At 42.2% G+C, this 124,354-nt stretch overlaps 1 protein-coding gene across 2 annotated transcripts; it reads right to left on the bottom strand.

The window, feature by feature from the left end:
- Positions 1–23,914: 23,914 nt before the first annotated feature.
- Positions 23,915–113,486, bottom strand: si:dkeyp-117b11.1 (SH2 domain-containing protein 6). Of its 2 annotated transcripts, XM_039768324.1 has the most exons (18): positions 113,402–113,486; positions 95,542–95,567; positions 89,875–89,909; positions 84,797–84,831; positions 71,748–71,847; positions 66,660–66,700; positions 61,969–62,032; positions 61,794–61,838; positions 61,640–61,668; positions 61,237–61,270; positions 58,384–58,465; positions 58,168–58,201; positions 58,060–58,081; positions 52,544–52,631; positions 52,413–52,447; positions 52,089–52,276; positions 28,672–28,830; positions 23,915–24,393 (listed from the first exon to the last, which is right to left on the bottom strand). In XM_039768324.1, exons 1-18 carry the CDS (start codon positions 113,402–113,404, stop codon positions 24,277–24,279), a joined length of 1,137 nt encoding a protein of 378 aa, XP_039624258.1. In that variant the 5' UTR covers positions 113,405–113,486; the 3' UTR covers positions 23,915–24,276. The 2 variants fall into 2 exon arrangements, with proteins under 2 accessions (XP_039624258.1, XP_039624259.1); XM_039768325.1 differs by lacking the exons at positions 84,797–84,831; positions 89,875–89,909; positions 95,542–95,567; positions 113,402–113,486 and adding an exon at positions 77,472–77,722.
- Between the last annotated feature and the right edge of the window lie 10,868 nt (positions 113,487–124,354).

Below are 124,354 nucleotides of genomic sequence, written 5' to 3'. Positions count from 1 at the left end.
ATTACGTGCAAAACAAAAAGAGTTATAGTCGCCTACAAACATATAAAAAGTGTTAGTATTATATAATATTTGTTGCAATAAATTGCTATAGGTAAAACTGTATTTAGCTGCATGTAATTATGATAATGATGGTGGAAATAGAAAAAATATATAAAATGAAATGTATGACCAGGAACATAGAAGCTTGTTGTGCCTATTACCTCTTTATATTTACATGGCATGGCCAATGTTGGGTGGCGCAATGGTAGTGCTGCTGCCTTGCAGTTAGGAGACCCGGGTTTGCATGTTCTCCCCGTGTCAGTGTGGGTTTCCTCCGGATACTCCGGTTTCCTCTCGTAGTCCAAAGACATGCAGATTAGGTGCACTGGTGATTCTAAATTGTCCCTGGTGTGTGCTTGGTGTGTGTGCCCTACGGTGCGCTGGCGCCCTGCCAGGGATTTGTTTCCTGCCCTGTGCTGGCTGGGATTGGCTCCAGCAGAACCCCCTGACCCTGTAGTTAGGATATAGCGGGTTGGATAATGGATGGATGGTCAATGTTTACACGTTATTTTTAAACTGATAATGTATAAATTAAAATGAATGTTAGTTATTGAAAGAATATGTGCTATATTGAATACAGTTTTTAATATCGTGTACACTTTTATATTTCCATGATACAAAAAATTCGGATGTTTGTTTAAATAAAACACTACTTCTGATTGTGTAATTCTTTTCAAATTTCATTTTTCTTTGCTTTTTATCATTATAAATATCTATACAAAATTTGAATCATCTATCCGTAATTATAACCGTAGTTTACCTGAAAATTTGCGAAAGTATTCAGTTAAAGTTCCGGAAGTGGCTACAAAGTTGATAGGATTCCTTATTTTTGATACAAAGCAGGTGTACAAAATCTCACTGACCGAGGTCAAAGTGTTTGAGTTATTGTATTTACACACAGACAGACATGATTTCAAAAATGGTATTTTCGGCGTCGGGAAGGTCTTAAACGTTAAGAGTCATCAAAATCTTAAAGTCAAATTTTTTTCAGGATTCCTATACTTTCTCTATGCGATGTATGCGAGAAAGTAAAAAAGCCATAGCAGAGTTTGAGAAAGTCCAGAGACGAGCGATTCAGCTGAATCCCAGCCTAAGAGACTGAAGGAGTGGAGCCTTTTTAGTTTAAGCAAATCGATTAAGAGGTTACAGGTTTGAGGAGTTTGAAATGATAAAAGGAATTATAGCAGTAGATCCCAGTTGTTACTTTAAAATAAATTCTGCAACCATAACCAAAGGGACACACTTGGAGACTTGAGAGCAGATTTTGTGCAAATGTTAAAAGTTTATCTTTTCATGCAAAAGAACCACATTCACATTAAATAAATGACCAAGTAATGTGGTGGAGAGTAGGACTTTAGGGACCTCCAAGTCTCGACTTGATGTTGTTTTTCACTATGTAGCTGAACAGGATCGATGAGTTTTTGGGCTGACTAGAAAGCTGACGTGAACAGGTCAATGTTTTAAGATGACATTTGAGAGTTTAGTCTGGCTTCCCGGGATCTTACATACAGACGATTCCAAGACCATCTTTTGGACCACCATTTGTTGCGCTGTCTGCCTGTAACGCACATAAGTTGAAACGTAGCTTCTTTAAAAATGAAATACATAAAATCACAAGAGCAGAGCCAAATATCAACTAAGCTAGAGGTGTACTCATTAGTTATGTAAACACAAATATCTCTTGAAATGAATACAATACAATCAAGTTGTATTTACTAATACTAAAAACAAACAAGTGAAAAGGGATGAACAATATTTATCGCAGTGTGTGTCCACAGCATATTCCAGTGATCAGTACACTCGGGGGAAATTCCAGAAGACTGGAAGATTACTAAGGTGGTATTGAAGTGAAAAACAATTGCTTCATTCCTGGTCATTACTCAATTGTTAGCTGAGTGGATGTTACGTGTAGCATAGTGGAAATATTTATGGAAGAGAAGCGAGAAGGCCACTTAGCTAGTGTTGGTGTTACAACAGGCAGTGCGGGAGGGCAGTGAAGACATGCTGGAATGATTAGAGCTTATGACATGAATTACCTGAACTTTCACAAACATTTGGTAAAGGACGCCATGAGGTTCTTCACTGGTAAAGACGTGCTGTGTGTGTGTGTGCGTGCAGCAGAACTGGCTTAAAGGCACAAAACAAACGGCCTGTGTGGTGTAAGAAGCTCCTGAGCCAGAAGGTGACAAATGCTGTGCTTTTTAATTCATACACAGGACCTTAGAAGTCCTTAAAATTCCTACATGGGCCTAGCAGCTCTGGGCAGATGTGTGGAAAATTTTAATGTGCATGAATAATTGTTTCACATGTAGGAAGGAACAATGTTAGATATAATTACACAGTGGGGGTTTTGGGTTAGAAAAATGTATTATGGAAGATGTCTTAGTAGATTCAGTTGATAATTATAAAGTGAACTGTGTGGAGTGGGTGTTAAAAATGGCTGTGCTTAACAATGAGGCCACAGCTGCAGTATAATAAAAATACACTCACTGGCTACTTTATTAGGTATCCCTTACTAGTACCGGGTTGGACCCTCTTTTGCCTTCAGAACTGCCGTAATTCTTCATTTCATAGATTCAGCATGGTGTTGGAAACATTCCTGAGGTATTTTGGTCCATATTGACATGATAGCATCACAAAGTTACTGCAGACCATCCATGATGTGAATCTCCCATCCCACCACATCCTAAAGGTGCTCTATTGGTTTGCGATCTGGTGACTGTGGAGGCCATTTAAGTGCACTGAAGTGATTGTCCTGTTCAAGAAACCAGTCTGAGATGATGTGAGCTTTGTGAGCTTTATCATGCAGGAAGAAGAAGATGGGTACACTGTGGTCATAAAGGAATGGACATGGTCAGCAACAATACTGCGGAGTGTGTTGCAGGCATCAATTTCTAAATGTGTGTATGTTTAACAAATAGAATTAAGTCTGTCTGTGAAAACACTGAAAATCTTTGCTTTGTCCTTTTGCCTGTACATTTTTAGAAAGTGTCCAAACTTCTTTTATGCACAATGTCTTTGTACATAAAAACAGGACTTAGACTAGCTATTAACACTGTTTTACCTTGGGACATGCAAAGGACTGTAGAAACAAGCAGTGTATTGTTATCACAATCATCAGGGCAAAGGTCTCTGGCACAGGAAAGTACTGCAAGTTTCTCATCTGCCACTGATTTTTCTTTCTGGCACTTCAGTTTTTGCCCAGGTGGCTTGGCGCAGGAAAAGGTCCAAAGGCTGGATGGCCTCATGACTTCTGATAAACGCCATTCAGATGTTAAACCCCGAAGACACGGTAGACAGCAGCTGCTGGGTGTGGTCCTGACGTCTTTTTGATTATATCTTAATGTTATTTATAACTTTTCTCTAATAAGCGATGCATCTTCACATACATCCCTCATCCCTGCTGCCCCAGCAACCAGGAATTCTAGCAATTTTTAAAGCTTTCTACTTTGATCTCTTTTCTAGGTTCTGTCAGGCTGTTCTGCAGCTCATATTACACCTCATATTCTTCGTCTGCTCAGGTCAAGTTGGGGAGCATGCACTAGTACAGCACGTTGCCGCAACCACCATATGATGAAACAGTTTGTGATCCTGGTTGACAATCCCCCGAAGCAGACACGCGGTCCAGTCCCACCCTCCGAAAATGACCCTCTATCTGCCGCAGCCAGGTACTGTATTACGTGGGTGTCATCTTGGCCTGATCCAGCAACTCAAATCCTCAACAATGAGGATCTTACGAGCCGGATCACCATCTGGGAATCGCGCCACATGGCCGTAGTGCCGTAACTGATGCGCCCTCACAATGCAGGTAATGTGCTACATTCCAGACTCCATGAGCAACTGCTCATTCGACACAAAGTCAAACCATAAATACCCAAGGATTCTCCGAAGCGACACAGTCCAGCCTTCATCTCAGGTCACTGTATAGTGTCCATGTCTCTCAACCATATAGCAAAACAGGAAGCATCAGGACTCTAAAGACTTGGACCTTAGTAATTTTGCATGAATATTGGGAGTGCAACACACCCCATTCCAGCGACCTCATGACCCCCCATGCTCTCCCAATCCATCTACTGGCTTCATAGGAAGAGTCACCAGAGATACTGTATGAATGTCACTGCCAGGGTAAGTAAGCCTCTCGATGTGGTTGAAACTCTCTCTGCAAACAGAAACACTGCTGATGGCTGTGCCCAAGAGGTCATTAAAGAGGTCATATGCTCAAAATACATAAAAGCAACCCTAAATCTATGTGTAAAAAATAAAAGCATTAAAAACAGCATTTGAGCAGAACCAATTAAAGCACAAATCCAAGTGATATAATAATTATTGATTATATCTGCTATGCCCTGCATAGTTCTGAATGCTGTCCCAGACTGAGAGATGGTGGTGAGAACGTCCACATGACAAATAACAAAATGGTCTCAGACTCTTGACGCAACACCAAGCACAGCCTTGTTACGTTTTAATGTTAATCTGGTTGTTTATTGGTTAATCTACTATCTAATGAAACACGGAGGTCTGTGTGTACCATCCTCTGAGCAATCTGATTGGTCAGTTAGGCTTTGGTGACACAAGGGAAGAGGAAGTGTGGAAGAAGGACAACCCTTGCGGGACTGGACGCTTCGTCCCATAGTGCTCAGCTGAGGGAGGGACGATGTAAGGGATGGCCAGCAGCTCAACCTGGCCGGGATGCCCCAAGTATGGAAGGGTGGGGGAAGGCAGCTACTTTTGGACACTGCCTTCCCCAAGATGATACATGGCAGCTCCCCGGGGCACAGTGGTCACAAAGTATAAAACCCGACAGAATGGCGCCTCGAAAATAACAGTCTCAGAAGCAGGATTTACAGGAGCTTCGGTGAGGAGACGTTCACATACACACAAATGCAGAGGAAAGGCGCTGAAGAAACATGTAGGGCAAGAGACAGCAAATATTTTTTAATTCGTGGTTAGTGCATTTTAATACTTTCGCAACACAATATCATTTGTCATGTAATGCAGTTTGTGAATGTGGTTATGGGTAACGATAAGCAAAGCAATTTGTGCAAAATTAACTTTGAAGCTTAACAAACCAAGTGATGTTTCACTTCCTATGATGTTTGTGCTGCTGACACAAGAGAAAAGGTGTTTATTTCCTGTCTGGAAGTATTTTCACGCATTAATTCTGGATGCATCTGCCTGTCATTTATGATTAACTAAAGAAATCTAATGGAAAAAACAACGCCCAGTGAGATTTGTCTCCTGACATGTATAGACATTTTCTTGTGCCATCAGACACATGTTATGTTTTCGTTGGTAAGAGAACAGACACTTTGCTAATTATGGTTACAGTCTTGGTGACCACAATCCTAAAAATGTATTGGAGACAGAAATGAAACTGGAAGTTCTACAACATATGGATTGTGTGAGCCTTCACCTGCTAGAATCAAGAAAGAGGAAAGGGCAGTTACTGAGTAATGGTGAGGTGTTGTGGCAGTTGTGGGTTAGGAATGAGAGAGAGGTTAACGTGCTTTTCTAATTGAGTTTTCCTGTTGAGAAAACCCAGTAATATGCATAATGGGGCATATTGGTGAATCTTCTTGTGAGAAATATGCAGCATTGGAGGCATCTTTGGGGCTATTTAAGGGTCATTTTAGGTATCCAGCCCCTGATCTTCAAGAGCCTAGCCCTCCACCCACTCTTCATTCCAACCTGCATGCCTCCCTCCTGTCATTACCTGCCATAAATCTCAAAGGGGGACCATCCCCTGTCCACCCTATTCGATTTAACCTACGACTAAGACTAGTAAAATAAAGGCTGTGAAGGCTTTTGTCTTGCGATACAGAAGCATGTGAGGCTCAGCATCAGCAAGACAAAAGAGCTAGTGGCGGCCCTCCATCATGCCAAAGAATCTCCAAGACCAGCCACCATTCAGAGGGAGGATGTGGAGGTGGGGCAGAGCTACAAGTACCTGGGGGTTCACATAAACAGCATATCTACCTAACAGAGTGGCGTAGCTCGAGTTTGTGCCGCTTGTGCTTTAATCTGCCACCCTCCAACATATCTGAATATGTTATGCTATTTAAATAGAAAATTAAAATGACGTACAGAGAAAAATTAAGATACATTTTGCATAGATTTATTCATATACTAGCAAAATACCCGCGCTTCGCAGCGGAGAAGTAGTGTGTTAAAGAAGCAATGAAAAGAAAAGGAAACATTTTGAAAATAACGTAACATGATTGTCAATGTAATTGTTTTGTCACTGTTGTGAGTGATGAGTGTTGTTGTCATATATATATATATATTTACACACACATACATAAACATATATATATATACATATCTATACATATACACATATATATACATATATATATCTACATATATACACATACATATACAACACACACATAAATACATACACACATACATACATACACACACACATACATACATACACACATATATACACACAAATACATATATATATATACATACACACACACATATATAAACATATATATACATATACATACATATCTACATATATACACACACAGCTATTTCGTATCAGTGCAATACGCTGCTTGTTAAAACGGATAACTCCCGCTCTTACGTGCAAGTCTGCGTGGATATTATGAACTATCGATTTGTTCAAGTTCTATTTAAATTTTAAATAGAAGGAATTTTTATTTAGTCAACAGAAATATCTTTGGTAGGAATGGTAAAAACAGACAGGAATATTATTCGTGAATAAATCAACTCAAACCTTAAACAACTTATAATATTTTGCTCTCCATAAAAATTTATCCTGTCTAAATTATACAAGTTAGAAATAAAGTAAACGTTAAAAGAACAAACATTCACATTTCTTTACTCTTATGTAATTTTATATAAAAATAAACTTAGATTTTAAATATCCCAAAAGATTTTGCTCTCCATAAAAATATATCCTGTCAAAATGATACAAATTCAAATATGAACATGCTGCATAACAAAACCTAGAAATATAAATGAAATGTGTTCTTTTCAGCAATAACAAATCAAATCATTCAGTTGTCTTTGCTCATATGTCATTTTAGAGCTGGACGCCTGGCATCTTTTTGGCCACAGGTTCGTTTCTGTTTGGTGTGAGGTTCTGTGTTGTGGAGATTCTCAGGATGGATTGCAGGTGCTCATCAGTGAGGCGACTCCTGTGTGCTGTTTTGTTAGTCTTTATCACTGAGAAGAGCTTCTCACACAGATATGTGCTACCAAACATGCACAAGGTTCGAGCCGCATGTAGACGGACTTTTTTTGTTCTTCAAAGTCACCAAAGCGCCGTGCAAACTCAGTGCGCTCAGTTTATCAGCAAAGTGCGATTTGGGAACACCGTAGTGACGACTTGGTTTAACATTACTTGGCAACAGGGAAAGTGGGGCAAGTGCACTGGTGCATTTGTGTCTCCCATAAAAGCAGCTTCACTTGAAATCACTTTGTGATTGTGCACGGGTTAAAACGTCCGCTGAAGTGTCAGATTCTTATTTAATTATGCTGCTTTCTGTATCTTCTGCATTGCATTCAGGTTAACCTGATGTTTTGTCTCATAGTGCCGTCTTAGATTAAATTCTGTAATTACAGCCACATTAGCTCCACAAATGAGACACACGGGTTCAGTAAACATATACTCAGCCTCCCATCGGTTTTTAAAGGCTCTATTTTCAGAATCAACTTTTCTCTTCAGCATCGTGTGAGCTAGCTTCGCAATAACTTGATTAACTCGGTAAGTGTTGGCAAGGCAGCTGAAGCGCTGCATTATGGGATCTGTAGTTTATTGTGTTACCAGCGCTTCATATACCCGGCTTTAATAACAATAATACAGTATATAAAATGATCTCGCGGGCGGATATAATTACACGCCGGGCGGATGTGGCCCGCGCCCTTGAGTTTGACACATATGGACTAAATAGAACTTGAAAAGATATATTTTTTCAAATGTGATCGCGCAATTCAGATAGAGTTGACGCGCACTACAGCCTGCATGCCTCAATAAGTCATCCTTCCTCGCTCTTACTTTTTACCGCTCATCTAATGAATACACTGAGTATGGCTTTACCAAAACAATCATTGATGGCGAATAAAGTATCCATTATTCGAGTATGTAGATCGGTATATATATATATATATATATATATATATATATATATATATATATATATATATATATATATATATATATATATATATATATATATACCCGCGAGCGGAGAAGTAGTGTGTTAAAAAGCTAAAAAAAGAAAAGGGAACATTTTAAAAATAACGTAACATGACTGTCAATATACAGTATTTGTTTTGTGAGTGTTACTGAGTGTTGCTGTCATCAAGGATTTGATTATCATTATTTCTTTCAATCAGGTTCGTATTTGTAGGATGTGTTGTGTTCAAGTTACATTCCGTGTTTGTCAATCGTTGTAAAGATGACAGGTTTCATTCATCGATTCATTTCTTACTGCATCAATAAACAGCTCGTCTTCTTCTTTATCTGAGACCTGACACACTGCATGCACGGTTTTTTTACACTGTCTTCCTTTAGCGGACATTGACTTTTTCCAACGTGTGCTTTGTTTTGGATTTATGAATATGCTTGTATGTATGAGACGCTTCATATTTTTTGCTGCCTTTTCAATTGTGTAATTCGGTTTTGTTCAGCACTCTTTGGAACTGTTGCTTTTATCTGTGCACTGCGCCAGTTCACGTGAGCCACTCGGTGTACATGCATCGAAGTTTCCCAGCTGTGCTGGTGCCATCTCGTGCTATGTCCATGGCTGTATTTAATGTTACCTTAGTCCTGGCACTTAAAACTTTCTCTCGCAGTTTCGCTGAGTTTGTACCAAACACCACCCTGACCATCTCATCTTCCTCTGCATAAGCACAGTCCTTAACCCGTGAATATTTAGTGGGAGTTTGCTATTGGATTGCCGCTGACGGACGGCCTTATATGGGCAGGCACTAAATTACAAACGCCAGCAGCAGCCTGTCTATGAACTTAATTTAAAGTGTAGGTTTACATCGTGCTTTGTTTCCGAGTAGCAGAAGTCATGAATATGGTTGTATATGTCACTCGCTCGCTTCTTATTGTTTCGCTGCCTTCTCAATTATATAATGCATGTTTTCTTCAGCGCTTTTTTTAGGTCTTCCTGGTTTTCTATGTACTGCGTGATTACGTGGGAGGCGTGATGATGTCACACGAAACTCCGCCCCACGGCGTTGAAGCTCATCTCCATTACAGTAAATGGAGAAAACTGCTTCCAGTTATGACCATTACGCGTAGAATTTCGATATAAAACCTGCCCAACTTTTGTAAGGAAGCTGTAAGGAATGAACCTGCCAAATTTCAGCCTTCCACCCACACGGGAAGTTGGAGAATTAGTGATGAGTGAGTGAGTGAGTGAGTGAGTGAGTGAGTGAGTGAGTGAGTGAGTGAGTGAGGGCTTTGCCTTTTATTAGTATAGATAGAGAAACAGCAATAATTTTTCACATATAATTATTTATAAGCATCGACTAGACAAGAATATACACTCACCTAAAGGATTATTAGGAACACCTGTTCAATTTCTCATTAATGCAATTATCTAATCAACCAATCACATGGCAGTTGCTTCAATGCATTTAGGGTGTGGTCCTGGTCAAGACAATCTCCTGAACTCCAAACTGAATGTCAGAATGGGAAAGAAAGGTGATTTAAGCAATTTTGAGAGTGGCATGGTTGTTGGTGCCAGACGGGCCGGTCTGAGTATTTCACAATCTGCTCAGTTACTGGGATTTTCACGCACAACCATTTCTAGGGTTTACAAAGAATGGTGTGAAAAGGGAAAAACATCCAGTATGCGGCAGTCCTGTGGGCTTAAAAATGCCTTGTTGATGCTAGAGGTCAGAGGAGAATGGGCCGACTGATTCAAGCTGATAGAAGAGCAACTTTGACTGAAATCACCACTCGTTACAACCGAGGTATGCAGCAAAGCATTTGTGAAGCCACAACACGCACAACCTTGAGGCGGATGGGCTACAACAGCAGAAGACCCCACCGGGTACCACTCATCTCCACTACAAATAGGAAAAAGAGGCAACAATTTTGCACGAGCTCACCAAAATTGAACAGTTGAAGACTGGAAAAGTGTTGCATGGTCTTCTGATGAGTCTCGATTTCTGTTGAGACATTCAAATGGTAGAGTCAGAATTTGGCGTAAACAGAATGAGAACATGGATCCATCATGCCTTGTTACCACTGTGCAGGCTGGTGGTGGTGGTGTAATGGTGTGGGGATGTTTTCTTGGCACACTTTAGGCCCCTTAGTGCCAATTGGGCATCGTTTAAATGCCACGGGCTACCTGAGCATTGTTTCTGACCATTTCCATTGCTTCATGACCACCATGTACCCATCCTCTGATGGCTACTTCCAGCAGGATAATGCACCATGTCACAAAGCTCAAATTATTTCAAATTGGTTTCTTGAACATGACAATGAGTTCACTGTACTAAAATGGCCCCCACAGTCACCAGATTTCAACCCAATAGAGCATCTTTGGGATGTGGTGGAACGGGAGCTTCGTGCCCTGGATGTGCATCTCACAAATCTCCATCAACTGCAAGATGCTATCCTATCAATATGGGCCAACATTTCTAAAGAATGCTTTCAGCACCTTGTTGAATCAATGCCACGTAGAATTAAGGCAGTTCTGAAGGCGAAAGGGGGTCAAACACCGTATTAGTATGGTGTTCCTAATAATCCTTTAGGTGAGTGTAGTATAGACATACTGATAAGCCGTGTTCTAATTATTAGTTTAATATAATTATACTGCGAAAACCAGAACCAGTGTAGCGTACAAGTGATAGGTGCCGATGTTTTCTGTGCAGAGCAAGATCAAACTCGGATTGATAATGAAAGGAAATTATAAATTGTAAATTAGATGTTTATCTTCCTACAAATTATTATCGGTGTAATGTTTATGTTTATTTTTGTTATTGCGTCATAAATTTCAACTGCTGGGTCTCATGCCGACACAGAAGGACAGTCTGAAAATTATTTTTGAAGCATTTGTGGATAAAAATCAAAGAATTTTTTCATTCATGAGTAATATTCTTCCAAACCCTGCTGCTTACACATGAATTGTACTGAGCCTTTTGGCCAAAAATGCCGCCTGGGGTGGACTGCCCCCTCCGCCTGCCCCTATTTACGCCACTGATCTATCTATCTATCTATCTATCTATCTATCTATCTATCTATCTATCTATCTATCTATCTAGCTAAGTGCCTTTCCTATCTATCTATCTATCTATCTATCTATCTATCTATCTATCTATCTATCTATCTATCTATCTATCTATCTATCTATCTATCTATCTATCTATCAATGCTGTTTCGCTGTCGGCCTGTGGTTCGATTACGTAGGTCTGACAAACACCACCTGGCTTGATGCCACGCAATTTTGAAAACTTAACACGCCAGCATGGCATGAAGTTGCTGGTTGATCCGATGGTCTCTGTTGAGACGTGTGCAGTGGAAGTCGGCAAGTTAATCGGCTGCAAAAATGTCCGTTCAGCATCTCGAATGAATAAAACTATTGTTTTTCTAAATGACGAGAGTTTGATGCATACTCTTGTCCAGAATGGTGTACATTCATGGCACCTTAATTTATGTTTTGCCTCTATGGACTCCTGCACGGAGAGCGATTATTTCAAATACTCCCCTGTTTCTAAAAAATGATATTCTTATTAAAGAACTTGAAAGATATGGGCAGATCATATCAAAAGTTTCAATGATTCCCTTGGGCTGTCGATCACCCGACTTAAAGCATAAATAAAGTGCAGTATAAATAAAATTTATTATTATTATTATTATTATTATCTATATATAATTCACTAAGGCAAGACAACCATGGAAAGCACGCCCGAAGGGACGTGGATTCACTAACCCGCCGACAAGTGAGACACCTATGGTGCACGCAGGAAGGAGCCACGCCCACCAACTCCAAGACCATTGGATACGACGACAACTCACAGAGCCACGCCCACCAACTCGGACGCGACGACACAGAAAAACCGGCGTCATTTATATTCGTCTGTCGTAGAGGTCACATGCAGGTCCGACACACGTTGACTGTTCATAGAGGCATGTGTCTCGTAGAGGTGAATCGCCATAGGCAGCGTGTAAAACGGTTTGCGAGGGGTATCCCATGGGATCCTTAAAACATTCCTTTACAACTGAGGTTAAAACACAATGAAGTGAGCAGTCTTTAAAAAACGAGTTTTCGGTTACGACGCACGACCGCGTGCACTATAGAAAACTGTTTTACACACTACATACAGCAATTCGCATCTGCGACAAACATGCGTCTTCTTAGATGCTTCTGCACTTTGTACACACCGCCCTCCCACCTCGCTACCACCGTGGTCGGTTGTCTTGGTGGATTATATATAGAAAGGCAGCCAAAACTGCACAGAGCAATGAAAAGTCTACGTGAATCAAAGGTGCTTCTGGACTGTGCAAAGACGACAACGACTCGAGTGACGAGTTGGAGGTGGGCACATGAGCAGGCAGTGTATACTGAACGAGAAATCAGCAGACTAGCATGACGGAAGGAGCAGAGTGGACGTCCTTCTCCTCTCCTCCCGTTCCACTCTCCACGCCTGAGCGCCTCACGGACGATTGTGTGTTGGTTCATTCCGTGCATTGGTTAAAACCCAATGAAGGAAGCAGTCTTTAAAAACCAATAAGCCCTGTGCCTCTGTTTCATTACCATCTCACCTGCTTCACAATGCAGGCCCTGCTCTCTCAGCAGCTGACCTTCTCTGTGCCTGACCGGTTCACACAGTGGCACCATATGACCAGGCAGTGTGTATGCTTCGAGAATGAGGGTGGACGCGACAGGACTATCTAAGAAGAGGCATGTTTGTCACGGATGTAAATCGCTGTATGCAGCATGTAAAACACTGTATTGTATGTTGCCCTCTCCAGAGTTACATCTTTTCATTCACCTACAGTCGTATACACAATGAAGTGAGCAGTCTTTAAAAACCGAGTTTTCAGTTACGACGCACGACCACGTGCACCATAGCAAACTGTTTTACATGCTACATACAGCAATTCGCATCCACGACAAACATGCATCTTCTTAGATGCTCCTGCACTTTGTACACACCCCTCTCCCACCTCGCTGCTACCGTGGTCGGTTGTCTTGGTGGATTAAATATAGAAAGGCAGCCAAAACCGCACAGAGCAATGAAAAGTCTACGTGAGTCACAGGTGCATCTGGACTGTGCAAAGACGACAACGACTCGAGTGACGAGGTGGAGGTGTGCACATGAGCAGGCAGTGCATACTGGACGAGAAATCGGCAGACTAGCATGACGGAGGGAGCGAGTGGACATCCTTCTCCTCTCCTTCCTTTCCACCCTCCATGCCTGAGCGACGCATGGACGATTGTGTGGTGGTTCATTCCGTGCATTGTTACAATGTTGCTTTTCTTGCTGATTTATTACATTACTGATTTTTCAAATGTTAATTTTCTCCCTGTGCTTAAAAATTATTAAAAAATCGGCCTGATTATGTGGTGTATGGTTGGCTAGTTATTATTATTAAAGCATGTCATCTCTTTCAGGAGACAAATTCACATGATTTTAAACGATTTACAGGGGGAACTCAATGTGGCTCTCAAATTCAGAGTGGATGGTTTTGATTATGTGGTGTTTTTATCATCAGAGTCCATGAAATGTTTTAAGTGCGGACAAGTGGGACACAAGGCTAACCAGTGTAAGCGCTTTGAGGTAACAACAGACTCAGCAGTACCTGGAGTTTCTAAAAGTAGCCGTGAGGACTACTCGATATTATATGACGATGAAGGCAGTGAGTCTTCCGTCAGTTTTTCTGATGTGGAGTAGGACTTAATGGAGGGCCCTGGTCAGAGTGTGCAGGATCAGAGCAGTTCTTTATCTGCTACGATGGCGCAGCCAGCACCTGAACGTTACTGTTAATTCTGAACACACGAGTGACGGCGCTGAGCAGCCTGTGAGTGTGGTTGCTGTACATGATACCGGGGCTCTGCCCAGCGATGAGCTCATAGAAACAGAATTCATACAACAGATACAAAATGTTGAGGAGAATGTTGGTGCTGCGGGTGCGATGAGCAGACAACAGACAACAGCGAGAATGCTGTTCAAGAAATGGAGGATGAGACAGAGTGGGCCCGTGACAAGAAAAAGGAAAGACGGGTCCGCATGTAGCGGTGTTGCAGTTAAGCACAATAAAGTTGAGAGCTCAGTCTCCGCAGCTGACGACTCTGAGAATGTTCAGGATGAGCCTGAGGTGCCTGTAGACGCGGGTACAGTGAGTCAGGATGAAGGCAGTGGCTCGGGGACATCAGTGAGGTCCAATCTGTCACCTCAGCTGAGCTTCCATGGTGGCTACAGTAACGACAGCATAATCCACTTTGTGAAATTTATTGAGGGCAAGAGGGGTGTGAATGTTAGTCACCATTTCCCCAATCTTCAGCTGTTTTTGAGTTCAGCTAAGGGGGTCCTTCGCCAGGCTACAGCTTTAGGCCTTAAGATAACAGAAGCTGTGCGGCTAAAAAATGTTATGAGCAGGGTGAAACGCTCCTTAAACCCCAAGCTAGTATGATGCACTGCTGGACACGTTCTTCCACGTCTTTACTAAAATTGTTTCTGGTGACTGCTTTTCTTTTTTGCTTTGTGATGCCTTTGTGTAATTTTGGCACACTTAACATGAATGGATGTCGACATGACAACAAGCAGGTCACGGTGTTTGATTATCTGCTTAATAAACAGCTTGGTGTTATTTTTTTACAAGAAACTCACACAGACCCTGCTAACCAGGCAGACTGGCACAGAGGCTGGCAAGGGCAGGTGTTTTTGAGTCACGGGTCGAGTGCTAGTGCCGGGGTCGCCATTCTCTTTTCTACTTTTTTCTCACCCGACTCTACCAGCGTGACAGAGGTGGTTAAAGGCAGACTGCTGAAAGTGGAAGCCTGCTTAGAGGGCACAGCGTGGGTATACATAAATGTTTATGCACCCAATGAAGGCAGTTTTTCTCATTGCTCCATGATTTGCTGATGCAGTGCAAAGACGAAGATCTTGTTTGTTTTGCGGGGGGTTGGGGGGTTTAACTGCACCAATGACGCCATGTTAGATAGAAATGGCCTGGAGGCTCACCCCAGTTCTGCGGCTCACTTGAAGTCAGTCCTCAGTAAGGCAGACCTTTTTGATGTCTGGAGGGCATGACACCCAGGAATTCGCCAGTACACATGGGTGAAGGGTTCGGGGGGCTCGATCTCCATGGCAAGACTAGACAAAGTGTATTGCTTGAATCACCACAGCAATCTAATAGCGAACTGCTCCATTCATCCTTCTGGCTTCTCTGATCACAAGTCTACTGAAAGATCTCTGTTTCATTGAAGTTTTTGAATTCTTCTGGAAGAGGTAGAGATTGACAACAAATGTATTTTCATCTCTGTGGCAGTGGTGGGACTGTTCAAAAACTGAAATCAAAGTGCTGTGTCAGCAATACACACAGAATGTAACTCAGAATATGAGGAAGGCAATGGCAGAGTTGGAGGAGGACATCTTAGAGCTCTTTTCGTCTTTAGATAGCTCTTTTAACGATGGCGTCTTTGAGATTTTAAAGTCAAAGAAACAAGATCTCATGGACTTATTGGACAGACGGGTGCATGGTGCTCTTGTGCGCTCAAGAACTCAGGAGTTGGCTGAAATGGATTCTCCCTCTCAATATTTTTTTGGACTTGAGAAAAAAAGATCACAGAGTAAAGTTATTCGCTCTCTGAAAAATGAGGATGGGCGCATCATCGAGGAGCCTAAGGCCGTCAGGGCCCTAGCTCAGGATTTTTATAAAAAGCTGTTCTGTGCCGAAACAACAGAAGATTCTTCTGAGACCAGGAGCCTCCTAGACAACCTGCCACAAATCCCCAAAATGGATAAAGAGCTTCTGGATACAACCCTCAGCTTAGAGGACTTGACTACGGCCCTCAGCGGACTACATACAGGAAAGTCACCTGGCATAGACGGCCTGACGGTCGAGTTTTTTAAGACATTTTGGAATTTATTAGGTACGGATTTATCGGCAGTCTTCAGGGAGAGCATAATAAAAAATGAATTGCCATTATCCTGTTGGCGGTCTGTTCTCGCTCTGCTCCCAAAAAAAGGAGATCCGTCCAACCTCAAGAACTGGCGTCCTGTTAGTCTTTTATGTACAGATAACAAAATTCTGTCCAGGGCTCTGGCTACTCACCTGCGCAGGGTAATGGGGTGTGTCATCAGATCAGATCACACCTACTGTGTACCAGACCGCTCCATCTTTGATAATATATTTCTGGTGCGAGACCTGATTATGACTTCAAAGCTTCTTGGATTAAAGGCAGGACTGATCTCCTTGGATCAAGAAAAAGCTTTTGACAGAGTGGATCACCAATATCTGTTTAGAGTCTTACAAGCTTTTGGGTTTGGGTCCTCCTTCTCCAAATATATTGAGATGCTTTACTCAAATATATATGGCGTTCTGACGATTAACGGTGCATTGACAGCCCCCTTCTCTGTCACCAGAGGTATTCGCCAGGGCTACCTCCTCTCAGGGATGTTCTACTCTCTGTCAATTGAGCCCCTCCTAGAGCAGCTCAGGCATTGTCTTTCTGGTCTCAGTATCCCAGTCTACCCCACTACATGTTTTAAGGTCGTTGCCTACGCAGATGATGTGATTATGTTTGTGTCTTCTTCATCTGAGGTGGACACTTTAGTCAACTGCTTAGACATTTTTCAAGGACTGACGTCAGCGAAAGTCAATTGGCTGAAGAGCAATGCTTTCTTGGTGGGTGACTGGGGACCCACGTCTCCTCCAGCTCTTCCTGAGACCCTCCAATGGAACACAAATGTGTTTAAGTACCTGGGGGTGTATTTAGGCAAGGATGGCACCGCTGTAGATAATTTGGTGGGGTGGACAGATCTGATCCAAGCAGGGCTGAACCGTTGGAAGTGGCTTCTGAAGGACATTTCATGTAGAGGCAGGGTGTTAATCCTGAATAACTTGATTGCCTCCATGTTTTGGCACAAGCTCAGGTGTGCTGATCCACCAGTTGCTCTGATCAAATCCGTACAGACGATCATCCTTGACTTTTTTTGGGACAGTCTACACTGGGTCCAGAGAGGTGTGCTGCACCTACCAGTGGCAGAAGGAGGGCAGGACCTGATTGACTTCAAGAGTAAAATCAAGGCCTTCAGGCTTCAAACGCTGCAGAGGCTGTCCTATGGTCCAGACGGCCTGCCTTGGAGAGACCTGGCGTTTGTACTTTTACACAAAGTGAGCGAGTTAAAATTTGACAAACAGCTACTCCTCTTAGACGTTTCTAAACTAACTTTATCGTTTTTGCCAAAAGTTTATCAGTCCATGTTGCTTACTTGGCATAGTAAATTTATGAGATCTCGTTTTGTTTTTGGCAATCTTCATTGTTTTTTGGAGGAACCTCTGATTTGGAATAATGTGCTGAAATCTCCTCTGCTCTGCTCATATCATTTCACCACAATCCTTATTAAAAGTGGAATCACGAAGATTGGCCATCTTTTAAATAACCACACTAGCACATGGCACACCGCAGCACACCTCATATCGGCCCTGGGCGTGAGGTATGAACGGCTCATACACCACTTTCTGTGCCAGTTTAAGGAGGACTTGGTCACCTTAGGCGCAGGGTCACTGTGCCAGAGTGTCTCTCCAGACAATCTGATCTTCGACTCGTTTGTGAAGGAGCTCGTTATTCAAGTAAAGCCCAACGTTACAGACTGCACTGACTGTCCGGGCTCCATTCTGAGAATTGGCAACTTGATAGACAAGCAGTTTGATACGATGGGAAAAAATGAGCTCTACCAGGTGTGTGTTAAGGTGACTTTTTACAAATTTCTTAAGAGACTTTCCAGACACACGGTGGAGACAAGAACTGCATGTTGGAGTGAATGAAACTCCAGCATGGAGAACATTTTTACAAACAACCACTGTAAAAAAGAATTGGTGACCTACAATGGAGGATTCTTCATTGGGCTCTTGCCACCAACTCCTTTTTTGGATAGAATTGAACTGTCATTGTCAACTGTTTGCTTTATTTTTGGTGTTAAGTATACTCAGAGAAGCAAGTGTGTGCTGGGAAATTATCTTCTGGGCCAAGCAAAACTCTCAATCCTCAAAACCAGGAGGAACAAAGAGAAAAACTGAAAGACCACCGATGTGCTCCTTAAAGTGCTGGTGAAGTGCAGATTGAAGCTGGAATTCACATACCACCACCTCATTGGAGACATGCTGACCTTCTGTGATTTATGGGGGCTTGGGGGGGCTTTGTGTTCTGTTGAGAGGAGCAAGCTGGTGACTGAGTGGTGACTTCTTTAAATGTCCTTCAAAATATTTAAATACTGGATGGTTGAAAGCGCAGAATAGGAGACTCCTGGGGAATACAATGCTGTGTGTATAATGGAGAGCAATGCATGGAGTAGGAGACGAGTACAGGGGGAGTGATGGTGGAATAAACTGATTATGAAATGTGTACTTATTATGGACAATTATTTAAATTTATTTGTGGATCAGGAGGCATGTACAAGGGAGTAGTGGTATAATGAACAAATTATTAATTACTTATTATGGAAATTCTGTAAATTTATGTGTGGAGTAGGAGGCGTGTATGAGGCAATAGGAGTGGAGTAATACAGCATATTTATTAACTGCATATTACTGCTGTGTTCATGTTTATTTGTCATTGCACAAAGTAAAGTTAATTTTTCATTTTAAAATAATTTATCTATTAATGTGTGGAGTGGGAGGAGTGTAAAGGGGGAGTAATGGTGGTCTGATGTATGGCTATCTATCTATCTATCTATCTATCTATCTATCTATCTATCTATTATAGTGCTTTTGTTATCTATCTATCTATCTATCTATCTATCTATCTATCTATCTATCTATCTATCTATCTATCTATCTATCTATCTATCATATAGTGCCTTTCATATCTATCTATCTATCTATCTATCTATCTATCTATCTATCTATCTATCTATCTATCTATCTATCTAATAGTGCATTTCAAATCTATCTATTTCGGGTAGAGTATATTTCAGATCTATCCATCTATCTGCTCATTCACAAGCAGCACATACACACAGTACAAGCATTCTCAAACCCACAGAACCAGACTGAGGGTTCCATTGCACGGTCCTCTCTCTGCAAACACCTACATTAACAGCCACCCTTATTTGGAATGGTGATTCAGAATCAGGACTGCTTCCTTTGTTTTTAACTGTTGCTGTCAGATCACCAAGCTCATTGCACTGCCGACTACGAGAAAGGGGGCAGAGAACGGACAGATGGATTCTTGTCTTTGTCATGGCCATGGAAATGCCTGATACTGTGATTATGTCTTTTACAGATGGATGCCTTACAATTGCACCGTGGGTGCTAATGCAAGAAGCCTAGAGACGTGTAGAGACATTGAGCCCAGCAAGAGGAGCGTGGGAACGAGTGCTACAGGCCTGTTTTTTTTTTAAGAAGAGCGGGCAGCTAGACATTTTATGATTCCTGCCAACAAACCGTGAGTCATCAGGAATGCTTCATATATGGGTATGGCACATTATAGGGCAGGCTTTTGCACATTCCAGCAGCGCGTCCTGATGGGGTGTTTTAAGGGCTGCAAGGAGGAACAACAAAACTGTTGAAGGGCGGGTGGAACTCGTGACCTTGGGATGGGTTATCAGGTAGGCATACACAATTGACGCTGGGCGTAAAACAGTAAACAGCAAGAAAGGATAACTTTTGTGAACTTTAGCCCAGACACAAACAGACACGGATGCAGAATTTCCCAAAACACACGCGTTTATTAACGTTTTGCACCACCACAATATACTCAGTGCACAAACCTCACAAATGCTCACTGTCCTTTTTTCTCTCTTTCCTTCCCTTCTTCTCTTTACTTTTCTTCTGCCTCCTCCACTCCTCTCAAGCTTTGTCTACCTTCCACCCGACACTGGCTCTACTAATTGAGTGAGGTGACCCTGTTTATAACACCCCGGATGTGCTCCAGGTGCTTCGCAATGATCTTCCAGCAGTGCTTACGGTTTTGTCGGAAGTCCAGGGCTCCATAATCCTCCAGGCGCCCCCTGGTGGTGGCCACGGGTCTCAACAGGGTTCAGCATCTAAGCTCTGATCTTGTGGCCCCGATGCAGAGCAGGGCGTCTGCCCCCTCATGGTCCAGGAGAGGTATTGTCTCTATCCCAGTCCTTCCCTGTATCCCGGCTGGGCAGGATCCCCAACCGTCCACCACACTTTGAATGTGCAAACAGATGTAGCGTACAGTGCCGGTGTTAGCTGAATTTGCACCCTAAGCCAAGCTTATTAGTGTGCCGACTGACTGTTCAGTTGCTAACCCGTGTGGCTCTTTTTTTTCCCCCCTTTATGATCTGCACCCTAGGAGAATGCCTACATCTCCTTAATGGTGGCACCAGCCCTGATAGCGTATCTCAAGCATGGAAGAGAAAGAATCACTTAATGTTCAGAGAGCTAAAGAAAGACCTGACAATGTCAAAAACAAACAAAAAAAGGTAAAAGTGTAGTTGCATTCAAGTTTTCACAACCCTGAAATGCCATTTAGGACAAAAAATATTTTCATGGTGCAAGCTCTGCATGATGAAATATATGCAATATGGTGTAATACTTTATGTGCACTGTATTTTGAAACACATATAAGTATAGTAAAGAACTTAAACTGTTTTTAAATACACACTGCACTGGATCATGTCCACATTGTGCAGAAAATCCATCCATCCATTTTTTAAACCTGCTTATACAGAGCAGGTGTGCAAAGAAGCTGCAGCCTATCCCAGAATGCATCAGGTGCAATGCAGAATGAATTCCTGGACAGGTCCCCCATCCATGGCAGGCTGGGCACACACACACACACACACACACACACACACACGCACAAAGGCTAACTTAGCTGCACCACCTGACCTGCTTGTCTTTGGACTATGCAAGGAAACCAACACAGAAATGGGGAGAACATGCAGAGAGCACCTGGGCCTTGAACATCAGAGCAGCAGCACTTCCACCATGCCACCTTTATTGTGAAACATATACTGTACACTTTATATAAATCAATATACAGAACATCATGGCCATGAACTGAAAAGCATTCAATCTCTTGATGAAATAAACAATATGCTCCAGGTCCTGAAATGTACATACTCTACTGAAACACACACACTGTGTGCCAAATCACATACTCTGTGCATCAATATGTCTGAAGAAAACGTGCGACTCTGGTGCGCTGGAGCGCTGCTATGGCTGCATGTTTTCATTCTAACCCTTTTCTTAATTAGTGACCATTTTAACCCTGCTAATTAACTTCTTTTGCTTTCATCTATCTATCTATTATATAGTGCCTTTCCTATCTATCTATCTATCTATGTACACTGAAGTGGCTACATCACATAATAAAATCTAAATTCATGCCCCCCTGCCATATTCAAATATGTACACAATGCCCTGAAACATATACACCATACTAATGCATACAAAGTGTGCCTTCTATGCAGTTTTAATTAAATGAAACAAATGCAATTCTGAAGTAACATCGTAACATTAAATGACAGATTACATTATAGATTTTTCCATAGGTTTCTGAATGCTGTTGCCTTTACTTCTGCCTAATGCTGACCGTGGAGAACATTTTTTTGGACACTTTTCAGCTGTAAATGAAGTTTCTGCATCTGCTAAGTCACCTGACACCTGATTCCTAGCCAGAGGTGATGTCCGACTTGACGTCTGCAGTTGTTGGTCTCGTCGTCTGAGCATGTTAGATTACATGAGTTGAAACTGAGGATTGTGTCAAATTACACGACTAGGTGATGACTTTCCAGCGCAGTTTTCCAGTTCCGATGTATCATGAACTTGCCCCTTTTTCTGAATGCCAACCCCTGCTGCCTAACAGAGCCGATGGCCATGCAAAGGCTTTCCAAGCACAGCAAGTTCATTCACAGTCTCAGCCCTTTTTTTCTGCTCCGTTGTGCTATGTAAAATACACAACGTCAGACAGACAGACGGGCAGACGAGGCTCTCTTTGGCTTGTGAGGCCCAGAAGACCCACGTACCTTACTCTGCACAGCTGCATATTACGCATTGTACTCCCAGGTGAGCTCACAGGTTGTCAGCTCCCACATGGACACAACTTAAGACACAATGTGTCATATTGTCAGGGTGAGTCGCAGACTGTTTCGCTATAATGACATAAATGAAGTCTTCAGCAAAAAATGTCATGTGACCTGACCTTACATGAATGAATTTCCAGTCACAACTTGAGTCTGTTAGTGAGTTTGAAGCATGAGGAGAGGAAGTGAGGAAGGCAAAGCCTTGTGATAAGAGCTGAACAAATCCATTAGGGTTTGTGAATTGAACTTGAGGTCACTTTGTCATCTTTCTATCCAAATTGAAGCTTTCCTGTGGCGCTGCAGAGAATACCTGTGCATTTTGTGTGTCTCCGTAATTGCAGAATGTAAGCACTCTGAGGACTTCTAAGCAGGAGCTCATAAGAAAGAACATTTTAAACTGAATAGTTTGCTTCCATTTTTTTAGATCATTTTGCCAAACGTCTATGCGGCCTTATCCAGGCCTTTAATGACCTCTTGGGCACAGCCAGCCGTGTGTCCGTCTGCGGAGAGAGTGTCGACCTCGTCGAGAAGGTCTTACTTACCTCAGCAGTGTCATTCATGTCTCTGGTGACTCTTTCTAAGAAATCAGCAGATGGATTGGGAGAGCATGAGGGTCATGAGGTCACTGGAAAGGTGTTGTATGGCGCTCTCGATATCTTGGACAAAGGTCCAAGTCTTTAGGGTCCTGATGCTTTCTGTTTTGCTATATGGTTATGAGACATGGACGCTATCCAGTGACCTGAGATGAAGACTGGACTCCTTCAGTACTGTGTCTCTTCATCGAATCTCTGGGTACTGTTAGTTTGACTTTGTGTTGCTCATGGGGTCCTGAATTGTGAGAGAGATTGTCAGTCACGGCACTACAGCCATGTGGCGCGATTCCCTGAGGGTGATTTGGCTCACAGGATTGTGGAGGACCCCAGTGGTTGGACCAGGCCAAGGCGTCACCCACGTAACACCTGGCTGCTGCTAACCCTAACCCTAACCCTAATTTCTGGAGGGTGGGACTGGACCACGTGCCTACCTGGGTGGGGTTGCCAACCAGGATCCCAAGCTGTTTTGTCATGTGTTGGGTGTGGCAATGCCAGTACCAGTGCATGCTCCCCGACCTGACCTGACTTATACAGCCTGTTACCTTATTTTTGATTGAAGCATTCCACTTTGAACCATAACATTTTGATATAATGGCCTGTTTGTTATGCCTTTTTCTAACCTGTTTAACTCAGACTGGGGTTCGGGGGGTGCTATTTGGGGGATGGAGCCTATCCTAACTAGCATAGGGCACAAGGCAGGAACAAACCCCGAACAGGGCACCATTCCATCACATGCTGAACACACACACATGCCAAATACACACACTAGGGCCAATTTAATGTTTCCAGTTCACCTAACTTGCACGTCTATGGACAGTGGGAGGAAACTCAAGCAGATTTGGGGAGAACATGCAAATGCCACACAAGGAGGACTTGGGAAGCGTACCCTGGTCCCTTTACCACGAGGTAGCAGTGTGCCACCTTGCCACCCTGCCCTGTTTGTCACACATCTAAATAGATTTTGAGGCCCTGTGGATTCAAAGCATGCTTTCTAAATCATTCTTTCCATCTACCGAACCCCTCCCCATGCCTTCAAGTCAATTTTATACTGCTTTGAATGATCGTTAAATTTTTATTCCAGACGTAAAACCAGACTATACACATTCTGAGGACTATTTATTACAGAAAAATGTTTTTTCGTCATAGCATCCTTCAGGCCCAAGATGAAAGTGCTCGCCAAGCTGTCGTAAGTGCTACAGATGAAAGTCTGCTTTGAACTGTTATCCTCAAGCAGGCGAGCTAAAGGAGGCACACACATTTCTATTCTCCCATTTCTGCCCCTTTCTGTGACGAGGAGCACCTCCCCGTATAAAGTAAATGTGGTGGCTTCCAGTTTGCCTGATTTTGCTTTCAAGTGCCTCTGCAGGGTGGCCTTCAGCTCAGATGTCCCGCTGACCCGCCGACTCTCTTGAGGTAAGGATCAGACGGTGGTGGGATGTGTGAGGCACACACTGTTTTTCGCATTGGTCTTGCTGTCGATCAGCATGATGGGGTTTCTACTGTGGTAGTCAATGATGTCTGTAACCTTGCTGAAATACTGTGGAGAAAGAAACAAAAGATTAGGAATAAAAACATAAAAGCAGCCATTGAATATTCCAAGCTTTGCGCTCATTTTGCTTTTTTTGCTACCCCTTCATCTCATTCCATAGGTACTGTATAAAAGTCACTCAAAGCTACAATGCCTTACCATGTTCTCAGAGGATGTCAGATTAAATACATGTTATAATTGCAGTAGATGGGTACCCAAAGAATTCTGGGTAGAGAAAACATGCACTTCAGAAGGGGTCGCCCACCTAAAGCTAAGCATGTTCAGGCCCGGCCAGGACTTGGACAGAAGACCAGCTAGGAAAACCTTGGGTTGCTGCTAATGCCAACAGGGGGCACTTACCCAGTGGTCTGAATGTGGATCCCAATGCCCAAGTACAGCGATGGGAATACTGTGCTATAAAAATGGTGACGTCCTTCGGATGAGACGTAAAACCGAGGTCCTGAGTCTCAGTGGTCATTAAAGATCCCTGGGTGTCATTCATTAAGCGAACGGTGTATCCCAATGTCCTGGCTAAGTTGCCCACCACTGCCCCCCGTCTCTCTAATTGGCCATCTTGAAACCCAGCGAGGCTTAAATTTTTGTCTTGTAATGTAGACCATCCTTCCAGGTCGAGCACCTGGTAAGCAAGAATCTGAACATTACTACATTAAAACATTAGAACATTAGAAAAACTGTGGAAAGAACAGATCATTCAGCCCAACAGGTTTTCCTATCCTATACATCTAGATTGTCCAAACTAGCATCAAGTTGAGATTTGAAAGACCCTAAAGTCCTGTACCACAGCACTTGGTAATTTTTTTCATGTGTCTATGGTTATTTGTGTGAAGAAAAACTTACTAACATTTGTGTGAAATTTACTCTTAACAAGTTTGTAACTATGTCCTTGTTGCAGAATTTATTTTAAAGCAACAACTGAGATCCGCTGTACTAATTCCTTTCATACGTTGAAACACTTCAATCATGTAGGGTGCATCCCGATGTCCTGACTATATTGTCCATCACGGCCTGGTCATTCTGGCCCACTAATCATCCCGTCTTTAATTAGCTGCGCCTCTTTCGCCCCTTCACCACCTAATAGCTAATGTGTGGTGAGCTTACTGGCACAAAAATGGCTGCCGTGGCATCATGCAGGTGGAGGCTGCACATTAGTGGTGGTTAAAGTGCCCCCCCACCCCACTGAAACACTTTGAATAGTGAGAACAGCACTATACAAATGTAAAGAATTAATATTATTTTTATTATTAGAAAATACTACAGGATTGTATGAGGTCCTGATAGTGGAAAGAGAAGCAGCCCTGATGGGTTCAGTGTTTGTCAGCGTACCAGGGCAGGAGATGGGGTTGGGTGGCTCCCTCATTTACAAGTATGGAAGTTTTCACATTTTATTATCATAGAAAAAAGAATCCCAGTGAATTAAATTAGTCTTTTTTTAAACTGTTTGACACCGATCAACAGAAAACGACTCTTTAAAGTCTGTGCAAAGTGGTCTAATTTAATAATGTTGTGCCAACATCTGTACTGATTGTTCTGCATTAATGGTGCCCTCCCAGATATGCAAGTTACCCCTACTGTGGGCACTGACACACCCCCATACCATGACAGGTGCTGATGCTGATTATAGCCTGGATGGTCCTTTTCCTCTTTGGCCTGGAGAACATGGTGGCTGTTTTTCCTCAAAAACTACTTCACATGTCTACTGGTTGATCCCCAAAAACATGACTCCACTGTTCACTACTTTCATCTCAGATGAGACCGAGTCCAGAGAAGTCAGCCATGTTTCTGGACAGGGGTGATGTATGGCTTCTGTTTGCAGTGTTGTGTATGAACTAGTTCAAAAGAGCGCGTTCATTGATCAAGCTCATTTATCTAAGAATGGTTACACTCTAAGTTTAGCTGGAAAAAAGTTGTGACTGCCTTTGGTCAGAGAAGGCCCAAAATGAACTTAAAAATGAAAGACCACGCCACACCAGGGTGTCAGAGTAGGCTCTGGAGTCCAGTGTGCGACAGGAATGCATCATCATCTCTCCCACTTTCTTTCTGATTGCCATTGACTGGATCACGCGGAGGATAACAGCTGACAAACTTAGAGGCATCCAGTGGACCCCATTATCCCGGTGGGAAGATCTCGACTTTGCCGACGACCCTCAAAAATTAAACCACTTGCAGGAGAAACCTGACAGACTGAAAACCTTTGCCAAGCAAACAGGCCTCAACATCAGTGCCTCCAAAACAGAAGTGATGTGTGCAAACGCCAAGCCCAGTGCACCTATCACAGTACAGTATATGATGCGCCACTCGATTATACGGAGGTGTTTAAATATCTTGGCAGTCTTATTAGTTAGGACAGGGCAGCACAAGGGACATCAGAGCAAGACTTGGGAAAGCATGCAGTGCATTGGCCAAACTTCAGCCCATCTGGAAGTCCAAACAGTACAGCCTGAGGTCAAAGGTCAGACTTTATAACAGCAAACCTGTTCTTTTGTATGGCTCTGAATGCTGGAGAGTTGTAAAGGAGGACATGAATTAGATTGACACCTTTTACAATGGATGTCTCAGGGAGATCTGTTGTGTCTTCTGGTCTGAGAAGATCTCTAATGAAGACCTTTACAAGAAAACTAAGAGCCAGCGTGTGGCTCAGGAGATCAAGATGGCTTGGCCGCACTCTCAGAATGGACCAGAACCATATAGCTATGATAGCTTTGAGATGGACACCACCTGGGAGGTACAAACAAGGCCGGCCTAAAACAACATGGCGGCAAACTGTGATAAATGAGTTGAAGGGGATCGACCTACCATGGGGTAAAGCAGAACATGTAGCTCAAAAGATGGAGGCAAATCGTCGATGCCTTACACACCTTTTGGCACAACAAATATTAGTAATAATAAATACCATACCAAACCATTTTCTAAGCAAGCTAAGCTGGGTCAAGGTTTAGGGGGGCTGAAGCCTATCACAGCAAGCATAGGGTGCAAAAGGCCCAACCAATAAGTGAAATTGAAAATGTGATGATTACCAGTTGCTGTGCTTTCTCTCTGTTATAAAAAAAAAAATCTTGGAAGGAGATGATACGTGATTTTCTCGGAGACACTTTAAGTAGGGGTCCGTACTGACCCCTACTCTCTTTTTCTGTTTCTTTTTCCGGTTTCTTTGTGGTGGTGGCCTGCGCCACCTCCACCTACTCAAAGCTTCATGATGCTCCAACAATGATGGACGGATTAAAAGGCAGAAGTCTACGTGACCATCATCATCATCAAGTCCTTCCGTGAGAACCCTAAATCCAAAGAGGACTGTTTCATTTATGTTAGGTAGAGGGGACTGGGCGGTCTCATGGTCTGGAATCCCTACAGATTTTATTTTTTCTCCAGCCGTCTGGAGTTTTTTTTGTTTTTTCTGTCCCCCCTGGCCATTGGACCTTACTCTTATTCGATGTTAATTAATGTTGACTTATTTTGTTTTCTTATTGTGTCTTTTATTTTTCTATTCTTTATTATGTAAAGCACTTTGAGCTACTGTTTGTATGAAAATGTGCTATATAAATAAATGTTGTTGTTGTTAATGTCCTGCGAGACAAGGCAGTGAGACAAAAGGACATTTGCTGTACAAGCTTTTAAATGTTCAAAGTGCTGGACGACGAGCAGATCACACTGCCAGGCAGCAGCAAGACAGCAGCTGATCCGACCGCATTTCCTTAACGTGCATTCAGCCCCCCACTTCACCACACGAGTGGCAAAGAAGCGAAGTGACTGGCATGTAGAGTGCCCTGTGTTTTGGGCGACCGAAACAAGCAGAGCCCCCTAGTAAAATCAAATAAAGAAGCAACTACCTACCCACCACCTTTTCTGAATTTAGAAGTTAAGCCCCATCATCTCTCCCACTACAGGCCGTGATTTTCTAGTGAAACTGGCTATGGAGTTTTCAGAGCTGTGCATTGCAAAATAAATGATTATAATGGATTGTCCATCCATTCATCTACCACCCAAACCTGCTTATCTAGGTCAAGCTTCAAGCACAAGGCAGGATTAACACTTGGGTAGGGTGCCAGTCCATCCCTGACTGAACACACACACACACACACACACATCAGGGGCTTATTTAGCATCACCAGTCCACCTACACTGCATGCCCATGCAGACTCCATGAAGGCTTGTGAACCCTGGTCTCGTTGTTGCTACCACCATGCTGCCCACAAGGGATTGTACCCACCAGTAAACGTTCAGGGGGTTCACCGTTCACCCCAATAAAACAGATGAGGGCACCACACTCACCTCTTCGCTCTTCTTGCCTTCCTTGCCCAGTGCGTACTGTTGGCTGTATTCCATGTAACGCACTGGGATGTTGTAGACCTTCTTTTGAAACAGAACTGCCAGGGTGTATGGCTGCTTTGTCTCCTGGCCTGAACTGTTGCGCAGCAGGAATGCGCCATCCTGTAAAAAAAAAACACAAAAAAAAAAACCAAAGGAAATGTCAGCAGAGCCAGGTGGGTGAGGTCTGGAATGAGTCATAGAAGACATGTGCCATGCAGTAGAAGCATACGCTGTGGCGGACAAAGTGAGGAATCCTGAAATGTCTAGCCTGGGGATTGGTCTAGATTTACAGTATCTGGCCAAATAGATTCAGACCACCTTATTTAGCAGACGCACTTGACAGTTAGAATCAAACAATGTCAGTTAAGCACTTTGAGCTACTTATGTGCAAGAAAATGAGATGTGCAAATAACTGCTGCTGTTATTGTGCAGCGTCCTGCTAGGTGACACCCAGTGTGGATTTTCCAGCTTTACAGAACGCAATGACAGGCTAAAGCAGCCAGCTGGCTTCAGTCTGCCTTGTATGGAAGATAATTTGTGCCAAAATTAAATGCAATCAAATGTGTAAACTACATTGAAATGCAATACAAATGCAAGTGGGACATTTAATTTGTTGTACTTAAAAACTAAACAATCAAAGGTTTGATTAATTTTCACTACGACACATCATTTTTTGTTAGTTTAAAATGCAATATTCTTTTGTTTATATCAAGTCAAAAAAATCAAACTCTAGGAAGCTGGCAGGATCAGGTTTGAATTGAAACATATGTGAGGGGTGGACACAGCCATTACCTGGCTGTCATTCAGCTGGCGTCCCACCCAGATAATGGCTGTGACCGGCCGTCATGTATAGTAGGTGGAACTGTCATGCAAGCATTAATACTCGAGCAGTAGATAAGGGAGATCAGGCGTGAATTTTTAGTGCAACAGCAGAAGCTGGCCTTCAGTGTACAGAGGCAGAGAGTCTCAGTCAGGCCATCCGTCAGGAGCAGGCCCGATCTGATAATACGATAGGGAGTGACAGCCCTTAACGTACTGTATAGTAGCATAGGATCGGCCACATTAACAACATCAAACTTGAACTGAAATGCAGTAGAGGGGACTGCCATGCAAGCCTTAAGACTGAAGCACTAAATAAGAAACACTAGGAAGATCAGGTTGAACTAATGGTGCAGCACCAGAAGATATACAGTGCATCCGGAAAGTATTCACAGCACATCACTTTTTCCACATTTTGTTATACTACAGCCTTATTCCAAAATGGATTAAATTCATTTTTTTCCTCAGAATTCTACACACAACACCCCATAATGTCAATGTGAAAAAAGTTTACTTGAGGTTTTTGCAAATTTATTAAAAATAAAAAAACTGAGAAAGCACATGTACATAAATATTCACAGCCTTTGCCATGAAGCTCCAAATTGAGCTCAGGTGCATCTTGTTTCCCCTGATCATCCTTGAGATGTTTCTGCAGCTTAATTGGAGTCCACCTGTGGTAAATTCAGTTGATTGGACATGATTTGGAAAGGCACACACCTGTCTATAGAAGGTCCCACAGTTGACAGTTCAGGTCTGAGCAGAAACCAAGCATGAAGTCAAAGCAATTGTCTGTAGACCTCCAAGACAGGATTGTCTCGAGGCACAAATCTGGGGAAGGTTACAGGAAAATTTCTGCTGCTTTGAAGATCCCAATGAACACAGTGGCCTCCCTCATCCGTAAGTGGAAGAAGTTCGAAACCACCAGGACTCTTCCTAGAGCTGGCCGGCCATCTAAACTGAGTGATCGGGGGAGAAGGGCCTTAGTCAGGAGGTGACCAAGAACCCGATGGTCACTCTGTCAGAGCTCCAGAGGTCCTCTGTGGAGAGAGGAGAACCTTCCAGAAGGACAACCATCTCTGTAGCAATCCACCAATCAGGCCTGTATGGCAGAGTGGCCAGACGGAAGCCACTCTTTAGTAAAAGGCACATGGCAGCCCGCCTGAAGTTTTCCAAAAGGCACTGGAAGGACTCTCAGACCATGAGAAACAAAATTCTCTGGTCTGATGAGACAAAGATTGAACTCTTTGGTGTGAATGCCAGGCGTCACTTTTGGAGGAGACCAGGCACCACTCATCACCAGGCCAATACCATTTCTACAGTGAAGCATGGTGGTGGCGGCATCATGCTGTGGGGATGTTTTTCAGCGGCATGAACTGAGAGACTAGTCAGGATAAAGGGAAAGGTGACTGCAGCAATGTACTGAGACATCCTGGATGAAAACCTGCTCCAGAGCGCTCTTGACCTAAGACTGGGGCAACGGTTCATCTTTCAGCAGGACGATGACCCTAAGCACACAGCCAAGATATCAAAGGATTGGCTTCAGGACAACTCTGTGAATGTCCTTGAGTGGCCCAGACTTGAATCCGATTGAACATCTCTGGAGAGATCTTAAAATGGCTGTGCACCGACGCTTCCCATCCAACCTGATGGAGCTTGAGAGGTGCTGCAAAGAGGAATGGGCGAAACTGGCCAAGGATAGGTGTGCCAAGCTTGTGGCACCATATTCAAAAAGACTTGAGGCTGTAATTGCTGCCAAAGGTGCATCGACAAAGTATTGAGCAAAGGCTGTGAATACTTATGTACATGTGATTTCTCAGTTTTTTTATTTTTTAATAAATTTGCAAAAACCTCAAGCAAACTTTTTTTCACGTTGTTATTATGGGGTGTTGTGTGTAGAATTCTGAGGAAAAAATGAATTTAATCCATTTTAGAAGAAGGCTGTAACATAACAAAATGTGGAAAAAATGATGCGCTGTGAATACCTTCCGGATGCACTGTACCTACTGTACATATACAGACTGCCAGGCAGTGGAATCAGACCTGATCTGATAATGCAATAGGGAGTGACGACACTAAGTATAGGGACACTAACAGCATCAGCCCTGGACTGAATTGCAGTAGTGAGAACTGTCATGAAAGCACTAGATAAGACATACCAGCAAGATCAGGCGTGAACTGATGGTGTAACACCAGAAGCTGACCTTCAGTGTACAGAGGCAGAGAGTCTCAGTCAGGCTATCCGTCAGGAGCAGGCCCGATCTGATAATACGATAGGGAGTGACAGCCCTTAACGTACTGTATAGTAGCATAGGATCGGCCACACTAACAACATCAAACTTGAACTGAAATGCAGTAGAGGGGACTGCCATGCAAGCCTTAAGACTGAAGCACTAGATAAGAAACACCTGCAAGATCAGGCCTGAACTAATTGTGCAGCACCAGAAGCTGACTTTCTGTGTACAGAGACTCAAGTCTCAATCAGGCCAGCCAGCGGGATCAGTCCCGATCTGATAACACAATAGGGAGTGGTGACCTTCAAGGATCAAGTGCAAAAGACGAGGGAAGCTAACAGCATTGGCCCAGGACTAATATAGACTGGTGAGTGCTGCCATGATAGCATGAAGAATTAAGGCCCTAGATAAGAAATACCAGCAAGATCAGGCCTGAGCTAAGGTTGTAACACCAGAAGCTGACCGTCAGTTTATAGAGACTGAGTCTCAATCAGGCCAGCCAGCAGAATCACATCTGATCTCATAATACAATAAGGAGTGACAACCTTGAAAATTGATAACACTAGGGGGCTTACCCCCTGCTCGCTTCGCTTGTCAACCCCCCCGGCCTGTGCTATGTGCCAGCCACTTCGCATGTCTGCCGCTCACGTATGTGGATTTCACTTTCACTAAACAACAAATCTTTAAATTCTCGTGGATACGCCTCTTCATTGGGAAGAAACACTACCTTTTCCTGATGGCAACACAAATTAGATGATCTACAAGTCTCCGACTTAAAGTTTAAATCCGAACAATATACAGTATTCAATCTCCTTTCGCTGTTCTGTTATTTCACCAAGTAATAATTTCAGTTTGTTTGCACTAATGCGAGACCTTTGAATTTTAGTACTTTCATAATCTCTAACCTGCTCTACATGTGTATCACTCCAGCGGTTTTGAGTTCTTTATGACATTATACTTTGTCTTCTACTCTTTGTCTTTTATTTCTGGCCCTGGGCATGGTTAAATCTCTTGGCACAAATTCTTGTTTCGCGGGACATAAAAGTCTTTCTCTGAAAAAGTCACATCTCATCCCAGGCTAAAAAAGTCTTGTCTCGTCTTGTCCCTAGATTTTTTTTTATTATAATAGAGAGATAAGATCAAGACAGCTAACAGCATCAGCCCTGGACTGAAATTCAGTAGCTTATACTGTCATGCAAGCATTAAGACTGAAATGCTACATAAAATTTTCAGCAAGATCATGCTTGAACGAATGATGAGCTATGGTATACAGCCAGAGAGCCTCAATCAGGCCAGTCAGAGGTATCAGGCCTAAACTAATGATGTAGCACTGGAGGTTGACTTACACCATGAAGTCTAACTGTGAATCAGGCCAGCCATTGGAATCAGACGTGACCCGAGACTTCAGGTGGAAACCCATTCTGTTGGTGTATACTTGAGTATCTTGATTGCGGCAGCTAGCAGTACAAGGTCTTAACACATTGGGCAAGAGTAGAGTTTGACTTTCACTATACACACTGAGAGTTGTAATCAGGCCAGCCAGCAGGATCAGTCCCGATCTGATAGCACAATAGGGAGTGGTGACCTTCAAGGTTTAAGTGCAAAAGATAAGGGAAGCTAACAGTATCAGCCCAAGACTAAAATAGAGTTGAGTACTGTCATTCAAGCATGAAGGCTAAGGCCCTGGATAAGAAATACCAGCAAGATCAGGCCTGAACTAATGGTGTAACACCAGTAGCTGAAGTTCACTATACAGACTGAGATTCTCAATCAGGCCAGGCCATCAGAATCAGGGTTGAACTGATATGGCAGTTGAAGGAGGTGTGCTGCTGGTGTATATTTGAGTTTCATGATTACGGCAGCCATCAGGACAAAGACTTAACTGATGGGGCAGCAGGAGAGTCTGACCGTCTGGTAGACAGACTAGGATACGGACTGCGAGTTTCAATCAGGCCACTCATCAGGATCAGGCCTGAACTGATAGTGTGGCACCGGAGGTTGACGCTTAGTGTACAGACTGAGTTTCAATCATGCAGACATTCTCCAGCATGGAAGTGCCCTTCTAAGATAATGTAGGAATATTAGGATCACACCCGAAGGGAACACCAGCAGGGTACGCCAACATTTTGGTAAAGTGACTGAAATTCTTGACCAGGCCTCAGCTGATGGTGGAGCAGATTAATTGCTTGCGTATGGATTCATTTTCTGAAGGATGAATGGTGGAGTGGCGTCTTCCCTGTGCTAATGCTGGAATATTATAATCAGGGCAGCCATTGTTATCTGGTCTCTAAGTAAGGTGATCTTGTCTGAAGCAGGAACATTCTGAACTGCTTTGTCAAGGAAAACAAAGAAGATGTTCTTTTCTTCCTCTGTTGAATCCAGTGTAGGAGCATATGTGCTAATGATTGTCATATGGGAAACTTCCACCAGTGTGAAGCGCAGGGTCATTAAACACAACAGGGAACTCTGGGATTTTCGGATGGAGTTCATTCTTGATAGCGAGGCATCTCTTGCTTTGGTCGGCCTTTCCAGAAGAATGTATATCGGGTAATGGTCTCAGTGATGGATCCTTCATCAGTGAGACAAATCTCACAGAGGGCACAGATGTTCCCCTTGTAGTTTTGGAGATCTGAGGGTACGAGGCCTGTTCTCCTTGGTGGTCGGTTGGTGGTGACACATTCCAAGAAGCTACGATAAAAGATGTTTTTTAGGTTTTTCGACTGAATGTACAGAGGTTAGGGTCTTCATGTATAAATGGTGCATAAGCCAAAAATATCGAGTATGCCTGTTTCCACGCATAAATGATGTGTTAAATGTATAAAAATATGAGATGTATAAAACTTGGTGTAAAGTCATGCACATTTTAACACCAGCAAAACCAAGGAGCTGGTGGTGGATTTTAGGAGGCCCAGGCCCCTCATGGACCCTGTGATCATCAGAGGTGACTGTGTATGGAGGGTCCAGACCTATAAATACCTGGGAGTGCAGCTGGATGACAAATTGGACTGGACTGCCAATACTGATGCTCTATGTAAGAAAGGTCAGAGCCGACTATACTTGTGCTGGGGTGGCAGCATAAAGATGAAAGACGCCTCACGCCTGGACAAACTTGTTAAGAAGGCAGGCTCTATTGTAGGAGTAAAGTTGGACAGTTTAACATCTGTGGCAGAGCGACGGGCATTAAGCAAACTACTGTCAATCATGAAGAATCCACTGCATCCACTGAACAGTGTCATCTCCAGACAGAGGAGTAGCTTCAGTGACAGACTTTTGTCACCGTCCTGCTCCACTGACAGACTGAGGAGATCGTTCCTCCACCACACTATGCGACTCTTCAGTTCCACCCGGGGGAGTAAATGCTAACATTACTCAAAGCTATTGTCTGCTTTTTTTATTTTTATTTTTTCATTTTTATTACTATTTAATTTAATATTGTTTTCTTTGTATCTGTATACTGTTGCTGGATTATGTGAATTTCCCCTTGGGATTAATAAAGTATCTATCTATCTATTTTCACGGCAGCCTCATCCCATGTGTACGCACGTGTCTGCTCAGTTCAGCAAGCGGCTGGCACCCAGCATCAAAGCAGTGCTATCGTTTCTGTGTGGTTTATATTTTCTTTTTTAGATTTGCATCCATGATGTGGGATTTATCAAATACAGGGAAATTAATTGCATATTGTTTACAAATTTAATTCACTTAATTGCAATCATTCTATCTCTATATATAATCTTCATTTGGATCTTGATCTTTGTTTGTCCGCGAATGAATTAGAAGAAGAAGCACTAGATGGCAGTAGAGAGACAGCTAAAACATAGGCATTGCATTAAGAATCTCCTCCAGGCTTATACTACTGAAGACTGTAGTACGCCAGTCACACCTCAAAACACAGACATTCAAACTAAACAAATTGTTGTGCTTTAAATTAACTAAAGAGATCTTCATTTAGATCTTGATTTTTGTTTGTCTGCGAATTCCACACATGCGTAGACCACCTTCCAGTTTAGTACGTTGTTGTTACTCACGGATGTCAACAATGTGCTGGAATAACGAAAGGGGTGGTGGACAGTGTTACGCTGGTTAGCTCCTGAGGCCTGGTTAGAGAATGAGATTGCTGAAGACAAAAGGTACGTGCCTACGTAACATATGAATGAAAGAAAGACAGTGGGTAAAATGAATGACAACGTAGCAGCACGTTCCAGAAATTATTATTGTTACGTTGCGGCGTGAGTGGTGCGTCTCACAGTTGTACCGTGGTTTGCTCACATGTCAGTGAAGTGATCCCTATTTTTGCTTTAAAAAGCCTGGATACCTATGTGTCCACCTTTTATAACCATTGCTCCGTGTATATTGCCTTACTTTTTGGATTGCCACAAAGCAACCTGCGAGATTGGAGAAAGGTAGAGATCTTGAGAGGAAATGATAGCATCGTGAAAACGAGACGGACTGTGAATGGACAGAGGCAGAAATGCTCCTACACCACCACATAAATACTATTCGGACAGTGATTCCGAGTAGGCCGTTAATATCCAAGGGTTTTCTTTTGTAATTTTGTTTCCCTTATAAAAAATCATAATCCTGTGCGACGAAGGGCCCAGTTCACGACTGGCAGCCGTGTTTAAACAGGGAGCCCTTCACAGACAACTTTAACGTGCGCAACGTAGTTGGTCGCACATGGCTAGTAACACTATAATTTTGCACAGAATGGCCAAACTATTCCAACTACCATAGCTGCTTTATTGTTGTTAAAAGACATCTCAAATGGAAGAATTAGAAGTGAGTGCATATTTATAGATGATGATGATGACTGGCTTCTAATTCGATTTCGATTTCCAAGAGCCATCCTCTTGGAGCTGTGTGCTGAACTGGTACTGGCTTTACAAAGGCAGACTTTGAGGAATTGTGCAATACCTGCTCTTTTGCACGTTCTGCCACGCTTGGGTTTTTAGCCACAGTTACTTTTCAACGTGAACTTGCTGACCGATCTGGTATTTCACAAACATCACTGAGTCACGCCATGCCAGCTGTATGGGATGGGATTATCCGCTTGTCATCCAGATATATAAGATTTCCTTACACTGTAGTTGAATTGGAAAACACGAAAGTGCAATTCACAGTAACGTCTGGTTTTCCAAATGTAAATCAGAGTGGTCAGCTGCACACACATTGCTATTGCAACGACACTGGACAAGTTACATCAGCCAGGGATGAATCAGCAAAAGAATGAGCTGACATTACAGAAGCTATAGCTGGAGAACCTATAAAATTGGCAGCTGCACACAGTCGCAGGTACTTTTTCCAACAAGTGCAGCAAAAGGCAAGCAGTCCTTTTAACACAATATGTTAAAGCACCAACGCGGGGTGAAGCCTGTCTAGATATAGTATTTTACAATAATCAGGATAGAACTGAGGGTGTAGAAGTGATTAAACCACTAGGGTCAAGTGACAATAATATAATACAATTCTCTCAGTGTTTTGTAAAAGTGCGGATGCAAAGATTGAAATTGTCAAGTCTAACTTTATAGTAGGGCAAATTTTGAGCAGATGCAGCAAAGTCTGAGGAGGATACAATGGGATAAGATTTTAAGTGAGGAGACAGTCAAGCAGCAGTGGAACAGGTTTAAAAATGTTTTACATGTAATGCAGGACAGGTACATATCTAAATTTGGAATTAATAGGAAATTTAAAAAACTCCACAGTAGGTTAATAAAGAGTTAAAAAAGAAGCTGCAAAGGAAAAAACAGATATATATATAAGGCATACAAGACTAACGTGAATCCAAAGTGAATAGTAGGGTGTATGAGAACATGAGGACAACCATTAAGAAGAATATTAAGGAGGCTAAAAGACAAGTAGAGAGGAATATAGCAGATAAGATGAAAGATGGCCTGAAGAGGTTCTTTCAGTATTTTCTCTCTATTATAAAAAAAAAGTCCTGGAAAGAAACAGTAGGGCGACAAGACGTGATCATGGAAGACATTTACAAGACCCACAAGTCTAAAGAGATTGGCCACGGAGTGTCTCGCGGGGACCTTAAACATGAGACTTTGTGCCAAGAGATTGACCCAGGACCGTCTCTCGATGACGTAGAACATGAGATTCTACGTACAACCAAATAAGAGCATGGGCAGCAACACACTCAGTCGTGTTAAGGCTTTGAGCACACACATATCCAGGGCTCTCGGCGCATATAAAGCATATAAGGACAATACGTTATAAATGAAATGTGGACGACTAAGCGAAGAAAAGAAAGAAAGAAAGCAGCGCGGAGAAAACAGACTCAAAAGTGCTAGAGAGACAAAAAAGAAAAAGAATAATCAAGGTGTAAATTCAGAAAATAAGGAAAGTAATTATCAGCCCGGAACAAGTGGAATTGAAAAAAATGGCATGTCCAATCCGGATAGGAATTAAAAGACAGAGAGTAAAAGACAAAGTAGAACTTCATAAAGACGTTCACAAACGTTGGCGCTATACACATGCAGAGCAGATAAGAGATTATGAAAGTAGCGGAATTCGAAAGGCTCAAAAAAAAAACCATTGGTGCGATACACTTGTGGAGAAAGTTAAAGAATATGAAAGTAGGAAAATTAGAAAGTTTAAAAAAAAGAAAGTAAAGATCGCAGTAGCGCAAACAAATGGAAATTATTACTCGAAAAAGGGAAAGTAATCACCACGGACCAGGGGCCTCATGCATAACGCCATGCATGGAATTCGCATTATAACATGACGTTCGCACAAAAGCCGAAATGTAGTTTATTTTGTCATTAAAGTAGAACATCATAAACTTCATCTTAAAATCGTTTAATTAACCAGTTTCTCAAATCACATCGTAATTAAAGTAGCACGTTAAATGCTTTGTTTTGTATTTGATCTTCTGTGTGCTCTATGTGTGTGAATCACTACGCGCTTCCGCTTTCTCTTTTTCCGACTGGACACAGAATCCATTACATTTGTGCTATTACAGCTCTCTGAATAATTAAAATACTGAGATGTATATGTGATATCTTTTTCATGATGATAGGAGTTAAAGCATGTTATTAAACTGGGGAATACGGTGCGTGATTGTGCACGACCTTTGATGAAATTATTGTAGCGGTACTGTCTCTTTCAAACATACTAACCTCCAATTCCTGTCATTACTTTTCTTTCTCCAAATACCCAATCGCCACACAATCAGCTCTGTAATAGACGTTAAGCCATCTGTAAGCTTACAACGTTGATTCTTCAAAACTTTTAATGAACATTGAAATATCTTTGTAGTATAAGTTTAAATTATTCTATCCATCTATCCTTCCAACGTCAGGTCAGCCCCAGATAGAATACAGCACGAGGTAGGATCAATCCGTGAACTTGCTAGCACTGCGGCACTGTGTCCTCACATGTTTAATTATTAACAATACAGATTATTTAAATGAAGTTAAAGTTTTATCTGTATAATATAGTCAACATATTTTGCTGCATTTCATCTTAAAAATGATATCGTCATCATATGTAAATACGCGCTTTATAAAGTGGCGCAGGTTTTGCGATATTATAACTGTAGTGCAAGTTTACAGTGGGGTGATTGTACTTATAAGTACAAACCGTTCTACAAGGAGCAATTGATGGACTGATTGACTGTTTCTGAACCGCGAGGTCCGTACAGGAAAGGCTTTGAAATGTTTTGCCGTGGCTGAGACAGCGTGTCCATGAAACTGTATACCGATAATTCTCTTTCCGATCAGCTGCTGCTGTGATTCACACTCAGATACAGTGATACAAATACTCCGAGTGGTGCAGTGAGAGTAATATGGAGAAAGATAATCTGCTCTGGCAACCCTTAAAGGGAGCAGCTGAAAGAAGAAAAAAAAAGGTGCAGTGAGAGTAACAACGCTAAAGCAGTTATGGTATTTGGAATATTATGGCTATTCCCTTGACAATTATATTGTTACAAGTTAATTACAATCAGATGCATTACACTAATAAACAATATGCAGTTAGTTTCAGTGTATTTATAAAGCTGCGGCAGGAATGTGGTTCTAAGAAATAAAGATAAACCACACAGGAACAGTAGCACTGCTTTGACGCTGCGTGCCGCCAGTCTGCAAAACCGAGCGGAGAACTTGTGTACAACAGGGTATGAGGTACCGTGGAAAAGTGTGTGGCTTTATGCCAAGTTTAGGTTTTATACATCGTGATTTGACCATGGGGCCTCATGTATAAATGGTGCGTACGCACAGAAATGTTGTGTAAGATGTCAAATCGCGATGTATAAAACCTACACTTGGCGTAAAGCCACGCTCTTTTCCACGGTACCTCATACCCTGTCGTACACAAGTTCTCCGCTCGGTTTTGCAGACTCGCAGCACCCAGCATCAAAGAGGTGCTACTGTTCCAGTGTAGTTACTCCTTATTTTCCTGACGCAGCTTTATAAATACACTGAAACTAACTGCATATTGTTTATTAGTTTAATGCATCTGATTGTAATTAACTTGTAACAATATAATGGTCCAGGGAATAGCCATAGTATTCCAAATATATTAACGTTGTTACTCTAACTGCACCTTCTTCTTCTTCTTTCAGCTCCTCTTGTTAGGAGTTGCCACAGCGGATCATCTTTTTCCATATTACTCTCACTGCACCACTCAGAGTATTTATATCACTGTATCTGAGTGTGAATCACAGCAGCAGCTGATCGAAAAGAGAATTATTGGTATACAGCTTTAAGGACACGCTGTCCCAGCCACGGCAAAACGTTTCAAAGCCTTTCCTGTACGGACCTCGCGGTTCAGAAACTGTTTCATCCCAAGAACTTTAAATGCACTCAATCAACTGCTCCTTGTAGAACTGTTTGTACTTATAAGTACAATCACCCCACTGTAAACTTGCACTACAGTTATAATATCTCACAACCTGAGCCACTTTATAAAGCGCGTATTTACATATGATGACGATATCATTTTTAAGATGAAATGCAGCAAAATATGTTTATTATATTATACAGATAAAACTTTAACTTCATTTAAATAATCTATATTCTTCACTGGGAGTGTCGTGAAGGATAGAATAATTAAACATGTACTACGAAGATATTTCAATGTTCCTTAAACGTTTTGAAGAATCGGCTTACAGATGGCTTAACGTCTATTACAGAGCTGATTGTGTGGCGATCGGTTACTTGGAGAAAGAAAAACAAGGACTGCAGGGGCGGCTACGCCAATATATATTGAATATAACACAGAAAGAGAAAATAATGACACAGCTAAAAATGCAGAGGCAAATTTCGACAAAAGTTAAACGCTTGTGTCATGAGCATGAGGCAGCTACGCAGTGTCCGCAACGGACATGGCCATCCACCGTGCATAAGATACCATATTGACATCGGTGGGTGAAGGGGCCACTGATTCTTTTTCTGCCCAGGGCCGCCACAAGCCTAGAGCCGCCCCTGAGTACTGCTGCAATAAATTATTTCATCGAAGGTTGTGCACAATCACTGCGCCATGAAACCCATGTTTAATAATGTGCTTTAACTCCTGTCATCATGAAAATGACATCACGTATACATCTCAGTATTTTAGTTATTCAGAGAGCTGTAATATCATGAATGTAATGGACTCTGTGTCCAGTTGGAGGAAGAGAGCCGGTTTAAGAAGCAAGTAGTGATTCACACACATAGATCACATACGAGTAGAAGATCAAATACAAAACAAAGCATTTAACGTGCTACTTTAATTACGATGTGATTTGAGAAACTGGTTAATTAAATGATTTTAAGATGAAGTTTATAATGTTCTACTTTAATGACAAAATAAACTACATGATTAAAGTGGAAATGTCGAGATTGAAGTTGACATTTCGTGCTTTTTCCCCACTGTGTGCCTTTTTTCTCTGTACCCTAATAAGCTTTCATATGACACTCAGACAGTGGGCTTACAACTCTTCTTTCCACGGCGACTTTGATATGTGACTTCTTTTTTATTTCTGGCACTGTGTGATTTGTGAATGTGAGCTTTCAAGTTTCTCCAACACGCTATGTCACTCGATCAACTTCCTTTTGTTGATTATACCACGGTTTATTTGAACAAATAGTATGTTTTTCCTTTACCTCCACTTGGTATTCGCTGAAATTCTTAGATTTTCCCCCGTGCTTTTACCATTGTCTTTTCACAGAAGGCTGCGCTTAAGGGCGATTTATATTGATTTGCATATTCAAAGAGGCGTAATTCAGGGAGGAGTTGGGGCGTTACATAATGTGCGTGCACGAGTGTTTTTTTTTCACGCTGACCGGGATTTATGTAACGGAAGAACGTGGAAGTTGGAGTACGCACAGATTCCTACATGTAGATTTTTCTGGCATTTTGGCTTTTGTCTTTACGCCATGTTATAGTGTGAATAATACGCACGGCGTTATGCATGAGGCCCCAGGTGTCATTGAAACAAAAGCAGGATAAAGCGAGGTCAGAAATAAAAGACAAGTATAAAACAAAGTAAAATGTCATAAAAAAACAAGGGGGCCAAACGCATACAGAGCAGGTTAGAGATATGAAAACTGGAATTCAAAACACATGCAGGGCAAGATACAGAATATGAAAGCAGAAAAAAACGACAAAACAAAGAAAGCAAACATCGCATTAGTGCAAAGAAAGAGAAATTATTACTCGGAGAAATAACAAAAAGGCAAATAGTGATCGAATATATGGACACAGGTGATATGTCAGAAGTATGTAAATATTGTAAGGCTTTGAAGTTCAAATCAGAGTATTTCAAAAACAGAGTTTACCTCACATGCATTTATTGGTTACTTTGCAAAAAAAAAATGATTAACTGCTGATGATGAAGATCGTTTTGTCTGTGCTGAAATTCCAAACAGAGAAACCTATCCTGAATTGTGGTATAAAGTCATTAAACACGTCTCACTGACCTCATTTAAAAGATTCAGCACTTTGGGACTCGAAAGACTCCAAATATTGTTTTTACAGAAGTTCTGAAATAAAAGTGAAACTAATGACATAGCAACAATTCAAAGAAAAAAAAATCTTAAAAGTGTGTATCCGGAAAAACAAAAATGGGGGTTGGCGAGTGACGCCCCCTAGTAGTAGTAAAAGAACAGTCAAGGAGATTAAATGGATCAGGAATAGTAAAGGGGAATTCAAAGATACAGACAGTGATATACAGCAGCAGATGCTCTAAACTCACAACCTCCCGGAGGTAACAGGGACTACTAAGGAGTTTCTGAGTGATCTGGTAATTGTAGAGAGAGAAGTACTGCTCAGATTAAATATTCTGAAATCAAACAAATCACCAGGACCAGATATCATATATAATATAATATTTACCCTCAGGATCTTAGCGAGTACATATTGCGATGGATGGCCAAGATTGTTACTGTTATTAATGTTATTAATGGCCAAATGGGGGGAGGCAGCTTGATGGCTCTAAACAAATCCAAATCATATTATGTTATATATGTTATGCAGTATAATGTAATATATGTTATATTATATCATATTATCTACTGTTGAATTCTGGTCCGTACTTGTAAAATGTTTTATTTTTATGCTGTATTGAGCATTTGTTCTGCTCTGTGTATGGTTTTGTATTGACCCCCTTCTTTTTGACACCCACTGCACGCCCAACCTACCTGGAAAGGGGTCTCTTTTTGAACTGCCTTTCCCAAGGTTTCTTCCATTTTTTCCCTACTCGTTTTTTTTTGGGAGTTTTCCTTGTCTTCTTAGAGAGTCAAGGCTGGGGGGCTGTCAAGAGGCAGGGCCAGTTAAAGCCCATTGTGACACTTCTTGTGTGATTTTGGGCTATATAAAAATAAATTGTATTGTATTGTATTGTATTGCCTGGCTGGGACACTAGATGGGTGGTGTAAGGACAGAGGGAGAGAACATGTTTGGGGCATTATCTTCCGCAGGACTCTAAAGAGCAGACCCCTTGTGTTGCTACAGTACCATGGATTCCTGCAGGGCACACTGGAAGTTGGAATTTGGACCTGCCCTATTGGGTTCCATGGGTGCCACCAGGGGGTGTTGCAGGTACGGCTTGCTCCTTTTATATATCCGGAAGTGCTCCACAACCTTTTTTTGGCATCACTTCTGGGTGTGGCAGAAGCACTGCCACAAAGGGCTCAGCCGTACCTGCAGCACTCCCTGGTGGCACCCACGGAACCCAACAGGGCTGCTCCAATCTCCAAGTCCCAGTCTGCCCTGCAGGAATCTGTGGTGCTGCAGTAACCCAGGGTGGCTACCCTCTAGTATCCCAGGGAAGATAAAACCCCCAAACATGCTATCCAACTTAGTCCTTCCACCCAGCTGGTGCCCCACCCAGGTAATGGCCCTGGCCATCCATCACAATATATAAACCCATGACACATATTTTTAGGAAGTCACTGCGCAATGGGGAGCTTTCGGAAAGGACTGGAAAAATGGCAAACATCATCCTGTTGTATAAAAAGGATGACTGGGCAGATCCAAGCAACTATAGACCAGTAAGCTTAATGTGCATAACAGGAAAATTAATAGAAGGAATTATTAAGGATACGATTGAACAACACCTGGCAAGGACAGGAGTTATAACTCAATAGTCAGTATAGGGTGAGTCGTGTTTTACTAACCTGCTGGAATTCTATGAGGAAGCAAAAAAAGGAAATGATCAAAGTGGAGCTTATGATATTATTAGCAAAACACCCGCGCTTCGCAGCGGAGAAGTAGTGTGTTAAAGAAGCAATGAAAAAGAAAAGGAAACATTTTGAAAATAACGTAACATGATTGTCAATGTAATTGTTGTGATTGAGTGATGAGTGTTGTTGTCATATATATATATATATATATATATATATATATATATATATATATATATATATATATATATATATATATATATACATATATATATATACACATATATATATATTTATTTATTTACACACACACACATAAACATATATATATATACATATCTATACATATACACATATATACACTCACCTAAAGGATTATTAGGAACACCTGTTCAATTTCTCATTAATGCAATTATCTAATCAACCAATCGCATGGCAGTTGCTTCAATGCATTTAGGGGTGTGGTCCTGGTCAAGACAATCTCCTGAACTCCAAACTGAATGTCAGAATGGGAAAGAAAGGTGATTTAAGCAATTTTGAGCGTGGCATGGTTGTTGGTGCCAGACGGGCCGGTCTGAGTATTTCACAATCTGCTCAGTTACTGGGATTTTCACGCACAACCATTTCTAGGGTTTACAAAGAATGGTGTGAAAAGGAAAAACATCCAGTATGCGCAGTCCTGTGGGCGAAAATGCCTTGTTGATGCTAGAGGTCAGAGGAGAATGGACCGACTGATTCAAGCTGATAGAAGAGCAACTTTGACTGAAATCACCACTCGTTACAACCAAGTTATGCAGCAAAGCATTTGTGAAGTCACAACACGCACAACCTTGAGGCGGATGGGCTACAACAGCAGAAGACCCCACCGGTACCACTCATCTCCACTACAAATAGGAAAAAGAGGCTACAATTTGCACGAGCTCACCAAAATTGGACAGTTGAAGACTGGAAATATGTTGCCTGGTCTGATGAGTCTCGATTTCTGTTGAGACATTCAAATGGTAGAGTCAGAATTTGGCGTAAACAGAATGAGAACATGGATCCATCATGCCTTGTTACCACTGTGCAGGCTGGTGGTGGTGGTGTAATGGTGTGGGGATGTTTTCTTGGCACACTTTAGGCCCCTTAGTGCCAATTGGGCATCGTTTAAATGCCACGGGCTACCTGAGCATTGTTTCTGGCCATGCCCATCCCTTCATGACCACCATGTACCCATCCTCTGATGGCTACTTCCAGCAGGATAATGCACCATGTCACAAAGCTCGAATCATTTCAAATTGGTTTCTTGAACATGACAATGAGTTCACTGTACTAAAATGGCCCACACAGTCACCAGATTTCAACCCAATAGAGCATCTTTGGGATGTGGTGGAACGGGAGCTTCGTGCCCTGGATGTGCATCCCACAAATCTCCATCAACTGCAAGATGCTATCCTATCAATATGGGCCAACATTTCTAAAGAATGCTTTCAGCACCTTGTTGAATCAATGCCACGTAGAATTAAGGCAGTTCTGAAGGTGAAAGGGGGTCAAACACCGTATTAGTATGGTGTTCCTAATAATCTTTTAGGTGAGTGTACACATATATACACACATACATACATACACACAAATACATATATATACATATACATACACACACACATATATAATATATATACATATATATACATATACATACATATCTACATATATACACACACAGCTATTTCAGCAGTGCAATACGCTGCTTAAAACGGATAACTCCCGCTCTTACGTGCAAGTCTGTGGATATTATGAACTATCGATTTGTTCAAGTTCTATTTAAATTTTAAATAGAAGGAATTTTTATTTAGTCGACAGAAATATCTTTGGTAGGAATGGTAAAACAGACAGGAATATTATTCCTGAATAAATCAACTCAAACCTTAAACAACTTATAATATTTTGCTCTCCATAAAAATATATCCTGTCTAAATTATACAAGTTAGAAATAAAGTAAACATTAAAAGAACAAACATTCAAATTTCTTTACTCTTATGTAATTTTATATAAAAATAAACTTAGATTTTAAATATCCCAAAAGATTTTGCTCTCCATAAAAATATATCCTGTCAAAATTATACAAATTCAAATATGAACATGCTGCATAACAAAACCTGGAAATATAAATAAAATGTGTTCCTTTCAGCAATAACAAATCAAATCATTCAGTTGTCTTTGCTCATATGTCATTTTAGAGCTGGACGCCTGGCATCTTTTTTTGGCAACAGGTTCGTTTCTGTTTGGTGTGAGGTTCTGTGTTGTGGAGATTCTCAGGATGGATTGCAGGTGCTCATCAGTGAGGCGACTCCTGTGTGCTGTTTTGTTAGTCTTTATCACTGAGAAGAGCTTCTCACACAGATATGTGCTACCAAACATGCACAAGGTTCGAGCCGCATGTAGACGGACTTTTTGTTCTTCAAAGTCACCAAAGCGCCGTGCAAACTCAGTGCGCTCAGTTTATCAGCAAAGTGCGATTTGGGAACACCGTAGTGACGACTTGGTTTAACATTACTTGGCAACAGGGAAAGTGGGGCAAGTGCACTGGTGCATTTGTGTCTCCCATAAAAGCAGCTTCACTTGAAATCACTTTGTGATTGTGCACGGTAAAACGTCCGCTGAAGTGTCAGATTCTTATTTAATTCTTCTGCTTTCTGTATCTTCTGCATTGCATTCAGGTTACCCTGATGTTTTGTCTCATAGTGCCGTCTTAGATTAAATTCTGTAATTACAGCCACATTAGCTCCACAAATGAGACACACGGGTTCAGTAAACATATACTCAGCCTCCCATCGGTTTTAAAGGCTCTATTTTCAGAATCAACTTTTCTCTTCAGCATCGTGTGAGCTAGCTTCGCAATAACTTGCAGCATCATAAGCTAGACTTGATTAACGGTAAGTGTTCGCAAGGCAGCTGAAGCGCTGCATTATGGGATCTGTAGTTTATTGTGTTACCAGCGCTTCATATACCGGGCCATTAATAACAATAATACAGTATATAAAATGATCTCGGGGCGGATATAATTACACGGGGCGGATGTGGCCCGCCCCTTGAGTTTGACACATATGGACTAAATAGAACTTGAAAAGATATATTTTTCAAATGTGATCGCGCAATTCAGATAGAGTTGACGCCAAGACTACAGCCTGCATCCTCCCTCGCTCTTACTTTTTACCGTTCATCTAATGAATACACTGAGTATGGCTTTACCAAAACAATCATTGATGGCGAATAAAGTATCCATTATTCGAGTATGTAGATCGGGTTATATATATATATATATATATATATATCGCAGTGGAAGTAGTGTGTTAAAAAGCTAGAAAAGAAAAGGGAACATTTTAAAAATAACGTAACATGACTGTCAATATACAGTATTTGTTTTGTGAGTGTTACTGAGTGTTGCTGTCATCAAGGATTTGATTATCATTATTTCTTTCAATCAGGTTCGTATTTGTAGGATGTGTTGTGTTCAAGTTACATTCCGTGTTTGTCAATCGTTGTAAAGATGACAGGTTTCATTCATCGATTCGTTTCTTACTGCATCAATAAACAGCTCGTCTTCTTCTTTATCTGAGACCTGACACACTGCATGCACGGGTTTTTTACACTGTCTTCCTTTAGCGGGACATTGACTTTTTCCACGTGTGCTTTGTTTCCGCAGTAGCTGGATTTATGAATATGCTTATCAGGCGCTTCATATTTTTGCTGCCTTTTCAATTGTGTAATTCGGTTTTGTTCAGCGCTTTGGAACTGTTGCTTTTATCTGTGCACTGCGCCAGTTCACGTGAGCCACTCGGTGTACATGCATCGAAGGTTCCCAGCTGTGCTGGTGCCATCTCGTGCTATGTCCATGGCTGTATTTAATGTTACCTTAGTCCTGGCACTTAAAACTTTCTCTCGCAGTTTCGCTGAGTTTGTGTCAAACACCACCCTGACCATCTCATCTTCCTCTCCATAAGCACAGTCCTTCACCCGTGAATATTTAGTGGCAGTTTGCTATTGGATTGCCGCTGACGGACGGCCTTATATGGGCAGGCACTAAATTACAAACGCCAGCGGCAGCCTGTCTATGAACTTACTTTAAAGTGTAGGTTTACATCGTGCTTTGTTTCCAGTAGCAGAACTCATGAACATGGTTGTATATGTCACTCGCTCGCTTCTTATTGTTTCGCTGCCTTCTCAATTATATAATGCATGTTTTCTTGAGCGCTTTTTTGAGGTCTTCCTGGTTTTCTATGTACTGCGTGATTACGTGGGAGGCGTGATGATGTCACACGAAACTCCGCCCCGGCGTTGAAGCTCATCTCCATTACAGTAAATGGAGAAAACAGCTTCCAGTTATGACCATTACGCGTAGAATTTCGATATAAAACCTGCCCAACTTTTGTAAGGAAGCTGTAAGGAATGAGCCTGCCAAATTTCAGCCTTCCACCCACACGGGAAGTTGGAGAATTAGTGATGAGTCAGTGAGTGAGTGAGTCAGTGAGTGAGTGAGTGAGTGAGTGAGGGCTTTGCCTTTTATTAGTATATTATTTATCTGGACTTTCAGAAAACATTTGATAAGGTGACACATGAGAGGTTGAGCATAAAGTTAAAAGAAGTGGGAGTTCAGGGTGATGTTTTTAGATGGGCGCAGAATTGGCTGAAACACAGGAAGCAGATAGTGATGGTGTGAGGAACCTCATCAGAACTGGCCGATGTCAAGAGTGGTGTCCACAGGGGTCAGTGCTAGGGCCGCTGCTATTTTTAAAATATATAAATGATTTAGATAGGAATATAAGTAACAAGCTGGTAAAGTATGCAGATGATACCAAGATAGGTGGATTAGCAAATAATTTGGAATCCATTATATCATTACAGAAGGACTTGGATAGCATAAAGACTTGGGCAGATTTGTGGCAAATGAAATTTAATGTCAGTAAATGTAAAATATTACACATAGGAAGTAAAAATATTAGGTTTGAATACACAATGGGCGGTCGGAAAATCAAGAGTACGCCATATGAGAAGGATTTAGGAGTCATAGTGGACTCTAAGCTATCAACTTCCAGACAGTGTTCAGAAGCCATTAAGAAGGCTAACAGAATGTTAGGTTATATAGCGCCTTGATGTGTGGAGTACAAGTCACAGGAGGTTCTGCTCAACCTTTATAATGCACTGGTGAGGCCTCATCTGGAGTACTGTGTGCAGTTTTGATTTCCAGGATACAAAAAGGACATAGCAGCACTAGAAAAGGTCCAGAGAATAGCGACTAGGCTGATTCCAGGACTACAGGCGTTGAATTATGAGAAAAGATTAAAAGAGCTGAGCATTTACAGTTTAAACAAAAGAAAATTAAGAGGTGACATGATTGAAGTGTTTAAAATTATGAAGGGAATTAGTCCAGTGGATCGAGACTGTGACTTTAAAATGAGTTCATTAAGAACACAGGGACACAGTTGGAAACTTGTTAAGGGTAAATGTTGCACAAATATTAAGATTTTCTTTACACTAAGAGCCATAGAGACTTGGAATAAGCTACTAAGTAGTGTGGTAGACAGTAAGACTTCAGGTACTTTTAAATCTCGACTTATATTTTATTAGAAGAATTAAGTAGATAGGACTGGCGAGCTTTGTTGGGCTGAATGGCCTGTTCTCGTCTAGAGTGCTCTAATGTTCTAAAGAATAGCGAGACACCTCAAAGAGCCATGTAAAGAGCAGAGAAGAGATTTGTTGTTGCCGACACTACACTATAAATGCACCTTCAGAGAATGAATTTGTTTATGAAATTAGAAAACGTTTCTACTTTATTAATGTGCTGATCTGTACTCCATAGGAAGTGTTTTGCATTGTGCCAGCATGTAGTGTGCTGCATAATGTGGCACACAATTGTGGCTTGCCCATGCCTGAAGAGAAGTGGTATGATGAACTTGACCCTGGCCCCAGCGCTGGCGCCACCATTAAGGTGAATCAGGCATTAGCCTAGGGCGCAGATCATAAATGGGCCAAACTCAGCCACACAGGTTAGCTACTTAACAGTTGGTTACTTCACTAATAAGCTTGGCCTAGGGTGCAAAATATCCTAGCACTGGCACTGCCTGACCACCCAAATGATCAGCCAAATCAGATAGCATTACAGCTTCATTTAAATGTAACTAGCGGAATTTAAAACCGGTAATCAGATGCAGCATTTATTTTTTTAAGCAATTCATTTCATTTGTGGTGAATATCACATTGTACAGCCTTTGTATTCCTTTGTACATTGGTCACATCTCTTACAGCATCCGCAATTGCATTTTGTGACTCCAGAACAGCCAGATGGTCACCCAGTGGTTTCTGAGGCAGAGGTGAGAGCCTGAAGATGTGCTGGGCACAGCAACACCATCGCTGCCTGGGGTCACCCTTTGTAATATCGTCTGAAACAGAATAAACTCTTGCCTTTTCATGCCGACTGATATCTGGCCCGTTATTTTTATTTCAAGCACAGTCCGACTTTCTGAGCTTGAACTTTTGATTGTCTCCGCCACACTAATTTACTCCATCAACTTCGTTTTGTTGCTTATACCACTGCTTAAGCCAACAAATCGTATGCTTTTCTTGCCTCCACTTTGCATTTTCTGAAATTCTTCTTTTTTCCATGTGTTTTTGCCATTGCCTTTTAACAAAACACTGAATGGAAGGGGTTATTTATAGTGATTTGCATGTTCAAATATGCAAATTCAGGGAGGAGTCAGAGTGGTGCTGTAGGCGTGTGCATGTGCATTCAGTTTCATGTTGATTTTGATTTATAAAGGGAAAGTGCCTGGAACTTTTGCACAGTTTTATGTATCTGGATTTGTGAATGTTTTTGGGACCCCCTAACGAGACAACATGCCAAAGAGCATCCTGAAGCACGACTGGCGCGTCTGTGGAAGACTGCTTGTCTGTTGTGGGGGCAACTTCAGGCTCACAGTGCTGCAGCGGAGCACCGTGGTCGCATTATAAGCGCCTGTCGTTGATGGGTGATTCAAGGAACATTATAAATGCAGGGAACAGTATTACTTGGCCACCGACCTGGCCCCGACCCTGCCTGTCTACTGTGTCTGTGTACAGAAGAGTGGTAGATCCCACTACAACAAATTTGTAGGGAACAAACTTGGTTAAGGACACCTTTTTTTGTCTCCTCCCATTCAGGGGTATCCTTGAAAAAGTCTGCCTAGTCACATTGGCAGGACACGGACAAGGCACTTGTCCTGGGTGTGCCTCTGAACGGCCATCACACCAATCCTGCCATATGTGTGGGTTCCATACTAAGAACATACACTATCACCCTATGGTAGTTCTCTTCATCTATTGCTCATTGCTGTAGGACTTTGATGCAGGATAAAGAATGATGAAGATAGATGGAAGGAAGAACCTGCGCAAAGGAGTTCTTGATATCGGTGGTAGTGAGGGTACGCAATCCTCAATTGGGAATCCACATGGCAAGCCAAGTGCAAAATGACGAGGCACAGCAGGAAGTTGCACCTCTTTGGATGGACCCTTAGTGGGACGGGGTGTGGGAGGTTGAGTCAGGAGCTCTCCTCTGACATTGCCACCATGGGTGGCCCTTCTAGCAGTACACGACTCCCGCCGGCATCGCTCAGGGGATCATTGATCATGCAAACCACTCCGCCATGTTAAGGCTCTGACTCAGTGGAGGGGGCCTGAACCGAAAGGCAGCATGAAGCTACAAACCCACCTTGTTGACACGGGTTAGTGCTGCCTCAGCCGTCTTCCGATCACAGTTGCCTGCAAACCACTCCCTGCCCTGCAGCCCAAATTCCTGAGTGTTTGGGGTTTGGAAGAAATTCTTAAGCTGGTGGCAGAGGTCTTCTCGGGTTACTTGTTGTGCAGTGGAAGCTTTCACCTCAGACTGTTGCTGAAAAGCTGCAGAGAAGAACCGGGACATTCAGTTAGTGGAGAGAATATGTGGTGAAGACCATCTTGAGAATCCTAGAAACAGACATGGTGTTTGGTTCACTGAACTGTGTCTGCACTGGCATCTCATTCCGTGATGTCTTACCTCCTTTGCCTATAGGGTGCTTTGGAGAAACAGGGCTAAAATGAGAAAGTAAAAGAGAAAGATGCATTTAGAAAAGCTCAGCGGCATCACTCTGTGCTTGATGTGACTCTGCGTAGAAGAAGATGCGCTACCTGGGCAGGACAAGTTTTACAGGCTTGACCTGTGGCGGAGGGGGTGCTGGTTTCACTGGCCAGGAGGATCTTCTTCCCTGTTCATGATCTGTGTTGAAGAAGATGAATAAAATGAATCACATAAGCTGGAGAATACTGACCCATGCTCTGGTGAAGTCACCAACTGTCATCTTATTGCTCCTACTGTATGGAAGTTGTGTCTGCCATCATCACACCTTCCTAGTATGTGTCCCATCATAATAAGTGGTGTCTTTTATATTGTAACATGGAATTGTGGGTCATCACCTTATTATGGATGGCAATTTAATAGGCTGGTGGTGAGGTGAAGAAAGCTCCAAACTCATTGAAGACCATAATGTGAAATTTTAATATCAGTATGAAGATAGTTATTCAGTTCAGATTATTCTTGTATAGCAGGTAATAACCACAGGAGATCATTACATGACAGTAGAGGAACAAGAATATACAGGGAGGGTGGGATTGGCGTTTAACAACTGAGGCCACCGGGGGGCAGTAATGTTATATTTACAATGTAGGCAAATCGGCAGAAGCTGACCAGAGGCATTCACTCTGTGAGCTGATGAGCTTATTTGGGTGATATTGGGGTTTACCTTGACAAGCAGAAAGAAGACAGGACAAGTTAGGGGGTGGGCACATGCTGGATGGCAGAGGTTGTTTAATTTGTGTGAAAAGGAAGAAGGCTTAGTGAAGGAGACAATGGGGTAGGTAGTAGGGGTGCATTTAAGTGTGATACGGTGAGAGGTCACGACAGTTTAAACATTTTTAAGAAACGATGGCAGTGTATGAACATTTATACTTTAAACACTCAGAGAACTAAACTACCAGAAACAAGGCTTGGTATGAGCATGAGCAGTCCCCTTCAAAGTGTTCTGGACCGAGGATCACAATATCAAAATTTGGAGGACCACCTATGGTCAACAGCCATCTATTACCACAAAATTCCTTATTAAAATTGTTACATTCTTTCTTCTATATGTGCTCGTGTGAAGAACACTGCGACAAGCCGAGGTGAAAAAATGAAGACGAGTTGGCACCTAAAGTTAAATTGTGAGTTTGTAAGCCTAAAACGTGGCCATTTATTGGAAAGCATCTCCTTAATTTAAGTGCTGGGATAACTCCTGCTTTTATGACTTTGGAAGGGTCTCTAAGAAAGACGACACAAAGAGAACTCAGTCAAACTTGTATTGCTTCCTGCTCTCTTTCTATGTTTCAAGCTAATTCTTGTACTACAGCTATTCTATGAGCTGCCATTTTGGCTCCTTTCTGTTGGTTTTACCTGCAGGTCTCTACTTCTCACCTTTCAGTTCTGGGTAGCACACACCGCAAAGACATCATGTGAGAGGAAACAGACACTGAATAATAATAATAATAATAATAATAAATATGGTAAGCCAATCAAAAGTCAAAATATCCAGCTGAATCACCAGACAGCTATTAGAAATATAGAAATGGGTGAGACGTATAAGTACCATGGTGTAGAAGAAAGTGATGGTACTGATAACACTCAGATGAAAGGGAGAATCAGGAAAGAATACTTACGTCGAATCTGTCAGATTCTCAAGACTAAGTTAAGTGCTAAAAACAAAGTCACAGCTATCAACCCCCTAGCTGTTGTATCATATAGATCTGGTTTAGTTGACTGGCTAAGAACAGATATTGAGAAGATGAATAAAAAAACAAGAAAACTCTTGACTATTGGAGGTATCCATTACCCGAATGCTGACGTCGAAAGGCTTTACATCAAGAGACGAGACGGTGGTAAAGGACTTATTGAACTAAAGTCTGCCTATGAATCATCCATCGTCAGTCTAAGTGGCTACATTAAGCTCAGTAAAGACAAGTTTAATAGGCCAGTTAGAAGTTATGATACTGGCAAAGGTAAATATTCTCTCCAAAAAGAAGCCGAAAAAATCAAAGCGAAATACATGAGGCAAGAGACCGAAGCTCAGAATATGGAACTTCAGCTAAAACACAACAACTGTAAAGATAAAATAGAACTGCTGAAGAGCAAAGCACTACATGGAAACTCCTCGAGGATTGGAAAGATCATTTGCCGATAAGCAGGTGTCTATGCAATGGCTTCGCAGATCCGGTCTAAAAGGAGAAACAGAAAGCTAAATTATGGCAGCACAGGACCAGGCACTTAACACCAGGTACCACCAGAAGAACATCTTAAAACAGCCAGTAGATACTAAATGTAGACTATGAAACAAGGCAGAAGAGCATATTAGTCATATTGTTGCAGGCTATACAACACTACAGACACAATAAAGTAGACAGTTATGTACACTGGACTATGTGCAAGAATCTAAAGGTATAAGTGCCATTTCAAACACCAGCCAGAAAAGGTTGTGAACATCAAAGATATCACCATCATGTGGGATGCTCCAATTACAACAGACAGAACAATCCTAGCGAATCGTCCTGATATTGTGCTGCAGAATAAGAAAGAGAGAACCTGCCTGCTGATCGATATAGCCATCCCAGACGACTTGAACATCATGTTAAAAGAGAAGATCAGTAAATACGAGGATTTGGGAATTGAGATTAGCAGGATGTGGAGCTGTAAAACTAGAACTGTGCCAGTTATAGTTGGAACATTAGGTTCAGTTGGGTCCATAAATATTTGGACAGAGACAACTTTCTTCTAATTTTGGTTCTGTACATTACCACAATGAATTTTAAATGAAACAACTCCGATGCAGTTGAAGTGCAGACTTTCAGCTTTAATTCAGTGGGTTGAACAAAACGATTGTATAAAAATGTGAGGCAACTAAAGCATTGTTTGAACACAATCCCTTCGTTTCAGGAGCTCAAACGTAATTGGACAATTGACTCAAAGGCTATTTCATGGGCAGGTGTGTTCAAGTCCGTCGTTATGTCATATCAGTTAAGCAGATAAAAGACCTGGAGTTGATTTGAGGTGTGGTGCTTGCATGTGGAAGATTTTGCTGTGAACAGACAACATGCGGTCAAAGGAGCTCTCCATGCAGGTGAAAGAAGCCATCCTTAAGCTGCGAAAACAGAAAAAACCCATCTGAGAAATTGCTACAATATTACGAGTGGCAAAATCTACAGTTTGGTACATCCTGAGAAAGAAAGCAAGCACTGGTGAACTCAGCAACGCAAAAAGACCTGGACGTCCACGGAAAACAACAGTGGTGGATGATCGCAGAATCATTTTGATGGTGAAGAGAAACCCCTTCACAACAGCCAACCAAGTGAACAACACTCTCCAGGGGGTTGGCGTATCGATATCCAAGTCTACCATAAAGAGAAGACTGCAGGAAAGTAAATACAGAGGGTGCACTGCAAGGTGCAAGCCACTCATAAGCCTCAAGAATAGAAAGGCTAGATTGGACTTTGCTAAAGAACATCTAAAAAAGCCAGCACAGTTCTGGAAAAACATTCTTTGGACAGATGAGACCAAGATCAACCTCGACCAGAATGATGGCAAGAAAAAAGTATGGAGAAGGCGTGGAACAGCTCATTATCCAGAGCATACCACATCATCTGTAAAACACGGTGGAGTCAGGCAGTGTGATGGCTTGGGCGTGCATGGCTGCCAGTGGCACTGGGACACTAGTGTTCATTCATGATGTGACACAGGACAGAAGCAGCCGAATGTATTCTGAGGTGTTCAGAGACGTACTGTCTGCTCAAATCCAGCTAAATGCAGTCACATTGATTGAGCGGCGTTTCATGATACAGATGGACAACGACCCAAAACATACAGCCAAAGCAACCCAGGAGTTTATTAAAGCAAAGAAGTGGAAAATTCTTGAATGGCCAAGTCAGTCACCTGATCTTAACCCAACTGAGCAGGCATTTCACTTGTTGAAGACTAAACTTCGGACAGAAAGGCCCACAAACAAACAGCAACTGAAAGTAAAGCCGCTGCAGTAAAGGCCTGGCAGAGCATTAAAAAGGAGGAAACCCAGCATCTGGTGATGTCCTTGAGTTCAAGACTTCAGGCTGTCATTGCAAGTAAAGGGTTTTCAACCAAGTATTAGAAATGAACATTTTATTTCCAGTTATTTAATTTGTCCAATTACTTTTGAACCCCTGAAATGAAGTAATTGTGTTCAAAAAATACTTTAGCTGCCTCACATTTTTATGCAATCTTTTAGTTCAACCCACTGAATTAAAGCCGAAAGTCAGCACTTCAACTGCATCTGAGTTGTTTCATTTAAAATTTATTGTGGTAATGTACAGAACCAAAATTAGAAAGAAGTTGTCTCTGTCCAAATATTTATGGACCTAACTGTACATTAAAGAAGGATCATGATGAAAACTTGAAGATGCTCCTAGGCCATCCATCAGCTAGTGAAGTGCAAAAGATCCCACTTATGGGGACTGCACACATCCTTAGAAAGGCGTTACGGTAAATCACTTTGGCTTCTTGTTGTAGTCTGGATTTACAGTACCAGCTAAAACTGCAAAGACATCATGTGAGAGGAAACAAACACTGAAAAATAATAATAATAATAATAATAATAATAATAATTCATTACATTTATATAGTGCTTTTCAAGGTACTTAAAGTGTTTTTACATAGTGAGTGGGGAGCCACTTCATTCACCACTAGTGGATGATGTGATGGCAGCCATTTTTGCGCAGTACGCTCACCACGCATTAGTTGTTAGGTGGTGAAGGATTTATAGAGGGATAGCTAATTAGAGACTGTGGACGATTAGGGGGCCAGAATGTCCAGGCCGTGGTGGACAGTTTACATCGGGATACACCCTACTCTTTCAAACTCTTGCATGCCAAGTGCTCGACCTGGAAGGAAAGTCTGCATTACAAGACTACAATTTACACATCGCTGGGTTCACATTTCAAAATCCCAGATTTTTAGCTAATGGTCCATAATAAAGCCTTGAAGGTGAAATGAGGGGTTGTTGATGCTTGGTGTTGGCTCTTGAGGGGGGTTTAAAAGATGAGTCCCATGTAGTAAATGGTTAGTCTAGATTGGAGACAGAGAGACTTTGAGTTTGAAGAAATGTTGAAAGAGAGAAGAAAAGGGAGCAATCACAACAACCATACAGGATCAGTAGGGGATGGAGTAGCACAGATGTTAAAGATGTTATCATCTGCTTTAATGTCATGCAGGCTTCTATATGGCTGGTGTCTTAGACTAGTTTTGATGTGACTGTATCACCTAGGAAGTTCTTGTATGAAAGATGACTTGGTCAGCCCATGGACCATCTGGCACCTTCTTATGGACCACCCAGCACCTTTTTAGTCAATGGACCATACTTTGAGACTATAGTTCTTATTGTGCCAAGCCACTAGGTGCATCATCTGAATACACACAGTACATGTACAGAACTGCTTCAATGAAATACATTGTTATGTAGCGCTCTTGCCAGAAGACCATTCAAGACCCACACCACACTGATCTGTCTTGCCACAGACTATAAGAGGACATCCTGTTCCTGGTGTTGGGGTAAAATCACTGACCTCCAAATCATTTATAGGTAGACATGCCATACCTGGAGGAGAAGAACTGACATCCTGCAAGATATAAAAAGAAGAGTTTTCTAAGCATGACTTGTGGCACATCTGGGTGTTGTTTCAAGGGGGGTTTGAGGGGCACTTACGGTCGACTTCATTCTTGGCAGTGGTGGCTTCACTCTGTGGAGCACATAAAATCATATATGATTAGAGGGCACAACATTCATTAAAGAAGCAACCAACATCTGCCCAGAAGGAGGTGGCAAATGGCAGCTTGGGCAATTAGTGTTTAATTCACATAGCCAGCAATACAATGAAGTGCTTTACAGTAACAGTAACAAGGGATCAAAGTGGATACTCACAAAGAGCTGCTCTTGATTGGGAGTATCGGGACGGCAGAAGGCATTGGAGGTTTATGGGCTCTGTGTACAATCGGTGGATAGGCTGCAGGGGGCGATAGAAGATACGACAATCAAAGAAAACATGTTTATTCTCATCTACATTCGCAGACATGCGTAATTTAACATGAGGCCTATCCTGGCAACACAACACAGGGAGCAAGTCCTGCCGTATCCACCCTCGGGACAAGTTACAGTGGCCAATGGTGATGAGTTTCGATTTGCATAAAGCATAGAAAAAGTGACACTAAAATTTGTTTCACAGCAGATTTTGGAATTGCGAAATGAAAAATTCACTTGAAAGAGTCATGTGAAGGTTTTAAGGGTTTAATTGGGGTGGAAAACAAGGAATTCCTAAAGCCTTGTCCACACTTCCATGTTCTTTTCTGCAGATGCTTAATGTATATAATCCATAAAACATTGGTAAATTCAGTACTGCTAATGTCTCTTGTTCATAGTCCAGCAGAGGAATGCAACACTTGTTTAAAAAATGGGACCAGCTGAGTATTTTCAGTATGAAGACACATCAAAACGTACCATCGTGCACATTGCTGTGCTTTCTCCACAGAAAAACTCAGTAACTGGAAAGTCGCTGGCTTCTAAACCCCGCCTCCCTTTCTTCTCCGCCCCTCCCAATCTGTTACCTAGCAACTTAGCCTAGTTGGGGATAAGCACACTTCCTGTGATTTATTTCTTTTTTTTCACTAGAGATCCCTATTTAAAAATAAAATGGTATGATGATGATGATGGCATAGTGTAATAATCCCTAAAGGGAATTATGTAGATACAGTGCATCCAGAAAGTATTCACAGCGCATCACTTTTTCCACATTTTGTTATGTTACAGCCTTATTCCAAAATGGATTAAATTCATTTTTTTCCTCAGAATTCTACACACAACACCCCATAATGACAACGTGAAAAAAGTTTACTTGAGGTTTTTGCAAATTTATTAAAAATAAAATAACTGAGAAATCACATGTACATAAGTATTCACAGCCTTTGCTCAATACTTTGTCGATGCACCTTTGGCAGCAATTACAGCCTCAAGTCTTTTTGAATATGATGCCACAAGCTTGGAACACCTATCCTTGGCCAGTTTCTCCCATTCCTCTTTGCAGCACCTCTCAAGCTCCATCAGGTTGGATGGGAAGCGTCGGTGCACAGCCATTTTAAGATCTCTCCAGAGATGTTCAATCGGATTCAAGTCTGGGCTCTGGCTGGGCCACTCAATGACATTCACAGAGTTGTCCTGAAGCCACTCCTTTGATATCTTGGCTGTGTGCTTAGGGTCGTTGTCCTGCTGAAAGATGAACCGTCGCCCCAGTCTGAGGTTAAGAGCGCTCTGGAGCAGGTTTTCATTCAGGATGTCTCTGTACATTGCTGCAGTAATCCTTCCCTTTATCCTGACTAGTCTCCCAGTTCCTGCCACTGAAAAACATCTCCACAGTATGATGCTGCCACCACCATGCTTCACTGTAGGGATGGTATTGGCCTGGTGATGAGCGGTGCCTGGTTTTCTTCCAAACGTGACGCCTGGCATTCACACCAAAGAGTTCAATCTTTGTCTCATCAGACCAGAAAATTGTTTCTCATGGTCTGAGAGTCCTTCAGGTGCCTTTTGGCAAACTCCAGGCGGGCTGCCATGTGCCTTTTACTAAGGAATGTCTTCAGTCTGGCCACTCTGCCATACAGGCCTGATTGGTGGATTGCTGCAGAGATGGTTGTCCTTCTGGAAGGTTCTCCTCTCTCCACAGAGGACCTCTGGAGCTCTGACAGAGTCACCATCGGGTTCTTGGTCACCTCCCTGACTAAGGCCCTTCTCCCCTGATCGCTCAGTTTAGATGGCCGGCCAGCTCTAGGAAGAGTCTTGGTGGTTTTGAACTTCTTCCACTTACGGATGATGGAGGCCACTGTGCTCATTGGGACCTTCAAAGCAGCAGAAATCTTTCTGTAACCTTCCCCAGATTTGTGCCTCAAGACAATCTTGTCTCGGAGGTCTACAGACAATTCCTTTGACTTCATGCTTGGTTTGTGCTCTGACATGAACTGTCAACTGTGGGACCTTCTATAGACAGGTGTGTGCCTTTCCAAATCATGTCCAATCAACTAAATTTACCACAGGTGGACTCCAATTAAGCTGCAGAAACATCTCAAGGATGATCAGGGGAAACAGGAGGCACCTGAGCTCAATTTGGAGTTTCATGGCAAAGGCTGTGAATACTTATGTACATGTGCTTTCTCAGTTTTTTTTATTTTTAATAAATTTGCAAAAACCTCAAGTAAACTTTTTTCATGTTGTCATTATGGGGTGTTGTGTGTAGAATTCTGAGGAAAAAAATGAATTTAATCCATTTTGGAATAAGGCTGTAACATAACAAAATGTGGAAAAAGTGATGCACTGTGAATACTTTCCGGATGCACTGTACATGCATGGAAACAGTTCCAGACAGGAACAAAAAGATTACTTGGAAATGAAACACAATTTATTTTATTTATTTATTTTTTTTTTGCAAATCAAAACACTGAATTTTGCTGTGAATTCAGTTTTATTTTGCTCCTCACTCAGTGCTGATCAGTCCAATCTGTACATCTTTCAAAACATGAGAGGATAACCAGGGTGCTCAGAGGACAGTCCATTTGGAGGTGGGAGGACTGTGAGAAGTCCATAAAGACAATGAGTGAGGATGGGATTCAAATTTATGTTACTGGGTACATGAGGCAGCAGTGCTAACCGCTGTGCTCCCTTGCTGCCTCGTAGAGTTGAACCCTGCACAGCAGAATAAATGAATGAACAGACATACATGGGGCTACCAACCTGCCACAGGCTGACTCCAATCTGCTTCTTCAGTCTGAAATAGAGAAGAGCTAAGTGAGAACCCCAGTGGGCTCATTCTGGCTATGGTAGTCAAGCGTCTAAATACATTCCTCAGATCTAACTGATTCAATTTAATTCACTTGAGTTTATTTTTGTATAGCGTTCACTTTACTGAGTGCAGGCACAGAATGCTGGGACAAATTCTCAGTTAAAATGCAAGTAACTTATGCAAGTTTAAATTTTACAAATGACCATAGAGACCCAGATTTATTAAAATACAATGAAACAAAGAAAAAACTGGTAACATGCATGGAAACCAACAATAGCTGTCCCTCAATTAATTCTTAAACTGTGGCCATGAACCTGGACATCCTGGAAAACTCCGGGTGTAATACAGACTTACCTGATCTTCAGAGGGGATGAGGTAGACATCTGTGAAAAGCAGATAAGCAGAAGACTAGTATGTCTTCAGTATGCATAAAGTGCCCACCCCTGGCTGTCCCTTCTCCTCCTGCTCCTTGTCCTCTACTTCCTTCATCTTCTCTTTTCCAACTTACCTTCATCAGATTCAGAAAGGTTTTCTTCCGGCAGGTTCTTTGGAGCTGAAATACAAAGTAAAAGTGGAGGAGTCACTTGTGCCAGGAAGTAGAGATGGCTGAGGAGGGTAGGAAGTTGTGGTCTGAAGGCTGTTTGCTTTGGAGAAGAGCAGGGTCACCTCACAGTTGGGCTTACCTGGCCTCATGCTGGAGTCAGTGATTCTGCCCTTAGAAGCTAAAGGTGAAAAAGGTCTTGTGTTCTGAAAGAGAGAAGAAAACAATTCGTTACTAGACCAGTTCTGATATTCCTTTTAACTGGGAAGGGAAGAGAAACTTTACCTTACTGAGATGTTAGCTGCTCAGGTCAGTTCATATACAGTATTTCATAGTTATGAATGTCTACTTTAATGGGAATATGGATATCTCATTTTACTGGAGCCATTTCAGAAACTTTGACTCAATAGGATCATGTTAGGGACCAAAATCCTTACATGCTGGCACAGATCTTACATTACATTGTTGCAGGTTAAGAAGCTCTCTTCTCTAGGAATGGATTCTACTCAAGCTGGTTAAGAAACTTCACCTTTCTGGAATAAGTTCTCATGCTTCAGATTTCTGACAATCAGTAATTTTCATTTGCACAAAATTGATTTCACATCAAAAACTTAATGTTTCACTTCGGAAAAAAGAAACCCCTCCAAAAATGGCGTTTCGCTTCCTGTAAAAATTTTGCCACTGATACAAGAAGAATGGTATTTAGTTCTTGTCTTGAAGCATGAATTCTGTTTATACCTGCCTGTCATTTACTATTTAAGTAAAGATCTCTGGTGAAAACAAAAATCACTGGGCTCATTTACTGTCATGTGTCAGCCATCTGACATGTGTTGTGTTTGTACTGGTGAGAGGATGCTCACTTTGCCAATTATGATCACAATCTTGGCAATCACCATCCTAAAGATGCATCACAGACAGAAAAGAAGCTTAAAGCTCTGCAAACTTTCATCCATAGGATCAAGAAACAGAAAAGTTATAAGGTGAAGCGTTTCCTGCAGAGAAAACGCAGCAATGCACACAAATAGCACCTTATAGTGTGTGTTTGCATAGAGAATTTGCAGAATTTCCAAGGTGAGGTGAACGAGAGCGATCAGTAGTATTGACTTGACAGGTGTGCGGCAGAAAAAAGGACACATAAACACAGAAGTGTGATTGTACCCTTAGAGAGAAGATGTTCATGTTCTGAGCTCAAAAATATCTTTAAAACTCTCAAAAAACGATTCTAATGAGCTTCACATTTCACAATTATGAAATTGCCAGAAAAACACGTTTTAGTGTCAGTTTCGCAAAATTGAATATGAATTGAAACTTGGCCTGTTTCCGTCATCACTGCTGCCCATATTCAACATTTACATTTCACTTAAACTGGTTCAGAAACTCCATTATACTGGTAATGATAAAGACTGGGAAAAACTTTAGCTTTATGGAAATATGGATAATCTATTAAATTTGGAAAATGTAAAAAATTCCATCTTAATTTAGAAATGATTGGCCATTCCATGATACAAAACCTGACTAAACATTCCACCTTCCTAGGACCAGTTCAGAAAAGCCAACGTACTGGGAGCAATTTAGTGAAGCCCAGCCTTACTGGAAATGGAGTTACTCTACCTCTACCCTAATGGATGTACAGTAATCTCTGTCATATCTTGGATATTTTATATATTTCATAGTTGGACGGGTTAAAAAACTTACTAGAATTAGTTCAGATGCTACATATTTATAGGCCCATTTAGAAAATCAATCATACTGGGACCAGTTCAGGAACTCTTCTGTATTTGGATCATCTACTTACTGACTGCAGTATTAGAATCTCATCCTCGGGGATTAGTTTAGTTACTTTGGATTCATTTGAATATAGATATGCTTTATTTTTTTGGGAAATATTTAAGAAACTTCATAGATATTACATCATTTTTAGAAAATGTTAAGTACTGTGCCTGTCTGGGATCAGCTTAGAAAGAGAACAGTTCACAAAATCATATGTTTTAGAAGAAGATCAGTTACCAGCCCATAGCACAACAAAAGCACACAGAGAGATGCTTGGGGTAAAAAATAAAGATGTGTGTAGTGACAAACACGCAGCCCCCAGAGGTTAGTTTTATTTAGTGGAAATGTTTATTTAGAAATCATTTAAGTGAAATGACTTGCATGTAACTGAGTTGGCAGTCAAACGTAATGTTTGGCACTTGGGAGTTTCTGGGTATTGAATTGTCCAGCGAACAACATGCAGCATGTTACAAACGCACCACACTTCTCCACAGCGATGTGAGCGAGAATTCACTTTATTGGTATTTCATACAAATTTCATGCTTTACAGAGGTGTAGTAAAAAACACGGATTGTGAACAAGGCTTTAGGGACCAGTATTCCCAAAGAAAGTCCTTTACAACCCTTAAACCCTTCTTGTCTCCTGTTGTGGTATGCCATATTTCATGTTTAAAAAGTATTCACGAGTTCTTCAAAAGTAGCAGGAAATTCATCACAAGGTACAAAACTTAAAGCTAATAATATTTTTGTTGTTTTTGTAAGCGCTATCACACATACAAGTCGGAGGATCACCTCATGGGCTCATCTGAGGTATGAGAGGGGGCGCTAGCATTAACTAGGTCATCTCCTTCTACAGTCCAGGGAAGGCGCCCAATGAGGGTTACTGACTCCGCCCCCTCGATTAAACTCGGGCACACCAGTCGATGATGACCAGAGCGACCAGCAGGCTGAGCTCCACGGACTCTCAAGACTCGAGGCCACAAGTGCAACATTCTGCTGATTGTTATTAGTTTTGATTTTCGTACGCCATTGAGTGTTTATTTTTATTTTGGACTAAAATAATTAAACGGGGATAACCAACAGCGTTCACTAAATGAAATTCCTGCATTACTCTCCACAGTGACCACCGGAGATGGAAAAAGCAACCCGTTAGCTGCAGGCATTTCACATTTCACTCGTTTGTACTGTTTGCTTTTGACAATATACTGAAAAAGTTCAATTCTCACATTTCTGTAGTAGTAGGGTGTTGTACCGTGTTAGCCATTATGAATGTGGTGAGTAGTCAAGCACAATGACAGCTTTTATTGGCTAACTAAAAAGATTACAATAGACAAGCTTTCGTGGGCCCTTCTTCAGGAAAGATGTCCATCCATCCATCTATTATCCAACCCTCTGTATCCTAACTACAGGGTCATGGGGGTCTGCTGGAGCCAATCCCAGCCAACACAGGGCGCAAGGCAGGAAACAAACCCCGGGCAGGGCGCCAGCCCACCGCAGCCTCAGGCAAGATGTGATTGATTACATCTGCCTGAAGAAGGGGCCCGAGTAGCATAGCTTGCATATTGTAATCATTTTAGCCAATAAAAGGTATCATTTTGCTTCACATTTCTGAGAAAAATATATAATCATCAAAATGCATTGATTTTCCAAAACTATCTTTATTAGGAATTATTTGAATGGTCCATTATACCGACATCATTTTCTATGTCCATTTCAAAAACAGATGAGAACCTCTACCATGCAAAGAAACATTTAAGAAATGCATCATACGGCATTTACTTCAGGAATTCTATCTTTTATCCACATGTACTGCAGAAAACAAATGATTTATTGCTCAAATACTTTTCCAAGACCTTTTTCTTTCTTTCTTTCTTTCTTTCTTTCTTTCTTTCTTTCCTTGTGTAGTGTCGTGGATTTTATATTTTACATTTTATATTTTGTTTTATTTTTTTGTTCACACAAACAAAAATGAACTTAATCGTAAAAGGACAGTGAACATCAAAATGCCTTTTCTTCCCAAATTGTATCACATTAAAACAAATATTCTGCTCAAACAAACAGGATAAATTTAACACTTAAGGAGGCAGGACATCAAAGCATCCTGTTTTTCCTGAATTGTAGAGGGTGCTGACGTGGGAGGACCACCCTACTTTGTCTATAGCCCAGAAGTGCTCCCTAGAGGAGACAGAATGGCACCAGAAGCATTCCCTGGTCCAGCATAACAGGAAGTCCGCTGCCACACAGGGTCGAGTCAGAGTCGGGAGGCGGTGGGCTACACTCTTGGAGGAAAGAGCAGGAGGATTGTGCTTGGTGTGCTTTTTGTTATTATTCATGTAATGAAGGTGTTGGGGCTCAATAAAACCCTTCATTGGAGCATAAGTCAGTTTGGGGAGTTATTGTGCCTGTGGATTTGGGCCTCAGTGGCGTGCCGCCTTATGGTTACAATGTTTAAATATACCCAACTTCTGAAACCAGTCCAGATATATACTGGAATCAGTTCTCAAATTCAATATTCTTGAAAATCATGCAGAAACTCAATTGGGAGCAATTAATAACGCCTACTTTATTGAGACCACCTCAGTCACTTTCACTCTGCTGGGTTAATCTAAGGTCCTCCACTTCAGTGAGCCCAAATTACTTTGTAGCTGCTCAGAAGTGATTCTGGAAGGTCAGGTTAGTCTTTTTCATTTGCTATTTAGACCTCCTTCTCTGTGTGTGCTTTAAGTTTTTAAGCAGGATAAGCCTTTAATACGTGTCACAGATGATGTTTTTCATTTGAGGTGGACCTTTAAACATGATACGCTAACCAGGCTGGGACTCCACCGCTCCTAACAATTTGTGTGTAAACTTGGTGGTGCAACTGAATATGGGTTATTTTTGTCTTATTTTGTGGAACAGACACATCTGGTTTTCCGCATTTATTGATCATCCAATGCCATTTTCATGCCAACAGTGCTAGTAACAGTACCATATGGCATAACTTATCTGGGAAACAGAAGAGAAAAATCTCCTCAGCCCATCTGCAGTGCATCACAAAGAAGAGACAGAGAGGACAGTTAGTTACCTTTGGAAGACGAGGCGGGGGCTTGCTTGGATCCAATGTGTCTGGAAGAAGAATGGAGATCAAAATTTAGACCAGCAAAAGAACATTCTTCTAATCAACTGCTAGTCATAATTGAGCCAAGAATGTAAACGGTCTTCCTAATTCATCTCTGCTTCTGCTCAGAGCTCAGGATGCCCTGCACTGTGTCTCTGGATTGTACTTTTACTTTTTGTATCTGATTGTGACTCTTTAGCCACTTTGCACTAAAATCCTTCTCTATACACTCTCGACATGCACTCTATAGGTCTGTTTCTTTTTTTGCCAGGATCAGCTTGCCATCTTTGACCTATGCTACTTTATCTTGACTTCCCTCTGTAATGTTCATCTAAACTCAGACTCTTTCTGCTTCTGATCCTATCCTTTGTCACGCGTGTGCCCCTGGATGCCACCTTCCTGGCATCGACGAGGTAAGCAATACCAGGATAACTGTATCTTCACTTCTCACCATAGCTCCAACAAGATGGCCTCCAAGATTGCCTGACTCCGCCCAAAGTGGCAGAGCTGGCCCCTCCCCTTCCATTTCAGACACCATAATTAGAACATTAGAACATCAGCACAATCTGGATGAGAACTGGCCAGTCAGACCAACAAAACACTTAATTCTTCCACAATAACATCAAGTTGAGTTTTGAAAGTCCCTAATCCTACTGTCTACCACACTACTTGGTACCTTAATGAAGAAGAAGGGGTGTCTCCCAGAAGATGCTGTTCACTTGAATCTAAATCTCGATGATGACACTGATCCTACTGAAAGACGCTTACTTGACCATTTTTGTGCAAGGCTGAACCAAAATACCTTTCTTTTGTGGCCTGGGCCCTGCTTGCTTAATTATTGATTTATCAATTAAACAGGGTCACCAGGCTAGTGCCCAAACACTCCTTTTAGTGCCCTCGGTCTGTTACTTGGTCACACCTGGAATTGCAAACCCCTTTTCTATGTATACTTTGACATGTTACATAGACCACCATCTTGTCTGTAACCCTAAACCAAAGCAATGCCTATTGTCTGCACAACCACACTATCTTTGTCCTCACCATGTCCAGATTTCCTTCCCTCCAATCTTGCCTCCAGCTCCTTTATTTAGACCCTTCTATCTCTCAGTATGTCTGATAGGCCAGGAAGACCTCATCACCTTACACCGACTCAATCTCTGTCCTCCATCATCCCCCTTCTTCCAGTAATACTTTTGCCCTGCCACTTTACTAAGACCCTACCTTATCTTTTGCCTCCTTCCACCCCAAAATCCTCCCTGTACACTACAGACTCTCACCGTTTAAGTTACAAGACCAAAAAAATGTGGATGCCCCTCCAAATTATCGAGCTCAGCTGCTCCAGCCACAACCACCATTAACAAATGCATAAAATCAGGGACGTAGCCATGCAACAATCTCCATTGACAAACACTGGCAGCAGAATGGGCCGTACTGAAGAGCTCGGCGACTTTAAACATGACACTGTCAAAATATGCCACCTTTGCCACAACTATGAGAAATTTCTCCTCTTCGGGGTTTTGTCCAAGTGCTATTATTGTGAAGTGGAAGTGTCCAGGAGCACAGCAGCTCAGCCATGAAGTGAAATACCATGGAAGCTCACAGAGTCGGACCGCCGAGTGCCAAAGCGTTCCATCACTCACAACAGTTCCAAACTGACTCTGGAATGGTGTAAAGCAGGCCGCCATTGGACTCTGAAGCAGTGGCAATGTGTTCTCTGGAGTGATGACTCACGCTTCACTATCTGGCAGTCTGATGGATGAATCTGCTTTTGGTGGAGGCCAGGAGAACACTACCTTCTAGACTGAATATTGACTGGTATAAAATTTGGTGGAGGATGACAAATGGCCTGGGGTTGTCTTTCAGGGTTTGGTTAGGCCCTCTGCTTCGGATGAAGGGTACTGTTAATGCCACAGCATACAAAAACCATTTCAGATGATTGTGCACGGATTGATTCCAGCTTTGTGGAAACAGTTTAGGGAAGGCCATTTTCTGTTCCAGTATGTGCACAAAGCCAGGTCCATAAACAGAGCACTGACGTCAAACCTATTGAACACCTTTGGGATGAACTGGGAGCCTGGTTTTCTCATTTAGCATCACAAATGTTCTTTTGGCTGAATGGGCACAAATTTCCACAGACACACTCCAACATCCTGTAGAATGCCTTCAGAGAGGAGCGGAGGCTGCTATAACCAACACCATAATGATGCCCATGGTCTTGGAATGGGATGTCCACCAAGCGTATATAGGTGTGGCAATCAGGAGACCACAGACTTTTGTCCAAATAATGTATGTTGACGATGGTTTTGCCTCGACCATGTGTTTATGATCCTTTACCTCAGACTTCTACTCTTTTACTTGACCTTTCTACCCTGAAGTTGACCCTTTCCTTGGACTTTGACCTCACCACTGTTAACTAAATCACTTCCCTCTCAGTTCCTGACCCCCATCCTCTATTTTGGCCTCATTGATTCAGTATTACCTCTCTTCACAGTTTCATCATGAACCAAAACTGTTACCTTAGCATCGGTCATTCAGAGCCATGGCTGTATACAGGGTGGTCCATATCTAACTATGCAGACCCAGATCATCTGGATGACTTTGATTTATGTGGAGACGATTCCACTTCGGCGCGAAGACTATTCTACATGTCGTCAGTTCACACACTTCTCAATGGTCCGGGATTTTTCGGGTGATTTTCTATGTAATAAACTTAATAAGTTATAGTGTAATGAAAATTGGAAAATTAGATCTGGAACACCCTATATATTCTGTTCCAGCCCCTACCTCTTTCTTTGTCTTCCTCAATGACTTGGCCTCTAGACCTTCACCTTGTACCTCATCCTTACTCCCTTCATGCATATTTCTCATTTCTCTTCAGTCCTTTCCTTTGACATCATCCCTTCACCAAGACCTCTGTCTCTGAGCAGAACCTTTGACTTTGGCTCTTCTCTATCCTGCACGCCATGCTTCTGTTCCATCATTGAACCTCACCCCAGACCCGACTCTGCTCAGCTTTAACTTTTCTCTTGTATCCCCACTGCTTCCTGCATACTCTACTCTACTCATCTCCCTCGCTTGCTTGGACCTCACCCCATCACTCAGATATCCATCTTCTTCTCTCGGGCCCTGCTCATTTCCTTTCCCTGACCTGTTCCTTTACTCAAACCCTTCTCTCATTTCCACACTTTTTACCGACACTATTGATTATGGGGACTCCCACGGCTGCAGGTTTTTATGCCAGCCAGTCTCACAATCAGTACGTTATTCTTCCTTTATGAAAATGTGCTATATAAATAAATGTTGTTGTTGATCTGAGTGCAGCTTTTGACACTATTTCTCACCCCATTCTACTTAGTAGGTTAGTCTCAATCGGTCTCTCTCATACTCCTCTAGCCTGGTTCAAGTCATACTTGTCTGATCGTACTCAGTTTATTCGATTGAAATCATTCACTTCTCAGTCCTTTCCTCTGGTCACTGGCGTCCCCCAGGGATCTGTCCTGGGGCCCCTTCTTTTCATTATCTACCTTCTCCCGCTTGGATATATTTTTCGTAAATATAATATTCAGTTTCACTGTTATGCTGATGACACCCAGCTTTATCTGTCCACCAAACCTGATTCTGCTCTCCCCCCCATCCTCCCTCACTCTCTGTTTAGCTGAACTAAATACATGGTTCTCTTCTAACTTTCTGAAACTCAACAGCAATAAATCAGAGCTTCTCCTGGTAGGCTCTAAATCAACATTATCCAGAACTAATAGTTTTTCTATTGCTATCAATAACTTGCCGGTCTCTGTTTCCCCATGTGTGAAAAGTTTGGGTGTCATCCTTGACAGTACTCTGTCTTTTAATTCACACATCAATAATGTCACTCGGTCTGCTTATTTTCAGTTGCGTAACATCAATCGTCTCCGTTCCTTTCTTACTCCACAGGCCACTGCCATTCTTGTTCACAGCCTTGTTACTTCTCGGCTTGACTATTGTAATTCACTTCTTTTTAGTCTTTCTCAAAAATCAATTCATAAGCTTCAACGTGTTCAGAACTCTGCTGCCCGTATCATCACCAGGACCCCTTCTATTCACCACATCACCCCTGTTCTCCAGCAGCTCCATTGGCTTCCGGTCAAATATCACATTAATTTTAAAATACTTCTGTATACTTTTAAGGCTATTCATCATCTCTCTCCTCCATATCTCTCTGATTTGGTACAGATCATCATCCCATCTCGGTGTCTCAGATCATCTTCTTCTCTTTCTCTCTCTGTCCCTGTCCCCCGTCTTGCCACTATGGGGAACAGGGCTTTCAGTTGCTCTGCTCCTCGACTTTGGAATTCCCTACCTCCTGAAATAAGAAACATCACCTCTTTCTCTCTTTTTAAGTCTAGATTAAAAACTCACCTATTCAAAATAGCTTATCCCACATAACTTTCTCCATTTTCCTATCTTGGAACTGTTTTATGTTTTTGTGATCTTGTAAATTACCTGCTCTTTTGCCTGCTTTTTATTTTCTTACTTTTATTATTATTTTTACTGTGTACAGTGTCCTTGAGTGTTTTGAAAGGCGCTTTCAAATAAAATGTATTATTATTATTATTTTATTATTTGTTATCTCATTATTTCTGCCTCTCTTGACTTGCCTCCAACCTTACTCTATCAAAAGTCTCCCCCTTCTGTATTGCGCCTTTGCTCTTTGCTTATCTTAATCTTTATTTCTCACTCACCTTGCCACTCTGTGTTTACCTGATAGTTTCATTTATGTAGCCATTTTCTAGACATGCAAAGTGCTTTACCTACAGATAGTGAGAACCACTTCAACCACCACCAATGTGCAGCATCCACCTGGGTGATGCAATGGCAGCCGTTCTGGCACCAGTACACTTGCCACACATTATCAATTAGGTGGTGAAGCGGTGAGAGAGATAATTAGCAAATCAGAGACAGGGGCCAAGTAGAGGGTAGGGAATTTACCCAGACTGCCCTTCTTTTGGTTTTAACACTGCCCCACCCATCGCTCTTTCTCCTTTCCCTGTACTGCCCCAGCTTGATCTTTTTTCTCACCCAGGTAGATGTTGTCTTCCTCTGATGGTGGAAAGGCCATTTTCATTGTTTGTCTCTCAGATGGAGGAGGTTCATAGGTGTCACCATCATCATCATCATCCTATACAACAAAAGCAGAATATATATTAGCACACAATAGGGATGGAAATTGTCAGGGATGCAATTAAACAATATTATTCTAATATTTGAACCAAAATCCTGGTAATCTTCCAATTTTATAATATTCTCTAATATACCATATTAAATATTACAATTCACTCTTGTGATGTATTGTAATTCACTGCCTTTCTATTGCAGTTAATTTGAAATCATCTCTCGCTAGGCAAATATGTCCATCCTTCACACTTAATCAGAGAAACCCTTCATTCAAACCGTTCCAGAATTTTTTTTTTTGTGGAAATTGATTGCAAGTATCTGAGTACTGTTGATTTTAAGACCGGGAACACTCACATTATACATTACATAAAGCTGATGTTACGTGACATGACTTCTAGTTGGAGGGGAATTCAGACTTAGCAATTGCGGATGCTGATCTTGTCACCTGAGCTTGAGTAGAATCACAGGGTATGTCAAATTAGACGACTCTCTGATGACTTTCTAGCACTGATTCTCATTTCTAAAGTACTGCAAGCTCGTCCCTTTTACTGACGAGCATTAATGTTGTGCCCAAAGGAAACCAGTACTTGTGTGAAGGAGTTCCAGGTATGGTGAGCTCAGCCGTAATCTCAGTCCTTTTTTCTTTTTTTCACTCTGTTGAGTTACATAAAACATGAGACATCTGATGGCTACGTCTCCTTTCTGTTCATCAGGTCCAAAACATCCGTATTCCTTATCCTTCATTGCTGCACTATATGATAAGCAATGTACTTGCTGCTGATTGATCATTGGCAGTCAGCTCTCACATCCACAGAAGCCCTCCTCTCTAATGTAAGACAACATCAAACCCATCACAGGCTGGTTAGACGGAGTCACTGGGGGTGTCACGGAAACATGTGGCAACTGCCTCGGACTCGCTCAGAGTATGTAAAGGGTTAAGGCTGCTTTTCTGATCTTTTGCCAACTCATACACTGTCTTTGTTTTTAGCTTTCTTTCTTTTTAGTCATTGTGGTGTATATTTGAGAAGGGGGGTTGTTGTTTGTCATAAAAAAAACAGGTGAAAAAACAATTTGAGCAGTCTAATCCTGGGCACAAGTGACAAAGTATACAGATAGATAGTGTAATAAGAAGAGACTCGAGGCAGGGCAAGGTTTGGGGCAGCCACCCGTTTAATGTGGTTTCCTAGCTGCAAAAGCAAATGATTCATGTAGTCAAGTTTACACGACAGAGTCCAAAACAGAACTGCCTCCCCGAGCAAAGGTGGGAGGCTTTATAGGACGTTGGGCGGAAGTGATGTCATCCTCGGGGCCGGGGCCGGAAGTGATGTGTCCTGCTTCGAGGTGGTGGCTCCTGGTGGGATTTCCCGGGAAAGACCTGTAGGGAACTTAGAAAGAGCATCAGCGTACCCCGCACCCCCTGGGCAGATGTATAATCAGTCCTTTCTAAGCCCTTCAGCTGCCTCCTATGCACACGTGTGTGATAATAGATAGATAGATAGATAGATAGATAGATAGATAGATAGATAGATAGATAGATAGATAGTGTGAAAGGCACTATATGATAAATAGATAGATAGTGTGAAAGGCACTATATAATAGATCGATAGATAGATCCTGGTATGTAACCACCCAAATAATCAGATTGTGAATCAGACCTAAGAATGTCTGAGGTTCAATCGCTGTAAGGGAATGCAAGAGTGTATTCACCTGACGATCCTCAATAAAGGCCAAACACGTGTCATGTACTCTTTGTAGTATTTTGCAGATATTGTATCGCACACACACACACACACACACACACATATATATATATATACCTGTATATTAGACATTGTCACACACGTGCACATGGGAGGCAGCTAAAGGGCTTGAGTGAGGGCAGTTCTGAGCCATACCGGGATGTGTCAGAATTCACTGACTCTTTTTCTCCCTTTCCTGCAGACCATTCACGAGAGATTCCACCTGGCCCTCTTGACGTCACTTCCGGGACCGAGCCTATGGAAGACGACCTTGCCTGCTCGGGCCCTGTGATGTCACGTCCGGGCTCAAACCTATGGCTGAAGACCTTCATGAGCCCGACCCCATTGATCTCACTTACTGTCTTCCCCTTTAAAAGCCTCCACCTTTTCCCTATTCCCTCAGTTCTGTTTTGGACTCGGTTTTGTGCACATCAGTGCTGTATTGAATTTTTGACTTTGCAGCCAGGATACCAATTATACGGGTGGCTGTCCCAAACCTTGATATGACTCTGTGTGGAGTTTGTGACAACATATATAAACGAAAGACGTGTGTGTGGGGAGCGGTTTGCTCCGCTCATGCTCAACCACAGCCACTGGAGTTGGTGTGAATCCTGTGGAAGACATGAAAGCTTATACATGTGTGACTTGCACTTGGTGAGATGGCACGTGCCTGCACTTTTACATTTTTTCGGCGCTTGCATGCCCCTCATTTCTCATTCAACCCAAGCAGACAAACTCAACTTTGTGGTTCATGCATGTTGAACGTTCACACAACGAGCTGCCATACTTTTGCCTGAGCCAGGTTCCAGCCTGTCGCGCTCAGTTTGTGCTACAGCTGCACTTGACTACACGTCCTTCTTGAACCAACCATTCCTGGCCCACTTAGCTGACGCCTCTGCAAGTTCACCAATATACTCAAAGTGTTAGGGAGTCTTCGGTTGTTTTTTCATCCCGAAGACCAAACACAGCTAATTTAAGCTGTATTTAGGTTATTAGTTTCTTCCATACCACAAAAACCTACCAAAATTCATCACCCGATGCGACAGGTTTTTCAACTTTAAAATCTAGAAAGGCTGGCCAGTTGTGTCCATTCCACTTTACTTTTATTCTAACCATCCTTATTTGAGCTGCAAATGTAACAGAGCGACCAAGATGAGCCTCGCTGTTTAGACTGTTGCCCCTGTAACCCCATTCTCATATAGGTGGTGGAAACTGAATGAATAAAAAAGGTCACAAGATGAGCAACCACAATCGCCAAGCTCGACATCTCCTCCAACCAGCGCTTGAAGTGGAATGGCTCCTTTTCGCAGCATAGCAGTGGGCACCGACACCTCTTGAGGATGCTACACGGGCGGGGGAACGCCCCCATGTATTTAATCGAGTGTCACTGTATCGCCATAAACAGTATCACTTCAAACGCTGCCTCTAACGAGAAGATATAAAATTGGCTTTTTTAGAGATGACCAAAATGATTTGCATAAATTCGAATTTGCAGTGAAACTCAATGCTTTGCTTGGCAAAAAAATTTGCAAAATAAAATACATTTGGCTTCCAGTGAAATCTGTGCTATTCACACAAAAAGAAGCATTTGTCTACCATTCGGAAGTATTTTCATATATTAATTCCGCATACATATGCCTGACATTTGGCATTTAACTCTTTCAGGGCTGATGTTGACTTTTGTCAAAATTCATGGTAGAGGACAGTAATGGGGTGTTAACTGTGACAAAACTCACCCTTATGTTTTAGTTTGACTATCTTTGGTTGAAGGAAAGCTATGTAGCTTTGTTGATTTGACCTTGATTTCCTATGCACGCATGAGTAGTGAAAAGCAAACCACCTGTAAAATGGCACTGCCATCTGGTGAGAGACTAAAACAAATTTGTAAAGCAAAATACTCCACGGACATTTTAGATAGATAGATACTTTATTAATCCCAAGGGGAAATTCACATAATCCAGCAGCAGTATACAGATACAAAGAAACAATATTAAATTAAATAGTAATAAAAATGAAAAGAATTAAAATAAAATTAATGTTCGCATTTACTCCCCCGGGTGGAACTGAAGAGTCGCATAGTGTGGGGGAGGAACGATCTCCTCAGTCTGTCAGTGGAGCAGGACGGTGACAAAAGTCTGTCACTGAAGCTACTCCTCTGTCTGGAGATGATCCTGTTAAGTGGATGCAGTGGATTCTTCATGATTGACAGGAGTTTGCTTAATGCCCGTCGCTCTGCCACAGATGTTAAACTGTCCAACTTTAATCCTACAATGGAGCCTGCCTTCTTAACAAGTTTGTCCAGGCGTGAGGCGTCTTTCATCTTTATGCTGCCACCCCAGCACACCACCGCGTAGAAGAGGGCACTCGCCACAACCGTCTGGTAGAACATCTGCAGCATCTTACTGCAGATGTTGAAGGTTGCCAACCTTCTCAGAAAGTATATTCTGCTCTGAGCTTTCTTACATAGAGCATCAGTATTGGCAGTCCAGTCCAATTTGTCATCCAGCTGCACTCCCAGGTATTTATAGGTCTGCACCCTCTGCACAGTCACCTCTGATGATCACAGGGTTCATGAGGGGCCTGGGCCTCCTAAAATCCACCACCAGCTCCTTGGTCTTGCTGGTGTTAAGGTGTAAGTGGTTTGAGTTGCACCATTTAACAAAGTCTTTGATTAGTTTCCTATACTCCTCCTCCTGCCCACTCCTGATGCAGCCCACAATAGCAGTGTCATCAGCGAACTTTTGCACGTGGCAGGACTTTGAGTCATATTGGAAGTCTGATGTATATAGACTGAACAGGACCGGAGAAAGTACAAACCCCTGCGGTGCCCCTGTATTGCTGCACATGATGTCAGACCTGCAGTTCCCAAGACGCACATATTGAGGTCTGTCTGTAAGATAGTCCACAATCCATGCCACAAGGTGTGAATCTACTCCTATCTCTGTCAGCTTGTCCCTAATGAGCAGAGGTTGGATGGTGTTGAAGGCGCTAGAGAAGTCCAAAAACATAATTCTTACAGCACCACTGCCTCTGTCCAGGTGGGAGAGGGATCGATGAAGCATATAGATGATTTTACATCATTTTACATATTATCTCTGAATCAGACTCTGGCTTTTCGGACTCTGAGTTTGATGCAAGTGTTCTGGAAAATGGATATCGAAAACGAAAGTGAGGGACCAGCATCAGCCTGTCGGTTCCCAGCTGATCGTGGTGCTGAACACTTTCGTGTAGCTGATACGCCTACAGCAGCATTCGCCAAGGAGGACCACCACTTATGAGGTACAAACCGTACTGCGTCACATTGCGACTACCACCATCACCCACCTGCTGTGCGAAAACAAAGAGGTAGCCGGCGTTCCTGCTGGCCATCGAGCCACCCCGGCACAGCCACTGCTGCGAGAGATGCAAAACAGGTGCCAACAGCAACCACATCACGCAGCAACAAATGTTTTATGTTGATTTATGTGTGAAACCAGTGCATTTCGTGTTTTTCAGAAAACTGAGTTTTTTGGAAAAAATGTTCAGCCCTCAAAGAGTTAACTAAAGCTCTCCAGTGGAAGCGCGCGTGTTACGATGCGGGTTCAGCGCCATGCTGCCATCGGCTGTTCGAGAGCCCTTGAACCCTACACCGTCGATAATGTCACCGAGATGAGCTGACAAATGGCGACAAATCTCGCAAAGCCAGGGGATATATTACACAAGTGAAGAAATGCTTTAATTTAAAACAATCAAAACCAAAAAGTGCAAGTTCCAATAAATAAATCCATAAAAGTTCCAGTAGGGCTAAAAACCATCAATAAATAAATCCTTTATAATCAGAGGTTAATACGCAGTCTCTCTCACTCATTACTCTCCGGCCCCCCTCCGTCTTTCTTTCTCCCCGGCTCACCCACTGCTGTCACTGCCGGCGGAGCCCCAACAGCCACGAGCTCCTTCAATCAGCCTCCGTCTTGGCCTCCAAAAGGACGTCACTGCCAGACCGTCGAGATTGGCTCTCCTCCCTTCATCTTTCGCGCACCCAAAGTCGCTCCTCAGATCCTTAGGGATGACATCTCTCTGCTCACCCCACTCGCTAATTGTCAGTTGGGCGAACTAGCACCAAGAGCGCCTATCTAACGCTCCTTCGCGGGGCCGCAGCTCTGTCTGTCTGTCTGTCTGTCTGTCTGTCTCTCTCTCTCTCTCTTTCTCTTTCTCTTTTCAGGTGGCCAGATCATTCAGCCTAGACTGCCATTGCCGTCCTTTAACCTCCTTCTCCTCCTTACATTTCTCTCCCACGATGAATATATTTATTTATTATTTAATATATATATATATATATATATATATATATATATATATATATATATATATATATATTATTTATTTATTTATTTATTATTCTTTCTCTCTCTCGCGTCGCCATCCATCTATATATACCCACACCCGGCTGCCTCCGTGGGCGCAGCGTCTTAATTACACACCGCAGGAAGCCATTGAGGCAAACAAGAACGACCGCACCCACATGTGCAGGTGCGACTCGCTCCAATCACTTCATTAACCCCCGCGGTCGTGCAATCGCGCCCACGGAGAACGACACGGCTATAGGGATTTAAAAACCCGACCCTTTTTTTCGGAAGCCGCGGACTCGCTATACCACAGCGCGTATCCTGATCACGGATAAGACAGTTGCTAGGTGATCAGAGAAAACACAGTAATGTACACTGTGGTGCGGTTTAGTGTATAATTGTATGGAAAATATGCAGCTTGTCACATTTTTTGAAAAACGCCCCTCCTGCACTCCTGTACAGTGATGTGACTGGGAGACATACATAGAATTGATGTCACCACTGTGTTACGTGAAGATACAGAAGTGGCTTTAGGGAGCACTGGTCCTTGTTTTCCACTCAAAAAATATTTAATACACAAAAAACCTCTTATGCAAGTTTTTGTGCTTCAAAACTGTGAATTGCAAGATAACATTTAGTATCAGTTTCATGAAACTCATCACTGTACCTTGGCTGACAGTATCTGCTGCTCCCTCCTTTTTCACACCTCCTTCACCAATATCATATAAATGTGCTGCCAGTGGAGTCAAGGACTGTCCCACTGAGGGTCATGAGTGGGGAGAAGCTTACTATTTTTGCTTGAGTGACTTTAATCAAAGCCTGCAATGCTTTATAGACCCTATATTTTCCTTCCATTATTAATTTGGGATTGTCCCACTTTTCTCTCAGCCTTTTTCCATTTTCTGTGCGTAAAAGCATTAAAGCACATTTTTTTTTCATTCCAACAGATGGTGCATCACAAACATCACCACTGCTGCACAGCATAGATCGTCACATCTATGCAAGGAGCAAAAAGTAGAAAAAAAAGTACTCAGTACTTGTCTTCTGCTTATGAATGATACATTATCATGAAAAATATGGCAATATCTTTTACATTGATTGCTCACCAGGCAGCACGGTGGCACAGTGGGTAGCACTGCTACCTTGCAGTAAGAAGACCTGGGTTTGCTTCCCAGGTCCTCCCTGCGTGGAATTTGCATGTTCTCCCCATGTCAGTGTGGGTTTCCTCCCACAGTCCAAAGACATGCAGGTTGGGTGTGCTTGGTGTGTGTGTGTGCCCTGCGGTGGGCTGGTGCCCTGCCCTGGATTTGTTCCCACCTTGCGTCCTGTGCTGGCTGGAATTGGCTCCAGCAGACCCCCGTGACCCTGTGTTAGGATATGACTGACTGATTGCTCACCCTGTTGTCTGTCAGGACACTTGACAAGTAAGACCCTTGAACCAGATGGGCTCCGTGAGGTCTCAGCTGATCACCAAAGGCAGACACTGAGCTTTGGAGTGTGTCTCTGTGGCTTTGTGATGTGCACTTGCTGGAGTCTTCCCGAACAATCCTCACTTTGTGCCCTCGTCATTTGCATAGTTTCCACTTTGTCTGACTGACACAATGGCTCCACTGTGGCGGCCACGCTGGCGCAGGTTGGCTAGCTGTCTGCATCATGTAAATAACACCCAACTCATCTCTCTGAGCGAGAAACACGAGCCTCTACTGACTGCTATTGTGCATTTCATTTATTTTTAGAAAGATCTGTTTTACTAGGAAAACTTTAAATAAATAAATAAATAAATAAATAAATAAGTCACAGCACAGTGGTTAGTACTGCTGTGAAGTCTTGAGCTCGAGCCAGGTCAGGGTAGTATCAATGCAGAGCCTGCACGCTCAAACCTGAATTCATGTTTACTGACAAATAGACTCGGAGATAAAATACGGAAGAGGAGTTTACATGTCGATGTTACTTTGAGCTGCCAATAGAGAGCCACACATTGGGTTCACCATACAATTTCTTAGCTGGATAGTATATACTTCAGAAAAAAATTATATTGTTAAGTTACCACATTGTAACAATGGCCAAAAAAATGTTAATCTTTGTTGAATAGAATTAGTTATATAATGAGCATATCTGGTGACCAGCAATGGACAACAACAACGAAGAGACGCTCAGACGTTAAAGAAAAGTGAATGAAAACATTATCAGGAAGACACAATACCACAGTCTATCTGAGAGGCTTGAACAGGCAGAAGGTCAATTCACAGACTACCACGAAGTCATCCTGATCTACTCGCAGCTCTGAATATACCGTAAGTGTACCAACGGGACGAGGGACAGCAAGTTAAATAGCCAACAGCATCTGAGTGTGTTCGGCGTTAGTTCACTACATCATTTTTTTGGAGGTGGTTTATTTAACAATATGTTAGTGTTTGGTATGGAAGCCGAGAGAGGATGTGCGATATCGTTATGTTTTAAAATTGTTTCCTTAAGATAACAGACTCATTTTATCGAGATCTCAAGAAAATGGACTTTGATATGGGGAAGGATATTTGAGGAGTAAAGTGCAAGTCAATGATTATATTTTTGTATTACGTACATTAAAGAATCATCAACAACAAATCAAATGAATAATATATTGAACAATTATTATAAAATCAAAGTTGAATAAATTGGACAAAGTAAAAAGTAAAAAGTATGTGAACCCCTAGGAATTCTCTATATTTATGTCTAATTCCCATATAAAACAGGGTCGTATCTTCATGTCAGTCACAATAATGAACAAACACAGTCTCCTATAACTGAAGATACGTAGATTTTTCAGAGAATTTGACCATCTTGAATAGATCATTCAAACTATGTGTAGCAGTAGGGGGCGCTATCGCTCCCTTGAACCCTCAGGTACCACGCCAAACACCAGGTAAAAGTGCTACAATAATTATTTTTATTATAATAATGTGCACTAAGCACCCTCCACTCCACACTACTCATAAATAACCAATCACAATAACAAATGCAATAAATCACAATCCTCCATTCCAGACGCGTTGCCCTCCTACCACCCAGCTCAGCTCGCGGTCTGGGAGCTCCCACAGTCCTTTTATATTCCCTGACCCGGAAGTGTTCCCAATCCCCAGTCCATGTGATCCTGTATCACTTCCGGGTTAGGTAAAAAGTTCTTTTCTTCACCCCGGAAGCCCGTTGGTCTTCCTCTGACGAACTTCCGGGTTATAGGTCAAATAAGACTCCCCAAGCCTCCCTAGAGCGGCTCCTGGTGGCCCCCACGGTATTCAGCTGGGCTGTCCATAAAAACTACAATGTCCATGAGGCTCTGCTGGAATTCGAAGACCTTCCATGCCGCTGGGAGGGCTCCCTCTGGCGGCCTGGGGGTATTGGCTGGGATACAAAGCCGGCCATGGACCACATGCGAAACTCAGGGGTGTCAAACTCTGGGCCTGGAGGGTCGCAGTGGCTGCAGGTTTTCATTCGGACCCTAACCCTAATCACTGACCAGTTTTCACTGCTAATTAACTTCTTTTCCCTTCATTTTAATAGTCCTGATTTTAATCAATCAATCAATCAATCAATCAACATTTATTTATATAGCACATATTCATACAAAAAAATGTAGCTCAAAGTGCTTTACAAAATGAATAGAAAAATAGAAGACACAATAAAAAATAAACATAAGTCAACATTAATTAACATAGAATAAGTAAGGATTCAGTCCCCCGAATTCATTCCTTTCTTTATTAAATGGCAGCCGAAATTAAATGAAATATGAAACAACCTAACAGATGACCAACTAAAACAATTTCACTCCAATCACTTTCTTAATGAGAAGCCTAGTCTTGCTGTTAATTAAACCCGTTATTTAATTCCATGGCCTGTTGCTGCTCTCAGCACACATTTCCAGAACTGTTGATTTTTCTGTTTTTTTCTAAGAACATCGTCAAGATGTTTTGGTGACCTGAGCAATCAGCCTTACCAAGACCTTCACCTTTCTTTATTTTTAGATAATGTGTGATGGGCGCAGGTGAGCTGGTCATGTGGCGGCTTGTTTTGTGTCTCATTATTGTTTGGCTGCTAATTAAAGAAAAAGAGACAACTAAGGGGTCTGAGTCAAGGTAATTAAAACTGAGGCAAAAGAAGTTAATTAGCAGCAAAAACTGGTCACTAATGAAGAAGATGGTCAGAATGAAAACCTGCAGCCACTGCGGCCCTCCAGGACTGGAGTTTGACACCCGTGGTGAAACTGAAGGTTGGAAAAAGTAAGTGAACCCTAAGCTAATGACTTTTTAAAAAGCTCATTGCAGTCAGAATTTAGCACACCTGGAGTCTATTTTATGAAACGAGCTCAGAGGTGTGGCCTAGAATGACTTTGATTGATAAAAAACACCATAAAGTTTGAGTCTGAGCTTTTGGCAAGAAGCATATCCAGATGGCACAGACAGCACAGAAGAGCTGTCTGAAGAGCTACGATTGGGAATTGTTAATCTACATAAGGCTGGAAAGGGTTACAAAGTCATCTCAGAGATTTTAGATGTTCATCAGTCTACTGCTAGGCAAGTTGTCTATAAATGGAGACAATTTGGTATTGTGGCTACTCTGCCTAGAAGTGAGTGGCCTGTCAAGATGACCCCAAGAACACAACGCAAAGTCAGCAATGAGGTAAAGAAGAACCCCAGAGTGACAGCAAAGGACTTGAAGACGTCATTAGAACTGGCTAACATCTCTGTTCATGAGTCAACTATACGCAAAACATTGAACAAGGAAGGAGTCCATGGCAGGACACCAAGAAGGAAGCCACTGCTATCAAAAAAGAACATTGCTGAACGCCTGAAGTTTGTGAAAGAGCACTTGGACACTCCACAACGGTACTGGGAAAATGTTTTTTGGAGTGATGAAACCAAAATTAAACTATTGAGCAGAACTTCATTTGGTGTAAAAAGTGCACTGCATATAAACATCAAAACATCAACCCTACTGTAAAGTATGGTGGAGGGAACACCATGATTTGGGCCTGCTTTGCTGCATCAGGGCCTGGACGGCTTGCCATCATTGATGGGAAAATTAATTCACAGGTTTATCAAGAAATTCTCCAGGATAATGTGAGGGTGTCTGTCCGTCAACTTAAGCTCAGAAGAGGCTGGGTGATGCAACAGGACAATGACCCCAAACATCGCAGCAAATCCACAGCACAATGGCTTCAGAAGAACAAACTCCACCTTTTGGAGTGGCCCAGTCAGAGCCCAGATCTAAATCTAATTGAGATGCTGTGGGATGATTTGAAGAGAACCATAAACAGAAGACAACCAAAGAATATGGAAGAGGTAAGGCAGTTCTGCATGAAAGAATGGGCTCATCTGCACAGGTCTGATCTGCACATTACAGAAAGTGCCTGGTTGAGGTCATTGCTGCCAAAGGAGGGTCAACCAGTTATTAAATCCCAAGGTTCACTTACTTTTTCCACTACCACTGTGTACATTGAATGCATCTGTAAAATAAAGACACGAAAGAGTAGAATGTGTGTGTCATTGGTTTAAGCTCATTGTGTGCATCAGTACTTGTGACTTGAATACAAGATCACTTTTTATGACCAATTCATGCAGTAAACCAGATCATTCCAAAGGGTTCACATACTTTTTACCTTGACAATAAGTACCACTTCCAGGTAGCAGAAATAGCTCAAAAGTTAATACAAATCAACGTTTTGTACCTAACACTTGTATGCAAAATTTGGTTCACCTAACTGAAAGTGCAGTCAAGTTATCGTGTTTACGTACACACACGCACACAGACAGACACCTGCCTTGTGCCCTGTGTTGGCTGGGATTGGCTCCAGCAGACCCCCGTGACCCTGTGTTCGGATTCAGCGGGTTAGACAATGGATGGATGGATGGATACTATGATATTAAGTACAAACTCTGACTTGTGTCTTCTTATTGAAACCTGGCCTGTCAACTTGACTCTGTCTCTTTAGCTGGGGCAGCACCAAATGGCTTCCTCAGTATTGAGATACTGAATTAGGAGGTTGCTTTGTGCATAGAATCTGCAAACCACTTCTTAAAAATGCACTGAATGTACATCCGCTGAGGCCCTCGTATTACATATCAAAGCAGATTCCAGCTCAATTGTAGTGTTAGTCTACAGCGTTATTCATGACTGAACTTACTGTGTCTGATTGTGCTGTAAAGTATGATGATGTAGTGCTGATGGAGGATTTTATAACATACTGTAATCCAGCATATGTGAAAAGAAAAGTGCACCTTTACTGCTTGATAACCTGACCCCGCTGTCAATCTGCCACCTCTGATTAACTGTGTACAGATGACTTCATTTTTGAGTACTTAAATAACTTTATAAAAATAAAGCCTGCATTTACACTACAGTATACAGTTGATCGAGTCGATTTATTTGTGTATGGCTCCTTCACGGACTGGAGGCTCAGAATGTTGCAACAAGTTCCTAGGTATAAATTACAATTACAATATTTCCCAATTTCAAAATGTACATATATCAAATACAGATTAGTTTAAACGCGAAGTAAACAAAGCAGCTTTAATCTGATTCACACAAAACCACTGCATGCCGATTGATATTATTGTTAAAATATGGCCAGTTGACATTGTGCCCTCCTTGCCACTCTTCTACTTCGGACAGGTCACCTACTAAAGTAAGGTAGTGGCACATCAGATGTCTCAGTTCTTGTGCAACTTTAGAAATATTAAATACAAAGAGTAGAATTTATTGGCCTTTTGACCCAAATTTCTCAAATTCTTTCAAAACCAGGCAAGAGAGATGATTATAAAGAACCCTCAGATCTCCCCAGGCCCAATGTTCCTTGGCAAAGTACCCCATGACCCCTCCTTCTTCCATCACCAAAGCCCCATTTGTGAACACTTACATAGTCCTCTGCAGGCCAGTCACTGGTGCCTTTGCCTGTAAAGAATAAACGAAACAGATTGAGAATGTCCATTAGAGTGGACTTTGTATCTTTAACTCAAGCCTGTGATAATCATTTATTAAATGAACATTTTCATATAGACACCTGGACACCAAGTCAGCTCTGCCACTGTACATTCGCTTGTTTTAACTTCACCTTCATATTAGATTTGTCAAATTACTAGACACTGCGTGTCTAGTGTCTAAACTGAGGGTCTTCTGTGATCTTACTGGACTTCAAACTGACCATCAGCCTTATTGAAGCCACACTGGTCTGCTATTGCTATAAACCTAGGCTCATATTGACTAGTTACCTTAGGGAGTTCACTGTGACCTTAGTGGCCTCACAATGGCCTTTGGCCTAGCTGGACTCTTAATGTTCAATTACATTACCCAGCGCCTGATGACCTCTGTTCTCACTGGACTCATGAGGGATGTGTCCTCACTAATGTATGGCCTTAGTAGATTTGTAATGACTTGCAGCCTTCCAAGACTTGTGATGCCCGGCTATGTCACCAAATCATTTGATGACCTTTGAGTGACACTGGGCACACAATGAAAAGGGATCTCTTTCACTCGTAATTGCCTATAACTTCACAAGACTCCTAATGACTATCAGTCTTCCTGAGTCAAACCTGCTGAGCTGGTACTGACCTCTGGCCTCAATAGACCCATATTGACAAACACTGGCCATGCTTTGCTCTTAATTACCTGTAATCTAAGTAGAATCCTAGTGAGTATCAGCCCTGCAAAGGTTTAACCAACTAGTGAACTCTGACCTTACTGGACACATATTGATAAGACTGCTTATGGAGGGTCATGCTAAAAGAGAGGCCTCACTGACAGTACAATCACTCGTAACTTACGCAGACTCATAATGAGTGGAATCAAACTGACCAGCCTTACGAGACTCATGATGACCATGAAAACTAATGAAAATGTTCTAAACTGATCCTGAACTGGAATCAACAAAGCTTAAAATGATACAAGACGTACCTGAGGTCATACTGCAGCTTAACGTTAGTAAACTTGCAGTGATCTGCTGCCTTAATAAACCCATGATGACCTGTGGATTCACTGGACTTATACTGAACAACACCTGGCTGAGCTCATCACCATGGGAATCATACTGACCTATGGCTACAGATGATATTTTATTGCATGTTACTTGTAGTTTCTTCCTTGGTGGTAATCTGATATCTTCATGGAGAGCAGAGATAACAACGTTTCTAATAGAACAGGACCCAATGATGACCAACACTGGACAACAGCAGAAAATATCAAAACCCTCCATAGAAACATCTCACATTACTCTTGTTGCATACAAGAGTTGTCCATACATCAAATCATCCAGTCATATGCTCACAATGTGCAAAACACATGTATATTTGCTAAACCTTTATTAAAAATAAAAGTAGTTTGCAAACAAGAAACCCCTTCACATGCGACCTGACTTTCCCATTCGTTCATCGGTCAAGAGTTTTATCTAATAAAAATGTGATCACTATCCAGTGACCTGAGATGAAGACTGGACTCCTTCAGTACGGTGTCTCTTCGGAGAGTCCTTGGGTACCGCTGGTTTGACTTTATGTCGAATGAGCGGTTGCTCATGGAGTCTCGGATGAGGCACCTGCATTGTGAGGGAGCGTCAGTTATGGTGCTACGGCCATGTGGCATGATTCCCTGAGGGTGATCCGTCTTGCAGGATCCTCATTGCTGAGGACCCAAGTGGTTGGACCAGCCCAAGGGGATGCCAACGTAACACCTGGCTGCGGCAGATAAAATGTAGGTGGTCATTTTCGGAGTGGGGCACTGGACTGCCTGTCTGCCTGGGGGGATGCCAACTGAGCTGTTTCATTTTTGGGTGGGTGCGTCAATGTGCTGTACCAATGCATGCTCCCCAACCTGACTGACCTGACATCACTACCAACTATAAGGGGTAAGTAACACATACAAACATAACATTTTTTGGGTGTTGTTGTTGTAATTGCCTTGTAGTGACTGTCAGCCACAGCGTAGTGATGGCCTCTCACCCTACTAGACAAATACTGACAAATGGCCTCCGTCGCTCATAATTAGCAAACATCTCCCATGACTCGTAATGTACAGTAGCCATCCTAGAGTCACACTGAGTAGTGATGTTATAATGAGCTCATAATAACCAATCAATAGCAAAATGATTAATGTGAATTGAATTCAAAGCAAAACAAAAAAAAAAAAGCAAAATAAATGGCCTTTTGCTTCCAGTGAAATTCTTGTCATTTGGCATTTAGTTCCTCCTTTACATTCATTAATTCTGCATCCGTGTCCCCGTCATTTGGCATTTAAATAAAGATTTGTATTGAAAGAAAAATCACAGGAAGTGTTCACATCCTCAACTGGGATAAGGTGGTTGCTAGGAAATGGCAGGGGAGGCGGTCCTGGCAGCAGCGACTTTCCATGTAAGGAGATTCTCAGTGCGTTACTACAGTGTTGTGCGTGACGGTGTGTTTGAGTGAGCAGCGTGTCACATGTTTAAAGAATGCACTGCACTCCTCTGCCGTGACATGAACATAAATAGAACTGGCTTTACGGGCGGGTTGCGGATTACAGCTGCAGATAAGGACACAGGTAAAGAAGGGAGTGTGAGCAAAGCTTTGGGGGGCACAAAAACTTGAAAACCCCATTCGACTCTTTAGTGTGAAAACTGTATGAGAATTGAAACTTGTCTGTTTTGCTCACCATTACTCCTGACCTAACTCCACTCATACCGATTGATGAGTGCCTCAATTTAGCTCATTCTGAAAAGTGACCTTGTAGTCGTCTCTAACTAGTAGACTCATAAGGACTAGCAGCCATGATGGACTGGTGTGCACCAGACATCTCTCTGACTTCTGAACAGGTCAACCACTTGAAGCTAAGCATGTTTGAGGCCCAGCCAGTATTTGGATGGGGGACCATCTAGGAAAACCTTGGGTTGCTGGTGGAAGAGGTGCTGATGAGTCACCTAGTGGTCTGTTTGTCAATCCCAATGCCCCAGGGTAGTGATGGACACACTGTGATATAACAATTGGCCATGTCCTTAGGATGGCTCTGACTGTCAGTGATCATAAGAGGTCCTTAGACATCTTTTGTAAAGAGTAGTGTGTACCCTGATGTCCTAGCTAAATTGCCTACCATGACCTTGTCCTTTCTGAGTGCTGCTAATTATCCCCTGTCTCTAATGGACTATCTCTCTTACTCCTTCAACACATAACAGCTAATGTGTAGTCAGTGTAATGGCACAAAAATGGCTGCCATCACATCCTCAGAATCTCATTACATGAAAAGTCACTGCTGCCAGAACCATCTCCCCAGCCAATTTCCTAGCAACCGCCTTATCCTAGTTGAAGATGTGCACACTTCCTGTGATTTTTCTTTCAATACAAATCTTTATTTAAATACTGAATGGCAGGCGCACGCATGCAGAATTCATGAATGGAAATGCTTCCAGTTAGGAACTGAATGCCTTTCGTTTTAAGTAAGTGACAAGAATTTCCATGGAAGGCTATTTATTTTGCTTTTTTTTTGTTTCCCTATGAATTTATTCCAAATTAAACAATTTTGGTAATCATTGGTTATTATGAGTTCATTATAATATCACTAGTCAGTGTGACTCTAAGATGGCTACTGTATATTACGAGTCATGGGATATTTTTGCTAATTATGAGTGACAGAGGCCATTTGTCAGTATTTGTCTAGCAGGGTAAGAGGCCATCACTACGCTGTGGCTGACAAGGCAATTATGAGCTGAGTGACACCATTTTGTAGCATACGTTCAGTGAAATCCAAAGCCGCTAGCCAATCAGCATGGGCAGTTTTGATGTATGAGCTGAATAAGGTGCCTCATCAATGGATGCTCAATGATCTTTAATGACCATAGAGAGCCAAGGCCTCGGTTTAACATCTCATCCATAGGACGGCACCATTTTTACAGCCCAGTGTCCCCACCACTGCATTGGAGCATTGGGATTCACATTCAGACCACAGGGTCAGCGCCCCCTGCTGGCTTCACCAAACACCAAGTTTTTCCTAGCTGGTCTCCTATCCAAGTACTGGGTGGGCCTGAACATGCTTAGCTTCAGGAGGATGACCTCATCTGAAGTGCATGTACCTTTGTCCTCACTGAAATCACACTAACAGGAGAGCGTAATAGATAGATAGATAGATAGATAGATAGATAGATAGATAGATAGATAGATAGATAGATAGATAGATAGATATAGATAGATAGATAGATAGATAGATAGATAGATAGATAGATAGATAGATAGATAGATAGATAGATAGATAGATAGATAGATATGAAAGTAACTATATCATAGATAGATAGATAGATAGATACTTTATTAATCCCAAGGAGAAATTCACATAATCCAGCAGCAGTATACTGATACAAAGAAACAATATTAAATTAAATAGTAATAAAAATGAAAAGAATTAAAATAAAATTAATGTTCGTGATTTACTCCCCCGGGTGGAATTGAAGAGTCGCATAGTGTGGCGGAGGAACGATCTCCTCAGTCTGTCAGTGGAGCAGGACAGTGACAAAAGTCTGTCACTGAAGCTGCTCCTCTGTTTGGAGATGATCCTGTTCAGTGGATGCAGTGGATTCTTCATGATTGACAGGAGTTTGCTTAATGCCCGTCGCTCTGCCACAGATGTTAAACTGTCCAACTTTACTCCTACAATAGAGCCTGCCTTCTTAACAAGTTTGTCCAGGCGTGAGGCGTCTTTCATCTTTATGCTGCCACCCCAGCACACCACCGCGTAGAAGAGGGCACTCGCCACAACCGTCTGGTAGAACATCTGCAGCATCTTACTGCAGATGTTGAAGGATGCCAACCTTCTCAGAAAGTAAAATAATAATAAACATATAATAGCCATTGCAGCTGCTAGACACAATAATTAAAAACTGTTGATCAGAAATGCTTTGGCAAACATGGACCACTGGACAGACAGACAGACAGACAGAGAAGACAATGAAACAGCAAAGTGCAAATTAAATTAGTTTGTTCCTACCTCCTGCCCGAGGTGGTGGCTGTGGTCTGTTGATCCTGAAACCAGAAAAAGACAATTTAAAATGGCAGGCAGTGTGCAGTAGTGGTTAAGGCTCCTTGTCATTCAGTGATCTCATCTTACTTTGTTATTGCACTTAGTTACGAGGCGCTATCTGAATGAACCCTGACATTTAGCTGAGGCAGCCCACTTTGCCGTGTTTTGTGAATTGTCTAGAATTTGTGTTACAGCCCCTTAACGAAAGCCGCAGTTCATTGGTGTCTTTTGCACAATTTGGCCTTATAGGATTCTGGGAGGCAAAACCTCTTCCATAGATATTCCCCCGTAACTTCAAAACTGATTTGATTTTAGTTATTTAAGGATAACTACAAACAATCTACTGCTGATTATCTCAGAATCACCAGTTTCAAAACGGAGATTTTCATCAAACGTTGAATTAAATGGGGGAGTGTCAATTATGTGAGCATATCACTAAACAAGGAACCCTGGAGAAAATTATTGAGGGGACACTGGAAATTCACCATCTGCCTTCTTCATCCTCATCCAATGCTGAGGAATTCCTGTGAGCCCATCTCCCACCACTGTTCTTCTTTATGTCGTTATTGGTCAGCCAAGATGCCATTAGGGTATTTTGAAAAAGGGACCGGGAGAAGAAACATAAGTAAGAAGATAGCACAAAACCTAAACTAAGACATCAAATCCTAAAGATAATTCAGAAACACTAAAGCTCGGTTTGGATGGGATTAGTTTTACACCAGGAGGGAAGGTAAAATAATTATGACTGGAGGACCTCTGAAATTATGAAGCCCTTCTGGAACAAAATTAGTTTTACACCAGTAAGTAAGGTAAAGCCACTGCTTTAGGTGGGCTGATACACGTTAGTATTCCATAATGGTGTCTCCCAATTCTTGCCTTATGTTTGCATACCGGTGCTTACAATGAGTTTGAACCACATTAGCAATTTCCAAGGGGGACCTCCCTGGGTTTTTAATATTCATTTGGTTTATCAGCATCCCTTCAGATCTCCGAGGGGACATGGGTGGATATCCTACTCACCCCCATTATTCAGCATGCACAACACGGAGTACTGGCAGTCCTTTTGTGAAGAAGTCATTATCTGAGGGACATCTGAAATTTTAGTACCGTCTGAGTAACTCAAATGACTGTCGATTCACAGGAGGCTAGTTTAACATGGGATTATTTTTGTGCTGACTTTTTAAAGAAGGAAAATACTTTGTAATAGTTGCTATAATGTGACTGCTAGTCTGTAAAAGTTACTCACATGAACAATTTGGATGGGACTAAAATCACAAAGGTCCTCCAGTAATGTTTAGTTTATCCTATCTGTCAGAATAGGGCTATCATCGTAGCCAATCGTGATCATTCATAACCTTAATCAATTGTTTCACAACATTGCACACCAAAGTTCATAGAGGATTAGCTACAATCTTAGACAGGACTCTCTAGTGCGGCGCCAAGTTGAAGGCTGAGCGAGTGACGTCACGTCTTGCAAATCCTGGAACCTGCAAATGGGTGCCCTTGTCCTAGCAGCCATTACAGAATGTTATGCCGCCTGCAGAAAATCAAAACAGTGGCACATAATAACCATATGGAATAAAATGGTAGATTGTACTAATACAAGCAAAACTAGGACCTGGATGACTTAGACATTGTCAAGTCTCAGACGTGGTTCCTCCCCTGGCTGGGATGCAAAGTCATGTTTTACGTCTATTTTTGATTCTTTTATTTGTATTAATGTTACTTTTGTTGATTATGTGCATTATTCTTTTTTATTTTGTTTATGCTGCTGTGTTTTGTTCCATGTGTTTTGTGGATGGTCCCCAAGAAGCTGGGCCACCTGCCAATTACCACCATATAAATCCAGAGGGTCTCCCACAGATCCTGGTGGTTCTTTTCCCAACGAGCCTGGAAGTGGGGTGTTTACTTGTATTTTGCTGGGCTTATTGTGATTATGGACTGAATTTTGGACTTCTTGCTCTGGTTTTGACTTCGCCTTTGGATTGTAATTTTGGGACATCGTTCACCTGCCATTGCCTTAATGCCAACTCATTTATACCTTTTGTGCCCCTCAGAGGTTCTTTGTGAGACAAAGCATTTTTGTGGTAATAAATCTTTTCATTTATAAAGACTCTGTGTTTGTCCTTCTTACTAGCCAGGGTTTGTTGCTCATATGCCCCACTAGTGGGCATTATTTGAAAGTGGTTTTAGAACGTTTTGGACTTCTAATCCACAGCAGACTTACAAAACATTTCAAGAAGGTTAGAAAAAAAAAATCTCTCTATTATATTAAAAAAAGTTTTTTGTCTTGTTCACGTTATTCAGCCTTGACCACTCCCCTCCACACTGCTCGCCCAATCATTACTCCTACTGCACACATCCTCTCTCCGTACCACCCTGTGACACTCTCAGTGCTGCTAACTCGGTCTTCAACGCAGTCGGTTATAATGGCAAGGCAGAAAAGCAAATGATCTATTCAAGAACGTCGAATTTTAGATCACGATAAAAAATGAGCGGCAAGAGCCGATAATGAACACCGTAAAAAAGAAAAAAAAGAGCTGCATATTATAAAAAACAAGAACAAAGAGAATCGTCCAATAATTGAGAAAATGAAAAATATTCTGAACAATATGTGAACAGAATTGCAAAAAAGCAACATTTCTAGAATGAAAGTTAAAAGATAAAGTAATTCATAATATTGTTTTTGGCGAGGTGTTTTCTTTTACTTTTTATTGGGTTTTATTAGGTTTATTTTGTAGTGAAATAACTGATGTTCTATCTATAATAACTAAGGACCAAACCGTCTTCCTCCTGTGCCCCGCACACTCTTCTATATAGCATCTCTTTATGGAGGGGCACCCCGACGCCCTTCGAGCAGCTCGGCTGTGAGATAGCAGGTGCCCGGCGCCCGCCCCCGGGGGTTGGCAAGCAAAGTGAGCAGGGGGCAGTGCCCCCTAGTAATACATTGATAAACAATTCAACGGCAACTCACGTATCCTTACGGTGATTCTTAGTCAACAAACACTGGCAAGAACTCCTGGCTGTCTGAATATCGTTTCCCTTAATAAACTCACTTGTTATGAATTTGCAAAATGTAAAAATTTATTACAGCTAAGGTTACATTTTTTTAAGTATCTCTTGGGTTATGTTAGGGTGTATTTATGGATGTGTATTCTATGCAATATCCACACAGAAGTAATATTTTGTATTATTTTATTTTTATACAAAAGTATAATTTTGTATTATTCTATTTTGATGTTACCCACGACACCATCTTCTTCTGTTTATGGGCACCCAGTGTCCTGTTATTGGGGTGCATCTCCAGTTTGCTAGAAGGTGCGCTCCTGGAATTGATGGTTTAAAATATTTTCATCCAAGAGTAGGGTAAAGACTAACAAATGTCTGTATGTGTCTTTTTCATTATTCTTGTTCTCAAATTGTAGCTATTCTCTTTGACTCAATTCCTGTTTAGTGTTTTGGTTCTGATGACAGATTTAAAGGTTTCTTTTTGGCTAAAGACATTTTATATTTGGCTTTTGATTTCCATTTTGCTTTCCTCATTTTTAGTTTTGACACTTGATTCTTTTGGTTTTGACCCTTGCTGGGGCACTGACTACAGTTTTGTTGGGCCCTTTCCTCCATGTTTTCATCTTCTGGTCCTTTTTTCTCACTGTAATTTGGTGTCCATAACACTTTGGTCCCCAGCAGATATAACATCACAATACTGTCTGATAGGACCAGCGTATGACATAGACACACAAATGTGACCAACATACCAGCACAGCATCTGATTTTTTTTTCTTCTGTGTCTGATGACATTTGTGGATTCCCAAGTCTTTGTGTTGAAAATCAGCATCACAAGGAGCCTTCTGTCACCTTGGCAAACACCAAGCAAAACGAGCATCCTCTGTAGCACGGGCAGAAGGGTATGTGCTCCAAAATTGATGCTCAAGAGCAGACATTATTCACAAAATTCACACAATGGATGAACGAGTATCCTTTAGTCTTGGCTTAGTGGTAGAAAAAGAGATGCTGGCTTGACACCAAATAGTAGCCCAAGTGTAGTGAAATATCTGCCCAGGAAGAGTGGAGGAGCAGAAGTGAGAGGCACAACTGCCACCCAAGCTGATCTACATGCTCTACGTGAAGAAATGTGCCACTGCAAGGTACGTATACGCCAGCTAACTGACAGGAGCAAATAGCAGGGGTAATAAAATCTGTAAGTCCTAACAATCCCTGTTTAATGTCAGGGTGCCATCTTGTGGGTCTCTTCTTTTTTAGTGGGGTAGGGAGAGCACCAGGCTGGTTAAAAAGGTGAAAAAGAGGAATTTGAAAAAAAAAGGCAAAAATGGGCACCCAGAGAATGAACGCAGAAGCCTGAATATGAGGGAGGTGTTGGCACAGACCTCGGGTGGCAGTGAAGTTGTTAGTGGAAAAAAAATCTTGATATCATAATCCTGCTCTTAATCCCCAGTTCAATTTTGTATTAATACACAAAGGCTCTCAGGTCCCTCGCTAGTATATAAGCAATATATTTAGCAAAGATGTCCAAGGAGCATACCATGCAAGAGTTAGTTAGATGTTCTTTTTCAACAACATCACCAATTTATTTCTTGTATAGCCCAAAATCACACAACGAATGTCTTTATGGGTTTTTATAGGCCCTGTTTTTTGAAAGCCCCCTTAGCCTCGACTCTCTGTAAAAGCAAGAACCCCCCCCCCTCCCCAAAAAAACCCTTGTAGGGAAAAAAATTGGAATATACCTTAGGAAAGGCAATTCAGAGAGAGACCCCCTTCACGTAGGCTGGGCATGCAATGGGTGTCAAAAAATGGGGAAAACACAAAGCACACAACAGAACGCAAGTAATCCTCTTCATCGAGCAAGATGGCCAATCTATTCTCCTCAAAAATAGAATACAAGACCACAAACTACTTTGTTCTTGCACAGTGCTCCTCCCCAAGTGTAGGTGTAGAGCGCTGCAACAACTGTGAAGGCAAAAGGCAAGAATAGATGATGCCACTCACTAATTACTGTATATCATGTATAAGAATACAGAATTGTTCAAATCCATCAAAAGCGAAGTCAAAACTAATTCACATTCATAAAAAACAATAAATGATGTCCATCAGCTAATTGGAGAACCACGGCCAGATTATAGAAAAAGAGTCAGTGACAAGTGAGACACAGTCAGAGTCCTGGAGACCTCGGCCAATCAGCTGCCTACCCCCATTGGCCAATCAACAGCTCAGTCAGTTCCTGACCAGCCAATCTGATGAAAGGACCCTTCTACCCCTTATGAATATGCAAGAGCATCTTTAGCATATAGATGATGGCATGCAAATTTTAGGCAAGCCCATGTTCTTAAAAGGAAAAGTAGTATGAGCTGAAACCTTAGTAATGGGATGAATTCATGGTGTTCAGACTCAGATTGAGAGGCTGCAGTCTAGGGAAGCGTCTGCATACTTTAGAGCATATCGACAAAAGTTATATTGTAATCTAAACACACTCTTTGGATGATACGTTCAGGAGAGATGCATCATTTAGATCAAGAATTGCTTAATTAAAGGCTTAGGAGCCGAGGATGTCCAAGATGCTTAAGTGTTATAGAATTGATTTACCCCAACAAAGTAAGCAAGAAGAAAAGTACTTACGTGCTCTTAAATTTGCCAAGGATGCTCTGAAAAACAAAAAGGGCAGAAAAAGAAATAGTCAAAAACGGGATGGACCACAGCAAACTGAGAGGAGCTGAACGGCCAGTCCAGAAGAGGGCGCTATATGGCTGCCTGGATATCAGAGCTCACAAATATACAGACGAGTGGTGATGGAACAGCCGTCAGCTGGCAACGTTACCTCCACCTGAACTCTTACACATTTTGGAACATTTTTGACATTTAGGGATATTTCTTAACAAGATACTAGTTAGCATGAAGTCGCATTCAACATAAACCAATTTACACCAATGATCACAGTGCACCCCTCATTTAGAAATGAGGACATTAGAGGACTGGCTCAGGTTGGATGGTTGGGAGACAAAGTCAGAGAGGCGAGATTGCGTTGGTTTGGACATGTGCAGTGTAGAGATGCTGGGTATATTGGGAGAAGGATGCTAAGGATAGAACTACCAGGGAAGAGGAAAAGAGGAAGTCCTAAGAGGAGGTTTATGGATGTGTTGAGTTAAGACATGCAGGTGATGGGTGTGACAGAACAAGATGCAGAGGACAGAAAGATAAGGAAGAAGATGATCCACTGTGGTGACCCCTAACAGGAGCAGCCGCCAGAAGAAGAAGAAGAAGATCACAGTGCACACCTCCTTGATTCAATAAAAATGATAGCCTTGAAGATATACTCTGGGACCACCCGGTGGCATAGTAGTTAGAGTTCGTGGCTCTCAGCTTCAGTTTTTAGTTGCTTGCTGTTCTACTAGCAAGGGTTTGAACTTTATGGACAGAAGAGAACATGTGGTCAAAAATGTGGTCAAAAACTGGGAAGACCAACTATCAGCAACCAAATCAAGAATACAAACTAAAGTTGTAGTCAAAGAACAACCAAGGATCCTCAAGTTATTGACCAATTTTTGGAGAATTTGGGTCCCTCCTTGTGTATAATTAGTGTTTTCAAACTTAAATTGCTTGCCTGAATTCCCTCAACATATTTAGGCAAATATAGCTAGGAAACAGGCCTTCCTGAGTGCCAGTAGATCTACAGCCTTAACTTGGCTACCTGAGTTATTATCCATTTGTTTGTTTTTTACGCTGATGCAGAGAACAAGAGCCTAGCAAGGGAGGCCTGTCCACCAGAGGGCACCCTCACTCACATGCCCCCACTCCTCATCCATCTATGATTTTACTGAACCTGTACAATCCGGTTTGAAGGATACTTTGGGCCGCAACCTACGCTGGCACATCTGAGTTCAAGGGAAGACCTTAACCTGCGAAGGGTGCCAGTCCACTGATGGGCACACTTATATAGGCCACCTATGTGCTCATTTGTCCCTTTTACTGTATCTGATCAATTTTATTTTAGGGTCTCGAGACTTCAGCGGAGGAGTCAGTTTATCCTAGGGCACACTTACACTCACACACACACTAACATCCACTCTCACCGGGCCAATGCACAATCACCAGTCAACCTTTTCTGTCCTGTGCTGCTCACATTGGGTCAATTCAAAGTTGCAAATTCTTGGAAATGGGGGAATAAAATGGGGTAGTTGGGAAAAACCCACAGGGACACCTCATGTGGAATTCAAGACCTGTGCACCCTTTGTGTAGCAATAATAATGCCACAGCCAAGTTTGCCACTTGAGGAAAAATGGAGTTATCCTGTGAAAATGGTGCAAAGAATTTCAAATGAAAGCCTTTCCTAAAGGAGACCCAGTCAGAGCCTAAAGGCCTGTGACTCACAACATGACAAGAGGTGCATCACAAGGTGCCGTCACATGAACAAGGAGAGCAGGCACCCCCAGTAAGAATCAAATTGGAGCAAAAGGGTACCTGCTGTCCCTGTGTACCACTTTGGTAGATCGAGAAATTCAAAAGAAACTTGTCTCAAAGTGTACCGTCACAGGATTAACAAATGCACAATTCATGAACCTGGCCAATGAAACAGAGCATTGTTCAGTCTGCCATGACAGCTTGACCGTTTTGTTAATGTGTAACTCACCCCATAACACAGAATCACAAGGCCATCAGTGTTGGCGCTTCCTTTTGTTAAACACACTTTGTGGCCACTGCCCTTTCACCGTTGATAGAATCAGCCCACTTGGATCATGAAGTCCAGTCTCCATCCTCCTTGGTGAGGTCCTTCTGACTTGCTCTTTATTTGCTATAAGCTGAAATCCAACAGCCACAGTTCTGGAGGTTAGCATAGCCATGTGCCATTATGATTCATTTTGGGTTGCATTCTATATGGCAGCTCCGTGTGTCCAGCTCCAATGTGTCCTCTTTGGTCTGAGTCCTCTGTGCTTCAGTGAGCTCAGCAAGTCATCTCAGGCCCATAAATCACCATTTCGGCCTGCCCACTGTATTCTTGTGTGTTTTAAAGACCATTATGACCAAGCATTTTCTAAAGTCGCAGCTGATTGACAGTTTGGTACATTTACATTATGGTCCTGTCATGCCATGACCCGAATTTCAGAGATTTGTCATGTCACAAGTCTGACATTCCAGTCACTTAATATTATATGTCCTACATTTCTGTCCTTTCATGTAAACAATTTTGTTTCATCATTTGGTACCAAACATTTCTGTCCCTTCATGTCACAGGTCCCACATATCCATCCCTGTCTGTTTTATGTCCCATAATTTTGTCCTATCATGCCACATCCCCAGTGTTTCTGTCTCTCCATTTCTCAAGTCCCACATTTCTACACTCACCTAAAGGATTATTAGGAACACCTGTTCAATTTTGTCATTAATGCAATTATCTAATCAACCAATCACATGGCAGTTGCTTCAATGCATTTAGGGGTGTGGTCCTGGTCAAGACAATCTCCTGAACTCCAAACTGAATGTCAGAATGGGAAAGAAAGGTGATTTAAGCAATTTTGAGAGTGGCATGGTTGTTGGTGCCAGACGGGCCGGTCTGAGTATTTCACAATCTGCTCAGTTACTGGGATTTTCACGCACAACCATTTCTAGGTTTTACAAAGAATGGTGTGAAAAGGGAAAAACATCCAGTATGCGGCAGTCCTGTGGGCGAAAATGCCTTGTTGATGCTAGAGGTCAGAGGAGAATGGGCCGACTGATTCAAGCTGATAGAAGAGCAACTTTGACTGAAATAACCACTCGTTACAACCGAGGTATGCAGCAAAGCATTTGTGAAGCCACAACATGCACAACCTTGAGGCGGATGGGCTACAACAGCAGAAGACCCCACCGGGTACCACTCATCTCCACTACAAATAGGAAAAAGAGGCTACAATTTGCATGAGCTCACCAAAATTGGACAGTTGAAGACTGAAAAAATGTTGCCTGGTCTGATGAGTCTCGATTTCTGTTGAGACATTCAAATGGTAGAGTCAAAATTTGGTGTAAACAAAATGAGAACATGGATCCATCATGCCTTGTTACCACTGTGCAGGCTGGTGGTGGTGGTGTAATGGTGTAGGGGATGTTTTCTTGACACACTTTAGGCCCCTTAGTGCCAATTGGGCATCGTTTAAATGCCCCGGGCTACCTGAGCATTGTTTCTGACCATGTCCATCCCTTCATGACCACCATGTACCCATCCTCTGATGGCTACTTCCAGCAGGATAATGCACCATGTCACAAAGCTCGAATCATTTCAAATTGGTTTCTTGAACATGACAATGAGTTCACTGTACTAAAATGGCCTCCACAGTCACCAGATATCAACCCAATAGAGCATCTTTGGGATGTGGTGGAACGGGAGCTTCGTGCCCTGGATGTGCATCCCACAAATCTCCATCAACTGCAAGATGCTATCCTATCAATATGGGACAACATTTCTAAAGAATGCTTTCAGCACCTTGTTGAATCAATGCCACGTAGAATTAAGGCAGTTCTGAAGGCGAAAGGGGGTCAAACACCGTATTAGTATGGTGTTCCTAATAATCCTTTAGGTGAGTGTATATCTTCATGTTGCACTCTCACAATTTTGCCTCTTCATGGCGTGTCCTACATTTCAACAGTCTCATGTTGCAAGTCAGACACTCCAGTCCCTCCATCTCACACATTGTACATTTCTGTCCCTCATTTTCACAGGTCCTTCATTCTGTCATGTTGCAGATTCACACTTTCATCTCTTTCTGTTTCAGTTTTCATGTTTTTGTTCTACCATGTATTCAGTATTTCTGACCCACATTTCTTCATGCATAACACCCCACATTTTATTTCTCTCATGTTACTTTTTTCTTTTTCTCACATGACTCATATTTTTGACCTATCATTCCAGTATTTCCCCCTCCATGCCACACGTCCCTCATTTCTGCTTCTATGTGTTGACAGTCCCACATTTCCACCTCTTCCATGACATCTCCTATGTTTCAATTCTCTCATGTTGCAAGTCTGACTTTTCAGTTCCTTCAAATCACATGTCACACAATTCTGTCCCTTATATCACAGGTTTCACATTTCATTCCTGTCATGTCACATGTCCTATACTTTCATCTCTTTGTGTTCCATGTCTTATCATGCCACATGCTGAGCATTTCTGACCCACACTTTTGTCCCTTAATGCCACAGGTCCCATATTTGGGACCTTCCATGTCAGATGTCCAAAATTCAAGTCAATTAAAATCACATGTTCCATATTTCTTTCCTTCTGTGTAAAGTCATGCTGAGATTTTGCAGGATTCCCCCCAAAGTTGCTGGATATCATGGCCGGCCTGTACACTGGTACTGTGAGTGCTGTGCAGAGTTGAGGCAGAACCTCTGCGTTTTTCCCAGTTGACTCTGGGGTGTCATGGGTGTTTTCTGCTCCAACATTGTTCAATGCTTGCATGGATTGAGTGTTGGGCAAAGTTGTGGGGTCTAGCAGCTGTGGGGCATCTGTTGGTGAAGAAAGATACACTGATCTTGAATTTGCTATAACAATGCTGCGATCTTTGTGGGGCTCTCGAGAGACCGAGGGAGAAGTCTGAGTGTCTGGGCTTGCTAGTGTCCTGGATTCAAACTAAGATCCAGGCCTTTAATGACCTCTTGAGCACAGCCATCAACAGTGTGTCTTCTGTGGAGAGAGTGTCAACCTTGTTGAGAGGTTTACTTACCTTGGCGGTGACATTCATGTCTCTGGTGACTCTTCCTCTGAAGTCAGTAGATGGATTGGGAGGGTCATGAGGTTGCTGGAAAAGGGTGTGTGGCGCTCCCGATATCTATGCAAAAGGAAGAAGGTCCAAGTGTTCAGAGTCCTGGTGCTTCCTGTCTTGCTATATGGTTGCGAGACATGGACGCTATCCAGTGACCTGAGATGAAGACTGGACTCCTTTGGTACTGTGTTTCTTCTGAGAATCCTTGGGTACCGCTGGTGTGTTGAATGAGTGGTTGCTCATGGAGTCCAGAATGAGGCACATTGTAAAGGGAGCATCAGTTACAGCACCTGGCCATGTGGCGCGATTCCCCGAGGGTGATCTGACTCAAAGCTTCTCATTGTTGAGGACCTGAGCACCTGGACCAAGCCAAGGGGATGCCAACGTAACACCTGGCTCCAGAGGGTGGGACTGAACAACCGGGATCCCGAGCAGTTTTGTGATGGGTGTACCAGTGCATGCTCCCCAACCTGACCTGACCTGTGTCAAGTGTGCTTTATCTTTCTGTCTCTTCATGCCACAAGTCCCATACTTCCATCTCTTTGTTTCCATCCATCCATCCATTATCCAACCCACTATATCTGTTGGGCTGCTGGAGCCAATCCCAGCCAACACAGGGTGCAAGGCAGGGAACAAATCCCAGGCAGGGTGCCAGCCCACCACAGGGCACACACCACGCACACACACACACACACACACACACACACTCACACTAGGGACAATTTAGAATCGCCAATGCACCTAACCTGCATGTCTTTGGACTGTGGGAGGAAACCCACGCAGACACGGGGAGAACATGCAAACTCCACACAGGAAGGACCCGGGAAGCGAACCCAGGTCACCTATTTACGAGGCAGCAGTGCTACCCACTGCGCCACTGTGCCGCCCCTCTTTGTTTCACATGTCCTACCATTCCACATGCCCAGTATTTGCCCTTCCATGTCACAGGTCCCATGTTTCTTCCTCTTTGTGTTGCAGTCCATATTTCCATCTCTACATTTAAATTCTCTTATATTGAATGTCTTTCATTTCCATCCCTTCATATCATATGTTGCATATTTCTGTCCTTTTATGTCACAGGTCCCACATTTCATTTATGTCATGTCACCTGTCCCACATTTCCATTGCTTTCTGTTTCATAACCCATTAGTTTTGTCATTGTATGCCACATTCCCAGTATTTCTGACACACATTTCTGCCTTTTCTTGTCACAGGTCCCACATTTCCATCCCTGCTCACTTCTGTCACTCTTTCATGGTCACATCATTTCAATTTCTTCACATCATCATCTAAGTGTTCCACCTCATTCAGTCCAGAAGTCCATATTTCAGCGCCTCCAGGACAGAAGGTCAGTTTTATTTCATTTAACGGGCCAGCATGTCACCTTCTTTTTGGACTTCTGATCAGCATTTCGGCTCTCCTTCCTCTAACAAACTACAAATGCAGCTTAATTTTATCCAACAGGCCACAACACAAAGTGTTGATGTCTAGACATTAATTAATGCAGCTCCTTTTTTGGCCTCATTGTATTTTTTTTACCCCAATCATCTTCTTTTTGTCCATCCAGTCCATACTAAAGGTGGCAGTAGCCCTGTTTCTTGGAAAATCAATTCATTTTTTTATTAGCTTAATAGGTCAGAACTTTTATGTTTAACAACTAAAACAATTCTAAATCATGCAGGTCCATCATTCATTCAATGTTTCAACCAGTTGTTCAGGTTTCTTGGAAGCAGAAGCTCAGTAGTTGTCCAGGAGGTGAGGAGCGTCCAATTATTTCTGTAGTTCAGATTTTTTTTTTTTTTGTCCAGTAGTTTGGGTTTTTCATACTTTAACAGTATGTCAATAAGTTTGATTCAGGTAGTCCATCAGGTCAGCATGACAGGCCCTTTGTGTCAATTTGGTTACAAGTCCAGTTTTTCTTTGTTCCGTGAGAATCTCTTTCTGATTTTATTTTGTCAGCAGGTCGGAACTTTTATTTTTGTGTCAATAAATCAGATCCCTAATCCCATGTGTCCAATTTATTAATTTCATAATGTACAGCAAGTCCATAACTCAGCTTAGATATGTCCAGGAAGCCGTTATATGAGGTGAACACTGGCCATCAGGCCTCTAGTTCAGATATTCTTTATCCTGCCATCAGTAAGGCAGATATGTTAATAAACAATAAATACAATAAATAAGTGTGATAAAACTGGTGACAAACGTATCTCAAGTAAAAAAAACCAAAAAGAACAATGCACCTTAAAAATGACAATTTCAAAGCCAGGATTTTACACCCACCCTTTATATTTATGCTTAACGAGGAAGATCCGGGAAACAAAAACAGTCCATGTAATAGCTCTTCAGAATCCTCAGCCATAAGCCTCTTTATTCTTGTTTATTTCATTTTCTCCCCTACTTAAGAAAAGGGCATACAAAATTTTCCTTAAAAAGGGACCTGGCAGCCTTTTCGTGGTCCTTCCTTAAATGGCATGCGACTTCCATAAATCACACAAATCCTTATGCACTTTCAGCTTTTATGCGTTTGTCGGCTGCAGGCACATTCGGAATGAAGCGCGCACGAGCATTAAACATGTGCGCGCGCCTGAAACGTCACGTCTTCGCGCGCGTTAAACTGTGGCTATGCTGCGCTCTCTTCGTAGAGATCCTGATTGAGGGAAACAGCTGCTTGTCGGCTGGCATATTTATTTACGTCATAAGTATGACAGCGCGGAACAGAAACTGCTCATCTGTGCACGCACGTGCAATCTTTAGGCTGCCAAACTGAATCCCGACGCAGCCCCCGATCTCTTCTGAAGACTGCCTCGCCATAACTGGTAGACACTTTTCAGTGACTTTAAATTCCTCTTTTTCGTCTACTGCTCCTCTTAAATGTGGTGTTCCTCAGGGATTCATTTTGGGTCCTATTTTATTCTCTATATACCTTCACCCTATTGGAGCTATTTTTAGGAAATTTAATATTTCTTTTCACTGCTATGCTGATGATACTCAGGTTTATATTCCCGTCTGCAACTCTGCAATAAATCAGCTGCACAACTGTCTTTCTGAACAAAGATCCTGGATGGATAATACTTTTCTTGATCTGAATCAAAATAAAACGGAGGTGCTCATCAGCTAAAGCCCAAATTGGTCTTGGACTTCTCGGCTCTTTCTGTGTCTTTTGCAAACCTCAAGTCGGCAATCTTGGTGTTATCTTTGACAGTAACCTCTTTTCTGAGAAACAAGTTAATTCTGTAGTCAAGAGTTGCTTTTCCCAGCTTTGTCTATTAGGTAAGATCAAGCCTTTTTTTTATCTCCTAGGGATCTTGAGAAAGCTACTCATGCTTTTATTTTTTCTCTCCTTGATTACTTTAACTCGCTGTATTCTGGGATTAGCAAATTAGCACAGGTTACAGGTTACAGTTGGTCCAGAATGGTGCCGCTCGCTTTCTGGTTGGGGCAAGAAAGTATGACTCTGTTTCCCCTTTTTTAGCTTCTTTACGCTGGCTGCCTGTCAGTTTTCAAATTAATTTTAAAATCTTGTTGCTAGTTATTAAATCTTTACATGGGTTTGCTCCTGCCTATTTATCTGAATTGTGTGTTTTACACCAGCCATCCAGAGTGCTTAGATCTTCTGTCAGTTGTCTCTTGTTGTCCCTCGTACTAAGTGTCAAACCAAGGGGGACAGACAGGGCTTTTGCAGCTGCTGCCCCTCGCCTGTGGAGCTCTTTACCTCGTCATATAAAGGAGTCGTCTACAACTGAACTGTTCAAAACAAGAATAAAGACTCATTTCTTTTCACTTGCATTCTGTGACCTTCAGTAATACTGATGGTTTCCTCATTGTGATTATGTAACATAACTTCTATTTATTATTTATTTTATTTATGTTCATTTATTTTATTTCTATTTATATTTTTATATTAATTGTTTAGTTTTTCTTGTATTCTATTATTGTAAAGCACTTTGACCACAGCATTCCTATGTTGTTTTAAATGTGCTATATAAATAAAGTTGACATTGACATTGTCTCCGCCACCTCCAAGTACGCGGTAGTAGTTGTAGTAGGCAGCCTTCGATACGTCGCGCCTCTATAGGACTGGTTGTAGCAACGTCTGCTGTGACTGTGAGGTTCAAAAGGACAGTATCAGTCCTTGGCACTCCTTGTACAGCTGAACGCTGATGGAGCTTTACATCTTGGGCTCAGCACATCCTGTAGGCTCTCTTATCACCAGCTTTCTGCATCCCTTTGGTCACACACCTCGAGAGACCCTTCATCACCTCCTGCTTCCAGGTACTCTTGTTTGAGGCGACTGACTACTAAGCTCTGGTGTTGATACAGACAGCCTTGAGATCACACTTGTAGCACATCTGGAGTCTTCCTGTTGCTATATTGCCAGATGCCAGTTCTCCTCAAAAGGAGGTCCTTGGGTGTCCAACCATCTGCCATGTGTCAAATGTGACACAGCCAGTCCATATGTCTGTGCTTGAGTAAGGTAAAGATGGAGGTGGTACCTACCTTCATGATCACTGCACTGTTAGAGTCCTTGTCTCTCCAAATGATGCTGAATATACACTTGAGGAAGGAGTTGAGCCGTCATTCTTGTTTAATACACGCTGTCTTATGTCTCACAGGTAATATACACCAGGGGATAATGTATAAACGGTGCGTACGCACAGAAATGTTGCGTAAGAACTTTTCCACGTTCAAATCGCGATGTATAAAACCTACATTCGGCGTAAAGCCACGCACTTTTCCACGGTACCTCATGCCTTGTCGTACGCAAGTTGTCTGCTCGGTTTTGCAGACTGGCGGCACCCAGCGTCAAAGCAGTGCTACTGTTCCTGTGTGGTTACTCATTATTTTCATGACGCGGCTTTATAAATACACAGAAACTAACCGCATATTGTTTATTAGTGTAACGCATCTGATTGTAATTAACTCGTAACAATATAATGGTCCAGGGAACAGCCATAGTATTCCAAATACCATAACTGCTTTAGCGTTGTTACTCTCACTGCACCTTCCTCTTCTTATTTTTCTTCTTCTTCTTTCAGCTCCTCCCGTTAGGAGTTGCCACAGCGGATCATCTTTTTCCATATTACTCTCACTGCACCACTCGGAGTATTTATATCACTGTATCTGAGTGTGAATCACAGCAGCAGCTGATCGGAAAGAGAATTATCGGTATACAGCTTCAAGGACACGCTGTCTCAGCCACTGCAAAATGTTTTAAAGCCTTTCCTGTACGGACCTCGTGGTTCAGAAACAGTTTAATCCCAAGAACTTTAAATGCACTCAATCAATTGCTCCTTGTAAAACTGTTTGTACTTATAAGTACAATCACCCCACTGTAAACTTGCACTACAGTTATAATTATAATGTATTTACATATGATGACGATATCATTTTTAAGGTGGAATGCAGCAAAATATATTTGTTAAATTATACAGATAAAACTTTAACTTCATTTAAATAATCTATATTCTTCACTGGGAGTGTCGTTATGATAGAATAATTAAACATGTACTACGAAGATATTTCAATGTTCTTAAACGCTTTGAAGAATCGGTGCTAAGCTTACAGATGGCTTAACGCCTATTACAGAGCTGATTGTATGGCATCGGTTACTTGGAGAAAGAAAACAAGGACTGCAGGCGGCTACCAATATATATTGAATATAAAACAGAAAGAGAAAATAACAACACAGCTAAAAACGCAGCAACAAATTTCGGCAAAAGTTAAATGCTTGTGTCATGAGCACGAGGCAGCTATGCAGTGTCTGCAACGGACGAGGCCATCCACTGTGCATAAGCTACCTTACTGACGGGGGCTAAGGAGCCACCGATTCTTCCTCTGCCCAGTGCCACCACAAGCTTAGAGCCGCCCCTGAGTACTGCTGCAATAAATTATTTAATCGAAGTGAAACACTTGTTTAATAACGTTTAACTCCTATCATCATGAAAATGACATCACGTATACATCTCAGTATTTTAGTTATTCAGAGAGCTGTAATATCATGAATGTAATGGACTCTGTGTCCAGTTAGAGGAAAGGAGCCAGTTTAAGAAGCAAGTAGTGATTCACACACATAGATCACATACGAGTAGAAGATCAAATACAAAACAAAGCATTTAACGTGCTACTTTAATTACGATGTGATTTGAGAAACTGGTTAATTAAACGATTTTAAGATGAAGTTTATGATGTTCTACTTTAATGACAAAATAAACTACGTGATTAAAGTGGAAATGTCGAGATTGAAGTTGACATTTCGTGCTTTTTCCCCACCGTGTGCCTTTTTTCTCTGTACTCTAATAAGCTTTCATATGACACTCAGACAGTGGGCTTACAACTCTTCTTTTCACGGCAACTTTGATATGTGACTTCTTTTTTATTTCCGGCACTGTGCGATTTTGTGAATGTGAGCTTTCAAGTTTCTCCAACACGCTGTGTCACTCGATCAACTTCCTTTTGTTGATTATACCACGGTTTATTTGAACAAATGGTATGTTTTTCCTTTACCTCCACTTGTCTTTCGCTGAAATTCTTATATTTTCCCCCGTGCTTTTCCCATTGTCTTTTCACAGAAGGCTGAGCTCAAGGGCAATTTATATTGATTTGCATATTCAAAGAGGCGTAATTTGGGAGGAGTTGGGGCGCTACATAAAGCTGCGCACGAGCGTTAGTTTTCACGCTGATCGGGATTTATGTAGCGGAAGAACGTGCGAGTTCTACGCACGGCGTTATACATGAGGCCCCTGGACCATGGTGTTGTCCATGAGCTTGCTGTTGGCCCATACTCTCTTTGTCAGTCTTGAAAAGGTTGTAGCTGCTTTTTTGATGCACTTGTTGATTTCACTATCGAGTGACAGGTTGTCTGAAATCATTGAGCTCAGGTATGTGAACTCATGGATGACTTGCATCTTGTAGTCGATGATAACTGATGGAAGGGTCAGTGCCAACATCTTGGCTTGTCATCCGTGTCTTCCTCAGGTTAATGGTGAGGCCAGACTCCTTGCATGCTTGCTGAGGGCTTGGAGCTCCAGCTGAGTGTAAGTGGTGATGGCTACATCTTCAGAAAACAGGAACTGGAGCCACCAATTCCAAGTAAGTGGAAACAGGCCACTTTTGCAGTAATCTTCCATACAGTTAATTCTCTACAGTAAAAGCAGAAGACCTAAGAAGGTTCAAGTTCACTGCTCCATCACAGCAAGTCACGGTGTGGCATTATAAAGTCATATTGTCGCAGGTATGAATGAAACCCCAGTGGCATTTCTTTTCACACTTCTGTTAAATATCGACTTATGTTAGTGTCTCAGATAGAGCCCGTGCATCACTGTTCATAAAGGCCGCAAGCTTTGAGTTTTGTCCTCAGTCCATGGCTGGATCTACCGGGTGCACACTCTGGGGCTCTGATCGGAAAGAGGCATTGCCATATGTGAAAAAAACAAAATGATGGGAAGTGTCCAAGTTTTCACAGCCAGTAAGGTCACACACAGCTATCAGCGATCAAGCACAAACTGCTACCCCACTTCGCTCGTCACGATTATAAACCAAACCTGAGCAGGGGCCTCATTTATGAAGCTTGCATATACACTCGTATACAAAAAGAGACTGGAAATGTACGTAAGCAAGTTCAAACTCAGAAAACTTGACATGAAAGCTTGTGCATATTTATCGCAACTCTGGCTCATCTGTGTGCAACATTTTGGAGAAACCGGGAAGTGACAACACCCTCAATCAAATAGGGAAATGCAGCCAAAGCAGCTAAATGACGACTCGCGCATATAATAATTCATACAGCTGAGATATTATTGTAATGTGTGTTGATGTGACAATCCTATTACACATCAAAATGATGAATATGATGCACAGACTGGATTTTAGTTCCTTTTTAAGAGGTCCAATGCTGCGTATTTGCACTGAAGAACCTTTTGGTTTTTCGTCCGTTTGTATCGGCTATCTGTTGTCTCTTCTCAGGGAACTGACTGACACTTCAACAGTCTCTTTGCCAAGCTTCACTCCATCATGCCCACTGTTCTGGAAGCCATTAATCAACTGGCGAGGCACTACATCCACTTTTCATATGCATAAAACATAACGTGTTTTTGTCAACATAAAAAGGTAATTTGCAGCAGTGTTCTGTAATTGGAGCACTTTACTACACTCATAAAAGCACCTAGAGAGAATGAAGCTGCTTTTGTTAACTGTACGAAATAACATTCCATTGAAGTCATCCAAGTTGAGGTGGGCAAACTTTGTGGCTTGGTGGTCCAGGTCAACCTGTGATTCATTAATTCTGTGTGACAGACATGATGGTACCCAATGTGGTGGCTGGCTTGTTGGTAAGGTAACTGGTTGAACCCTCAGTGTTTCACATGGCATGTACTATTCATTGTAACAGCAATCACACCATTGCATGTGCCAGCTGATAGCGACTACCTGCTCAGACACTGGCACCTTACTGCTTTCCAGATCGCAGAGGAGAGACTCGCTGTAATGCTGCACATGATCTTGCATTCTCAGGGGTGGAGCATAGCCATATATGTTTGAAGGCAGGGGGCGGGGTTTTGACTCATCAGGTGAGAGGCTGCTCTACCAGCCAATGAAATTCTGCAGCATTGTGACTGCATAGGTATGAGGTTGATTAGCATGCTCCATATATGGAAAATTTCAGGATGGAGTTTGAAGCGCATTCATGTACACATACAGTCATATGAAAAAGTTTTAGAACCCCTCTCAGCCTGCATACTAATTGACTCTACTTTCAACAAAAAAGATAACAGTGGTATGTCTTTCATTTCCTAGGAACATCTGAGTACTGGGGTGTTTTCTGAACAAAGATTTTTAGTGAAGCAGTATTTAGTTGTATGAAATTAAATCAAATGTGAAAAACTGGCTGTGCACAAATGTGGGTCCCCTTGTAATTTTGCTGATTTGAATGCATGTAACTGCTCAATACTGATTACTTGCAACACCAAACTGGCTGGATAAGCTTGTTAAGCTTTGAACTTCATAGACAGGTGTGTCCAATCATGAGAAAAGGTATTTAAGGTGGTCAATTGCAAGTTGTGCTTCCCTTTGACTCTCCTCTGAAGAGTGACAGCAGGGGATCATCAAAGCAACTCTCAAAAGATCTGAAAGCAAAGATTGTTCAGTCTCATGGTTTAAGGGAAGGCTACAAAAAGCTATCTCAGAGGTTTAAACTGTCAATTTCAACTGTAAGGAATGTAATCAGGAAATGGAAGGCCACAGGCACAGATGCTGTTAAACCCAGAAGGTCTGGCAGGCCAAGAAAAATACAGGAGTGGCATATGAGCAGGATTATGAGAATGATTACAGACAACCCACAGATCATCTCCAAAGACCTGCAAGAACCTCTTGCTGCAGATGGAGTATCTGTATATCGTTCTACAATTCAGCACAATTTGCACAAAGAACATCTGTATGGCAGGGTGATGAGAAAGAAGCCCTTTCTGCACTCACGCCACAAACAGAGTCACTTGTTGTATGCAAATGCTCATTTAGACAAGCCAGATTCATTTTGGAACAAAGTGCTTTGGACTGATGAGACAAAAATTGAGTTATTTGGTCATAACAAAAAGCGCTTTGCATGGCAGAAGAAGAACACCGCATTCCAAGAAAAGCACCTGCTACCTACTGTCAAATTTGGTGGAGGTTCCATCATGCTGTGGGGCTGTGTGGCTAGTTTAGGGACTGGGGCCCTTGTTAAAGTCGAGGGTTGGATGAATTCAACCCAATATCAACAAATTCTTCAGGATAATGTTCAAGCATCAGTCACAAAGTTGAAGTTACGCAGGGGTTGGATATTCCAACAAGACAATGACCCAAAACACAGTTCGAAATCTACAAAGGCATTCATGCAGAGGGAGAAGTACAATGTTCTGGAATGGCCGTCACAGTCCCCTGACTTGAATATCATCAAAATCTATGGGATGATTTGAAGCAGGCTGTCCATGCTTGGCAGCCATCAAATTTAACTGAACTTTAGAGATTTTGTATGGAAGAATGGTCAAAAATACCTCCATCCAGAATCCAGACACTCATTAAAGGCTATAGGAGGCGTCTAGAGCCGTTATATTTGCAAAAGGAGGCTCAACTAAGTATTGATGTGATATCTCTGTTGGGTGCCCAAATTTATGCACCTAATTTTGTTATGATGAATATTGCAGTGGTTCTCAAACTGTGGAGCGGGCCCCCCTAGGATGGCATGAAGTTACAAAAAGGGGGACAAAGATGTGAAAAAAAGTAAACAAGAATCAAAAATATGAAAAATATGTCTATTGAAACTAAAACAAATTAACTTAAACTACATTCTGATGCTAGAAAAATAAATTTAGAGTTAGATAAATGTCGATAAAAGTTAAGTAGGTATAATAAAATATGCATCTATGATATATCATTAGGCGGCACGGTGGCGCAGTGGTAGCGCTGCTGCCTCGCAGTTAGGAGACCCGGGTTCACTTCCCAGGTCCTCCCTGCGTGGAGTTTGCATGTTCTCCCGTGTTCGCGGGTTTCCTCCGGCGCCGTTTCCTCCCACAATCCAAAGACATGCAGGTTAGGTGGATTGGTGATTCTAAATTGACCCTAGTGTGTGCTGGGTGTGTTTGTGTGTGTCCTGCGGTGGGTTGGCACCCTGCCCAGGATTGGTTCCTGCCTTGTGCCCTGTGTTGGCTGGGATTGGCTCCAGCAGACCCCCGTGACCCTATTCGGATTCAGCGGGTTAGACAATGGATGGATGGATGGATATATCATTAATTAAAAAAAGAACAAATTGGTATTAGTGGGCTCCTTTCAAAAAAAGGTTAAAACTGTTATGAAAACTCGGGTTGCAAATAATTAAAGGTTGAGAAACGCTGGTATACTGCATATTTTCTGTTAATTGAATTAATGTAATGTCACTGCTGAAATACTGCTGTTTCCATAAGGCATGTCATATATTAAAGGGAAGTTGCTACTTTGAAAGCTCAGCCAATGATAAACAAAAATCCAAAGAATTAAGAGGGGAACCCAAACTTTCATATGACTGTATTTTCATGGTGATGGTGATTTATGAAGGGTAAATTGTGTAGAAATGTGCGTTTCATAAATTAGAGTTTTTATTTGGCGTACACATTATTCCTGTTTTTTTTTGGTGTGCACATATTTCCACACTCATATCCATGTAGTTTTATGAATGAGGCCCCTGGTGTCTCATAGGTCACCTTATGAGATCTTACATTTGATGTGTTATCATGCCAGAGACAGAGAAAAAGTGGACAGGAATTCAAAACATGAGGCCAGTGGTGCAGCAATAACAAAAATTAAAAAAAAAAAACAGAAAGGCAAACGGGGCTAATTTACTAAGAACTATGCTTGACATTGGCAGCTTTTTTGAAAAAGTAAAAGAAAATGATGAAATGAATGAGCAGTAAACACTGCAGTTGAAGTGAATGCGACGGTCCTTACAGAAAAGGCTGAGTCGCCACTTCAGTGCACTGTGATTCTTCGGAGTCGTGTACAGAAACAACAGCAACAATTTATTTCTTTTACAGCCCAAAATCACACAAGGAGTGCCTCCATGGGGTCTAACAGGCCCTGCTTTTTGTCAGCCTGCCAGCCTTGACTCCTGGTGCAACAATGCGGAAGGCAAAGAGGCACAAGACGCACCAAATGTGAACAAAAGGATTCCCTGTACTCTCGTTTTATTTGATATGGATATGCAAACCCAAACTGATCAGTTACTTTTTATTTTCTTTCTAAAATTCTTTAACTGATGATCACTAGCTGCGCTATTAGAAGTTGACTTCTTGTGAATGTGGTGTTGCATTCTTCAGTTCATCTGTTACACTCCCTAATAAATAAAAAGGCAGGTGAAGTTGACCCAATTTAAAGCTTTGCTTATTCTTTCTAATTCAATCCCTTGAGTGTGTGGTGGGCTCTAGATGGTCTTTTGAGCTTCGGTACCCTGGGCCCTGTAGGGGTCTTAGTCTGGCTTTGCCCTCATTTTTACCTCCACTACCACCTTCAGGGGCTCGAGAGTGCATCACACAACTGAGCCTGCCTATTTAATCAGTTTGGTACTTTGGTGGGCCTCTCTTGAAGTGATGCTACCGGCCCAGCACACCACAACACAAAAAGCCGAGTTCTAGATGTCCATATTAAAGAAGTACTGTCTCCTAAGAAATCCGAGTCCGGTGCCACACAAATGCCCGAGTGGCACACTCTGATGAATGCCTTGAGACGTCACACTCCTCAAGAGGTCAATCCATCTAATGCCTAATCTGGTTTATCCAGGTCTAGCTGCCTGGCAGTTGCAGCCCAGCTGGGCCCGGTGCAAGCCAAGAACTGATATGGTGCCAGTATACCCCAGGGCACACACACAATTTAGAACTGGCAATAAACCCAACAGAAGATGTCCCACACAGACATGATGGGGGCTTGCAGACAGCAATCTGGAGCATGATTTGAACCCAGAGTTCTGAAGCCTGTGAGGCCGTGGCACTAACCACTGTGAAAGGCGCTATACAATAAAGACTGATTGATGGAGCTCAGTCATCTGTACGGAAGAAGTGCCAATGAGGCAACCAGCAAGCAACAAGCAGTTCAGGAAATGAGCGTCCCTCACAGAGTTTGCAGCAGGACTCCTGAAAGCTTCAAGAGCACCCCAGCGGTCAGCAGCCGGACCCCAAATGCACAGCGTCTAAACCTCTCTGTGCCACAAAATGCAGGCAAAAAAATCACTACAAAAAGTTGTCACTCACCATTTTGAAGAGGCGGTCAGGCTTCTTCACCCACCAGAGCTGCTCTGCCACACTCCAATGTCCTGTTCCTTAGTGGTTGTGTTCATTTGTTTGCTTTTGCATAACTCTGTGCTAGGGAAATGGAAATATAACCATGTGGTAGGTGCTCTCCTACATAACAACTCCATTGTCTGAAGCAAGAAGCAGAAGAAGAAGAAATCAGAGGAGAAATTCCCAGTTAGATTAAATTAGGCAGAACGAGCACACTGACACCTCCAGGTGCTTGGTGGGCATGGCCATGGCACACCTTACTGTATACAGAAAGCTCTTTGCCACACTACCTAGCATACCAAATCAGGATGGGAAGAGAAGCTAGGCTGAAAGTGTGTGGAAGCAGCAGAGATATCGGCCCAGAGGACACCATCCATGAAAGGGGTGCTCAAAGCAAGGAAGACGTCACCAGCTGGCATAGCAGATATGTGGACCAGGTGGCATTTTAGGATAAATGAGGCAGTGGTTAGTCCAACTGCTTCACAGCTCCAGGTTGACACCTCAGTGTACTCAGATCTGTGGGGGTTTCCTTATACATCACCAAGGCTTGCAACATGGAACACGACTTACATGACATTCTCCAACTTGCTTTATCCAATCCAGGGTCATGGGGGGCCACGGTCTACACTGACAGTCCATTACAGGACCAACTCCTGCACACAACCACACAGGGCCTCTTTAGCACTTCCTGTTAAAAATGAACACCCCTGCTTTGGGGAGGTGGGATGAGAAGACCTACACAGACCCTGGGAGAACATGCAGAATACACACAGACAACATGTGGATGTGGGATTCATGGTGCAGCATCCCTAACCAATGTGGTGCCCCCCACAGACTTGGCACATATGTGTGAATGAGTCAGCCCCATGATGGTCGGACATCTAAGTTAGAATCAGTAATAATAATAACAGCCATTTTCCTAGTTCTGTAAGATTCATGAATATTTTACTAGATGACAATGCATAATCTATGGGAGGTTCCTAAACCCCCGTAAATAGAATTGTATTGGTAGATTGCTGCCATTTCTAACAGCTTTGACTAAAACAATAATCTTCAGTTAGTGACAGCCTTGCCTTGAGTAAGGTAGGTAGGTAGGTAGGTAGGTAGGTAGTACAGAAATAACTAAAGTTTCTTAAGAAAAGCTAAGTTTAAGACAAGATACATTTTTTCCCTTTTTTTGCCTTTCATTCTACGTGTGTAACTATTTTTTCTTTTATTCTTGTGTGGATTATATGCTTTTAACTTTCACTAAATATTTTCAAAACAAACTTTTGGACTGTGAGATTTCTTTAGACACGCATTTTACCCGTGCTTGACCATACCTTATTTCAGCAGCTACAATAATTATTATTAATTAATTAGATTCATAAAGCACTTTTCCAACCTGCCACCTGAATGTTGTGACAGAATCCATTCTTGCAACAGTACACTCACCAGACATTAGCTATCAGCAGGTGTGACTGGGAACCATGGTGAGACAGAAAGAACTGCTGGGGTAACACCCCGCTGAATTTACAGAAAACGAGTTTGACCAGAAAATCAGCCGAAATAAAGTCCTTTGCCATTAAAAGGCGTTGACTGGATCTTTCACAGGAGTTTGCCTTCCCACGACTGCAGCTCACAAAAGAGACGTCAAGTGCCGGGACCGTCTTCTTTGATGGTGTCCCGACCAGTAGGGGTGAAGCTTGCTCTGAGGGTCATAGTAGGTTCTGGGGGGCCCTCACTTGGTGTCTTCTCTGAGTTGTTGGAAAAGAAGATGATTCTGTTAGCAACAACGCCACCTCTTGTCCCGGAGTGGTATCACTTACCTCGGTTGAGTCTGGAAGGTGGTCCTCAATTGCACATTCGTGGCACAAGTGAATGGGTGAGAGAAATAGTTAGCCATGTAGAGACAGGGGATGATTATGCAATCCAAAATGACCAGGCCATGGTGGTGGTCAATTTAGACAGGACATCGGGGTACACCCCACTCTTTTCAGTAGTTGCCCAGGGATGTTTTATTAACACCATTGTGTTAGGACCAGGTTTTATGTCACATCCCACAGATACAATTTTAAAGCTTAGTGTCCCCCATTACTGCACTGGGATATTGAAATCTACACACAAGCCCCCCAGATGGTCTCATAGAAAACCTCCTCCAGAAGCAATCCAAGCTTTTTTTTGATGGACTTCCAACCAAGCACTGGCCAGACATGTTTAGCTTCAGGTGGATAAGCCCTTCCATGAAGGGTTCTGGTATTGGACTAAGTGGGTGCAGATGGACAAATGGACCACCAGGAAACATAAAGTGAGGCTTTAGAACAGCAAACTGGTAATTTTCAAGTAAACTCTGCAAACTGGATTTACACAGGTTAAGTAAGCCATGAGTACTATGCTGTTATGGCCTACCAAAAGTCTAGAGAGATATATAGATATATACAGTATAAATAAATAGGCCATACACAAATGAGAGAGGGAGACCAAAACACCCAAAAAAAAAAAAAAACTAAAATAAAACAGGCTCCATTTATTGTCAAAATAAAATACACAAAATATGGAGAAACTATATGGAACAAGCAAGGCAGGAGAACCACATTAACATAGCTGTCTAACTTCAAAGTTCACAGCAAGATACAAACTATCTGGATTTATTACTTAACTGGCTAGCTTACAGTTATTTCTTTAATAAGCAACCAAAAACATCCAAAAGCCAGATCATTGAACTCTAACTCTCCATACCTCCCTCCATCCATCCATCCATCCATCCATCCATTTCATTCATTCATTCATTCATTCATTCATTCATTCATTCATTCATTCATTCATCTCTCTCTCTCTCTCTCTCCTAAACCCCAATGAAGCTTAATTTATAAACCTACACCCCACCCATAACCCAGGTGAGTTAATTAATAAGCAACTTAAGTGGGTAATTAGGGCAGGACCCAATTAAGGTAAATCCCAAATTAGAATATAAAAGCAAAAGTCTAAAGTAGGTCGTAACAACGCGTATTCCATAGGAATTGAATTCATGGATTTGAACTTAAGTGTTAATGTAGTGAAGATTACGATAGAGACAGGAAGACACATCATGACTTCTTATGTTTCCACGTGTCAGGACACTAGCAGTGACATTATTTTCTTTTGCTACCTCCTTAGTAGTTCTTCCTGATGTAATCCATAAGAGGAAAGGTCTTGTGAAGTATTTCTGAGGACAACTCTGAAGGTGCGTGTATTATTGGCTCATTTTAATTCACATTAAGACATTCATATTCTGGGACTGGCATTGCTCATGTTCTGTCCCTGCTGTACAATTTCAGTCTCTTACTGCAAATGAAGAGGCCATTCAGGCACATGTGGAATCTAAGCAAAGGTCCATCAAATGTTCTCAGTTAAATTGATTAGTGTATGAGTGGACAAGCAACAGGTGAAAGGAGAAAACAGTTGTGGTGACCTACCATATTATAATGCACACTTCGCCTACGTAGCATGTACTTAGTAAGGGGGTAGAGCCTGTATGGCACATGATCCATTTTTGCTTGGTAATCTTCATTTTTAAATGTTTAATAGCAACTAATTGAAAATGTATCAAAATAATGGAAATATAAAAGAAAAAAAAATTAAATATGAATCAGCTTGTCTGTAAAAGTAAATGCCCCCCACCCAAAGAAAAAGTAGTCAACATCCGCTCGGCAGAATCAAATGCAGTCAGACAGCGCCAGAGGCCAACAATAGAGGACTTCAATTCAGCTTGGTCTTCCACACGCAGATAACTATAACACTCCATGGCATGACAAGTGAGAACCCATCCAACCTCAGCAGAGTGTATTGGAAGTGCTGCAGCATCCAGTGTTCCTCAGCTTACAAAAGGGGAAAATTTAATATCAGAAAAAGTCCTGAGACGATCAGCATTTATTTTTTTTTACATCTTCTTGCCTCCTCCAATCTCACATCAGTTTCTCAGACACATTGAATTTTGTCGCAGCAGTGCAGTTTCCAATTTCTTTCGCTATCTCAATGATATTTAATTTAAAACCAGCTTCATATTTTCTTCTGATCGAATGCTCCATCGTAGATACGGGATGCTCTTACGATAAAGGTGTATGAAGGCGTGAGATACAAAAAAACCACCAAACAGTGCAAACGTCGCTTTGGAATAGTTTGGGTATTACCGTGTGGTCACGTAGGCGCAATAGAGAGAAAGAGAGTGAAAGAGAGAGAAAGAGAGGTTAGGAGTACACGCTGATAACAGCGCATTGTCGCACCCACACAGAAAAAAAAGGCAGTGTGCTCCGTGGTTACTCTCTCAGGTTGGGCGGGTGTTAGCATATCATAATCTCTTGGACCAATAGCGTGAGTTTTCTGTATTCGACTTATATGACTGACATCATAAAATACCGGAAATTCCAACCATCCATTATCCCATTATCCAACCCGCTTAGTCCTAACTATAGGGTCACAGGGGTCTCCTGGAGCCATTCCCAGCCAACACAGAATGCAAGGCAGAAAACAAACCCGGGCAGGGTGCCAGCCCACCGCAGGGTACACACACACCCACACACCAAGCACACACTAGGGACAAATTAGGATCGCCAATGCACCTAACCTGCATGTCTTTGGACTGTGGGGGGAGACACGGTAACAACATGCAAACTCCACGGAGGGACTACCCAGGAAGGTCTCCTAACTGTGAGGCAATACCAGAAAATATACGTTAAAATCAAATCCCAACTTATCTGCGCGAGAGCTTATCCACAAGTATATACAGTACTTACATTTTACATTTAGTCTTTTCAACTTTGCATTTTATCTTTGTCCATTAATAAATACGCTAAATGCTTTTTAATATTCATCTATATGCTTATATCTTTTTGGTGGCATTGCTTAAGGTGGGATGGGTGCCTCCCTAGGGGTTTCATTGAAAGGCTAAGCAGGGTTAGAGATGTTAAATGGAGGTCTGTGAGACAATGGCCTGCAAAGGGCAACCAAACACATTAAAGTCTCAACCCCTGGTGCCAGGACCAGAGATCTGGAGCTGCAGGGTGAGCCTTATGGGCTGCAAGGTCATCATTGCCTCCACATCTCTCTGCCCCCTAGCCTGGGAAAGAAATACCTCCATGCCCAGATCTAGACAGCTGCAGACCCTCACTTGGATTAGGTGAAAATGTTTTGCTATTTTAATGAGAGCAAATACCCTCACTGTCAGTAGTTTTACTTTCTTTCTGCAGGTTGGCATAACTCAGTGGATGAGGACATGTTTGAATATAAGATACTTGATATTACATTTGAAGCACAATGCACAGTGCAAAATGAGGAGGGAATAGAAACCAGGGTTAGGGCATCTGTACGGTCTTCATGGGTAACAAAATTCATTCTCTGTGCGTTTGTGCTAGATAGATAGATAGATAGATAGATAGATAGATAGAGAAGACACTATATGATAGATAGATAGATAGATAGATAGATAGATAAGACACTATATAATAGATAGATAGATAGATAGATAGATAGATAGATAGATAGATAGATAGATAGATAGAGAAGACACTATATAATAGATAGATAGATAGATAGATAGATAGATACTTTATTAAGGGGAAATTCACATAATCCAGCAGCAGTATACTGATACAAAGAAACAATATTAAATTAAATAGTAATAAAATGAAAAAATGAAAAAAAAAATGAAAAAATAAAATAAAATTAATGTTAGCATTTACTCCCCCGGGTGGAATTTAAGAGTCTCATAGTGTCGGGGAGGAACGATCTCCTCAGTCTGTCACTGAAGCTACTCCTCTGCCTGGAGATGATCCTGTTCAGTGGATGCAGTGGATTCTTCATGATTGACAGGAGTTTGCTTAATGCCCGCCGCTCTGCCACAGATGTTAAACTGTCCAACTTTACTCCTACAATAGAGCCTGCCTTCTTAACAAGTTTGTCCAGGCGTGAGGCATCTTTCATCTTTATGCTGCCTCCCCAGCACACCACCGCTGCAGAAGAGGGCACTCACCACAACCGTTGGTAGAACATCTGCAGCATCTTACTGCAGATGTTGAAGGATGCCAACCTTCTCAGAAAGTATAGTCTGCTCTGACCTTTCTTACATAGAGCATCAGTATTGGCAGTCCAGTCCAATTTGTCATCCAGCTGCACTCCCAGATATTTAAAGGTCTGCACCCTCTGCACACAGTCACCTCTGATGATCACAGGGTCCATGAGGGGCCTGGCCTCCTAAAATCCACCACCAGCTCCTTGGTCTTGCTGGTGTTAAGGTGTAAGTGGTTTGAGTCGCACCATTTAACAAAGTCTTTGATTAGCTTCCTGTACTCCTCCTCCTGCCCACACCTGATGCAGCCCACAATAGCAGTGTCATCAGCGAACTTTTGCACGTGGCAGGACTCCGAGTCATATTGGAAGTCTGATGTATATATATTGAACAGGACCAGAGAAAGTACAGACCCCTTCGGCGCCCCTGTATTGCTGAACACAATGTCAGACCTGCAGTTCCCAAGACGCACATATTGAGGTCTGTCTGTAAGATAGTCCACAATCCATGCCACCAGGTGTGAGTCTACTCCCATCTCAGTCAGCTTGTCTCTAAGGAGCAGAGGTTGGATGGTGTTGAAGGCGCTAGAGAAGTCCAAAAACATAATTCTTACAGCACCACTGCCTCTGTCCAGGTGGGAGAGGGATCGATGAAGCATATAGATGATGGCATCCTCCGCTCCCACCTTCTCCTGGTATGCGAACTGCAGAGGGTCGAGGGCGTGGCAGACCTGTGGCCTCAGGTGGTGAAGCAGCAGCCACTCCATGGTCTTCATCAGATGTGACGTCAGAGCAACAGGCCGGAAGTCATTCAGCTCACTAGGACGTGATACCTTTGGGACAGGGGTGATACAAGATGTTTTCCAAAGCCTTGGGACTCTCCCCTGTTCCAGGCTCAGGTTGAAGATGCGCTGTAGAGGACTCCCCAGTTCCAACGCACATGCCTTCAGCAGTCGTGGAGATATACCATCTGGACCCGCTGCTTTGCTGGCACGAAGTCTTTTCAGCTCTCTGCTCACATTGTGGGTGGGGATGTCTCACCTATGCTGGTATCAGCAGAAGGATGGTTGGATGATGCAGTACTCCGAGGTGAGAGTGGGTTACTGTGATCAAACCTATTAAAGAAGTTGTTCATTTGGTTTGCTCTTTCCACGTCTGTCTCGATGGCGGCACTCTGCTTTGAGCTGCAGCCAGTACTGTACTGCTCCTTCACCGCCCTGAGCTGGACTCGGAGTTCCTTCTGCACGCAGCTCATGCTGATCACCGCCTTTAAAAGCCCTTTTCTTCTGGTTCAAAATGCCTTTGATGTCACTTGTAACCCATGGCTTGTTGTTAGCATAGCAGCATACTGTTCTTACTGGAACTACAATGTCCATACAGAAGTTGATGTAATCAGTTGTGTATTCAGCATTGCTGCTGATCTCGTACTGAAGCTTATTGATTTTTTAATAAACCTTTCGGATTTTGGACAGATGGGGAAATGTGGAAAATATATCCATTTAAAATTAAACCTACAACACAATAAAGTGTGCAGAAAGTTAGGAGTGCTGAATACTTTCACTGTGTGTAAAAAGGAGGATGCTGTCTGAAAGAAGTAGTAGTTTGCATTGACATCTGAGCAGCTCAGCTTATGTCTCATATGCAAAATAAAACAGATTCATATTTATTATTGTTATATTAACATTATTATATAAGGAGAGCAGGATGTGTTCAGACACCATATACTATATGTCAAAAGAAAGAAGTGAGGAGCTGCGGAGGTTCTAATCCAGCAAGGCCTCCGATTGCTCTTTTTGCCATACCAGGATACATTACCTTCCATGAGATATTCAAATTCAACCCACAATGCAGGTCTGCCCTCATTGCGCCACTCTCTCTTGGTGTGATGGAATACAATGGAAGTGCTGTCACAGAGGAAAAGAAAGAGGAAGCGCTCCGCACGCGATACGAATTCTGTGTTCAGTTGCTCAGACAATGGGGGGGACCACCGACCTACTTCTATGTGGGCAAATGGGCAGAGAGTGGCAGCCTGTTTTTGCATTTCAAGAGGGATATTGTGCCAACCTCCAACCAGACAAGCCCAGGGTGGTGAACCCATGTGGCAGCTGCATACTCTCTACATACTGTAAATGAGCACATACTGTATATATATAAAATCCTAAGCCTAAAAGTGCAACGATTTTGTGCAATGATTTTATGTGACGTTTTAATGTTATGCTTTAAATCAGGCTTGTTTTAAAACCTACATATATACGTTTGGTATCATTCTTTTCAGAGTTTATTGAACTTTAATGTGATGTTGTTAGATTTTCAGATTCTTATTCTGTTTTTAAATTATAAACTAAAAAATATCAAGAACTGACATCCCGCGAGATGAGGCTTTGTGCCAACATATTTAACTACGCCCAGGGCCGGAAATAAAAGACAAAGAGTAGGACAGCGCTGTACAGGCTTTTAAAAGTTTGAAGCGCTGTGCGAGATGCGTATCACATGGTACAGCAGCAGCAGCAGAAGCAGCTGACCGAGCAAAGAGGAGGTAAAAATAAAACTGTATTAAGAGGGGGATTTTGGAGGAGCAACTGCGTCTCATTGGGGTGCGTTCAGCCCCCCTCTTCACAACGTGAGCAGCAGAGACACGAAGTGGCTGGAACGTAGTGCAGGCCAGGGGGGTTGGTGAGTGAAGTGAGCAGGGGTCGAACCCCCTAATATATATTATGCATACATACACAAACCAGTGATTTAGCCTGTCTTCTATGTATATTCATGTGTTCTGTCATGTACTGTATGAAGGGGTGTGTGTGCTTACAGTGTATGTACATGTATATGCTGTATGTGCATATGCATACACACTATATACACTCACACTTTCACTTGCACATTATCATTTGCACATCTCTTTTGCAATTGTACTATTCTGCAACTTTGTTTCAAGTTTAACTTTGTTTGAAATATAACTTATGCTATTTATGTTATTTGTATATGATATTATGTTGTTATAAGTAGCTCCAAATCTACCATGTCAAATTCCTGTACATGTACTACTGGCAAAAAAAGTGATTCTGATATACATATACATGTTGTGAAAAGGCGCTATATGGGCGACGACCGGACACAGACTGACACCATGAGGCACACGTAAAATAAATAAACTTTTTATTTTCTTCACCTGTGGGGCACACCTTCCCCGTGTCCCACAGGCACAACACAGTCCCAAAAGACACACCAAACAAAACACCACCACAAAACACTCTTCTTTCTCCTCCACTCCTCCAAGGCAGCGTTGTCATTGTCGTGCCGCCGCGCCGCTCGCTGCCGCGTCCCTCGTCCGTCCTCCTCCTCCCGACTCTGGCATGTGGAGTGGTGACTGTTGGCTCCTTTTATATCCCACCCAGAAGTGCTGCAGGTGCTCGTTGACCTACTTACAGCTGCACCTCCGGGTGTGGCTGTGTTCCCGCCTAGACGGGCTCGTTAGGCCATGCAGCTCCTCCTGGTGGTGGCCACGGAGCCTAACAGTAATGAGCTCCTGTTCCAAAATATTGGCCACGATGCAACCCAGGGGAGCTTCCAACAAGTGTTCCCGAGAACCGGGTGACATAGTGTGCATCCCATGACTGCTCCCCCTGATCCAGTGTCAAAGAGGTGTCCCGACCGGGCATGGGTCCAGGCCATCTGTCACAATGTACATAAATACACACACAAACATACATTATATATACGTATGGGTGTGATCACGATCTGATATTTGGGTGGTTGGTCAGCCAGTTGGCAGACATTTACCACACCCTCTCAGTCTATCTAATTATATAGTGTCTTCTCTATCTATCTAATTATATAGTGTCTTCCCTATCCATCTCTCTAATTATATAGTGTCTTCTCTATCTCGCTCTCTAATTATATAGTGTCTTCACTATCTCTCTGTCTAATTATATAGTGTCTTCTCTATCTTGCTCTCTAATTATATAGTGTCTTCACTCTCTCTATATCTAATTATATAGTGTCTTTTCTATATATCCATCTAATTATATAGTGTCTTCTCTATCTATCAAGATAACAATGAATGCTGTCATTTGTTACAGAACCTTCCTCGGCTTCCAAGGTGAGATGATACAAGCTTGGTATGCAGAATTGACTCTAGTAGAACGTTTTGAGGTTTAATGCAGGCAAGGTTCCAGATATTAATGGGATCCCAGTTGAATTTTATAAAGAGTTCTAAGATCTCATTTGTCCAGCTGGAAGTTTTCACACAGAGTATCAGGACGGGTGTCTTACCCCAGAGCTGTCAGAGAGCAGTTATAACCTTCCTTCCTAAAAAAGGGATTTTTATGCAAGATCAGAAACTGGCGGCCCGTGTCACTTCTGTGCACAGATTATAAGATTTTGTCTAAAGAGTTGGCCAACAGACTCCAGACTGTTTTGAAAGAAGTGGTACATCCAGATCAGAGATACTGTGTGCCTGACAGAAGTATTTTTGACAATATGTTTGGGGATATTTTGGCTTCCTCAGAGCCTATTCATTTTAAGGTTGGTCTGCTTTCCTTAGATATTAGAAAGCTTTTGATTGGGTCAGTCATTCCTACTTGTGGAAGTGCTTTCAGTTTTGTGGAGAATTTTGTCAAAAACATTCAGTTGCTTTATAGTGACATTTCTAGTATAGTGAAAATCAATGGTGGCTTGCGTGGACCTTTTATGTGCACACACACCTTTTACAGTTCAAAGAGGAGTTTGACAGGGCTGCTCTCTTTCCGGAATGCTATCTGCGTTGACATTGGAGCCGTTCTTGGTAGAGTTAAGAAGAGGGCTGAGTGGTCTGTCTAGTGGAGCCATTTAAAGTTACAGCTTCTGCGGATGACACTATGGTGATTATCAGGATTATGTGGATAGATTGACAGCTCGTCAAAGTAC

The sequence above is a fragment of the Polypterus senegalus genome, chromosome 11 (genome assembly GCF_016835505.1).
Source record: "Polypterus senegalus isolate Bchr_013 chromosome 11, ASM1683550v1, whole genome shotgun sequence".
NCBI classification, from domain to species: Eukaryota; Metazoa; Chordata; class Cladistia; order Polypteriformes; family Polypteridae; genus Polypterus; species Polypterus senegalus.
Note: the sequence above shows the minus strand (reverse complement) of the source record. Positions and strands in the feature narration are given on the sequence as shown.

Bases quoted from the DNA above. Each gene is read 5' to 3' on its own strand.
- si:dkeyp-117b11.1 (XM_039768324.1), bottom strand. The intron at 84,832-89,874 runs GTAGGAACAAAC...TATTCTTTACAG, and splicing joins GCCACCACCTCGGGCAGGAG to GCAAAGGCACCAGTGACTGG. The intron at 71,848-84,796 runs GTAAGTGTTCAC...TTTGTTGTATAG, and splicing joins ACTGGCCTGCAGAGGACTAT to GATGATGATGATGATGGTGA.